The 144179-nt window shown below is 48.0% G+C and overlaps 4 protein-coding genes across 6 annotated transcripts; 3 read left to right on the plus strand and 1 right to left on the minus strand.

The window, feature by feature from the left end:
* Window positions 1–52490: 52490 nt before the first annotated feature.
* On the minus strand, window positions 52491–67339 carry LOC141025885 (putative cyclin-dependent kinase F-2). The gene is made up of 2 exons (XM_073501819.1): window positions 67097–67339; window positions 52491–53547 (listed from the first exon to the last, which is right to left on the minus strand). The coding sequence occupies exons 1-2, from the start codon at window positions 67337–67339 to the stop codon at window positions 53287–53289; spliced, it is 504 nt and encodes a 167-aa protein (XP_073357920.1). The 3' UTR covers window positions 52491–53286.
* LOC109781669 (uncharacterized) lies at window positions 53473–56716 on the plus strand. The gene is made up of 3 exons (XM_020340259.4): window positions 53473–55403; window positions 55537–55683; window positions 56052–56716. The coding sequence occupies exons 1-3, from the start codon at window positions 55320–55322 to the stop codon at window positions 56430–56432; spliced, it is 612 nt and encodes a 203-aa protein (XP_020195848.1). The 5' UTR covers window positions 53473–55319; the 3' UTR covers window positions 56433–56716.
* Window positions 67340–70831: 3492 nt separating the features above from the next.
* LOC109781672 (uncharacterized) lies at window positions 70832–71453 on the plus strand. Its single transcript, XM_020340266.4, has one exon. The coding sequence runs from the start codon at window positions 70996–70998 to the stop codon at window positions 71317–71319; it is 324 nt and encodes a 107-aa protein (XP_020195855.1). The 5' UTR covers window positions 70832–70995; the 3' UTR covers window positions 71320–71453.
* A 109-nt stretch (window positions 71454–71562) lies between these two features.
* LOC109781667 (uncharacterized) lies at window positions 71563–82920 on the plus strand. Of its 3 annotated transcripts, none has more exons than XM_073501172.1 (2): window positions 71563–75046; window positions 82631–82920. In XM_073501172.1, exons 1-2 carry the CDS (start codon window positions 74785–74787, stop codon window positions 82729–82731), a joined length of 363 nt encoding a protein of 120 aa, XP_073357273.1. In that variant the 5' UTR covers window positions 71563–74784; the 3' UTR covers window positions 82732–82920. The 3 variants fall into 2 exon arrangements, 2 of the variants coding, with proteins under 2 accessions (XP_073357273.1, XP_020195846.1); XM_020340257.4 differs by having other exon boundaries at window positions 71563–72138.
* The last annotated feature ends 61259 nt before the right edge of the window (window positions 82921–144179 follow it).

Here is a 144179-nt window from a genome sequence, read left to right on the forward strand (position 1 = left end):
AACCTGGGTAAACATCGTGTCCCCCGTCTCCTGTTACCATCGATCCTAGATGCACAGTTCGGGACGCCCTATCCGAGATCCGCCGGTTTTGACACCGACACTAGTCCCCTCCGGTGTCTATATAAACCGGAGGGTTTAGTCCATAGGGGACAATCATAATCATACAGGCTAGACTTCTAGGGTTTTAGCCATTACGATCTCGTGGTAGATCAACTCTTGTAATACTCATATTCATCAAGATCAATCAAGCAGGAAGTAGGGTGTTACCTCCATAGAGAGGGCCCGAACCTGGGTAAACATTGTGTCCCCTGTCTCCTGTTACCATCGACCTTAGACGCACAGTTCGGGACCCCCTACCCGAGATCCGTCGGTCTTGACACTGACAGAGATTTATCGATGTAATACCTTTTGCGGTGTGTTTGTCGAGATCCGATGAATTGTGGGTTTATGATCAAGATTATCTATGAACAATATTTGATTCTTCTCTGAATTCTTATATGCATGATTTGATATCTTTGCAAGTCTCTTCGAATTATTGGTTTAGTTTGGCCTACTAGATTGATCTTTCTTGCAATGGGAGAAGTGCTTAGCTTTGGGTTCAATCTTGCGGTGCTCGATCCCAGTGACATAAAGGGAACCGACATGTATTGTATTGTTGCCATCGAGGATAAAAAGACGGGGTTTATATCATATGGCTTGAGTTTATCCCACTACATCATGTCATCTTGCCTAATGCGTTACTCTGTTCTTATTAACTTAATACTCTAGATGCATACTGGATAGCGGTCGATGTGCGGAGTAATAGTAGTAGATGCAGAATCGTTTCGGTCTACTTGACACGGACGTGATGCCTATGTTCATGATCATGCCTAGGTATTCTCATAACTATGCGCTTTTCTATCAATTGCTCGGCAGTAATTTGTTCACCCACCGTAATATATGCTATCATGAGAGAAGCCACTAGTGAAACCTATGGCCCCCGGGTCTACTTTACATCATATAAGTTTCCGATCTATAATTCTAGTTACTATTTATTTTGCAATCTTTACTTTCCAATCTATACAACAAAATATCAAAAATATTTATCTTATTATCTTTATCAGATCTCACTTTTGCAAGTGGCCGTGAAGGGATTGACAACCCCTTTATCGCGTTGGTTGCAAGGTTCTTGATTGTTTGTGCAGGTACTAGGCAATTTGCGTGTAGTATCCTACTGGATTGATACCTTGGTTCTAAAAAACTGAGGGAAATACTTACGCTACTTTGCTGCATCACCCTTTCATCTTCAAGGGATAACCAACGCATGCTCAAGAGGTAGCAAGAAGGATTTCTGGCGCCGTTGCCGGGGAGATTTGCGCCAAGTCAATTCAAGATTTGTTCTCCCATCAACTAGCCATTTCTGGCGCCATTGCCGGGGAGATCTACGCACAAGTCAAGACACACCAAGTACCCATCACAAACTCTTCTCCCTCGCATTACATTATTTGCCATTTGCCTCTCGTTTTCCTCTCCCCCACTTCACCTTTGCCTTTTCTTCGCCTCTTTCCCGTTTGCTTTTCTTTCGCCATGGCCGAATCAAAAAGGGCGAAGGGTTCTCTCCCGGGTTTTAGTACTTTGGATAGTCCCTTTGTCCTCTCTAAACTCATAAATAATGATGCTATGGAAAGACCTACCGGGGTTATCAATGAGGGTTTGAATAATTTCGATGAATATGATCCCGGAATTTTTCGTTATCTACTTGATGAGTCTTTGAAAGATGCTTGGGATAGGCTATTAAGGATCCAAGCAAGCTATGTGCCCCAATATCAAATTGAGATATACCTAAAAAGCTTTTATGTTGGCTTACCCTCTTCGTTCAAGCAAGTTCTAGATTCTATTTTTGAAGAAGGTTTTGTTGAGGGGGATTCCATAGATACCTATGAAAAGATGAAAACTATATTTGGGAACCCCATGAGTGAGAAGGTTGAATCCACCTCTCTTTTGCGCTTTTATCAAAATGAAATTATCAAAGAGATGAAGGCTAGCTTAGATGCAAATTTCCATAGCGTGATTAATCTTTCTTCCACCATTAATGGCCACGTGCTTTCTCAAAATAGAAAGATAAATGCTAAGATAAGAATTTTTCTCTTTTCTTTCCCAACACCAAAGATAGCAATACCTAGATCTATTCTTGTTTTTATGCCTAGCTAGGGGCGTTAAACGATAGCGCTTGTTGGGAGGCAACCCAATTTTATTTTTGTTCCTTGCTTTTTGTTCCTGTTTAGTAATAAATAATTCATCTAGCCTCTGTTTAGATGTGGTTTAATGTTTTAATTATTGCTTGTGCCAAGTAGAACCTTTGGGAAGACTTGGGTGAAGTCTTTGTGATCTTGCTGTAAAAAACAGAAACTTTAGCGCTCACGAGATTATCTGCCATTTTTTACTGGAGAGTGATTTTAGGTTGATTCTTTTTGAAGATGATTAATAGATAAATACCTCACGTCTACCAATTTATTTCAGAATTTTTGGAGTTCCATAAGTATAGGTTTCATAAAGATTACTACAGACTGTTCTGTTTTTGACAGATTCTGTTTTTCGTGTGTTGTTTGCTTATTTTGATGAATCTATGGCTAGTATCGGGGGGTATGAACCATAGAGAAGTTGGAATACAGTAGGTTTAACACCAATATAAATAAATAATGAATTCATTACAGTAACTTAAAGTGGTGGTTTGTTTTCTTACACTAACGGAGCTCATGAGATTTTCTGTTTAAGTTTTGTGTTGTGATGTTTTCAAGTTTTTGGGTAAAGATTTGATGGATCTCGGAATAAGGAGTGGCAAGAGCCTAAGCTTGGGGATGCCCAAGGCACCCCAATGTAAAATTCAATGACAACCAAAAGCCTAAGCTTGGGGATGCCCCGGAAGGCATCCCCTCTTTCGTCTTCGTCTATCGGTAACTTTACTTGAGGCTATATTTTTATTCACCACATGATATGTGTTTTGCTTGGAGCGTCTTGTATGATTTGAGTCTTTGCTTTTTTGTTTACCACAATCATCCTTGCTGTACAAACCTTTTGGGAGAGACACACATGAATCGGAATTTATTAGAATACTCTATGTGCTTCACTTATATCTTTTTAGAGCACGGTGGTGGTTTTATTTTATAGAAATTATTGATCTCTCATGCTTCACTATATTATTTTGAGAGTATTTTAGAACAGCATGGTAATTTTCTTTGGATATAAAATTAGTCCTAATATGATGGGCATCCAAGATGGGTATAATGAAAACTTCCATATAGAGTGCATTGAATACTATGAGAAGTTTGATACTTGATGATTGTTTTGAGATATGAAGATGGTAATATTAGAGCCATGCTAGTTCAGTAATTGTGAATTTGAGAAATACTTGTGTTGAAGTTTGCAAGTCCCGTAGCATGCACGTATGGTAACCATTGTGTAACAAATTTGAAGCATGGGGTGTTTCTTTGATTGTCCTCCTTATGAGTGGCGGTCGGGGACGAGCGATGGTCTTTTCCTACCAATCTACCCCCCTAGGAGCATGTGCGTAGTGCTTGGTTTTGATGACTTGTAGATTTTTTCAATAAGTATGAGAGTTTTTTATGACTAATGTTGAGTCCATGGATTATACACACTCTCACCCTTCCATCATTGCTAGCCTCTTCGGTACCGTGCATTGCCACTTCTCACCTTAAGAGTTGGTGCAAACTTCGCCGGTGCATCCAAACCCCGTGATATGATACGCTCTATCACACATAAACCTCCTTGTATCTTCCACAAAACAGCCACCATACCTACCTATTATGGCATTTCCATAGCCATTCCGAGATATATTGCCATGCAACTTTCCACCGTTCCGTTTATTACGACACGCTTCATCATTGTCATATTGCCTTGCATGATCATGTAGTTGACATCGTATTTGTGGCAAGGCCACCATGCATAATTTTTCATACATGTCACTCTTGATTCATTGCCTATCCCGGTACACCGCCGGAGGCACTCATATAGAGTCATATTTTGTCCTAGTATCGAGTTGTAATCCTTGAGTTGTAAATAAATAGAAGTGTGATGATCATCATTATTAGAGCATTGTCCCGTGTGAGGAAATAAAAAAATAAAAAGAGAAAGTCCAAATAAAAAACGAGAAAGGCCAGAAAAAAGAGAAAGGCCAAATAAAAAAAGAGAAGGCCCAAAAAATGAGAGAAAAAGAGAGAAGGGACAATGCTACTATCCTTTTTCCACACTTGTGCTTCAAAGTAGCACCATGATCTTCATGATAGAGAGTCTCTTCTTTTGTCACATTCAAATACTAGTGGGATTTTTTCATTATAGAACTTGGCTTGTATATTCCAACAATGGGCTTCCTCAAATGCCCTAGGTCTTCGTGAGCAAGCAAGTTGGATGCCCACCCACTTAGTTTCTTTTGCTGAGCTTTCATACATTTATAGCTCTAGTGCATCTGTTGCATGGCAATCCCTACTCCTCGCATTAACATCAATTGATGGGCATCTCCATAGCCCGTTGATTAGCCGCGTCGATGTGAGATCTTCTCCTTTTTTGTCTTCTCCACACAACCTCCATCATCATATTCTTTTCCACCCATAGTGCTATGTCCATGGCTCGCGCTCATGTATTGCATGAAAGTTGAAAAAGTTTGAGAATACTAAAGTATGAAACAATTGCTTAGCTTGTCATCGGGGTTGTGCATGATGAGAGCATTTTGTGTGATGAAAATGAAGCATGGACAAACTATATGATTTTGTAGGGATGAGCTTTCTTTGGCTATGTTATTTTGAGAAGACATGATTGCTTAGTTAGTATGCTTGAAGTATTATCATTTTTATGTTAATATTAAACTTTTGTCTAGAATCTTTCGGATCTGAACATTCATGCCACAACAAAAAATTACATTTAAAGTTATGTTAGGTAGCATTCCACATCAAAAATTCTGTTTTTATCATTTACCTACTCGAGGACGAGCAGGAATTAAGCTTGGGGATGCTTGATACGTCTCCAACGTATCTATAATTTTTAATTGTTCCATGCTATTATATTATCTGTTTTGGATGTTTTTTGGGACTAACCTATTATTTTTGTTCCATGCTATTATATTATCTGTTTTGGATGTTTTTTGCGTATTTCAGTGTTCCGCAGAAAAGGAATATCAAACGGAATCCAAACGGAACAAAACCTCCGCGAGGATCTATCTTGGAACAAACACAATCCAGGAGACTTGGAGTGGAAGTCAGAGACGCAACGAGGAAGCCACGAGGCAGGAGGGCGCGCCCCCCACCCTCGTGGCCTCCTCGTAGCTCCACCGACCTACTTCTTTCGCCTATATATACTCTTATACCCTGAAAGCATCCAGGGGAGCATGAAACCACTTTTCCACCGCCGCAACCTTCTGTACCCGTGAGATCCCATCTTGGGGCCTTTTCTGGCGATCTGCCGGAGGGGGATTCGATCACGGAGGGCTTCTACATCAACACCATAGCCTCTCCGATGATGTGTGAGTAGTTTACCACAGACCTTTGGGTCCATAGTTATTAGCTAGATGGCTTCTTCTCTCTCTTTGGTTCTCAATACAAAATTCTCCTCGATGTTCTTGGAGATCTATTCGATGTAATACTTTTTGCGGTGTGTTTGTCGAGATCTGATGAATTGTGGGTTTATGATCAAGATTATCTATGAACCATATTTGATTCTTCTCTGAATTCTTATATGCATGATTTGATATCTTTGCAAGTCTCTTCGAATTATCGGTTTAGTTTGGCCTACTAGATTGATCTTTCTTGCAATGGGAGAAGTGCTTAGCTTTGGGTTCAATCTTGTGGTGCTCGATCCCAGTAATAGAAAGGGAACCGACACGTATTGTATTGTTGCCATCGAAGATAAAAAGATGGGGTTTATATCATATTGCTTGAGTTTATCCCTCTACATCATGTCATCTTGCCTAATGCGTTACTCTGTTCTTATGAACTTAATACTCTAGATGCATACTGGATAGCGGTCGATGTGTGGAGTAATAGTAGTAGATGCAGAATCGTTTCGGTCTACTTGACACGGACGTGATGCCTATGTTCATGATCATGCCTAGATATTCTCATAACTATGCGCTTTTCTATCAATTGCTCGGCAGTAATTTGTTCACCCACCGTAATATATGCTATCATGAGAGAAGCCACTAGTGAATCCTATGGCCCCCGGGTCTACTTTACATCATATAAGTTTCTGATCTATAATTCTAGTTTACTATTTATTTTGCAATCTTTACTTTCCAATCTATACAACAAAATACCAAAAATATTTATCTTATTATCTTTATCAGATCTCACTTTTGCAAGTGGCCGTGAAGGGATTGACAACCCCTTTATCACATTGGTTGCAAGGTTCTTGATTGTTTGTGCAGGTACTAGGCGATTTGCGTGTACTCTCCTACTGGATTGATACCATGGTTCTCAAAAACTAAGGGAAATACTTACGCTACTTTGCTGCATCACCCTTTCCTCTTCAAGGGAAAACCAACGCATGCTCAAGAGGTAGCAGGGTACAATAGTGATCCAGGAATAGATCACTGGACAACGGTGAAAATTATCCTTAGAAGACTAAGGAGATATTTCTCGGTTATGGAGGTGATAAAGAGTTCATCGTAAAGTGTTACGTCGATGCAAGCTTTGACACTGATCTGGATGACTCTGAGTCTCAATCTGGATACATATTGAAAGTGGGAGCAATTAGCTAGAGTAGCTCTATGCAAAGCATTGTAGACATAGAAATTTGCAAAATACATACGGATCTGAATGTGGCAGACCCGTTGACTAAACTTCTCTCACAAGCAAAACATGATCACACCTTAGTAATCTTTGGGTGATAATCACATAGCGATGTGAACCAGATTATTGACTCTAGTAAACCCTTTGGGTGTTGATCACATGGCGGTGTGAACTATGGGTGTTAATCACATAAAGAGGTGAACTATTGGTGTTAAATCACATGGCGATGTGAACTAGATTATTGACTCTAGTGCAAGTGAGAGACTGAAGGAAATATGCCCTAGAGGCAACTATAAATTTGTTATTTTATATTTCCTTATATCATGATAAATGTTTATTATTCATGCTAGAATTGTAATAACCGGAAACTTGATACATGTGTCGATACATAGACAAAACTGAAGGAAATATGCCCTAGAGGCAATAAGAAAGTTGTTATTTATATTTCCTTATATCATGATAAATGTTTATTATTCATGCTAGAATTGTATTAACCAGAAACTTAGTACATGTGTGAATAGATAGACAAACAGAGTGTCACTTGTATGCCTCTACTTGACTAGCTCGTTGAATCAAAGATGGTTAAGTTTCCTAGCCATAGACATGAGTTGTCATTTGATTAACGGGATCACATCATTAGAGAATGATGTGATTGACTTGACCCATTCCGTTAGCTTAGCACTTGATCGTTTAGTATGTTGCTATTGCTTTCTTCATGACTTATACCTGTTCCTATGACTATAAGATTATGCAACTCCCGAATACCGAAGGAACACTTTGTTGGCTATCAAACGTCACAACGTAACTGGGTGATTATAAAGATGCTCTATAGGTGTCTCCGATGGTGTTTGTTGAGTTGGCATAGATTGAGATTAGGATTTATCACTCCGAGTATCTGAGAGGTATCTCTGGGCCCTCTCGGTAATGCACATCACTCTAAGCCTTGCAAGCAATGTGACTAATGAGTTAGTTGTGGGATGATGCATTACGGAATGAGTAAAGAGACTTGTCGGTAACGAGATTGAACTAGGTATGATGATACCGACGATCGAATCTCGGGCAAGTAACATACCGATGACAAAAGGAACAATGTATGTTGTTATGCGATTTGACCGATAAAGATCTTCGTAGAATATGTAGGAGCCAATATGAGCATCCAGGTTCCGGTATTGGTTATTTATCGGAGATGTGTCTCGGTCATGTCTATATAGTTCTCGAACCCGTAGGGTCCGCACGCTTAACGTTCGATGACGATTTGTATTATGAGTTATGTAATTTGATGACCGAAGTTTGTTCGGAGTCCCGGATAAGATCATGGACATGACGAGGAGTCTCGAAATGGTCGAGAGGTAAAGATCGATATATTGGAAGGCTATATTCGGACACCGGATGAGTTCCGGGGGTCACCGGATATTTATCGGAGTGTCGGGGGGTTATCGGAACCCCCAGGGGATCTAATGGGCCAACATGGGCCTTGTGGGAGAGAGAGAGGAGAGGGCCTAGGGCTAGCCGCCCCCCCTTGGGAGTCCGAATTGGACAAGGAAGGGGGGCGGCGCCCCCTCTTTCCTCCCTCTCTCCCTCTCCTTCCTTCCCCCTTCCTCCTTCCTAGTTGGACTAGGAAAGGGGAGTCCTACTCCCACTAGGAGGAGGACTCCCCCCTCTCCTTGGCACGCCCCAAGGCCAGCCGGCCTCCCCCCTTGCTCCTTTATATACGGGGGCAGGGAACACCCTAGAACACACAAGTTGATTGTTCCAAGCCATGTGCGGTGCCCCCTCCACCATATTCCACCTCGGTCATATCGTTGCAGTGCTTAGGCGAAGCCCTGCACTGGTAGCTTCATCATCACCGTCGTCATGCCGTCGTGCTGACGAAACTCTCCCTCGACACTCTGCTGGATCGTGAGTTTGTGGGATGTCACCGAGCTGAACATGTGCAGATCGTGGAGGTGCCGTACGTTCGGTACTAGGATTGGTCGATCGTGAAGACGTACGACTACATCAACCACGTTGTCATAACGCTTCTGCTTACGGTCTACGAGGGTTCATGGACAACACTCTCCCCTCTCGTTGCTATGCATCACCATGATCCTGCGTGTGCGTAGGAAAATTTTGAAATTACTACGTTCCCCAACAGTGGCATCAGAGCTAGTTTATGCGTAGATGTTATAAGCACGAGTAGAACACAAGTGAGTTGTGGGTGATCATAGTCATACTGCTTACCAGCATGTCATAGTTTGATTTGGCGGTATTGTTGGATGAAGCGGCCCGGACCGACCTTACGGGTATGCTTACTCGAGACTGGTTCTACCGACGTGCTTCGCACACAGGTGGCGGGCGGGTGTCAGTTTCTCCAACTTTAGTTAAATCGAGTGTGGCTACGCCCGGTTCTTGTTGAAGGTTAAAACAACACATACTTGACGAAAAATCATTATGGTTTTGATGCGTAGGTAAGAACGGTTCTTGCTCATCCCGTAGCAGCCACGTAAAACTTGCAACAACAAAGTAGAGGACGACTAACTTGTTTTTGCAGGGCATGTTGTGATATGATATGGTCCAGACATGATGCTAAATTTTATTGTATGAGGTGATCATGTTTTGTAACAGAGTTATCGGCAACTAGCAGGAGCCATATGGTTGTCGCTTTATTGTATGAAATGCAATCGCCATGTAATTGCTTTACTTTATCACTAAGCGGTAGCGATAGTCGTAGAAGCAATAGTAGGTGAGACGACAACGATGCTACGATGGAGATCAAGGTGTCGCGCCGGTGATGATGGTGATCATGACGGTGCTTTGGAGATGGAGATCAAAGGCACAAGATGATGATGGCCATATCATATCACTTATATTGGTTGCATGTGATGTTTATCCTTTATGCATCTTATTTTGCTTAGTTCGGCAGTAGCATTGTTAGATGATCTCTCACTAAATTTCAAGGTATAAGTGTTCTCCCTGAGTATGCACCATTGCGACAGTTCGTCGTGCCGAGACACCACGTGATGATCGTGTGTGATAAGCTCTACGTTCACACACAACGGGTGCAAGCCAGTTTTTGCACATGCAGAATACTCGGGTTAAACTTGACAAGCCTAGCATATGCAGATATGGCCTCGGGGCACTGAGACCAAAAGGTCGAGCGTGAATCATATAGTAGATATGATCAACATGGTGATGTTCACCATTGAAAACTACTCCATCTCACGTGATGATCGGACATGGTTTAGTTGATATGGATCACGTGATCACTTAGATGATTAAAGGGATGTCTATCTAAGTGGGAGTTCTTAAGTAATTTGATTAATTGAACTTTAATTTATCATAACTAGTACCTGATAGTATTTGCATAACTATGTTGTAGATCAATAGCTCGCGATGTAGCTCCCCGTTTATTTTGATATGTTCCTAGAGAAAAATAAGTTGAAAGATGATAGTAGCAATGATGCGGACTTGGTTCGTGATCTGAGGATTATCCTCATTGCTGCACAGAAGAATTATGTCCTTGATGCACCGCTAGGTGACAGACCTATTGCAGGAGCAAATGCAGACGTTATGAACATTTTTGACAAAAGCTCAGTATGATGACTACTTGATAGTTTAGTGCACCATGCTTTACGGCTTAGAACCGGGACTTCGAAAACATTTTGAACGTCATGGAGCATATAAGATGTTCCAAGAGTTGAAATTAGTATTTCAGACTCATGCTCGTGTCGAGAGGTATGAGACCTCTGACAGTACTTTGCCTACAAGATGGAGGAGAATAGCTCAACCAGTCAGCATGTGCTCAGATTGTCTGGGTACTGTAATTGCTTGAATCAAGTGGGAGTTAATCTTCCAGATAAAATAGTAATTGACAAAGTTCTCTAGTCACTATGTCCAATTTATTAGAAGTAGTTCCAAGATTGATATGATCATCATCGCACACTCCCTATACTTTCGAGATTAGTGTTGAACCTAAATAAATGTTATTTGGCGTTTGTGTTGAGCATGAATATGATTTGATCATGTTTATTGCAATACGGTTATTCATTTAAGTCAATCTGTTTACATGAACAAAACCTTCGATGGTCATACACCCAATGAAAAGAGTTTGTTGGATCTCGATCGTAGTGATAAACATATTCATAATATTGAAGCCAAAAGATGCAAAGTTAATAATGATTGTGCAACTTATTTGTGGGACTGCCGTTGAGGTCATATTGGTGTAAAGCGCATGAAGAAACTCCATGCTGATGGGCTTTTGGAATCACTTGATTATGAATCATTTGATGCTTGCGAACCATACCTCATGGGCAAGATGATTAAGACTCCGTTCTCCGGAACAATGGAGCGAGCAACTGACTTATTGGAAATAATACATACTGATGTATGCGGTTCGATGAGTGTTGAGGTTCGCAGCGGGTATCATTATTTTCTGACCTTCACAGATGATTTGAGCAGATATGGGTATATCTACTCGATGAAACATAAGTCTGAAACATTTGGAAAGTTCAAAGAATTTCAGAGTGAAGTGGAAAATCATCATAACAAGAAAATAAAGTTTCTACGATCTGATCGTGGAGGTGAATATTTAGTTATGAGTTTGGTCTTCATTTGAAACAATGCGGAATAGTTTCGCAACTCATGCCACCTAGAACACCAACAGCGTAATGGTGTGTCCGAACATTGTAACCGCACTTTATTAGATATGGTGCGATCTATGATGTCTCTTACCAATTTACCACTATCGTTTTGAGGTTAAGCATTAGAGACAGCTGCATTCACGTTAAATAGGGCACCATCTAAATCCGTTGAGATGACACCGTATGAACTGTGGTTTGGCAAAGAAACCTAAGCTATCGTTTCTTAAAGTTTGGGGCTGCGATGCTTATGTGAAAATGCTTCAACCTGATAAGCTCAAACCCAAATCGGAGAAATGTGTCTTCATAGGATATCCAAAGGAGACTGTTGGGCACACCTTCTATCACAGATCCGAATGCAAGATATTCGTTGCTAAAAATGGATCCTTTCTAGAGAAGGAGTTTCTCTCGAAAGAAGTGAGTTGGAGGAATGTAGAACTTGATGAGGTAACTGTACCTACTCCCTTATTGGAAAGTAGTTCATCACAGAAATATGTTCCTGTGACTCCTACACCAATTAGTGAGGAAGCTAATGATGATGATCATGTAACTTCAGATCAAGTTACTGCCGAACCTTGTAGGTCAACCAGAGTAAGATCCGCACCAGAGTGGTACGGTAATCCAGTTCTGGAGGTCATGTTACTTGACCATGACGAACCTATGAACTATGAGGAAGTGATGATGAGCCCAGATTCCGCGAAATGGCTTGAGGCCATGAAATCTAAGATGGGATCCATGTATAAGAACAAAGTATGGACTTTGGTTGACTTGCCCGATGATCGGCGAGCCATTGAGAATAAATGGATCTTCAAGAGGAAGACGGACGCTGATAGTAGTGTTACTATCTACAAAGCTCGAATTGTCACAAAAAGGTTTTCGACAAGTTCAAGGTGTTGACTATGATGAGATTTTCTCACTTGTATCGATGCTTAAAAGTCTGTCCGAATCATGTTAGCAATTGCCACACTTTTATGAAATTTGGCAAATGGATGTCCTGCATTCCTTAATGGATTTCTTAAAGAAGAGCTGTATGTGATGCAACCAGAAGGTTTTGTCGATCCTAAAGGTGCTAACAAAGTATGCAAAGCTCCAGCGATCCATCTATGGACTGGTGCAAGCATCTCGGAGTTGGAATATACGTTTTGATAGTGTGATCAAAGCATATAGTTTTATATAGACTTGCGGTGAAGCCTGTATTTACAAGAAAGTGAGTGGGAGCACTACAGCCTTTTTGATAAGTATATGTGAGTGACATATTGTTGATCAGAAATGATGTAGAATTTTCTGGAGAGCATAAAGGAATGTTTGGAAGGAATTTTTCAAAGAAAGACCTCAGTGAAGCTACTTACACATTGAGCATCAAGATCTATAGAGATAGATCAAGACGCTTGATAAGATTTTTCAATGAGTACATACCTTGACAAGATTTTGAAGTAGTTCAAAATGGAACAGTCAAAGAAGGAGTTCTTGCCTGTGTTGCAAGGTGTGAAGTTGAGTAAGACTCAAAACCCGACTGCGGCAGAAAATAGAAAGAGAATGAAAATTCATTCCCTATTCCTCAGTCATAGGTTCTATGAAGTATGCAATGCTGTGTACCAGACCTATTGTGAACCTCACCATGAGTTTGGCAAGAGGGTACAATAGTGATCCAGGAGTGGATCACTGGACAACAGTCAAAATTATCCTTAGTGGAATAAGGAAATGTTTCTCGGTTATGGAGGTGATAAAGGGTTCGTCGTAAAGAGTTACATCGATGCAAGCTTTGACACCGATCTGGATGACTCTGAGTCTCGAGCTGGATACATATTGAAAGTGGGAGCATTTAGCTAGAGTAGCTCCATGCAGAGCATTGTAGACATAGAAATTCGCAAAATACATACAGATCTGAATGTGGCAGACCCATTGACTAAACCTCTCTCACAAGCAAAACATGATCACACATTAGTGCTCTTTGGGTGTTAATCACATGGCGGTGTGAACTAGATTATTGACTCTAGTAAACCCTTTGGGTATTGGTCACATGGCGATGTGAACTATAGAGTGTTAAACCACATGACGATGTGAAGTATTTGTGTTAAATCACATGGCGATGTGAACTAGATTATTGACTCTAGTGCAAGTGGGAGACTGAAGGAAATATGCCCTAGAGGGAATCATAAAGTTGTTATTTATAATTCCTTATATCATGATAAATGTTTATTATTCATGCTAGAATTGTATTAATCAGAAACTTAGTACATGTGTGAATAGATAGACAAACAGAGTGTCACTTGTATGCCTCTACTTGACTAGCTCGTTGAATCAAAGATGGTTAAGTTTCCTAGCCATAGACATGGGTTGTCATTTGATTAACGGGATCACATCATTAGAGAACGATGTGATTGACTTGACCCATTCCGTTAGCTTAGAACTTGATCGTTTAGTATGTTGCTATTGCTTTCTTCATGACTTATACATGTTCCTATGACTATGAGATTATGCAACTCCCGAATACCGGAGGAACACTTTGTGTGCTATCAAACGTCACAACGTAACTGGGTGATTATAAAGATGCTCTACAGGTGTCTCCGATGGTGTTTGTTGAGTTGGCATAGATCGAGATTAGGATTTGTCACTCCGAGTATCGGAGAGGTATCTCTGGGCTGTAGCGACCAGACCTCAAATGGTCTGTGCTGCTGTGCACCAGTGTCATCCCTGGATCAGTAATGCTGACACGCACAGTACAAATGGAGGATTTATAACAGAGTAGCAATCACACACTTATTACATCAAATATCTCCAAAGAGATTAAGTATGATAATCATGGCTTAAGGCCATCTAATAACGATAACAGCGGAAGACTTGGAAGATAAGTGAGTCCATCAACTCCAGCGGCATCACTGAGTATAAGACCACGACCTAAGGAACCTTACTCGTCGTCTGAAAAGTCTGCAACATGAAACGTTGCAGCCCGAAAATGGGTCAGCACATAGAATATGCTGGCAAAGTAACACATAGAGAGTAATGAACAATAATAATGCTATACTACATGCATATATGGTTGGTGGAAAGCTCTACGGTTAAAGTTTAAGCGAAAAGCCAATTTTTCCCTACTACAAAGGAATAAATTTTATTTAACTATCATGGTGGTTGTTAAACATTGAGAAGGTACCTCCAACTCAATCCCAATTAAGTGTCATCATTAACCCAACAAAATTAATTAAAAGTAACATGGTGATGAGATTCAAATGATAATCCAGGTACTAGATACTCAAGTTGTCCATAACCGGGGACACGGCTAACCATGATTAGTTTGTACACTCTGCAGAGGTTTGCACACTTTTCCCCACAAGACTCGATTGCCTCCGCTTGATTCTCGCACTGCATGATGTTTGAGAAGCGGATGACCAGGACACAGTCTTTCAGAAACAATCCCTCTTTACTCTGGATGGACCGGTACACCTACTTTCCCCTACATCTGCTAGCCCACCTTTTCAAGAGATCATGTAACCTACTCCACTATGCTAGAGCCCATAATAGCTTGTTGCTGCACACGGAAGTTTCTAGCATGAACAATCTTATGATCCCTTTGAGCCTGGGTGGCGGACCTTATAAAATCAGACAACACTGGGTTCTCCAGGTGCCTCAATCCACCCAGATGTGAGTTTTAGTTGCCACCTTAAGTTGAACCATTAATAAACATCTCACATCTGTCATGAATATCTCTCAAACCCAAATCCACGTCTACGAGCATAGCATGGCAATATAATAGCAACGTAGAAGTAACTCCCAAGGGTTTGAATAGAAAACAGGTAATAGGTACTACCTCAACTACTTCCCAGTTCCCACAATTTAATCAGATCCTAATCATGCAATTGGTTGAGGAATAGATCTAATGCAATAAAACTGGGTATGAAAAGTATGACCAAAGTGTTACTTGCCTTGCTGATGATCCGCAAAACCTAACGAGTCGAAGTAACAAGCGGCACACTCCGGGTACTCTATCGCAAACAAACAAACAAGCATACAATCAGTACTCATCTAATGCACAGGTAAAACTCGAATGAAAGATCCAACCAGAAAGTTCAACTTAAGAACTCCGGTTTGCAAAAAGAATCAACTCGAAAGAAGCAACGAAAGTCAAACGGCGAAAGAAAGAAGCTTCGTTTACTAATCTGGATCTAGGTCAAATTTTACTGTAGCAAAAACTTGTTTGAATAGGCTAAACGAAAAGAGAATTTCGAGACGAAACTCTAGGCGCTTGAATCGCCTGATTCCGATAAACGAGCGAGAAGTTAAACAGAAACGAAGATTCGATCAGAAATCGAATTTGAGATAATCGCAGAAAAATCCGACGAAAAAGAAAAACAGACGAACGGTTAGAGAACGGACGTTCGTTAACAGAGAAAAACCGACGAACGCATTCGTCGAAACGAACGGTTCGGTGAACGCTCGTAAAATAACAAAACCGTAAAAAAACCGATCTAGGGTATTTTTTAAACGAACGGTTTTTTTTAAACAAAAACCGGCGACGAACGAGGCGAGGCAGTACCTCGTCGGGGCAGAGATCCGGCGGGGCTCCGGCGGGGGTGCGGGGTGCGGCGGGGGTGCGGGACTCGGGGGGTGCGAGGGGCGGCGAGGGGCGGCTCCGGCGACGAACGGCGGGCTCGGCTCCGGCGGCGGCGGACGAGGCGGGTGCGGGCGGCGGCGGGCGAGGTGAGAGGAGAGGGGGGTGCGGGTATTTATATGGGGGGGAGAGCTCGGCTTGGAGGAGGGGCGGCCGGGGAGGCGTGCGGCGGCGGGACTCGGCGCAGCGGCGCTCCCGTGCTGGGGAAGGAGAGGGCGACGGGGTGGGCCGGCGCTCGGCTGGGCTTCGGCCCGGTCGGGCGTCACACAGTTTTTTTTAACGTTCCGTGGAAAAACATTCATAGAAAAATAAATAAAAGTCAGAAAAATATAAAATAAATTTTCCCCGTCTAGCTAGAAAATCTAGAATAGGGTGAACATTTTTTTAACACAAAATAAATTTTTGAAAACATGCAATATTTTTAATGCAATAAAAATTGCAAATAAAATCCAAATAAGTTCCAATAAATGATTTTAACATTTTTCCTCCAGTATTTCAATTGTTTTGGAGAAGTCATATTTTCTCCTCTCGTTTATTTTTAAAATGAAATATTTTTCCGGAGAGAAAATAATTAAAACCAAAATCCTCGTTTTATAATTTGATGAAAATCAAATATGAAAATTCGAGAAAATCCCCAACTCTCTCCGAGGGTCCTTGAGTTGCTTAGGATTTATCGAGGATTTGTTGAAATGCAATAAAATATGATATGCAATGATGATCTATGTATAACATACCAAATTGAAAATTTGGGATGTTACAAACCTACCCCCCTTAAGATGAATCTCGCCCTCGAGATTCGGGTTGGCTAGAAAACAGGTGGGAGTGGTCCTTCCGTAGATCTTCCTCTCGCTCCCAGGTGGCTTCATCTTCCGTGTGGTGACTCCACTAGACTTTGCAAAACTTGATAACCTTGTTGCGGGTAACTCGGCTGGCATACTCAAGAATCTTAACTGGTTTCTCCTCATAGGTCAAATCACTTTCCAGCTGAATCGCTTCATGTGGCACGGTATCTCTCAGTGGTATCTCAGCCATCTCTGCGTGGCACTTCTTCAACTGAGAGACGTGAAATATATCATGAACTCCAGACAATCCTTCGGGCAATTCCAGCTTGTAGGCAACCTCTCCCATACGTTCCAACACTCTGTATGGTCCGATAAAACGGGGCGCTAACTTTCCCTTAACTCCAAAGCGCTTCACTCCTCGAAGTGGTGATACTCGAAGATACACTCGGTCTCTGACTTCGTGAACTGTCTCCTTTCGTTTAGAATCAGCATAACTCTTCTGCCTGGACTGGGCTACCTTGAGCCTATCGCGAATCAACCTCACTTTCTGTTCAGACTCCTTAATCAAATCTGGTCCAAACAGCTGACGGTCTCCAACTTCGTCCCATAACAACGGTGTTCTACACCTCCTTCCGTACAAAGCTTCGAAAGGGGCCATCTTCAAACTGGTTTGATAATTGTTGTTATACGAAAACTCCGCATATGGCAAATTGTCGTCCCAAATAGATCCATAATCTAGTGCACATGCTCTCAACATGTCCTCCAAAATCTGGTTGATTCTCTTGGTCTGTCCATCTATCTGCGGGTGAAAAGCTGTACTGAATTCCAGCCTGGTTCCCAATGTTTCATGTAACTGCTTCCAAAACTTCGAGGTAAATTGGGTTCCTCTGTCTGATACAATGGTCCTTGGAACTCCATGCAAACATACGATCCTGGTCATGTATATCTTTGCCAACTTAGCACTGGTGTAAGTGGTATTTACTGGAATGAAATGAGCCACTTTCGTCAAACGGTCGACTACAACCCATATTGAGTCATAGCCTGAACGAGTCCTGGGTAATCCTGTGATAAAATCCATGCCTATTTTATCCCACTTCCATTCGGGTATCGGCAATGGTTGTAGCAATCCTGCTGGCTTCTGATGCTCTGCCTTCACTCTCTGACACACATCACAAACTGCTACATATTCTGCAATATCCTTCTTCATTCCGGTCCACCAGAAAGTATTCTTCAAATCCAAATACATCTTGGTATTCCCTGGGTGAATCGAGTACGGTGAATCATGGGCTTCTTGCAAAATCAACTTCCTGATCTCCGGATCATTTGGCACATAAACGCGGTCCTCAAACCATAAGGTATCGTGCTCATCCTCACGAAATCCCTTGGCTTTTCCTTTGCTCATCTTCTCCTTTATCTCTTCAATCTCCTTGTCTGTCTTCTGGGCTTCTCTGATCCTTTCCATCAAGGTAGACTGAATCTCCAATGTCGCTAAATAGCCTCTTGGGACTATCTCCAAACATAGCTCGCGAATGTCCTCGGCTAACTCCTGAGGTAACTCTCCTGTCATGAGGGTGTTGACATGACTCTTGCGGCTCAACGCGTCTGCTACTACGTTAGCCTTTCCAGGGTGATAATGCAATCTCATATCATAATCTTTAATGAGCTCCAACCATCTCCTCTGTCTGAGATTTAACTCCTTCTGCGTGAAAATATACTTCAAACTCTTGTGATCCGTGTACACCTCACAATGGTTCCCGATGAGAAAATGTCTCCATGTCTTCAATGCATCCACCACGGCTGCTAATTCCAAATCATGCGTAGCATAATTCTTCTCATGGGGTTTAAGTTGTCGTGAAGCATATGACACAACTCTTCCTTCCTGCATAAGCACTGCTCCAAGTCCTCGACGAGAAGCGTCGTAGTAAACTTCATAGTCCTTGCGTTGATCTGGCAGAATCAACACTGGTGAGGTAACCAATCGTTTCTTCAACTCCTGGAAACTAGCTTCACATTCCTCAGTCCAATTGAATTTGGTGTCCTTCTTCAATAGCTCAGTCGTGGGCTTAGCAATCCTTGAGAAATTCTCGATGAATCTCCGGTAGTATCCTGCAAGTCCAAGAAAACTCCGGATTTCTCCAACTGTCGTGGGTGATTCCCAACTTGTCACTGTGTCGACCTTGGCAGGGTCTACTGCTATTCCTTCTCCAGAAATAACATGTCCAAGGAATCCAACTTCCTTCAGCCAAAATTCACACTTGCTGAACTTGGCATATAACTGATGTTCTCCGAGCTTCTCAAGTACCAATCGCAAATGCTCCTCATGCTCTTCCTCATTCTTGGAAAAGATTAAAATATCATCAATGAACACCACGACGAACTTATCCAAAAACTCCATAAACACTTTGTTCATCAGGTTCATGAAATAGGCAGGTGCGTTAGTCAGTCCAAATGACATAACGGTATACTCATACAATCCATATCTGGTGGTAAAAGCCGTCTTAGGTATATCCTGCTCTCGAATCTTTAACTGATGGTATCCCGATCGTAGATCGATCTTGGAAAATACTTTAGCTCCTTGTAGGCGGTCAAACAAATCATTGATCATCGGCAGTGGATACTTGTTTTTGATGGTCACTTCATTCAACCCTCGGTAATCAACAACCATCCTCAGCGATCCATCTTTTTTCTCCACTAGAAGTACTGGTGATCCCCAAGGTGACGAACTTGGGCGAATATAGCCTTTATCCAGTAACTCCTTGATCTGCTTCTTAATTTCCTCCAAATCCTTTGCTGGCATCCTGTACGGTCTCTTAGATATTGGCCCTGTGCCTGGCAAAAGTTCAATCAAGAACTCAATGTCTCTATCTGGTGGCATGCCTGGCAACTCTTCTAGAAATACATCCGGATAATCCTTCACCACTGGTACTTCCTCCTGTACAACTCCTGATAAGGAATTTATTTGAGTCCTCTTCGGCATATGCCGGGATACATACTTGATCCTTTTTCCTTCCGGGGTGGTAAGCAAAATCGTCTTGCTGGCACAATCGATGTTTCCTCCATACAACGATAGCCAATCCATTCCCAAAATCACATCCAAACCTTGCGATTCCAAAACAATGAGGTCTGAGGGGAAAACATGCCTTCCAATGGCCAATGGTATCTGAAAACATCCTTGGGTTGCCATATACTCTGCTCCTGGCGAGGTTACTAACATAGGGGTTTTGAGAACTTGGGTGGACATCTTAAACTTATTCACGAATCCCCTTGATATGTATGAATGCGATGCACCAGTATCGAAAAGAACGGTTGCAGTAAATGACTTAACCAAAAACTTACCTATTACTGCATCAGGCTAAGCTTCAACCTCCTCCACGTTCACGTGGTTCACATGTCCTTTGTTGAACGGGTTCGGCTTCTTCCCAGAGCTTCCATTGCCATTTCCATTTTGGGCTTCAGGACAATCAGTAGCATAGTGTCCAGTCTTCTGGCACTTGAAACAAGTAATGTGACTTAGATCCCTCTTGGTTGGGGTAGACGGGTTGGTGTGGTTCTGTCCGTTGCCTCCTCCATTCCCATTTCCATTCTTGGAGCCATTATGGTTGTGCGAACTACCTCCTCCATGGGTATGCTGAAACTGTCCTCCCGGCTTCGGGGTAAATCGTGGCTTCTGCTGGGCTCCAGAATTGTACTTTCCTTGTCCATACTTCCTCTTACGGTTTTCAATCTGCTGTTGCTTCCCTTCAATCATGAGAGCTCTATCTACCAGCTCCTGGTAGTTGTTGAAGGTTGCTACCATCAACTGCATACTCAGTTCATCATTCAGCCCTTCCAAAAATTTCTCCTGCTTGGCAGCATCTGTAGCAACGTCATCTGGTGCATAACGTGCTAACTTACTGAAATCCTCCACATACTGGCCTACGGTGCGTCCTCCTTGGCGTAGGTTACGAAACTCACGCTTCTTCATAGCCATAGCTCCTGCTGAAACATGAGCTGTACGGAAAGCTTGCTGAAACTGGTCCCATGTGACAGTGTCTATAGGGTGCGTGGCTGTATAATTCTCCCACCATGATGCTGCGGGTCCATCAAGCTGATGTGCGGCAAAACGCACTCTTTCCGCATCTGTGCATCCTGCAGTGGTCAACTCCCTTCCAACTTTGCGGAGCCAATCATCTGCAACAATCGGCTCGGTGCTACTGGAAAACACCGGCGGGTTTAGCCTTAAGAAACGGGCTAAGTGATCAACAGGTGGTGGTGGCGGTGGGTTGTTGTTGTTGTTGTTGCCTTGGTTCTGCACTAACACTTGCATCAGGGCATTCTGTTGCTGAATCAACTGGGTGATCTCTGGCGGGAAAACAAATCCGGTGTCGCGTCTCGGAGGCATCTGATAGGTTTAGAAAAGATGAGAGTTAAGAATAGAATGAGGTCTAGAGAGAAAACACTACCCATATGCTCATGAGACAAATCAATCAATATCACTCAATCAATTTAAACAAGGCATAACAATCGATCTAACTAGCGTTACAAAGTGCTTGAACTATACTATTAAATGGGGGAAAACTACTACTGATATGGTGGTCTAATAAAATTCTAATCCGTCGAAGACTCCATGATGTCCGCTCCAGCTTCATCAACAAAGTCGTCTTCACTTGGTTCCGAGTCGGTGTCGTCGATGATGATGTAGTTATCCGGACAAGTGCATTCGTCGACTTCTGCTTTTGGCACTGGATTTCCCATGAATACTCCAATCTTCTTCTCCAGGTCGTCATTCTGCCCTACTAGTGCGATGATTTCCTCCATATAATCCTCGCGTGTAGCCTTGAGTTCTTCTTGGAGCTCCTTGATCTTCGTTAATGCCTTCTTCAGTTCTTCCTTGTCCGTGCACATCTGGTTCTCCTGGCGACGAATATGTTGGTTTTGCTCCTGGATGAAAGCTGCAATTGATCCATTCTTCTTGGTTCTGATCATCTCCCATTGCGCGTCTCGGCGTCCACAAATCTGGTAAATTGTATCCTTAAGCTCCTGGTGGTAGACTTCTCCAATGCGTCCCATCGCGATGTGAGCGGCCATGCTCTTCCCTAAACTCCAGGTTGGTGCTTCGAAAACCAATCTTATGGGTTCAGTAACTGGCACAAACGTCCTTCCTGGAATGTGAACTTGAATCTTCCAGCTCTCCTCTTCGGGTAATGTGGCGTTGTAGGTTCCGGTGATGCTTGGTATTCCTATGTTCAAGTACTTGGTGACTTCCTTCAAGTGTCGACCAAACGGCGTGTCTTCATCTGGTTGCATGAACTTGCTCCTTGCATCCGCCATTCCTAAAAGATTAGAAAGTGGAGAGGGGTCAGAAATGAGAAGAGAGAAGCTTTCTAGGGCTTAAGCTTAGTGGTCGTGTCCTACAGTCAGCGTGTGCTCTGATACCAACTTTGTAGCGACCAGACCTCAAATGGTCTGTGCTGCTGTGCACCAGTGTCATCCCTGGATCAGTAATGCTGACACGCACAGTACAAATGGAGGATTTATAACAGAGTAGCAATCACACACTTATTACATCGAATATCTCCAAAGAGATTAAGTATGATAATCATGGCTTAAGGCCATCTAATAACGATAACAGCGGAAGACTTGGAAGATAAGTGAGTCCATCAACTCCAGCGGCATCACTGAGTATAAGACCACGACCTAAGGCACCTTACTCGTCGTCTGAAAAGTCTGCAACATGAAACGTTGCAGCCCGAAAACGGGTCAGCACATAGAATATGCTGGCAAAGTAACACATAGAGAGTAATGAACAATAATAATGCTATACTACATGCATATATGGTTGGTGGAAAGCTCTACGGTTAAAGTTTAAGCGAAAAGCCAATTTCCCTACTACAAAGGAATAAATTTTATTTAACTATCATGGTGGTTGTTAAACATTGAGAAGGTACCTCCAACTCAATCCCAATTAAGTGTCATCATTAACCCAACAAAATTAATTAAAAGTAACATGGTGATGAGATTCAAATGATAATCCAGGTACTAGATACTCAAGTTGTCCATAACCGGGGACACGGCTAACCATGATTAGTTTGTACACTCTGCAGAGGTTTGCGCACTTTTCCCCACAAGACTCGATCGCCTCCGCTTGATTCTCGCACTGCATGATGTTTGAGAAACGGATGACCAGGACACAGTCTTTCAGAAACAATCCCTCTTTACTCTGGATGGACCGGTACACCTACTTTCCCCTACATCTGCTAGCCCACCTTTTCAAGAGATCATGTAACCTACTCCACTATGCTAGAGCCCATAATAGCTTGTTGCTGCACACGGAAGTTTCTAGCATGAACAATCTTATGATCCCTTTGAGCCTGGGTGGCGGACCTTATAAAATCAGACAACACTGGGTTCTCCAGGTGCCTCAATCCACCCAGATGTGAGTTTTAGTTGCCACCTTAAGTTGAACCATTAATAAACATCTCACATCTGTCATGAATATCTCTCAAACCCAAATCCACGTCTACGAGCATAGCATGGCAATATAATAGCAACGTAGAAGTAACTCCCAAGGGTTTGAATAGAAAACAGGTAATAGGTACTACCTCAACTACTTCCCAGTTCCCACAATTTAATCAGATCCTAATCATGCAATTGGTTGAGGAATAGATCTAATGCAATAAAACTGGGTATGAAAAGTATGACCAAAGTGTTACTTGCCTTGCTGATGATCCGCAAAACCTAACGAGTCGAAGTAACAAGCGGCACACTCCGGGTACTCTATCGCAAACAAACAAACAAGCATACAATCAGTACTCATCTAATGCACAGGTAAAACTCGAATGAAAGATCCAACCAGAAAGTTCAACTTAAGAACTCCGGTTTGCAAAAAGAATCAACTCGAAAGAAGCAACGAAAGTCAAACGGCGAAAGAAAGAAGCTTCGTTTACTAATCTGGATCTAGGTCAAATTTTACTGTAGCAAAAACTTGTTTGAATAGGCTAAACGAAAAGAGAATTTCGAGATGAAACTCTAGGCGCTTGAATCGCCTGATTCCGATAAACGAGCGAGAAGTTAAACAGAAACGAAGATTCGATCAGAAATCGAATCTGAGATAATCGCAGAAAAATCCGACGAAAAAGAAAAACGGACGAACGGTTAGAGAACGGACGTTCGTTAACAGAGAAAAACCGACGAACGCATTCGTCGAAACGAACGGTTCGGTGAACGCTCATAAAATAACAAAACCGTAAAAAAACCGATCTAGGGTTTTTTTTAAACGAACGGTTTTTTTAAACAAAAACCGGCGACGAACGAGGCGAGGCAGTACCTCGTCGGGGCAGAGATCCGGCGGGGCTCCGGCGGGGGTGCGGGGTGCGGCGGGGGTGCGGGGCTCGGGGGGGTGCGAGGGGCGGCGAGGGGCGGCTCCGGCGACGAACGGCGGGCTCGGCTCCGGCGGCGGCGGACGAGGCGGGTGCGGGCGGCGGCGGGCGAGGTGAGAGGAGAGGGGGGTGCGGGTATTTATATGGGGGGAGAGCTCGGCTTGGAGGAGGGGGCAGCCGGGGAGGCGTGCGGCGGCGGGACTCGGTGCAGCGGCGCTCCCGTGCTGGGGAAGGAGAGGGCGACGGGGTGGGCCGGCGCTCGGCTGGGCTTCGGCCCGGTCGGGCGTCGCACAGTTTTTTTTAACGTTCCGTGGAAAAACATTCATAGAAAAATAAATAAAAGTCAGAAAAATATAAAATAAATTTTCCCCGTCTAGCTAGAAAATCTAGAATAGGGTGAACATTTTTTTAACACAAAATAAATTTTTGAAAACATGCAATATTTTTAATGCAATAAAAATTGCAAATAAAATCCAAATAAATTCCAATAAATGATTTTAACATTTTTCCTCCAGTATTTCAATTGTTTTGGAGAAGTCATATTTTCTCCTCTCGTTTATTTTTAAAATGAAATATTTTTCCGGAGAGAAAATAATTAAAACCAAAATCCTCGTTTTATAATTTGATGAAAATCAAATATGAAAATTCGAGAAAATCCCCAACTCTCTCCGAGGGTCCTTGAGTTGCTTAGGATTTATCGAGGATTTGTCGAAATGCAATAAAATATGATATGCAATGATGATCTATGTATAACATACCAAATTGAAAATTTGGGATGTTACATGGGCCCTCTCGGTAATGCACATCACTATAAGCCTTGCAAGCAATGTGACTAATGAGTTAGTTGAGGGATGATGCATTACGGAACAAGTAAAGAGACTTGCCGGTAACGAGATTGAACTAGGTACGATGATACCTTCGATCGAATCTCGGGCAAGTAACGTACCGATGACAAAAGGAACAACGTATGTTGTTATGCGGTTTGACCAATAAAGATCTTCGTAAAATATGTAGGAGCCAATATGAGCATCCAGGTTCCGCTATTGGTTATTGACCGGAGATGTGTCACGGTCATGTCTACATAGTTCTCGAACCCGTAGGGTCCGCACGCTTAACGTTCGGTGACGATTGGTATTATGAGTTTATGTGTTTTGATGTACCGAAGATAGTTCGGAGTGCCGGATGTGATCACGGACCTAACGAGGAGTCTCAAAATGGTCGAGACATAAAGATTGATATATTGGACGACTATATTCGGACACCGGATGAGTTCCGGGGGTCACCAGATAGTTATCGGAGTGCCGGGGGGTTATCGGAACCCCCGGGGGAACTAATGGGCCAACATGGGCCTTGTGGGAGAGAGAGGAGAGGGCCTAGGGCTGGCCGCCCCCCTGGGACTCCGAATTGGACAAGGAAGGGGGGCGGCGCCCCCTCTTTCCTCCCTCTCTCCCTTTCCTTCCTTCCCCCTTCCTCCTTCCTAGTTGGACTAGGAAAGGGGAGTCCTACTCCCACTAGTAGGAGGACTCCCCCCTCTCCTTGGCGCGCCCCAAGGCCAGTCGGCCTCCCCCCTTGCTCCTTTATATACGAGGGCATGGGGCACCCTAGAACACACAAGTTGATTGTTCCAAGCCGTGTGTGGTGCCCCCCTCCACCATAGTATACCTCGGATGTCGTTGCAGTGCTTAGGCAAAGCCCTGCGCTGGTAGCTTCATCATACCCGTCATCACGCCGTCGTGCTGACGAAACTCTCCCTCGGCACTCTGCTGGATCGTGAGTTCGTGGGATGTCACCGAGCTGAACGTGTGCAGATCGCGGAGGTGTCGTACGTTCGGTACTAGGATCGGTCGATCGTGAAGACGTACGACTACATCAACCGCGTTTTCATAATGCTTCCGCTTACGGTCTACGAGGGTACGTGGACAACACTCTCCCCTCTCGTTTCTATGCATCACCATGATCCTACGTGTGCGTAGGAAAATTTTGAAATTACTACGTTCCCCAACAAAAACACGGTGTCCCTAGTAAGCCTCTACTACACTAGCTCGTTAATAAAAGATGGTTAAGTTTCCTAACCATAGACATGTGTTGTCATTTGATGAACGGGATCACATCATTAGGAGAATGATGTGATGGACAAGACCCATCCGTTAGCTTAGCATAATGATCGTTAAGTTTTATTGCTATTTCTTTCTTCATGACTTATAGATATTCCTTTGACTATGAGATTATGCAACTCCCGGATACCAGAGGAATACCTTCTGTGCTATCAAATGTCACAACGTAACTGGGTGATTATAAAGATGCTCTACAGGTATCTCCGAAGGTATTTGTTGGGTTGGCATAGATCGAGATTAGGATTTGTCACTCCGAGTATCGGAGAGGTATCTCTGGGCCCTCTCGGTAATGCACGTCATAATAAGCCTTGCAAGCAATGTAACTAATGAGTTAGTTACAGGATGATGCATTACGGAATGAGTAAAGAGACTTGCCGGTAATGAGATTGAACTAGGTATGAAGATACCGACGATCGAATCTGGGGCAAGTAACATACCGATGACAAAGGGAATAACGTATGTTGTCATAACGGTTCGACGGATAAAGATCTTCGTAGAATATGTGGGAGCCAATATGAGCATCCAGGTTCTGCTATTGGTTATTGACCAGAGAGGTGTCTCGGTCATGTCTACATAGTTCTCAAACCCGTAGGGCCGCACGCTTAACGTTCGATGAAGATTTTGTATTATACGAGTAATGTGATTTGGTGACCGAATGTTGTTAGGAGTCCCGGATGAGATCACGAACATGACAAGGAGTCTCGAAATGGTCGAGAGGTAAAGATTCATATATAGGACGATAGTATTCGGACACCGGAAGTGTTCTGGGGGTACAGGGTACGTATCGGGTCACCGGAAGGGGTTCCGGACAACCCCCGACAAGCTATATGGGCCTAATGGGCCAAGAGAGGGACAGACCAGTCCCTAAGGGTTTGGTGCGCCCCCTCCATATGGGCTGGCCAAATTGGAGTAGAAAAGGGGAAGGAGGAAAGGAAAAAGGGAATAGGATTCCCCCTTCCCCCTCTTCCCTTCCTACTCCAAATAGGAATAGGAAAGGGGGAGGCCAAATTGGGAGGACCCCAAGTAGGATTCCTCCTACTTGGGGCACCCCCTTGGCTGCCTTTCCTCCCCTCCAACCTATATATATATATATATATATATATATATATATATATATATATATATATATATATATATATATATATATATGAAGGGGGGCACCGCTAGAACACACAACAAACATTGTTAGCCGTGTGCGGGGCCCCCCTCCTGAAGGAAATATGCCTTAGAGGCAATAATAAAGTTCTTATTTATATTTCCTTATATCATGATAAATGTTTATTATTCATGCTAGAATTGTATTAACCGGAAACTTAGTACATGTGTGAATACGTAGACAAAACAGAATGTCCCTAGTATGCCTCTACTTGACTAGCTCATTAATCATAGATGGTTAAGTTTCCTGACCATAGACATGTGTTGTCATTTGATGAACGGGATCACACCATTAGAGAATGATGTGATGGACAAGACCCATCCGTTAGCTTAGCATTATGATCGTTAAGTTTTATTGCTATTGCTTTCTTCATGACTCATACATGTTCCTCTGACTATGAGATTATGCAACTCCCGAATACCGGAGGAACACCTTGTGTGCTATCAAACGTCACAACGTAACTGGGTGATTATAAAGATGCTCTACAGGTGTCTCCGAAGGTGTTTGTTGGGTTGGCATAGATCGAGATTAGGATTTGTCACTCCACGTATCGGAGAGGTATCTCTGGGCCCTCTCGGTAATGCACATCACTATAAGCCTTGCAAGCAATGTGACTAATGAGTTAGTTGCGGGATGATGCATTACGGAACGGGTAAAGAGACTTGCCGGTAACGAGATTGAACTAGGTATGATGATACCGATGATCCAATCTCGGGAAAGTAACATACCGATGACAAAGGGAATAACGTATGTTGTTATGCGGTTTGACCGATAAAGATCTTCGTAGAATATGTAGGAACCAATATGAGCATCCAGGTTCCGCTATTGGTTATTGACTGGAGATGTGTCTCGGTCATGTCTACATAGTTCTCGAACCCGTAGGGTCCTCACGCTTAACGTTCGATGATGATTTGTATTATGAGTTATGTGATTTGATGACCGAAGATTGTTCGGAGTCCTGGATGAGATCACGGACATGACGAGTTGTTTCGAAATGGTCGAGAGGTAAAGATTCATATATTGGAAGGTTGCATTCGGACATCGGAATGGTTCCTAGTGATTCGGACATTTTTCCGGAGTACCGGGAGGTTACCGGAACCCCCCCCCCTCCCGGGGGGAATATTGGCCCTACATGGGCCATAGGGAAGAAGGGAGGCAGCCCACAAGGGGAAGTCGCGCCCCCTCCCTATAGGGAGTTCGAATTGGACTAGGGAGGGAGGCGCCCCCCCTTTCCGTCTCCTCCTCCTCTCCCTTCCCTCTTTCCCCCTCTCCGAAAAAGGAAAGGGAGTCCAACTAGGATTGGGAGTCCTAGTTGGACTCCCCTCTATGGCGCGTCCCCTTGGGCCGACCTCCTCTCCTCCCCCTTTATATACGTGGGAGGGGGGCACCCCAAAGGCATACCAAGTCTTCTCTAGCCATGTGTGGTGCCTCCCTCCACAGTTACACACCTCGGTCATATCGTCGTAGTGCTTAGGTGAAGCCTTGCACCGGTAACATCATCATCACCGTCGCCACGCCATCGTGCTGACGGAACTCTCCCTCGGCCTCAACTGGATCAAGAGCTCGAGGTACGTCATCGTGTTGAACGTGTGCTGAAGAGGTGCCGTACGTTCGGTACTTGGATCGGTTGGATCGTGAAGATGTTCGACTACATAAACCACGTTACTAAATGCTTCCGCTTTCGGTCTATGAGGCTACATGGACACACTCTCCCCGCTCGTTGCTATGCTTCTCCTAGATAGATCTTGCGTGATCGTAGGAATTTTTTTGAAATACTACGTTCCCCAACAGCTTCAATGCCGGCGCCAGCGAGCGGCCGTGTCCGCTCTGGCCGGGCATGAATGCGGGCGCTAATGCTTTGGAGCGGCGCTTGCCAAAAACGCGCGGGAGGGGAATGGGGTTTTTGTTGGGCCAGGGCGGTCAGAACAATGCTTGGGATCGGTTTGGACTCCCGCAGAACCCCTGCAGGTTTGTCTTTAGTTTACGGGAGAAATCGCATCCGGACAGCCCCGCGGACCAATACAGGCCCGCGTTGGATGTCTTCCAGTGTCCAAACAGTGTGGTCCGGACGGATGCTTGGAGGTTTGAGGGTCGAAGTTGTTGATGTCCTAACAAAAAAGTATTGTTTTTAGGTATAAGTAGAGCCTTTTTTTGAAAACTACCCCACTTTATTAATTGCAAATAATGGTTACATCATCTATAAGAAGCGGTACAATGTCCTCCAATGGCTCCTCGAACCAATCACCAGTTGCGAAAAATTTAGCTAATCTACCAAGTTCATGGGCAACCTTATTCGCTTCTCTATAACAATGTTCAAAACTAGTGAGAGGAAAATCACAAGCTAGAAAATAACAATCCTCAAAAAATGCCGTTGCCGCTCCCGCGGATCATCCTCCATTCTTCATTGTATCAATGACCTCTGTATTATCAGAGTTAATAACAAGCCGGTTGCAGCCCGCTCTTTGTGCAAGAGACAAGCCAAACCTTAGAGCCCAAGCTTCTGCTGCCGGAACATCAGCGCAGCAATCAATCTTCCAGTTTCCACCCATAGTGAAATTTCCTTTGTCATCTCTTAGTACAGCACCTGTTGTGCCCCTAAGCAGATCCTGATCAAACAACGCATCCACATTTAACTTAACAAAACCCCTTGGAGGTTTACTCCACCCTTCTTTTTTGCTGTAAGCATTAGGTGAGTGAGCATTGACAAAATTTGCCGTTATAGCATGAGCCCCCATTGAAGTCTGGCTTGCATCCTGGGACTTTCCCTCATGAACCAACTTACGTCGATCCCACCATAAGTACCAAGCAGTTATGGCAATCAGCTCACGAACATTTTGAATACCCAAAATAGATGATTCTTGATCCGACATAAGGAGCAAGAACTCAAAAACTGCCTCACCAGCACGATCGATAACACAAGTTGTGTTAATCACGTCGTGCAATCCCAACTTATTCCAAACTTCCTTTGCTTTTGGAAAAAGAAACAACACGTGTTTCGTATCTTCTGGCCCATTAGAACAGGACGGGCATCTGGGCGAAGTTTTTATGTGTCTGTTGGCGAGCGTAGCACGACAAGGGAGAGTTCCATGTAACGTACGCCAAATAAAGATTTTTACCTTCGCCGGACAAGATAATTTCCAAATCTTAGCCCAAATGGGGTTGGCATTGGTTCGTCCCATACCATTGGTATATTGCAGTTTCCTCCCATGATGTTGGTTCCATTCTGCCAAATAAGCTGAACGAACAGTAAACAACCCATTTTCTGTATAACTCCAAGCAATGAAATCCGTCATGTTATGCATAGGAAGTGGAATCGCAAGGACTCGTTGAGCATCAATTGACCATAGAGTTTGTCTCACTAAATCTTCATCCCAAGAATTTGTGATTGGATCAATAAGATCAGAAACTTTTGACAGGAGGTTCCCTCCTCTAGGAGTAATGATTTTTCTATTAGCACAATTCGAAATCCATGCATCTTTCCAGATGTCGATACATTGTCCATTTCCAACTCGCCAGATATAGCCATTTTTCAGTGAAGCAATGCCCGCCATAATGCTTTGCCAGGTAAAGGAGGATCCTTTTTTAAACTTCCATTCATCAGGTCACCGTCAGGTATAAGTAGAGCCTTAATTATTCGTTGCCGATGGATAGAGCAAACAGAAGAGACCAAGAAGTGGCTCAGACTTGGTGCGCGGTGAGGTTATGACTGGTCAGCAGTCAGCACCACCTTCGTTACACGGGACGCCAGGTCTAAAAGTTTCTCGGAAGCAACATTCTCATCATTGATCGGGTCCCTTGGTCCTATAGGATTATCCTGCATCAACGGCAGCGTACACCAACGGGGCTGGCCCATGGCGTACTGGAGCTTGGGGAGCGCCGCGTCGATCCCCCGGCGCGGAGGTCGTCGAACGCGTCGGTCACTGATCGGTTCATGTCCTTGTACCGGGTGACGTATTCCTCGAGCGTGCCGACGAGGCCCTGGATGAAGCGTAGCATCAACGTGACATTGGCAGGAGCAACAGTGAGCCTAGCGGCCGGGGGAGCTCGCCATCGCCGGGTCGGCCGAGAGCGTGCGCAGACAGTAGTCGTATAGACTGGCGTAGCCGCTGGCCCCCGCGGAGCACGTGGAGTTGATCATGGAGGAGGTGCCGTCGTCGGCAAGGCAAGCCCCAGACGCGACGACGAGCAGGAGGAGGAGAAGGGCGCTTGCACACAAACACGTTACCGTGTACCCTCGACGCCGGGGGTGATGCACCGCAGCTCACGTCGAAGGAGACCCGTCCGGAAGCACAATACGCAAGCAATTCGGCAGGCGCTCTTGTAGACCCGAAATGAAGGAAATATGCCCTAGAGGCAATAATAAAGTTATTATTTATTTCCTTACATCATGACAAATGTTTATTATTCATGCTAGAATTGTATTAACTGAAAAATTAGTACATGTGTGAATACATAGACAAAAACAGAGTGTCCCTAGTATGCCTCTACTTGACTAGCTTGTTTGTCAAAGATGGTTATGTTTCCTGACCATAGACATGTGTTGTCATTTCATGAACAGGATATGTGATGGACAAGACCCATCCGTTAGCTTGGCATAATGATCGTTTAGTTTTATTGCTATTTTTTTCTTCATGACTTATACATGTTCCTCTGACTGTGACATTATGCAACTCCCGAATACCGGAGGAACACCTTGTGTGCTATCAAACGTCACAACATAACTGGGTGATTATAAAGATGCCCTGCAGGTGTCTCCAAAGGTGTTTGTGTGGTTGGCATAGATCGAGATTAGGATTTGTCACTCCGTGTATCGGAGAGGTATGTCTGGGCCCTCTCGGTAATGCACATCATTATGAGCCTTGCAAGCAATGTGACTAATGATTTAGTTGCGGGATGATGCATTACAGAACGAGTAAAGAGACTTGCCGGTAATGAGATTGAACTAGGTATGATGATACCGACGATCGAATCTCGGGCAAATAACATACCGATGACAAAGGGAACAACGTATGTTGTTATGCAGTTTGACCGATAAAGATCTTCGTAGAATACGTAGGAGCCAATATGAGTATCCAGGTTCCGCTATTGGTTATTTATCGGAGATGTGTCTTGGTCATGTCTATATAGTTCTCGAACCCGTAGGGTCCGCACGCTTAACGTTCGATGACGATTTGTATTATGAGTTATGTGATTTGATGACCGAAGTTTGTTCGGAGTCCCGGATAAGATCACGGACATGACGAGGAGTCTCGAAATGGTCGAGAGGTAAAGATCGATATATTGGAAGGCTATATCGGACATCGGAAAGGTTCCGAGTGATTCGGGTATTTTTCGGAGTACCGGAGAGTTACGGGAATTCGCCGGGGGATGTAGTGGGCCTTAATGGGCCATACGGGAAAGGAGAGAAGGGCCTCAAGGGGTGGCTGCGCGCCCCCCATGGGCTGGTCCAAATTGGACCAAGAGGGGGCGGCGCCCCCTCCTTCCTTCTCCCTCTTCTTCCTTCCCTTCCTTCTCCTAGTTGGAATAGGAAAGGGGGGGGGGCCAAATCCTACTTGGACCGGGAGTCCAAGTAGGACTCCCCCCTTGGTGCGCCCACTCAAGGGCCGACCTCTTCTTCCTCCCTCCTTTATATACGTGGGCAGGGGGCGCCCCAAAGGCACTCCAAGATTTGTCTTAGCCGTGTGCGGTGCCCCCCTCCATAGTTACACACCTCGGTCATATCGTCGTAGTGCTTAGGCGAAGCCCTGCGCCGGTAACTTCATCATCACCATCGCCACGCCGTCGTGCTGACGGAAATCTCCCTCGGCCTCAACTGGATCAAGAGTACGCGAGGGACGTCATCAAGCTGAACGTGTGCTGAACACAGAGGTGTCGTACGTTCGGTGCTAGGATCGGTCGGATCGTGAAGACGTACGACTACATCAACCGCGTTGATAAAACGCTTCCGCTTTCGGTCTACGAGGGTACGTGGACACACTCTCCCCGCTCGTTGCTATGCTTCTCCTAGATAGATCTTGCGTGATCGTAGGAAATTTTTTGAAATACTACGTTCCTCAACACGAAACCCCACACGCCCGGGAGGGACCCCGTCAGGGCGCGCGGCGGCTATGGGCTGCCCTAGGTCGACCTGATCACCCCTTGGGCCTCGAGGTTCGCCGCCCTGCAATAAGAAGAACGAACGAAGAACGAGAAAGAAAAAGAACAAGGTAGAGAGATAAAAGTAAAGGTAAAAAGTGGTAGATGATTTTGTCGATTGTGTGTTGTTCAATCGGCCGTCACCCCTTAGGTATATAGGAGGCGGATGGACTTCCCGTGCAAGGAAAAGTTAGAATTCACGTTCAAAACCCTAGTTTGGGTCCAACTCGGAATCTAAACTTTTCAAAACGGTTCGGTTTACAAGCTGGCTGCACCTTGCGGGTCATGTTTGAGGCAGTAAACGGCCTCGGATGGGAACGAGCCCAAAAGCAATCTTGACCGTTTCGATGAGACGAACAACTTTTATGTTGAATGTTTTTTGATCAGAGGTAATCCTGAGGGGGTTTCGGCTGTTTTTAAAAGTCCGTGGCAAAAAAATCCAAAATCCGGACAAACATCCCCGGAGTGTCCGGTCATCCTCGGAGAAATCCAAAACCCGGATGATCATTCCCGGAGTGTTCGGCCATCCTGATGCAGCCGCGTATTTTTGACTCTAACTTTTGCATACGAACTCTGATTGAGACATTTTTTATATCAAAATCAACCGCTTCGACGAGACGCACAACTTTCATGCTAAACCTTTTTCCATTTGAGGCCATATTAATTGTGTTCCAATCTATTCTTTAATCTGATGTCAACATGAGCATCTCTGAACTTGCCATAACTTTTGCATCCGAGCTCTGTTTTAGACCATCTTCATATACATCTTGATCTTCTCGATTATGATTGTGCCACTTTTGAGCGTCAACACACGCCCCCCTATTTTTCTGCAATGCCAGCGTGCCGAAAAATAACTTGTACTGTGTTGGTTCTAAGGACGATGTCAACACTCCATTGGCCATTTATATGCTTAGGGCGATAATTATATATCGGCCATTATTTTTTTTGAATCCTTGATGCAAACTTGGGCAATACCTTCTCAATTTCATTAACAATCCGATGATAAAGTTCCATAGATATGTATCTTAGGGTCATCCTCCGAACCATATTGTTCACCCTTTTGCTAGGATTTTGTAGATAATCAACAATAAACTTTCTCCAATCCTTACTTTCGCCTGCATAAAAATTTCATTAGTGGCCGAAGCTATGGACTTCGGTTCGGCCTTACGTATGTTGACGAGACTAAGCATTGGCTATTGAGAGAAATGCAATACACCATGATTAACATAGTAGCCGGATGCTTGCTGTGTCAACTCTTTCGAATTGTCATGTCTAAATATATGAACAATCTTAAAACAACCCAAGGTAAATTTTGCATCTAGACATACCCCAAGATAAACTATAAGTGATTCGTCAAAACATTGATAATGCTAGGATATTTGTTGCACTACTCATAACGAATCACCGAAAGCCTCGATATATATAGCACATATAGCAAGTGAAAGATTCAATCCGAATAACAATGCATATTCGGCTTTGATTAATTGTGCAAAAAAAATATTCTAAGCGGCATGAGGCTTCAAAAATAGTACCATAAGGAGATATATAAACAACACCAACACTTTGGCCATTGCTATGAATTGAAGCATCAAAACATAATCTCCATAGTACTGGAGACACAAGGCTAATATCAATATTATGCATGTCATTAATCCGATGTTCAGTAATAAAATTAGCTATGATTTGGCCTCTTATAGATCTGAAAGATGCATAAGACAAATCATATCCAAGAGTATAAGCCCACTAGCCAATTCTGCAACTATGAATTGGTCTATGCCGCATATATTCAATGACATCGGTCATGATGTCTCAACTCCATTCAATCATAATTTTGGCATACATATAAATTTCCATGAGCACGTACCTTGTCTTGCTCTCCATTCGAACTAAGGATGGTCTTAGAATACTACACCGGCCATGCATTTACATACTCTTAGGACGATAGATAAATATCGGCCATTACCATTTAAACTTCATTCAAAGCACATATAGCCGAAATAAACAAATGAAATGAAAAATCAAGTATTTCTGCCCTTTGGATCAGCAACAAATTTGTAGCTAATCAAATGTATAGTGATTTGGTAATACCCATTCATGATGTAAGAAATTGAAAGATCGTGGATGTCGCCTAGAGGGGGGTGAATAGGCGCTTTAAAATAATTACGGTTTAGGCTTGAACAAATGCGAAATAAACCTAGCGGTTAATTTGACAAGCACAAAACCTACAACAACTAGGCTCACCTATGTGCACCAACAACTTATGCTAAGCAAGATAAACAACTAAGTGATAGCAAGATATATGACAAGAAACAATATGGCTATCACAAAGTAAAGTGCATAAGTAAAGGGTTCGGGTAAGAGATAACCGAGGCACGCGGAGACGACGATGTATCCCGAAGTTCACACCCTTGCGGATGCTAATCTCCGTTTGGAGCGGTGTGGAGGCACAATGCTCCCCAAGAAGCCACTAGGGCCACCGTAATCTCCTCACGCCCTCACACAATGCAAGATGCCGTGATTCCACTAAGGGACCCTTGAGGGCGGTAACCGAACCCGTACAAATGGCAACCCTTGGGGGCGGTCACCGAACCCGTACACTTTGGCAACCCTTGGGGGCGGTCACCGGTACCGGTCAAATTGCTCGGGGCGATCTCCACAACCTAATTGGAGACCCCGACGCTTGCCCGGAGCTTTACACCACAATGATTGAGCTCCGAACACCACCAACCGTCTAGGGCGCCCAAGCACCCAAGAGGAACAAGCTCAAGGGAACCAAGCACCCAAGAGTAATAAGCTTCTCAACTTGTAACTTCCACGTATCACCGTGGAGAACTCAAACCGATGCACCAAATGCAATGGCAAGGGCACACGGAGTGCCCAAGTCCTTCTCTCTCAAATCCCACCGAAGCAACTAATGCTAGGGAGGAAAATGAGAGGAAGAACGAGAAGGAGAACACCAAGAACTCCAAGATCTAGATCCAAGGGGTTCCCCTCACATAGAGGAGAAAGTGATTGGTGGAAATGTGGATCTAGATCTCCTCTATCTTTTCCCTCAAAAACTAGCAAGAATCCATGGAGGGATTGAGAGTTAGCAAGCTCGAAGAAGGTCAACAATGGGGGAAGAACACGAGCTCAAAAGATAAGGTTCATTGGGGAAGAAGACCCCCTTTTATAGAAAGGGAAAAATCCAACCGTTATGTGCTCAGCCCGCACACGAGCGGTACTACCGCTCCACGAGCGGTACTACCGCTCTGGCGGAAGAAGCAGGGAAAAGGAGCAACCAAACATGAACCTTGGGGCGGTAGTACCGCTTATAAGCGGTACTACCGCGCACCCCAGCGGTACTACCGCTGGAGGAGCAGAACACGGGACCAAAAATGCAGTAGCGGTACTACCGCCCGACCGGAGCGGTACTACCGCTTACAGGCAGTACTACCGCCCATCGGGGCGGTACTACCGCTTATAGGCGGAACTGCCGTGCCTTACTGCCGTGCAACTACTGCAAAACTCGACACGAAAAATGCAAGACCCAAAATCGAGGCGGTACCAGCGCGGAACCGTAGCCGTACTACCGCTTATGGCCATAGGCGGTACTACCGCTTTGGACAGCCGTACTACCGCTTGGGGCGATAAGCGGTACTGCCGCTCTGCCCGCGGTACTACCGCAGGGAGAAAACCAGAACTGCCATAACTTCTTCATATGAGCTCCGAATTGAGCAAACTCAAGCTTGTTGGATACAAGACGATGAGTAGCATCAAAATAGTGAAGAGGCAGGGGAGGTATGCCAACAAATAGAGGAGTGAAACCTCCAACCGAGAAGAACCGGCATAACCTCCAACATCGAAAACATCATAGAAGATGCGAGTGAACTCCGTTTTCGATGAACTCGAGCTTGTCATCAAGATGACCATAAGCTCCAAAACTCACAAAGAGAAGAACCAAACAAGAACCAACAAAAATGATGCAAGGATGCAATGGTTTGAGCTCTCTATGAACGATACGATCAAGCTACTCATCGAGAGCCCCCCTTGATAGTAGGGCAATCGATCCTATAACCCGGTCTCCCAACTACCATCATGAGACCGGTAAAATAGAAAACCTATCAAGAGCAAACCTTTGCCTTGCACATGGTCCACTTGAGCTAGATGATGACGATCTTGACTCCCTCAAGTTGGACCACCTTTCTTGGTTGTGTTGGCTCGATGAAGACTAGTTGATTGCTCCCCCATACTCCACTATGGGTGAGCCACTCTTCCGCACATCTTCACCAGTCCATTGTCACCACAATGGACGGCAAGCTTCAAGCATTTGATCTCGTCATGATGCTTCACTTGAACTTGCACACCGCAACATCTTCACAAGTCCATTGTCGCCACAATGGACGGCAAGCTTCAAGTATTTGATCTCTTCATGATGCTTTACTTGAACTTGCACACCGCAACCTAACCCCACAAAGAACTCTCACGAAGATCATGGGTTAGTACACAAAGCGTAATTGACAATGCTTACCACACCATGGGATCGCTTGATCCCTCTCGGTACATCTTGTGCGCTTTGTGTGTTGATCAACTTGATTCACTCTTGACTTAGTCTTGATCAACCTTGACTCTTTCCAACTCTCTTCATTTGGATGATGTCTTGAAGGTAAACATGAATGATCACACAATCTTCTTCTTCAAGACATGCTTGCAATAAGCTCTACTCTCACATGACCAATCTTTGGATAATTCCTTAATAACACCTTGGTCACCACATAAACTCCTTGAAACCAACACATGGACTTCAAGAAAAGCCTATGGACAAATCCTTCAAATATAACTCAAGGCAAACATTAGTCCATAGAGATTGTCATCAATTACCAAAACCAAACATGGGGGCACCGCATGTTCTTTCAGAAATTATATTGCAACCATGGATCATTATAATCCCATTGAGGGTAACCAATCATACCCGATGACGAATTCCATGGAATAGGCATTAATGGCATAGTTGAAGAATCTATAATAACTAAATAGTTTATCCCCACTAACCTACTTCTCTTGACATGCAACCTATCCACCTCAGCGGCCTTGCCACATCAGCGTTTTCTTACATGCTTACATGGGACCCACCACCGACCAGCGTACACAACAAGAGGCACGTCATCGATAGAGCATGCTTTGCCGCGCACACGTTTCTCCAGTACGTCTGCACGGTGCACGCGCACGGTTGAGGTAGATAAAAGCGGTGGTTGTTGCGTTTTCTGTAGTTAAGGCAGCACACTGGCTTCGCATCCCAATAGTTGGAATGCGCATCTATTTATCTTCCTATAATTAACTTCCACTGATTAACCGGTGTCTTTTCTTCTTCCCCACAGAATAAAATAGAGGGGTACTAATACAGATATGTTCTAGGCCGCAACCTGTAGCGCTTCTGCCCAAGAGGCCAACTGGATTAATCACGTATTCAGGTTTAGCCCTTGAATACTGATCGAAAACTAACGAATTTGAAGCCCCCGTGCTCGATGCCCCTCACCTCCTATTGTAGGTGTCGAAGACGAGATGGAGGCTGGAGGCTTCTAGAACCAGCTGACTGTTCGTGGGAGAAGATGCCTCCGCCGCGCAGCAGCCGGCTGCGGCGTCACCCTCTTCTCGGCCCTGTTTGGCAATCCCTGCTCCTCGCATTCGTTCTTGCGTGCGCCATCACCCAGTCCATCATGGTGTTCACCACATGGTATGCCTTCACCTCACCCAGGATCTGAGCTCTCTGTCATGGCGTTTGTCTGTGCGTAGGTACAAGTGAACAGGCGGGATGCAAAGTATATGTTGGGGCTCCCTGGGATTTCGGCATGGTTTTTGACCAACTTCGCCGTGCACGCCGACCCCGTCGGCCTACAGGAATGGTTCAGCATATCTTCTCCTGTGTGGTTAGCACTGGTTCTCTCTTGATTGTTTAGCTGTTTAAACTTTTGGATCTTTTCATATTGGATCACTGAACTTTTAAGTAGTGCCCTTTTTGACAAATTTTATAAATGTAATCAGTTCATTTCTTGGATCACTTCAGTATTAAATTTTAATTGAGATTGAAGTTTTGGTAGGGACCCAAAGATGGTACATCTTCGTTCATTTATTGATTACAAGTATTGTACATGTGAGAAGAAACTGCGAGGGCCTTACAACCTTCTCAAACCTTTGATTACATAGAGGATAATGGACATGGTTGGGGCCATGGTGGTGATACTTTTTGACTATGAGGATGTGTTGGTCTGATAATTGATACGGGGTTATAGTGAAAGTCCAATCTTTCCTTCAACGGCGCCGAGGACCCTGCCTGTGAACAAGTAAATACTCCCTTATCTTAATCCTTGATTATGTCTATCAAAAAATAACCCTGCAGTGTTATTTGTTTATCCTCTCATACAAGTTATATATAGTGCTCAGAGAATTTTGGATTTCCCATTGGGCCTGTCATGGCATCCGATTCGTATCAGGCCATTCGTGATTCATCCATGGCTCTATTCATAATCCTCACCTACTAATTGATACTCATTGTGTGGTTATCCTATATGATTTGTGTCGGTGTACAAAAGTAGGGGCACTCCTTTTTACCCCTTTACTTGTGCACGGACAGTCGGAGCCGCGCCCACGGCCACACTAAGCATGGCAGAGGAGGGAAACCGAAGCACAAGACAGACAAGGCGACGCCAAGACCAGAAGCATAAAAGAGCAAAGGGGTCAGGTGGACTCCCTCGGCAAGACCCTTGCCGGGGCGGCCTCCGCGGCCCCGGCAAGAGCCTTGCCGGGGCAACTTGCCCAACGCCAGCAGAGCGAGCCACCCTTGAGCCCAAGGGTTCCAAATGCCGCCAACAACTACATTGGACCCAGGGCTCGGGAGGCACATCTGTGGTGGCATGCAGATCTTTGTCAAGATCATGAATACATGAGATCAGATGAGAACCAGAAGATGACGACCCTCGGTGGGATTCTAGCCGAGGAAATCCACAATACCCCCGGCAAGCGCCTTGCCGGGGACGACCGCAGCGCCACGGCAAGACCCTTGCCGGGGCCCCCCGGCAAGACCCTTGCCGAGAGCATCAGCAGGGCCACAGCCAGGCCCGCGCCTGCCAAGACTCCACCGCCGTCCCCAAGCAGCTGTTAGCTCAACCAGCTGGGCAGGCACCTGCGTGGCGACGGGCGGCCTCTACACCGACTCAGCAAGCACCTGCGTGGTGGCATGCAGATCTTCGTGAAGGCCCTGCCACCGCGCCACCTCAGCAGCCTACCTGCCTACATGGCGCTGCGCACATCGCTGGCCTGGGCGCGTGTCGAAGCGAGGCGGAGCGGCGACGGACGGGACGGGCCTCGTTCCCGTCCCCGATAAAGCTAATGGACACCTAAGTAGCGCATTTAATGCGCTTTATCCCGTAATGCCGGGCGATAAGCTCGCGCACTATACACCTTTCCACCTCCTGTGTGCCACTATGGCAACCCCTTTTGCATATAAAAGGAGGCTCGAGGCGACCAGGAGAAGGATTCGGCTCTTTGGAACTACGCGGCCACCGTAGCTAGTTCGAGAGCTCAAGAACACTCTGAAATACACACCAAAGCAGGACTAGGGTATTACGCATCCTCGCGGCCCGAACCTGGGTAAACGATCTTTGTGCTAGCTCCTAAACCTGCTCTTCTCACAACCCCGCGCCCGCCAACCGTAGAAGGGATTCCAGTGATCCCATAGGCGTCGTTTCCCCGACATCCTTGGCGCGCCAGGTAGGGGGCGTAGTTGTGATAATTTGGTTTAGCAGCCAGCTTAGCAGTTCCTCGTGGCCATGGCTTCTAAAGAAGAATACGGCCAAGAGAATGGCGCCGCCTGCAAGCGCGAAGGATGCCAGTGCGGCGACAGGAAAGCTAAGTCATGCCGAACTTTAAATATTTCCTTTTTATATAAGGTTACTCCCCTCGGAGATCTCGTTCTTTGTATGGAAAACCTGCACGCAAGGGGGCCCTCCCGCGATTGGCAACGCCCTTGCTCTGTTTCGAGTCCGCTCAACAGCTCAAGCGGCCGCGTCGAGAGCGGCAGGGTAGCCTTCCGCAATTAGCAAGGCTCTCGATTCTGATTCGAGTCAAGGTCGACAGTTCGAGCGGCCGCATGGAGAGCGGTAAGGTGGTTCGCCCGGTAGCAAGCACACTCGGCAGGCCATTGGGGATCCGTCCCCAAGGTGCCGCCCTGGGTTTACGCACCGACGAGCCTACCCAGTTAACGTAGGGCGGACATACAAAGGGGAATTGAACAGGAAAGTAACGTGCATGATATCAAAAGTGCTGCAGAGTTATATTACATCAATTGTTGCTGCGGTTCTAACTAAAGATAAAATTTGTCTTGGTCATGAACCTGCAGTGACAATGAGAAATGGGGTGCCTAATCCCGGCGCTGGCCCTCCACCCTCTCGATTCCGTCGACGCAGCGGATGATGGGCTTGATACGCTCCTTGAGCGCCGCGAGGTCAGCACCCTCCGGCAAGCTCTCCAGCGCGGCGTCGAAGTCAAGGTCGGGGTTCCAGTACGCCACCTTGGTGAGGACCTTGGTCATGGCACCCCGGCAAAGCTTCCGGGACTCGTCGGCCAGAGAGGCCGCCCAATTGGAGTGGAGCTGCCCCAGGGCCCCGAAGACACCCTCAAAGAATAGGGTCAGCCTGGCGTTGGGACTCGTGGTGCGCTCCGGGGAGTACCTCACATTTGGCATCCCCATGGTAGCCAGTTGCGCGGTGATCCTGCCCGTGATGTCTTCGAGGCGGCTGATCCAGCGGTTCTCGCCCTCCACAAAGTCCTTGTGGTTGGCGGTTTCGTTCTTCCGCAGCTGCTTCTCCTCCTCCAGATTCTTGGTCAGGGTCTCCTCCCGGGCCCTGACCTCCAAAAGTGTCCCCTCAAGGGCCTCCAGCTTCAGCTTCAGGTCCTTGATGGAGCCATTGGCCTTGGAGAGCTCCTCAACCTTGCCGATGACTGCGCCCTGCGCCTCCACCAAGGCACCGTTGAGCGTGTCCTTCTCCTTGGCCAGCTTCAGGGCTTGATCCTTCAGCCCGTCCCGCTCCACCTCCAGCTCTTTCACCTTGCCGGCGTGAACCAGAGCCTGGGCATTGAGTGCCTCCTTGTGCCTCTGCTCCAGCTCCTGGGTCCGCTGCGCGACGAGCCTCTCCTCGCGCGTGGCAAGGTCCTCCTCTTGGGAGTTTAGCGTAGCCTGCTGCTGGCGCCGAGCGGCCTCGACCTGAGCGGCTTCTTGCTTCGCCAGTTCCTGGGCCTTCTCGATGTCGGCCTGCTTCATGACGAGCGCCAGGTCGCGCTCAGCTAGCACATCCCGGGCGCCCTTCAGGTCCTTGTGGGCCTGGCAGAACCAAGTCTACGCCTCGGCAACATGCCCCTCGAGATCCGCCTCCGCCTTGTCCACCACCGCCATCCTGGACTTGACCTTGTCCAGGCGAGCGCGGTGAAGCGCCCGGAGCTTCCGAAAGTTGGCGCCCATGGCCTGGAGGAGCCGCTCTTCCTGGGAACCGCCGCCACCGGCACTTGGCTCGTCAACAACCTCAAGCCCGGCGGCGGCGAGCACTTCGTCATCGAACACCTCACCCTCAATGGGCGCCCCGGTGCTCGCCGTCCCTGGGAGGTGGACGAACAGATCATCGCTCACCTTCAGATACCTGCCGGAGCCAGAGGCAGCGGAGGACGAGGGTTGGTCGTCAACCACCTCCTCCTCAGCAACGGCCTCGCTGGACTCCCTGGCAGGCCCCTTGCTGGCCTCCTCGGCGGCAGCCTTGCCGGGTTCCCCAACGGACCCCTTGGCGGCGCCCTCAGCAGCATCCTTGGCGGCCTCCTCGGTGGCGATATTCTCGGCCTCCGCCGCGGCATCCTTGGCGACATCCTCGATGACGGTGTCTATATCCTCCGGATCCACCGAGGGAGGATCTGGATACTGAGAAGGGGATGAAGCGAAGCCAAGACCAAGATTCAGAAAGAACAGAAAAAGAACAGGGACGGAAGGCGAGTGACTTACTAGTGCCGAGCTGGGAAGCAGAGGTCCCCTCCCCGCCAACATTTGGGGCCGAGGCGAAGCCACCAGCGCCCGAGTTCGCCTCCTCCTCCTCTGTGTGCATGGGCTCGGTGCTTGGCGCCCTTGCCGGGGATGCCCCTCGGGGCGGCGTGGTCGATGGGGGCGGCGTGTTGGGGGTAGCCCTCTGTGGCTCCTCCTGCAGCTGTCCTCCTCCTGCAATCACGACAAGGTCAGCACTAAGGGATCGTGCCCCCAACACACGTTGACGAAGGGCGAGTGATGAACTTACGCTGGGGGTTGTGCCAAGGGATGCTGCCCGGGCTGCTCAACACCACCAGCGGTGTACCGGAAGTACCTGCCGGGGGCTGGCCACTCGCCGAAGCCCTGGCCCTCTTCACCCTTTGGGCCAGTGTCTCTGCGTCCCTGCAATGAAAGAAACAAATCAAGATAAGCGACACGGTTTGAGGAGGCAGAGATGGCAAGAAAAAAGGGAACAAGATACTTACTCGTCATCCACCTCCTCCTCTGTCGCCTTCCTCTTCCTCCTTGGGCTAAGGGACCCAAAATCGAAGACACCCCCCGCGTCGTCATCTGCCGGAGGAGGGGAAGCTGATGGAGTCCGGGGACGCTTGGACGAAGAAGAGGCAGTTGCTTTCTTCTTCGCCACCACGGCCTTCACCAACTTCTTCGCTGTCGCGGCCCTTGTCTGGCGCACGGACCCCTCCTGGGCTTGCCGCGGTTGTACGGCCCTGCCGGGCCGGACCGGCTCGCCGGAGGTGGCCCGCCGCAGGACTCGGCCTCTCCCCTGGGCTGGGGGATCGACAGCCTTGACCTCCTCCGACGACGACTCGTCGACCACATCTTCGACGAGAGGGGCCCCTGTGCCGGCGCTGCTGGCTTCCCCAGAGGACTCCGCCCACTAGGCGAGCTCTTTTTCCTCTGCCTCCACTGCGGCCTTGTCCTCCACATTGCCGGTGCTCCCAGCCTCCTTGGCGAGCTCTGCCTCCGCCGCCCTGGCGGCGATGTAGTCCAGCTCCGCCTGGATGGTGTCCTGGATGAGCCGCGGCTCGGCGGTGACGTATTTCTCCTCCAAGGTGTCAAAGAACTCCTGCACTTGATCCTCCGGCGGCTCGGTCCAATTTGGGACGAGGCCTTGCGCGTTGACTCTGGCATCATGGTGATGATGTCGCTTCCGCGCGAGTTATTGCTCAGCGGGACCACCCCCGCCGGCAACCCGAACAAGGGCCCCTTGGCGACCTTGCCGGTTTTGGCAGCCTTGCCGGACCGCTCGACCTGCCGTCGCGGTTCACGTCGAGCTGGAAGAGCCGCTGGCAGAAGTGAGCGTGCCCCAGCACCGTGAAGTTGTGGTCAAGGCCGGGGCGAAGCCTCATGATGTCGGCCGCGTTCGTAAAGAGCCAGGCCGGCCTCCCCTTGTTATGCAGCGGCGGATGAAATCCGCCCCGATCATCTCAAGGGTGAGCCCGGCCTCGGTGAGGCGGAGAATCCTGGTGGTGGCAACCGTGAGCTTCGCGTTGTCGGCATCGACATTGCTCCAGTCATTCCGACGAACCGGCGGTGCCTGGCGAACCCGGCAGAAATCTTGTGGATCATCTTCCTCAATCCAGCACCACCGGCCCCGCCACTCCTCCCACCTCTCCTTTTGGGCGCCCTCCGGGTATGTCCCCTTGGACCTTGGGATCTAGGTGACGCAACCGGAAATGGCGCCCCCCTTTCGGATCCGAGGGAAGAAGTAGTGGCGGAAGAGCGCCGTGTTGGGACACCTCGGCGAAACCCTCGCAGAGGTGCGCAAAAAGAGCCATGCACGCTACGGCATTTGGAGTAAAATCCAGAAGGTGGAAGCCGTAGGTGTGCATGCCGTCATTGAAGAAATCAGAGAAGGGGGCAGAGGCCGCAGGAGAAGTAATCGACGAAGAATGGGTACCGATTTGGGCCGGCTTCGGCAAAGGCGGCGGGGATGACGCGTGCGGCCGGATGCCTTGTCGTCTTGCTTCCCATCTTGCACCCCCACAAGTTCTTGAAGTAGTCTCGGAGTTCGACCGTGTCGACCGTCGACGGGAAGTAGGCATGCTGCGTTCGCCGCACCGCCAACTCGCTCTCCGGCGGCTCCTTCTCCCCGGTGTCCTTGGCCACTCCCTTGCCTCTGCTGGTCTTGGGTGCCATGGCGGCTGCGGGAGGCGAGGAATGACGGATGGCGACGGCGCGGCGGCGGCGAGCGAAGGCGAGAGCTTGAGAAGGAGGAAGAAAGAGGCGGCAGTTCCGAGATAGGGGAAAGCACAGAGGGTAAATGAGCAGCGCGCCCGCGGTTATTCCTTTTTACGGGGAAGGCACGGGCCGCCTCTTTTCCCATTAACTACGATGTGACGCATGCGTGCGGGAACCGCCCCACGCATGACCCCCACGTCACGCACGACCCTCCACGTCGCGTGTTCAACGTGGGTCGTGGGGAAGTGTAGCGGACAAAAAGTTACTGCGGTAAAATCCCGCCCCAACTGCCCGCGCACCGTTCTGGGCCTAGCCCAACAACGTGTCGCGCTTATGTGTGGCCCAGGCCCGGGGGCTCCTGTCAGTGTACAAAAGTAGGGGCACTCCTTTTTACCCCTTTACTTGTGCACGGACAGTCAGAGCCACGCCCACGGCCACACTAAGCAGGGCAAAGGAGGGAAACCGAAGCACAAGACAGACAAGGCGACGCCAAGACCAGAAGCATAAAAGAGCAAAGGGGCGAGGTGGACTCCCCTGGCAAGACCCTTGCCGGGGCGGCCTCCGCGGCCCCGGCAAGAGCCTTGCCAGGGCAACTTGCCCAACGCCAGCAGAGCGAGCCACCCTTGAGCCCAAGGGTTCCAAATGCGGCCAACAACTACATTGGGCCCAGGGCTCGGGAGGCACCTCTGTGGTGGCATGCAGATCTTTGTCAAGATCATGAATACATGAGATCAGATGAGAACCAGAAGACGACAACCCTCGGCGGGATTCTAGCCAAGGATATCCACAAGACCCCTGGCAAGCGCCTTGCCGGGGACGACCGCAGCGCCACGGCAAGACCCTTGTCGGGCCCCCCGGCAAGACCCTTGCCGAGGGCATCAGCAGGGCCATAGCCAGGCCCGCGCCTGCCAAGACTCCACCGCCGTCCCCAAGCAGCTGTTAGCTCAACCAGCTGGGCAGGCACCCGCGTGGCGACGGGCGGCCTCTACACCGACTCAGCAAGCACCTGTGTGGTGGCATGCAGATCTTTGTGAACGCCCTGCCATCGCGCCACCTCAGCAGCCTGCCTGCCTACATGGCGCTGCGCACATCGCTGGCCTGGGCGCGTGTCGAAACGAGGCGGAGCGGCGACGGACGGGACGGGCCTCGTTCCCATCCCCGATAAAGCTAATGGACACCTAAGTAGTGCATTTAATGCGCTTTGTCCCGTAATGCTGGGCGATAAGCTCACGCACTGTACACCTTTCCACCTCCTGTGTGCCATTGTGGCAACCCCTTTTGCATATAAAAGGAGGCCCGAGGCGACCAGGAGAAGGATTCGGCTCTTTGGAACTACGCAGCCACCGTAGCTAGTTTGAGAGCTCAAGAACACTCTGAAATACACACCAAAGCAGGACTAGGGTATTACGCATCCTCGCGGCCCGAATCTGGGTAAACGATCTTTGTGCTAGCTCCTAAACCTGCACTTCTTACAACCCCGCGCCCGCCAACCGTAGAAGGGATTCCAGTGATCCCATAGGTGTTGTTTCCCCAACAATTTGTTGATTATTTTTTGCTATGCATTCTCTAATCATGTTCATAGATGAATATATGTATTATTTCCATCCCAACAATGCATCTTTTATCATTTGTTTTTTCCTATTGATCTTAAATTGTGCTATTTGATTTGGTACAGGGCTGGACTTCTGTAATTTACTTTTTCATGCGCAACATCAAAACAAGAAAAATGATTACATTAGATTGTCGAGCGACTACAGAGCATTCAAGATTATTTCCCTAGCTATATCTATACCGTACATAGTTCATGTTACAAAAAATCCTTCGAGGTGTGCAAGCACACATGTTATCTCGCCGTCCTGCCTTGCTTACCATAAGATCTTGCAGCTTCTACCCATCGCCAATCTGAATAAATAGAAGATTCCATTCTCCATGTGTTTTCAGTTATTTTCCTAAATTTATTCTTCATTTTGGTATTTTTCATGAATCAAGAATGCCAGGATAACCCGGCTTCAAATTGTTGCTTTGCTAGGGATAGAAAAGGTGAAAGCATCTAAATAGGATATTTTCTAGACAAAGTACAACCTACAGCTATAAACCTTCCAGAAATAGTTACACACCATTACAAATATTTTATCCCTTTTCATTCTGTTTGTGTACAGTACATGTTCCTTACAAATTTTAAGAGCTATATGGTTGTATTTTATTCATGATGCCTTTGGATGTTTGAACATATATCTCAGCTCACTGTGCATGTCTTTCCCAAGGTCACAACTACTAGATTTTAGGTGTGATTTACCATTACTATCTTATTGCAACAGTTAATCTTTACTATGTCCATATTTTGTTTCGAGTGGTATATAATTGACAATACGAGTTTGAACATTTATCCGCAGGTGAACAAATCCCTCATTTGTAGTCATTATAGGCCAACCAAGTGTAATAAAATTAATTCAAAGATCTACAAGAAAATCTAACTACTTGGGAGATGAATCTATGAACATTAGGGATAAACCTTGGTATATTTTGTGTAAAAATGCATTTGTTCCAACATTTCAAATGTAAATACCAATATGCCATCGAACCCCTAACATCAGAATTTCGAATGTAAATGTATTTGTTCAATATCAAGCCATATTTCATGTCCATTCATCCAATATATGGTATTCATCTAAACTACTCATCAAAGTAACAAAGTCCCGCAGCAATGCGCGGGGTGTCATCTAGTATGGATAATGTGTGGACCTAAGATGTTGAAACCTTCGGCTTGGTCCTTCATAGTTTTCACTCCTTTTCCTCTTCACCTTTGCCGCACTTCTTGTAATAGAAGCTTGCACATAATTCTTATTTTGAGTACTTCCTTTGGGAACCCATGCCATGTTCCTTTCTTCAAGTTCTTGTACACTAAGTTTTTGTAATTTCTTCTTTTGCCAATATGATAAGCCGAGTGGGCACCCCGGCTGCGATCTTTTTTATTTGATATCAAATTTGAAGTAGCACTCTTAGGGCCATCTTTTTTAACACGGTAAACTTGATTGACCACCTCTTTCTTGTTCCTTGAGCTCCGGACCGATTCCTTATGATTGAAACGGTCTTTGACATATGATTGTTCATCAAATGTTGATGTTCTTGGAGCTGCATAATGTTGGTGAGGTGTTCTAAAATAAGATGGAGAATGTGCCGTTGTCTCATACCTGTCCCATGATGGATATGGATCTACATGAGCATAGGGAGGCATCCACGACATTGGCATTGGCGACCCAAAGTAAGGATATGAATATACTGCATTGAGATCCTCACTTTGCCAATACCGATTCTCGAATTTGTGCCTAGGCGGTGGTCTTGATGCTCTTGAATTACTTGGCCGATAAGCACTGTTCTCCTTACTTATCTTCTGATATTTTTCCAATAGTTGCGCGAAAGTGACTTTCGGCTTTTTACCTTTGTGCTTACCTCGGCCTTTGCTTCTTTGGTTGTGCTTGCATCGATCTTTGAATTTTCTTGTTGCCCCCCAATCTGACGTCTTCATTGTAGCTTCGATGGAATTCTCACCTTCAAGATTATGTACTTTGTGCTCTTCAACAACTTGATTACTTGAAAGTTCGATCCATCACCTGTAGTTTTTACCTTCTCTTTAAATGGATGGGCTTGAAGCAGCCGGTGCAAAACCCTTTTTCTATCAGGACCAATCGGAATAGATTGGTCATCTCTTGGTGTTTCAACAAATTTCAATCGTCCTTTATCAATGGCCGATTTAACTATTTGACGAAACATGTTACAATCCTCAAAATTATGCTTGAACAAATCATGCAACTTACAATACATTCGTCTTTGGATAGATGGCTCGACATGGTGATCAAGATTTCTAATATAATTATTTCTCAACAACAAATCAAAGATTTGATCACACATGTTCGAATTGAAGGTATAATTTTTATTTTCTAGTCGATCTTGCTGTGAGAACAGCTTTGGAGTTACTTAAACAAATGGTTCAAATTTTGCATCACTCCATTCGGCTATGCATTGTGCTTTGCACTCTATTTCCGATGTCTTTGGGTAAGATATTATACTAGCATCGGTTTTCTCAAATGAATATAAAGTTGATTTTATGTTTCCGAAAAAATAGTTGGAAAACACATGTCTCAATTGAAATCAAATGTAAGCCAAGTAAGAAATAAGCAAAGCTACCCAATTAGATATGAAATTTAGATAAAGCAATGGGGAAAGCCTTGGCTGTAACAATAAGTCACTATCGGTCTGTATAGATGGCGCAATGGGTTGACCGATATGCTCTATAAATTTTTTATTGCTAACAAGCAAATTGCCCTTCTTCATTGGTCTTTCAAAATTACTTATGAGGATTTTTCTAATAGATGCATCAACAATAAAGTTGTGACCAAATCTGAAAATAGGTAAATTACTTGCTAGACTTACCTCTTCAAATATATTGGGAAAGCATGATGGTGGTGTGACTTGAACACTATCTTGCTCCGTATTTGGATGGCTCCCCAACTCCTTGTCATCATCTTTTTCTTGATTTCGTGCATCATTAATTTGAAGATCCTTGTCGACCGAACTTTGTTTGGCTACTTGTTATTGTCCTTGAGGCTTGTCAATTTCTAAGGCACGGAACTCATAGGGCAGAAAATAGGTTCCATTAACTTCAGCAAAATCAAGCACGGCTGTTTTTCTATGCTTGCCATGCCCTTTCTCAATAATGCTTGCCTCTTTGGATTTGATGGATTTGGAATATATACTAGTTGATTCGGCTTTTTCAACCGAAGAACTTTCATGTTCCGAATCATCCTTCTTTTCATTGATATTATCAATTGGCAATGCTTCTTTTATCCGAGACAATTCTTTTTCTATTTGTTTCTGGCGGCGAGCGGCAAAATTGGCTTTAAGTTTTTTCTCAATTTCAGCCCACTCCGGATATGATTGCCCCCCAATGCTTTGAGATTCTTTTGGCAATGACACATGGGTGTTGCCAAAACTTTGTAATTCTGTAGGGGGTGTATAATATGATGTAGTACTAGGTGAAGGCATATGCATTGTTGTAAAACCATATTTTTGCTCGCCAATTTTACCAATTGGCAAAGATTCATCTTCTTGCAAAACTCTAGCTTTTATTGCATTATAATCAGGAACTAGCCCCTTATCATGTTCTTCAAGGCAAAGAGCACTAATCTTATTATTTAGGGCTATATCCCTTTTTAATTTAGTCACTTCCCATTCTGTAAGGGATTGCTCCACAATACTTTTAGATTCTTTCGACATTAAGGTGTTGCCAAAATTATGCAATTGCGTAGAGGATGCATTATACGCTACAATATTAGATGATGGCATGTGCACTCCTGCAAAATTTTCACTTATTCGGCTATGACCGTGAAGGTGCGGAGCCGAATTATGAGCATCTACAGTTGTATACGGTGCCGAATAATTACTAACATGAGGTGTAGCATATGACGGTTGAGAGTAACTGGCCGAATAGTTAGTAGTAGGATGGCCAATTCTCTCATTCATCGGCATGGTTGTATTAGTATATTGCAAATTAGTTGCCGATGAATGAAAGAGTGAAACACTTTCTTGCATGGCATTGGAAATTTTAACATGTGGTGTTTCAAATTTATTTACCGAACTCATCATGTTGTTCATCAACATAACAATTTGTGGGGTTGCCAGTGCATGAGAGTTGGGATACATGTGGTGCAGGCTACTAGTATCATAAGAAGTTGAGGCATGCCAATTACTTTGAATCGACCCTTGCACGTAATTAGATGCATGATTGAAAAAACTAGGGCTGACCGATAGAGTACGTATACTCATTGAACGATCTAGTAACACCATATGAATTATTTGCATCTACACAAGGTGATTGGGTATTCATATTACCTTTGTAGATTGCAAACCCTAGATGACGATCTCTTCATAGCAAGAACGGGTTGGAGACCGTTCGAAGCTTCGTCCCCAGCGGAGTCGCCAAAAAGTGTGTTCGGACACGAACACGTTACCGTGTACCCTCGATGCTGGGGGTGATGCCTCACGTCGAAGGAGACCCGGCCGGAAGCGCAGTACGCAAGCAATCCGGAGGGCGCTTTTGTAGACCCGAAACCCCACACGTCCGAGAGGGACTCCGTCAGGACGCGCGGCGGCTATGGGCTGCCCTAGGTCGACCTGATCGCCCCTTGGGCCTCGAGGTTTGCCGCCCTGCAACAAGAAGAACGAACAATGAACGAGAAAGAAGAAGAACAAGGGAGAAAGATAAAAGTAAAGGTAAAAAGTGGTAGATGATTTTGTCGATTGTGTGTTGTTCAACCGGCCATCACCCCTTATGTATATAAGTGGCGTATGAACTTCCCGTGCAAGGAAAGGTTAGAATTCATGTTCAAAACCCTAGTTTGGGTCCAACTCAGAATCCAAACTTTCCAAAATGGTTCGGTTTACAACCTGGCTGCACCTTGCGGGTCATGTTTGAGGCAGGAAACGACCTCGGATGGAAACGAGCCCAAACGCAATCTTGACCGTTTCGACGAGGCGAACAACTTTCATGTTGAACGGGTTTTTATCAGAGGCCATCTTGAGGGGGTTTTCGGCTGTTTTTTGAAGTCTGCGGAAGAAAAATCCAAAATCCGGACAAACATCCCCGGCGTGTCCGGCCATCCTTGGAGAAATCCAAAACCCAGATGATCATTCCCGGAGTGTCCGGCCATCCTGATGCAGCCGCGCATTTTCGACTCTAACTTTTGCATACGAACTCCGATTGAGACGTTTTTTTTATATCAAAATCAACCGCTTTGACGAGACGCACAACTTTCATGTTGAATTTTTTTCCATTTGAGGCCATCTTAATTAGGTTTCAAGCCATTCTTTAATCTGATGTCAAAATAAGCATCTCTGAACTTGTCATAACTTTTGCATCCGAGCTCTGTTTTAGACCATCTTCATATCCATCTTGATTTTCTCGAAGAGAGTCATCCCATGGTGACTTTCAATAATAAGTTTGAATTAATCTTGACATAGCTTCGAGCTACTTTTTATGATCGTGCCACTTTTGAGTGTCAACAAAGGGTCGACATGCTCTGCTGGATCCCATCCCTTCGTCGCTAATTTCTTGCTTGTATCACACCGGCCGCCTCCATTTATGCTTGCATATGCGAGGCTTTACAAGCCCATCCGGCATCCTTAAAGGAGCCCGCAGTTTCCATAGCTATTTTTGACGTTTTCCATATTTTTTTTTAAGGCTGGTTATAGTGAGGAGTAACTTATACTAGTGTCATGCATATGACACTAGTCTAAATTAATACCTTCATAGTGCAAAGTAACATAGTAGTGGTGTCATAGATGGCTTTATTTAATACTTTCTGTCCCAAAATATAAGAACGTTTTTAACACTAGTGTAGTAATTTTCTTGAAGTGCGCTATGTTATTATCTAATTTACTCCCACTATGACGAGCCTAATGAGATAGTAGTGCGTATGCATCTACCGGTTGCTAAAACAAGCTAATTAACTGATTAATGTCACAAAGCCAGGATGCTCTGCTCCCCTGGAAGCGCACGGCTTGCTGAACCACCGGCGGTCGAGCGCTTCGGCCGCCGTGATCTTCTCGTCGGGGTTGAAGGCGAGCAGGCCGGTCAGGACCTCACGCCCGGCCTCCGAAAACTCCTCGAAGAAATCCAAGCCGAGCATCCCCGTGGAACTGATCTGGTCTCGCAGCTTGTACATCTCAGCGACCAGCTCCTCCTCTGTCTGCGCCACGAACAGGGTCTCGCGAATACATACCATTTTCCAGCTTGCAGCATATCCAACTTCTTTGTTTGGCACACTCACAAGCTGTTCCGCTCCCGCTAGGCTCCCGATCCCGCTCCTCGCCGACGGCCGCTCCGGCCCCGGCGACCACAGCCTCCCACCGCTCGCCGCTCCGGCGTTCGGCGGCCACTTTCCTGTCCCCTCCCCTCCCCCTGCTCCCTTGGACTCCCTGGCTGCCCCTGGCCGTGGGCGCGACCGGCGCTGGCTCGAGTCCAGCCCGTCCTCTGGCGACTCTGCGAGGCCCTTTTATCGGCAGGCGCTCTGCGGGTCCTCGACCGCCGCCCCTCCTTCGGCCTCACCCCCGCCACCTCCGCGCGTCATCCGCTCCGAGATCCACCGGCTCCCCGAGGGGGAGCCCGTCGAGGAGCGCGAGTGGCTCGTGGCCGGTCACAAGCGAAGGCGGCCCCCAAAGCGGCATCGCCCGCGGCGGCGCGCTTCCGCCGCGCGCTCGCCCACGGCCCCCGTCGCCCCGCTTGCTGGGCCTGGCCAGCGCAGGGCCTCGGAGGAGTTCTGCTCGCGCTACCGCTACCACGGCCACCCCAGAGCCGAGTGCCGTCGCGACATCCGCTGCGCCCGCTGCGGTTTCTATGGCCATGTGGCGCGCATGTGCACCAACCCGCGCTCGCCGCCGTCCCCCTCGCGCTCAAGCCCGTCGCCCAAGCGTCTCCGAGGGCCTTCCCCGCCGCAGCCTTCGCCTTCGCCGGCGCCTTCGGCTGCGTCCTCGTCCGTCCAGGGTCCTGGCAGCCTGCGTCTTCCGGGCTTGCCGTCCCCTCCCCTCGCGCTTCCCAAGCAGCGCGGCCTGCCTCCCCCTTCGTCCCCCTCTCCGGCCACCCGTCGCTGCGTCCGACCGCTGCGCCTGCATGTTTCCTACCCCTGTCCGCGGAGATCGACGCTGCCGAGCAGGAGCTCCGACGTGCGTTGCTCGCCACCGTCGCAGGGTGCAGGACCGGGGTCTCGTGCCAGGAGGTCTCCGACGTGATCTGCTCGCGCTTTGGCATCCCGGCGGCGCGCTTCTCGGTTCATCGCCACCTGCCGGAGGATTTCCTCATCCACTTCCAGCATGCGGAGGATCGTGCCCTGGTGGCCAACGATGGCGTGTGGACCGCCCGCTTCCGCCTGCTTCTTCACCCATGGAGCGTGCTTGCTGGTGCGGAGCAAGTGCGTGCTCGCTTCCGGGTGCACCTCGAGCTCACCGGGGTTCCTGACCATGCCTGGCACTGCGCCACTACGGTCACGCTGCTCTCGCCGTTCTGCCTGGTGGCGCACCTCAAGCCGCGTACGCGTCATGGCGTGGACCTGGACATCTTCAGGCTCACTGCTTGGACGGCCAACCCCGACGCGATCCCTCTCGCCGCTGACCGAGTAAATTGCAGAAAACCATCGGTTTGAGGGGTAGGTTAGCAGAAATCACTACGTTACAGTTTTTTTAGCAAAAAACACCAACTCTCTCGTAAACAATTTGCAAATACCACTGATCGGCGGATCGGGCACCGATAAGTGGATTTATGACAGGTGGGGCCCGGTTTTTGCCGACGTGGCGCTGTCAGCTGGTCGGACAGCCGTTAGACGCCGTTAGACGGCGCTCTCGCACGTGAACTTAAGTGATTCGCTCCTCTGTCTCTCACTCTCACTCTCACTTTGCTCTCGCACGCTCTCGCTCTCGCTCTGTTCTTGCTCGCCGCCGCCGGCCGCTCCGCTCCGCGTCGCGCTGCTGCCGCCGCCGCATCGTCATGGTGTCCTGGAGTGAAAGCGACGACAGCAGCGAGCACACTAGGCAGTACATCAGCTCTGATTCTGACGACGGCAGGATGCAGGTATGCATTTGGGGATATTTTCCTAGGGTTAGGGTTAGGGTTTGTTCTATGATTTGGGGATATTTTTCTCAAAGGAGCTTGTGTGTTAGCTGTGTTAGCTGATGAAATGTTATGCATTTCTTTGCACTCCCAGGTCCCTGCTTCAACTGAGGACTCCGATTTTGAGGGCCCTGAAGTTGAAATGCAGGTTTTGTGCCATGGTCACGGGAAGTTAGCAGAGAGGCGCGTTGCTTTTGAAGGAATTCTAACTGGGAGGAGGTTTCTCTGTTGCGCTGAGAAGGTATATGCTTCTAAGTGACAGCACAGTCATTGTTAGGATTTGGCCATTGTTTATTTATTGTTAAGTTGGGAGACTGTTGACGCAGTCATTGTTTACTCTTAGGAGAGTGTTGAGCCAGTCATTGTTTACTCTGAGGAGAGTGTTTAGGCAGTCATTTTTTACTCTGGCAACAATGTTAATTAGATTAAAGTACAGTGGATGCATGGGTTAGTTTATTCCTAATAGCAGCACATCATTGTATAATTGAGAGCAGAACATCAGTGCTTTCTTTTTGATGTACTTTATCTTGGGAGTTTTTAAATATAATATCTTTAGCTTTGGTTGTGATGAAAGGTTTTAATATGGTTTTGAATACTACCTTATTTCAGAAAGGTAGAGACTGTGGACTAGTTAAATGGATTGATCCTGCTTGGCCCAATACCCTTGAGAATGCATTGCACAAGTTATGGTTGATGTATGAAGACAACAAGAGACAGAGGGCTGAGGACACTCTGATGAATTCTTTTGAAGTTCATAACCTGACACAAGAGAAGAAAAAGTTGCAGGCCAGCTATGAGAAGCTGGTTGAAGATGTCAATGCACTTGTGGATGCCCAACAACGTAGGGTAGAGATAGAAAAGACAGATGCTGATACCAAGAAGTTGGAGGAGAAGTATGAGATGGTGAAGAACCTGGTAGCTGCTCAGGCCAGTGTCATTAGGAACATGAAGCTTAAGCTAGCTGAAGAGAGGAAGAACTTGCCAAATTGATGAGCTGCACAAGAGTGTTGAAGAGAGCAATGTGAAGCTGCATGAGAGTAATGTGAAGCTGCAGGAGAGCAATTTGAAGCTGCAGGGGATCAAGGCCATCCTAAATGAATGATCACCTGGCTGTGGAAGAGGGCACTATCATTTGGCATTTGCTTACCTTTTGTAGGGTGTGGTTGGCTGTGCTGTAATGAGATTATGGTTTTAATTTCCTGAACTGGATCTGTAAAGTACTAATCTAGTACTATGATGCTAAATGTGATGGTATTTAGAGTATTTGGATGAAATTTGATCTGTTTAGAATTTATGTATTTTAGCCATCAAATAGGGTTTGTAGCCATCTTTGGGGGTTTTGTCGACATCTAGCCTTCACTAGGGTTTTTAGGCATCTTTGATGGTTTTGTCGACATCTAGCCATCACCTAGGGTTTTTAGGCATGTTCGATGGTTTTGTCGACATCTAGCCTTCACTAGGGTTTTTAGGCATCTTCGATGGTTTTTTCGACATCTAGCCATCACCTAGGGTATTTTGGCATCTTCGATGGTTTTGTCGACATCTAGCCTTCACTAGGGTTTTTAAGCATCTTCGATGGTTTTGTCGACATCTAGCCATCACCTAGGGTATTTTGGCATCTTCGATGGTTTTGTCGACATCTAGCCTTCACTAGGGTTTTTAGGCATCTTCGATGGTTTTGTCGACATCTAGCCATCACCTAGGGTATTTTAGCATCTTTGATGGCTTTGTCGACATCTAGCCATCACCTAGGGTATTTTGGCATCTTTGATAGTTTTTTGGCATCTTTGATGGCTTTGTTGACATCTAGCCTCATCATCACAAAATGTATGATAAACTCATCATCACAAAATACCAGAAAAGATATCTGAAGCATTATAGTATCACAACTTAACTTAAACATCTCAACTACATGACCATCATCACAACCGAACTGGCCAATTTGACAGTATTTTGACACAACCAAACATCTCAACAGTAGTTTGACACAACCAAATTGATAGTATTTTGACACACAACCAAACTGACCATCATCACAAGAGTTTTCACACACCTAAAATGCATCATTCCCATGGAGCACCTGAAGCAGTCAAGTAATCTCTAATTTTCTGGGTGGGCTTCCTAATTCTCTGGGAAACACCAGTTGGCCTTGGAGGCAAGAAAGATGCCCTTGCTCCATTTGCAGCAGCTGAAGATCTAGTTACTACTGTTTTACCCTTTGCAGCAGCTGATGAACTACCAGCAGTTGTCCTCCTTGGTGGTGCAGCAGAAGAAGAAGAGGCCCTCTTCTTCGCTGGTCCAGGTGCTGTAGCAGAAGAAGAAGAGGCCCTCTTCTTTGCTGGTCCAGGTGTTTTTGCAGAAGCAGAAGAGGCCCTCTTCTTTGCTGGTCCAGGTGCTGTAGCAGAAGAAGAAGAAGCCCTCTGTGCTGGTGATGGTGCAGTAGCAGCAGCACCACCAGCAGAAGAGGCCCTCCTTGCTGGTGTGGCTGCATCAGGTTCATAGGAGTTGCTGCTTGGCTACAAAAAGATCAAATAGTGTAAGAACAGGAAGATGAATTCAAAGCAACATCAAATAGTCAATATTAGGACATTGGTTACCTCATGCCTGTTCTTTCTCATTGCCAGTGATGAATTCAAAGCAACATTACAGTTGGTGTATCTATGGCCAACCTTTTTGCAATTAGAGCAGGTAATTGAGGCCATTCTTGAGGTGTCTTTGGGAGCTGGCTTCTCATATTGGCCCTTTCTCCTCTTAGTCTGTGCCCTTCCCTTGTGTTCTTTGAAAACTGGAGCCTCAATGTCCATACTGTCTGTCCTTGGCCACATATCAGGTCCAGGTACAGGATATATAATGGGACTGTAAGCTTCCAGGTACATCTTTTTTTGAAGAAATCATGAACAAAGTCCTCTGGCTGAAGCTTAGCCTTGTGTATGGCAGAAACAGCATGATTGCAAGGAACTGTTGTCATATCCCACTTCTTGCACCCACAAGTCCTATGTTGTAGGTTCACAGCATAAGTTCTCTCCCCACTAGTGACTTGGTAAAGATTAGGCCCAGCCATCAAAGCATGACAGTTCCTTGCAAACTTCTTTGCTTCCTCTAATTTCTCAGCATATGTTGGACAAATTTCCCATCTTACAGTCTCAGTCTTTGTTCTATTTGCATTGAACTTGACCATTAACTTTGTCCTAATTCCATCCACCATGGTCCTAATTGGTTTAGCCCTGACATCTAGAACCCACTTATTGAAAACCTCACTTAGATTGTTAACAACTAAGTCTGTTTTGCAGTTCATATCCATTGCATGTCTGGCCCAAGTGTGTTTAGGTATTTTGCTTAGCCATTCCCAAGCAGCCTCACTCTCATTCTTTAATTCAGCCATTGCAGTTTTAAAACCATGTTCAGTGTATGCATAACTAGCTGCATCCATGTATTGCTTTAATTCAGGCCCTCTAAACCCAGCATTTTGAAAGTTCTGGTAGATATGTCTAAGACAAAACCTTTGGGGACAATTGGGAAACACTCTGGTAATGGCTTTTAAAAGGCCCTGTGTGTGTGATAGTACAATAAGTAAATACAAGAAAGTAAATAAAGAAAGTAAATACAAGAAAGTAAATAAAGAAAGTAATTACAACTGATTACCTTCTGCCTATCTGAAATTATTGTGTAGTTCCCAAACTTCCCAGATTCTCCACCTAATGCTTGTCTCAACTGGTATAAAAACCAGGTCCAGGAGTTAGTGTCCTCCTTATCAACAATTCCAAAAGCAATGGGAAAAATATTATTGTTCCCATCTCTTCCAGTTGCAGCTAGAATTTGTTGACCAGTAGTGAGCTTGATGAAACAACCATCTAGACCTACAACAAATAAATGAAATCACAATTGATTAGCACATGAAATCAAACATTAGTAGCACCTAGCAAAAATACTATTGACTTACCTATGAATGGTCTGCAGCCATTGAGAAACCCTTCTTTGCATCCATTCAAGCATATGAACAGTGCATGAAACCTAGGGTTAGTGCTTGGATGCTCCTTCAGATATCTTGTTGTCACAATGCATCTTGAACCTGGATTTGTATCCAACACAGCATGTAAATAATCCCTAATCCTGGTGTACTGGGCTTTCTGGTCTCCTAACACAACATCCTTTGCTGCCCTCTTTGCCCTGTATGCCATGTGTGTTGGTATGTCCACACCATACTTGCTCTTTGCAGTATTAATAATACTTGTGATTGTTGTGCATGGGTCATTTCTGATAGCCTCCTCACAGAATTTTGAAACCCACTTAGCAGTGACTTTAGTGTTCTCTGACATAGAAGAGCATGTGTGCACTAAATACAACTTCCTAATTGTAAATGACTTCTCATTTGCAATCTGAGAAGCTGCTATATAGAAGGGACATTGCTCATCTATGCACTGTGTCACCCTATCACTACAGTTTCTATGGTAGACAAAGTTCCTGTTTTGAGCAATGTGCAGGGTTTGAAGTGCAGTTCTAAACTGGTACACATTTAAGAAGCAAAGATGCTTCACAAATTGCTCCTCTGGATGAGCTCTGTGCTCATCAAACCATAACCTCTTCTTCATCTTCTTTGCTCTGCTTTTTCTACCATTGGGCAACACATATGCCAATGCCTCAGCACCATCATCATCTTCCACACCAAGGTCTTGTGGTTTCTTGTCCTCATCAGATGATGGAATCCAGTCCTCCTCAAACATGTCTTCTATACTCCCATGTGAATTGCTTGTTGGGCCTTTTCTCTGTCTCTTGGCCCTTCTCTTGTTTGGTACATCTTGCCCTAGCTCATCCTCTTGTTCCTCTTCCTCCATTTCCTCCTCCTCTTCCTCCTCTACATCCTCTTCTTCACCTTGTGGCACATACAGCTCATCATCCACCTCTGAGTCACACATTTCCTCAACATCTGTGTCCCCTTCAAAATGAAGTTCTGGGTCATTCCTCTGTCTTCTCATCTCCTCAAGCCTAGCTAAGATATCACCATATTCTACCAGATCATCATCATCACTATCCTCTTCATTGTCCATCACTGCTGCTTTCCTGTTCAAACAAGTCTCCTTCGCTCTTTCCTTCTTCTTCTTCCTAAACATTTCAATTTCATTTCTCCTTTTCTCCTCCATTTCTTGCTCTATTAACAGTTGATCCTCTGAATTGTCAGTCACATGGTATTCTTCCACTACTGCATCACCTAAAGCAGGTTCCAGGCTCACATTTATTCTGCTCTGCTGTGTGTCAAACTGCAAGGGCATTGGCTCTTGTTCTCCTCCTGCATCACAACTCTCAGCTTCTACATGCACATTTTCAGCATTGAACAACACTCCTTCATCATCAATCTGATACAGTTTGGGCTCTCCAATTTGTTCTATTGGGGTCTGCATCTCAATGACATTAACACTGGTATTTATATTGGGAACTTTCTCTGCACTGGCCCTAACTATTGTCACATTCAATATCTTGTTATTCTGCTCTGCTATGTGGTCTAAAATTTCCTCTAACTTATGATCATCATCTATTTCTTCCATTCCTTCAATCCCTAGCCCAGGGTCCCTCACATAATACATATAATCTCTAAAACCATACCCTTCTGTCTCCATAAGTGCTACCAAATTGTAATATGTGATGTCTGACATCATCATACTCCTTTCAATATTATCTCTGTCATGAAAATGCATCCTTAATTCCCAAACCTCATCTTCAAGACTGCAAATAATAATACAATAGTGCACTATAAGTACTTAAGGAAAACTGAAGCAAGCTAGTACAGACCAGAGCAGAACATCATTTGAGTGCAACAATTCATATCCTTCTATTTACAGAAACCCTAGTTGTAAGCATCTAATTAAAGAACTATATCATTCTAATTACAGAACTATAACACACACAAACCCTAGAACTACAACACACACAAACCCTAGAACTACATTAACCCTAACCCTAGCAACAGAAGGGGAATGTGATTGGGGAGGGGAATGGGACTGGGATCTCACTAGACGCCGCCGAAAGCTGAAGCAATGTGCTGGCTTCCAACTGGATTTGCCTTCACCGCCACGGCGAATGATCTGGCCGCCCTGAATTCCACCGAGTACTGCGGGTCCTCCTCCTCCTCTTCTTCTGCCGTCGCCTTCGTAGGGTTCGAGCTCCCGTACATCTCGCCAGTGGATGGCTGGGCGCCGCCGTCAGCATCGCTCGACTTCGCCGGACTCATGTCTGCGACGGGGGGCGGGGACGGTGCGCCGCACGACCGGGAACAGGGGAGAATAAGGGGGAAACGGGGGAAGAAGACGGGGGATAAGAGGAAACAGAACGAACGGCGCCGTCTAACGGCGTCTAACGGCTGTCCGACCAGCTGACAGCGCCACGTCGGCAAAAACCGGGCCCCACCTGTCATAAATCCACTTATCGGTGCCCGATCCGCCGATCAGTGGTATTTGCAAATTGTTTATGAGAGAGTTGGTGTTTTTTTGCCAAGAAACTGTAACGTAGTGATTTCTGCTAACCTAGCCCTCAAACTGGTGGTTTTCTGCAATTTACTCCCGCTGACCTCTTCCTCCCGGTGCGTGATGGCGTTGCCCTCGACGCGGACCCTGACGTTGCCGAGCGCCTTGGCTTGGACCTACTGCGTTTTTTAGTAGCGATTCACGTCGCCTGCTGCGAGGATTTCTATCGACCAGTCCCGCCGCCTCCGCCGCCGCGTCATTCTCCCGGCCCCGACTCCGATGGTGGCGCCGGCCCCGGCCAGGACTCACCACCCTGCCCCGAGCCTTGGCCGCGCCTCTACAATCACCCTCCTGCGCCACCGTGACGTGATGCTGTCGGCCCCTCACGCCGGTCCGGCCGTTCCAATCGCCGCCGTGGTGGTCGTCGCCGCAACCGCCCGCTCGCCGTTTCACGCATCTGGCATGGGGTCCTCGGACCCTACCCACCGGTCGTACCTGGCGTCACACGGGCCCCGGCAAGGCTGCGCTTGGGGGACAAGGCGGCTTTCCAGAAAGCCGCGGTGGACGTGGGCCCGGTGGTGGCCGTTGGGCGTCCCACCCCGTCCGAGCCCAGGGGAGCGGCCAGTTCAAATTTGGACTCCACTGACCAGGTCGTCGCTCCCGCGCCTACCGCTACATGCTAATGCGTCCTCGCCCGACACGCCTGCGCACCTTCTGGAGACCGGCGCTTGCTCCCAGATTGATCCCGCACCCGTGGTCTCTTCTGGCCCGCCTCTGCTCTACGCAGCCCCACCGGGATTCGCGACCCGCCTGTCAGCCAATCCCGAGGAGGGCGGCAACGGGCCACCCTCCCCTCCCCCTGCTGGGCAGTTGGCCCTGTCTGGCCAGGCCGCGGGCCCCCCGAGCCCTTCGCGCGGCCCCGCCATTGGGCCATGCGCCGTACCTTCCTTGGATCCTGCCGCGCACGATTCGCCCGCACCGATCCCGAGTGATCCCGTGCCCGCGACGATAGATCCCACCCATGCAGCCGCTCCGGACTCGCCACGTGGAGGGCATGCCGACGTGGAGCCCCTGGATGCGTTTTTAGAGTCCATCCAGCGACCGATCATGCAGATTCTTCCTGCGCCTCCCTCCCGCAGCCGTAGAAAGGAGTTGCCGCCAAACTTCACGCCTCAGAGAAGTGGCAGGATCGCCAAGGTGGACCGCGGGCTCAGCTCCGAGCTCAAGGCCAAAAAGTTGCTTCTTCGTCGCCTCGGGCTCGTCTCGGACGACGCCCCCATCTCTGCAGTAACCTAGCGAACGACGAGCGCCTCTTCCAAAGGCCGCTGGCGCATGACGTGCTACAGGCGTTCACCGACCTCTTCGGCTGTCGCATCCCCAAGCTGCTCGACCCGCCTACCGGCTCGCTCCCCCCTGCCTCACGCTGTCGAGGCCTAGTGGCTGCCTAGGCCACCTCAAGACTCCATCTTTTCTCCATGGATAACAACATTCGTATTGTATTTTGGAACGTGTGTGGCCTCAATGCCCCGGCCAAGCGCACCGCCGTTCGCAGCGTGATCATCGCTGCTTCACCTTGTATCGTTTGCATCCAAGAGACTAAGATGGCTTCTCTTTCGTCCTCGCTTGTCACTGAGACGCTCGGCCCGTCCATTTCTGAGTTCTTCTTCCTGCCCGCGGATGGGACCTGTGGGGGTATCCTGCTTGCTTGGCGCCCGGACATGATCGTGCTTTCCGATCCATACCGCGGCGACCACTACATCACCGCCTTGGCCTCCTCTCTCGATGGCGCCCAACATTGGTGGCTCACTGGTGTATATGGCCCTCAAGGAGATGATGACAAGATTGCTTTCCTCGGTGACCTTAGTGAGGTCTGATCGTTGCGCGCTGGCCCTTGGATCCTTGGTGGCGACTTTAACATGATCTCAGGGACGGCGGACAAGAATAACTCCCGGCTCAACCACCGGGTCATGTCCCGGTTCCGCCGCTTCCTCGCTGATGAGGAGCTGCGCAATATCTATCTGCACGGGCGGCGATATACTTGGTCGAGTGAGCGTTGCACCCCAACCCTCGCGCGCATCAACAGGGTACTCTGTAACTCTGCATGGGAGGCGCTCCACCCGCATTGCATGCTCCGCTGCCTCTCCTCCGCAGTGTCTGACCATGCGCCTCTCCTCCTAGACTGCACTATGCGCTCGCCTGGCACCAGGAGATTTCACTTCGAGAGGTTCTGGCCGCGCACTGATGGCTACAAGCAGGTCGTGCTCGAGGCCTAGGCTATCGCGGCGGATGAGCCGGACCCATTTCGGAGATTGGTGGCACATCTAAAAAACACCGCCTAACGCCTAAAGGACTGGAGTGCGAAGAAGATTGGGGATGTGTCCCGGCAGCTTCTTGTCGCTCGCGAGCTGATTGCGCGCCTCGACGCAGCGCAAGACTTACGATCCCTCTCCCCAGCCGAGGCTTGGCTGCGTAGGCGCCTCAAAGGGGCGTACCTCAGGCTCGCTTCGCTCGAGCACTCGATCTCGTGCCAGCGTGTCAGGCCCTCCTGGCTGCGGGACAGCGACGCGGGCCAGAAGTTCTTCCGGGTGCATGCGGCGCATCGCAAACAGAAGAACCGGATCTTCGAGTTGCAAGTGGGGGACACCTCCGTCTCCGACCCTGCCGCACTTGCTGAAGCTGCCTATCATCACTTCACCGGCATCCTTGGAACGACGGAGTCGCGGCCTTTCTCCATCGACCTCTCCGCGGTCCACGTTGGGCCTTTTGACCTCTCTGGCCTCGACGCACCTTTCTCCGAGGACGAGATTTGGGCTGCGGTCAAGAGCTTGCCGCTCGGGAAGGCACCAGGCCCCGATGGATTTACCGCCAAATTCCTCTGGAGTGCTTGGGACGTGATCAAGCATGACATATGTGCCGTCTTCGACAAACTCTATGAGCTCAACGGGCGTGGTTTCCAGCGGCTTAACGAGGCGCTCCTCACCCTTCTTCCGATGAAGCAAGATGCGGCGTCTCTCTTTGACTATCGCCCCATTAGTCTCATTCATCTCATCGCGAAGCTGTTCGCGAAGGCGCTCTCTCTTCGGCTGGCACCCCATTTGGGCAAGATGGTTTCCATGAATCAAAGTGCATTCATTGCCGGCCGAAGCATCCACGACAACTTCCTCCTCGTTCAACAATCGGCTAGACTCCTTCACAACCTGAAGATGCCGCGGATGCTTCTCAAGCTCGACATCGCGAGGGCATTCGACTCGGTGGCGTGGCCTTTTCTGCTCGACACGCTGCAGCATCTGGGCTTTGGAAACCAATGGTGCAAATGGATCTCCATCCTACTGTCTACCGCGCCGACGCGTGTGCTCGTCAATGGTGTCCCCGGGCCGCCAATTCTTCACGCATGCGGGCTGCGGCAAGGGGACCCTATTTCCCCAATGCTCTTCTTCATCTTCATCGACGTGCTCAACTCGCTTCTTCAGCGACCTGTCGAGCAAGGCCTCCTCCAGCGGCTGACCGCAAGGCACCTGCCATCGAGTGTTTCCCTCTATGCCGATGACGTCGTCATCTTCAGCCACCGCGACACCTGCGACATCCGCACCATTCGCCGCGTGCTGGACATCTTCAGCAAAGCGTTCGGGCTCCGCACAAACTTCGCCAAGTGCTCGGCCTCACCCATCTGATGCGCCGAGGAGCACATCGCCACGATCGCGGCTGAGATGGCGTGCCCGATTGCCCACTTCCGGATGAAGTACCTCGGCCTCCCGCTCTCCATCCGCAAGCCCTCGACGATCGACCTCATGCCACTCGTCGACAAGCTTGAGAAGAAGCTCTCTACTTGGCTTGGGTCCATGCTCTCCGTAGGGGATCGCCTCGTGCTTTGTCGACATGTCCTCTGCGCCATGACCATCCACATCCTCGTCGCCATCGTCGTCAACAAGTCCATCCTCACTCGGGTCAACCAGATCATTCAAGGCTTCCTTTGGGTTGGCCGCAAAGACGCGCGTGGAGGGTAGTGCTGTGTGAATTGGGATCGGGTGTGTCGCCCCACCTTTCTCGGCGGCATGTGGATTCGCGACCTGCAGCGCGCTCGCGTCGCTCTGTGCACCCGATGGCTCTGGCTCCAGCGTACCGATGCTTCGCGCCCCTGGAGTCAGCTTCACCTTCCCCATGATCCTGCGGCCTCACAGATTTTTCGAGCCTCCACCGCCTGGGAGGTCCGCGATGGCCGTACCTGCAAGTTCTGGACTGACCCCTGGATTGAGGGCAAGGCCATCCCCGAGCTAGCTCCTCTCGTGTTCTCCTTGGTTTCTAGACGTCACCGCCGTGATCGAACAGTGGCCGAGGGCCTACCTGGGCGTGCTTGGGTGCATGACATTGCCGGCGCGCTCGGCCCGGCCGCCCTACTTCAGTACATCGACCTTTGGCGTGCGCTGCAAAATGCAACCCTCACAGATGGGCCTGATATGCTGCGCTGGAAGTGGACGGAGTCCGGCATCTACTCCGCCAAGTCCTGCTACCTAGCGCTCTTTCATGGTTCTACGACAGACGCTTCATGGAAGCTCACCTGGAAGACATTGGCCCCTCTACGCATCAAGGTCTTCATCTGGCTTGCCTTACAGGATCGGTGCTGGACAGCCGACCACCTCGCCCGGCGAGGGCTGCCCCACAACGACAGATGTGTGCTATGTGACCAAACCACCGAGGACATGCACCACCTGTTCACTGCCTGCCCCTCCTCTCTTGGTGCCGATCGACTACCACGATACCAAGTCCAGACACACCATTCGCGGAATGGTGGATAGACACATGCACTTCATCACCCACGGCTCTACGGAAGGGACTCAGCTCCATCATCACTCTCACCGCATGTGCTATCTGGAAGCACCGGAATGGATGCGTGTTTGATCAGTTGCAACCTTCCATCACAAGTCTACTTTAATCCATTCGAGAAGACGCTCGCCTATGGGCTAGCGCCGGCGCCAACGGCTTGGCGAACTTGATCTCTGAGATATAGATTCTAGCGCTATGTAAAGGGGATGAGCAGCCCCTCCCCTAACTGCTCCGGCCACTTGAGCCCGCGCCGGCTTGTGTACGCGTGGCCAATGTCGGCACACCTCTCTGTATTTTTCACCCCCTCCTATCAATGAAATGATACACAATTTTTGCGTATTCGTGAAAAAAAAGAACAGGGTCTCGCCGGCCAGCAGCTCCGCCATCACGTAGCACGCACCCAAGCGCCCACGTGTCCACGGCCTGGCCGTAGTGCCGGTTGCCTTGCAGCTGCTCCGGCGAGGTGTAAATCAGCGTGCCGACACAGCACTCCTCATACGGCACTCCGGCCGGCTTCGCCCGCATTGCCGACCCGAAGTCACCAACTTTGAGCCCGCCGATGATGCCGACCAGGACGTTCGCATGGCAATGTTTGTATGAGTGTTTTTGAATTGTTTGCATGGCAATTTGTTTTCTCGTGGAAATTCTTTAGGTAACCACCACAAAATATCATATACATGCTGACTCATGCTAGTTTTTCCATGTGCAAATTTATTTATAGACACCATGGCAAGCTTTTACTATTGGGGACATGGTTATTTTATCTTAGGTACCATGACATTTCTATTAGTTGGAGGATGTCATTTTTGTATGCGATTGAACACGCTGTGATAGTGGTGAGATGGCTTTTTTGGAATACAAAATTTTAAACCATGGTAATCTTAGAAGGAAAATTTTTTGCGGGATCAATTTTTGAAATTATTAGTCCATTCACACAATTTTTTTTTGAAATTCCATGGCATTTTTTGGATGTGAGTTGGATATGACTGAACATGTTGTAAAGTGGTGCCCCCATGGCATTTTGGAATTTTATGTAGGAAGAAGAAATGGCAAAATTCACAATAGAGAGAAATTGTTTTGAAAACCTTTGGCAAATTTTGTAATTTTCCATGGAATTTTTGTAACAATAACATGGCAAAATTCATAACTTTTGCGTACTAAAAAATGGGAAAACCCTTGGCAACTTTTAGTAACTTGCCATGGAATTTGTGTAACAATAAATGGTAAAATTCATAATGGTGTGTGTACTCAAAACACATGGCATTGTTTTTCATATGTGCCACCTTGTTTGTTAGCATGGCAAGTTTTATATAAAACCATCTATGTTCACACGGCAAGTTCATAAAAGTTTTTGTTACTGGGATGTATATCTATAGAATGGCATTTTTGTTTTGAAGAGCATGACATTTTTATTATTAGGAGCATGGCATTTGTATCATTAAGATCATGACGTTTTCTTTTATTAAGAGCATGGCAATTTAATCTATAGCATGGTCAATTATTATTTTTATTGGCATGTCATGTTCTATTTTTTGAATCGTGCAATATTCTTTGTGTGATTTCTTGTTTTTGGCAAATAAAATATTGGGCACGACAATTTTAATATTATTATTTTGCAGCAATTTTAATATTTGTATCATGGCATTTTTTTAAGTCATGGTATTTATATTATCTCGATCATGGCAATTTCCTTTTTTAAAAACATTTCAATTTTGAATCGCCCTTGATCATGGCAATTTCCTTTTGTTTTTATACATTTATTTTGAAATTTAACATGTATGACTTTATATGATGATATTTTCTATAGCCACCCTTTTGCAATCCAAACTGCCTCCTGGTTGCCCCTGGCGACTCCGGAGGCGTCCTCGCTGCCGCATCCAAACCTTCCCCACTAGCCATCCAGCCCCTCGTCACTACCGGCGGAAGCCATCGGAGGGCGACGGCGACGGGGGAGCACTCCCCCATCCCATCTTTTTATTTTTTGAATATCCCCCAATCCTCCCATTCCTTTGTCGCTTCCTCGCCATGGGACCCCTACGTCCCGATCTACAACAATTGGAGCGCGCCCAGTTCTTCACGTTGGAGTGGGATTGCTATGTGGGGCGCTCGCCACCGGCTAGGGGCGCGTCCCTGATTGCGGTGGCAGCTCCGTGTGCGGGCCGGTCTCTGGCCAGATCCGAACGGACTTGGCGCCGGGTGCCCGGTGTGCATCGGGCTCTTTGCTGGATCTTGACCGTGATGAGATGGTGCTAGACTTCCGCGCGTGCGGTGACCGGTCGGTGGTGCTGCGTTCCACAACTTGGTGGTGGTGATCCATATCCGATCGGATGGATGGTGGTGGCTGCAAACTATACTGCAGCGACTTCCTATGACTCCACGATGACGGTGGTCATCAAAAGGTCTATGGGAGGGGTCATCTCTCCTGATCCGATGGTTGACTTCACGGGTGAGATGCAAATTATGGATGTGGCTTGACACAAGAAATGGTGGTGCGGTGGTGGCGGCTGCATTGCATGTAGCAGTTGGGATCGGGGAAAGTGGTGGTGACAACACATGAGTAACTTCAGTGATGGTGCTACTCGAGCACCCGGTCACGAGCTCCAAGGCGAAAGCCTAGGTCGGACCTGAGTGGTTATACCTGGCAATGACGATGTTGTTATTACATCGTTACCTTGTTAAAGGCATTGCTCATATATGCAAGGATTGATTTTTCAAGGTGGAAACCTAGATTCTCGCCTTGTGGTTGAATCTGACGGTGACGCTTGAGTATTGTTCCCTTCCTGAAGGCGTTGCTGTTAAAGAACCTCGTCGTCCATGTGATGTCATGAGATGGTTGGGGAGGATATGTTTATTGTTGTAGTTTGTCGATCGTAGATCTAATCGCTTTGGGGATTTCCCCCCTCGCCTATGTATCGCTTTGCTCCTATATGACTTTACTAGTCGTGGATATGTTTTCGTGTGTGCGTGAGTTAGTGTGGTTGTGTGCATTCTAACTATGCAGCGTCCAGGTGCGTGTGCTCATTGTGTTATGAATGTTATTGATGCTTCATTTTGAGCAAATAAAATACATCCTTTGTCGATTTTTAAAAACTAAAATAGTATTTTTGTTCACATTGCAACTAGTAGCTTTTGCTACATACATTTTTTTGTGTGTTTTTTAGCTGTGTGCTATATATGAAATCCTAGAGGCATGATAGTTTATATATTTTTTCTAAATTTCTGAGCTTGTCAATTTTTCTGTTTTTTCTGCAATTTTTGTTTTTCTGTGATGTGCAATATTTTTTTAGAAAAATGTACAGTACATTGTCAATTATATGTCATGATATTTTTCTGTGTTGTTTAATTTGTTAAAACTAGTCAATGTGTATGTGCAATGCACGTTAATTTGAAAGTATATTAAGTGCATGTGGATATTAAATAGGAAATTATTTACGTGTTATTATGTGATTAACACTATATTTGTCATGAAATTAACTGCACGCTAAACGTGTTAAGCGCTCGACATTGAAACAGTCTAGATCGTTGGATTGACATGATTTGATGGCCGAGATTAATTGGATCTGCCCATTTGAGTCTTTCTATATTGGTATAGATATAGATATAGATGAGTTCCAAAATATCAGTTTTTAAGGTTTAATAGCGTCACCAAAAATGTTCTCTTTTGTGCCCAATGGAAGGCTGTACGTACAGGGGAGGGGTTCGCTGGGACTGGGAGGGACTTCCTCTACCGAATGTTTTCGTTCGCTGAAACCGAACGTTCCCCAGGGACATTTCATTTGTAAACGGAAACCCACGTGTCTTAAGGTTTTCCCCACAAAGAACAAAGGCGAAATAATATTTCAATGGTGGTAGCCGATCCATTAATAGGTACAAACACAAATTTGCTTTTATAAATAGCAAGAGGGCAAAGTTGAAATACCATTTCAATGGTAGGTGAATGTCCCAGCGAGATGACCACGGTGACTAACTATAGTGATGTTTAATTTATATAAAGTATGGTGTGTTCAGCTTAAGTACGGTTATGTTAATGGTACCAGGTGGAGAACCCGTGCCCGCCGAGGCGACTTCCCCTTCACGCCGTCGCCACCAGCATCCGGCGTGTACTTCTCCGTCATTTCCACACACTCCCTCCTCCTACTTAACCACCCCACCTGCACACGCCAGCCCCGCTCCTAATCCACTCGTAATATCCGCCTTAACCAAACACCACCTGGCTAAACACGCGGCCAGCAGTTTTGACCTCTGGCCGTGTCACGGCGCTGCGAAATATCTACACCATGGAGATGGAGGCCTCGCCGGCGCCGACGAGCTCGCTGCGGCGCAGACTGCGGGCCACGGTGTGCTGCTGCTTCGGCTACGGCGGCCGGGCGCGGTGGGGCGGGCGGGACAGCCGCGGCGTCGGCAGGTACGACCCGCTCAGCTACGCGCTCAACTTCGACGAGGGCCCCGACGACAGCGACGACGACGTCGACTACGACGACTTCAGCGACGGCGGCCTCCTCTACCGTAGCTTCCCCTCGCCGCCGCCGCCGCTGCCTCAGCCGACCCGGGAGCGGACGTCGTCGATACCGCCGCCGCGGCCGGCCGTCGCGGCCGCGTAGATCTTTTGCTAGCTCGGTCATATGCTGTGTTCGGTGTGTCTCCGTTTCATTTCCAAGTTTGCTGCGTGTAACTAGATAAAAGATGTTGATCACGTTTACTATTGATGACGTTTCACCTTTCATTTGCATCGATAGATCAGTTAGTTTCTCCATGAGATCATAGCCAACCTGCACTGCTGCACCTACGATCTACATCACCGATCGATCACGTGGCTTGGCTAATTGATTTGGCGACCAATTCTAGTGTCAGAGAGCGCTTTCATTCTGACGGAGAGGGCGGGGAAGGCTACCAAGAAAAACAAGGGTATTCGATCACTCCTCCCATGAAAGCAGCGGGTGGGGAAATATATGTAGTCACTTGTATTGTAGGGCGGAGAGACAAAGCGTAGAGCGGGGCAGCAAGGGTGGCGCCGCATAATTGGATTATGCTCTATTGATTCATTTTGGACGGCCGAAAGGACCGCATGACCACGACCCACCTACCCCCGCACCCACCACCGCCGCAGCCACCGCTCGCCGTGCTGCCTCCGACGAGGCGCCGCGCGGATCGCACCCCAACCTCCCCCATGCCGTACCTCATCAGATCCATGGGGATCCCGCTGGGGGAGGGGAGGGGATACCGAGTGCCGCTCCCATTCGTCTTCCAGTCCTTCCCAGATCTGCTCCAACGGATCGATTCGGTCTCGCCGGAGGTCCTAGCGGCGACGAGGGAGATGCACTGGAGGGAAAGGGCGAGGAGGATCATGGACGACGCGCTCTCGTGGTCCCAATGCACTCGGGAATGGAGGGAGGCGGAGGAGGAGCTGGATCCAGATGCAGGTCAGTACTCGGTCGAGCGGAGGTATGTTCATGTTTGCAAGGATCACATCAACAGAGAGCTGCTGAATCTGGCCTGGAGAATCTACTTCGAGGGCACATGGGAAGAGAAGCGCAGGATGCCGCATCCTTCAGAATCGCCGATGCCGTTCGTCAACTAGGCGAGACAGGAAGGGAGATCAGAGGATCCGAGGAGGGAAGGGAGATGGAACTGCATCCTTGGCCTCATGCCGACCAAGGTTCCACCGGAGCCGGAGCCGGTGGATCCACTCCCGTACTTGTCGCCGGCGCCGGCAACTGATTGAAGTAGCAAAATCAGAAGAGCTTTGACCAGATTGCTGAAGACGAGGACACCTACTTGTCCTTCCACATTTGGATTACTGATCCTCTGGGTGATGCTCGCCATCCTGTAAGTTTCTCTGCTTATCACCGCAACCATCTCTGTAAGCACGGATCCAAGGGAGAGGAACTGCATACTGCCCCAGACCTGATGCTTCCAGTTAGAGAGCCTGGTCTGCCTGCCGTTCCCGTTCCTCACCAAGGTGTCGTTGCAGTAGAGGACACAGAAATGTTGGATGTGCAGGTAGCTGACCAAGGGCAAAATTCGCCACTCAACTCGGATGCTGCTAGACCTTTTGAATTGCTATGCGCCCCTGATGAAGGTTGGGATTATGATGTTGCTGGAGCTACATTCGTTTAGGCCAGGACTCCCCAGCGAGATGCGAGGCATAGGCGGGAAGCAACGGCTCTGCTAGTGTTGCAGCAATCCGGTGGATTCAATTTTCTTCAGAAAAGGAAGCATGTGCAAAAGCAGAGAGATAAAGCAGCTGACCAAGATGCCGACATGGCGGTGGTGGAATTCCACCGTCAGCTGTGGATGCCTATAAAAAGGGGCTTGGGTGCTATCCCTGGCAACCCTAGCCTCGCCTCCCCTTCCCCTTACCAAGATTCCATAGCCGCTGCCACCCTTCACCTCACCACAATGGCGGAGGGGGGCGCGGACGAGGGCGCAACAAAGGGAAAAGAGGGAGGGGGATAATCTGGCCGACTGGTCTCAGGAGCAAGCGCAGATGCATCCCCTGATTGGGCCTCCACCGCAACAATTTTTTGGATATGGCTTCCAAGGTCCTCCGCCGTGGTGGGGTTTCCCAGGGGGATTCCCACACCCTTTCCAGCAACAGGCTTGGGGGGAGGGCCACAACAGCCATGGTTCGGCCCTCCTGCCCAAGGACCCCTACAAGGCCAAGGTGGTGTGGGTGATTCGATGCAGGCTGATCGAAGCAACTCCAGTAGACAGCAAGGGCCTGTTAGGAATCAGAGTAAAAACCCTCAACGCAAGAAACAGGATCAGGTACATAAAGCTATTTCAGCCTCCTCTACTGGTCTGATGTCGTATGCTCAGGTGATATGCTACAATTGTGGGGATCCATGCCACCACAAGGATAAGTGTGAAAAGCCAAAGAGCTGCATCATATGCAAGATGGTTACTCATGTGGTTGATGATTGCCCAGTCAGGAAGAAAGCCCACACATCTGCTAGATATGTGGGGAGTGCTGCCCAAGGACTTGGCTTTTACCACCTTGATGTACCTGATGTTAATGCACAGCACCATGGAGCTCTGAAGAATGTAGGCATTGTGCTTATAGAATCTGGAGAGGTGACTAAGCAAGAATTAGCAGAGGAATTTGCTGATATTTACAAGACTAATTGGCCATGGCCCATCAATGCACTGGATGATTGGACCTTCTTAGTGAAATTCCCTCCAGAGATTGATGTTGCTCATGTTGCAGGTTACCCATGCTTTGGCCTAAAAAAAGACAATGTCATTGTCAATGTAGAGGTCTGGAAAGGCAATGTAGCGGCGGAGGATGATCTACAAGATGTCTGGCTTAAAATCAGGAAGATGAACCCCAAGTGGTGTGAGTGGACTATGCTTGATCAGATCACATCCACCCTAGGAGTGCTGCTGGATGTTGACTGGCAGCACAACTTCAAATCCTTCTATGAAACTGTTAGGGTGAAGATCTCCTGCAAGGACCCCACAAAAATCCCCACAGAAAGACTCTTTGGGATCAAAGGCAAGATCTACAGGCTGCTGATTGAGATTGAGCCAGCCTTGCCATATGCAGAGACAGTGATAGTAACCAACCCCTCTTTAGACCAATGTTGGGAATATCGCTTATCAGGAACTTATCGTTCGACCCATGATAAGGGGTAAATCGGCTAATTTATCAGCATATCGGCTGATTTATTGCCATATCGGCTGATTTATCGGCCAATTTATTTTATCAGTTAGACACTGGTAAGCGATAAACAGGCCGATTTATCGGTATATCGGAAGATATCTTGAACAGTGCTTTAGACACAAACACTTCACTAGAGACTAGGTCAAAAGACAGTGCTTCTACTGATGGAAGATCTCAGCAGGGCTCTAGAACAGGTTCTGATACTGGCTCCCTCACTGGCCATGGTACCTCCAGTCACAGAACCCAGGACTAAGGGCACCAAAACTCCCAGGGGGAAAAACACCTACTTCCATGCTCAAAAATCAGCTCCCTGAGTCTCAATATCTGCCCAGAATGCAAGTGTTAGAACAAGTGCTCAATACTAAACAGGGAGATTTTTGTGAGTTTCAACCTGCTGAGAGAAATGGAGCTGGTTGGAGAAGATGAGGTAGTATCTGATGAAGAAACAGAAGATCATGACATTGTGTTTGAATCTGAGCAACTAAATCTGGAGGTGCAATACGACTCAAAATTCCCTGCTTTGAGAGCTGCCAATGAAAGCAAGAAATGGGGGCCGGTTCAGGCGGCTAGAATGAGCTCTAGGATTGCTGGGGACAAAAGAACCAGCATGGAAAAAGCCCAACAACTTAAGAAGGTTCGGAACCTGGAGGTCCACAAAACTCATGGTAAGAAACAAGCCTCTTTTAATCTGTTCAATAACCCTTCCTTTCTTTCTGTAGCTTCTAATATTGGAGTAGAGGTTGATCTAGCTAACAAATGTTTAACTAACCCTTCTACTCCTATTGGTAGTTCTAGAGTTGTAACTACAAACATGACTGAAGGTCATGATAATGAGATAGGAGAAGTTTTAGCTGATCATATTGTCACCTTTGATCCTTCCTCCAGTCCTAATGAGGGACTTTGGTCCCTGGTCTGCAGGAATAGATGGGGAAAGCATCCCAGAACAGAGGTGATCAAATGAATGCCCTCTTCTGGAATGTTAGGGGCATCTCAATTGCAGGTTGAAAGCCTCTTATTATAGACACTATTGCTAAGACTCATGCTACTATCCTAGGCTTTCAGGAGACTAAGAAGGAAGAATTTCCCCCCTCTTATCTCAAATCTTTAGTGGGGAATAGGGACTTTGCTTGGCACCACCTCCCATCAAAAGGCTCTGCTGGAGGCATCCTGATGGGAGTGGATCAAGATATTTTTGAAATTATTGCATGGTCTCACTTAGATTTCTCTGTTAGCTGTGAGCTGAGACATAAGTGCAATGGCAACCTATTTAGGGTCATTACAATGTATGGGTCCCCATATGAGGAGGGTAAAGGGGCCTTTATCTCTGAACTCCATACATTGTTTGTAGATTTTAAAATTCCTACTCTTATTGGAGGTGATTTCAACCTAGTCAGAAATGTCAAGGAAAAGAGCAATGGGGTCATCAACCATAGATGGAGTGATAATTTTAGTGTCAGGATTGAGATCTGGGGACTTCTAGAGATTAAGCTCTCTAGTAGAAAATTCACTTGGGCTAATAACCAAGTTGACTTCATCATGTCTACTATTGACAGACTCTTTTGCAACACTGGTATGGATGTTTTATACCCACTGGCTTCCTGTAAATCCCTCTCTAGATGTGGGAGTGACCATACTCTACTTCTATGGGACTCTAGGGTTAATTCTGAGCCTAGGAAAAGTAGCTTCAAGATGGAGAAATGGTGGCTCCTTAGAGCAGATTTTACTGACCTAGTTCATAAAACATGGTCAGAACCTAATAGAGCCACATCTACCATAGAAAATTGGCAAATTAAAATTAGGAGCCTTAGAAGAGTTACCAAAGGGTGGAACTCTAATGAAGAGGCTAACCTAAGGAGATATAAGAAAATACTCCTAGAAGAGTTTGATATGTTAGATATTAGAGTTGAAAACTCTGACTTATCTGAGGTAGAATTTAATAGAATGAAATTCATTCAATCTGAGCTTCAGAAGATCTGGCTTCGGGAAGAAATAAAAGCTAAAGAAAGATCTAGAGATAGAGACATCACTGAGGGTGACAGAAACACTGCCTATTTTCATGCAGTTGCTAACCAGAGGAGGAGGAAAACTCTCATCCACTCCCTGGATAGTCCTAATGGACCTGTCTCAGACATTAAGAATATGCTTAATGTAGCTAGCGATTTTTATAAAGATTTGTTCAAAAACAAAAATAGTAGTGGTTTAAAAATCAAGACTGACTTCTTCTCAGCTGGAGAGAAAGTTACCCCAGCAGAGAATGAAGTTCTTGAAGCCCCTTTTACTGAGGAAGAAGTCAAGTAAGCAGTTTTTGACTCTTACCCAGATGGGGCCCCTGGCCCTGATGGGATCCCCTTCTTCTTCTACCAATAGTTTTGGGGTCTGATTAAAACTGACCTGATAGCTATGTTTAATGATTTTCATTCAGGAAAACTAGATATCCATAGACTCAATTTTGCTATGCTCACCTTGATTCCTAAGGAGCCTGATGCTACTTCTATGAAAAAGTTTAGACCTATTAGCTTGATTAACTGTAGTTTTAAAATTTTCTCTAAAGTTCTCACCAATAGACTGGCTAAGATACTTCAGAGGCTAATAGCTAGCAATCAGTCTGCCTTCCTAAAAGGTAGATATATCCTGGAAAGTGTTTTCACTACACATGAGGTGGTGCATTCAGTCTATGCTGAGAAAAAGCAAGGTTTAGTGTTGAAGCTAGACTATGAAAAAGCCTTTGACAAAGTAGATCTTAGTTTCCTCCTAGACATGCTAGACAAAAGAGGTTTTGGTGGTAAATGAATTAGTTGGAGACGCTAAATTACTCATAATGGCTCAGTGGGAGTCAAAATGAATAATGTAGAAAGTGACTTCTTCATCTCTGGGAAAGGGCTTAGATAGGGGGATCCCATTTCCCCTCTCCTCTTCAACCAGCAGTAGATATCCTTACTAAGATGTTGTCCAAAGCAGCAGCTAGTGGTCTGATTGCAGGGTTGTGGACTGAAGTGTGCCCAGGGGGGGATCATTTGCTTGCAATATGCATATGACACCCTCTTGTTTTTGGACAATGACCTCGCTCATGCCACCAACCTTAAGACAATTCTGACTTGTTTTGAACAAGTATCTGGGATGAGGATTAACTATACTAAGAGTGAACTCATCCCCATTAATATAATAGAAGATGACTTTAGACCTTTTCTATCAGTCTTAGAATGTAAGGGGGTGAATTCCCCATTAAATATCTTGGGATTCCTCTTCACCATGACAAACTTAGAAAAGAGGACGTCCAACCTCTAATAGATAAGACCATGAAGAGGATAGCTGGATGGAGGGGCAAACTCCTCCCATATAGAGGCAGGCTCATCTTAATCCAAGCTTTCCTAGCCAACATCCCCATTTATTTGCTTCCTTTCTTCAAATTCCCTAAATGGGCCATTGAGATGATCAACTCTCAGATGGCCAATTGCTTGTGGAATGATTTTGAAGGCCATAGGAAACTACACCTAGCTAACTGGAGACTTGTGTGTATGAAAAAGGAATTTGGAGATCTGGCGATTCCCAACCTCCATGACATTAATCTCTACTTGTTAGGGTTTGCGCGTGGCGGCGAGGTTCTTCTCCGAGACATTGGGCGCATCCAGAGCTGGCTCGTACCAAGCAGGCAGCGCAACAGCCTTGGCCTTTCGGGGCGCCATTGGTCGGAGGCTCGGAAGGGGATTGGAGCGGATCTGGGGATTTCGGAGGCAAGGAGCGAGAAAGGGGATCTGGAGCAAGGCAAAAGGAAGCAATGAAGGCAAACGTTGCCCGCGCCAGTCTTTTGTCAGTCTAGCGGTTGCCGAGGCAGCGTGGGGAAGCGGAGACGCCCACGTCCAATCAATCGCCACGCGTCGACCAAGGCTGCAGGCTATTGGGGCCCGCGGCGCTCCGCACTTGCCCTTTGGCTTCACCTCGAAGCCAAGTCTAAGCGTGCCTTGGGCCCGGGGGCTACTATCGGCGTTCTGGGAACGGGGGTCCCCAGACTTGCATGCCTGCGGCCCACGGCGTGGCTCCACCAGCGGCCCTGTACGACCCATCTTCACCAGCAAACACCCAAGACCCTCGCGAGGGGCCAAGCCTCGCGAGGCGGGCGACACAAGACCTCCTCGGGGTAGCCTCATCAGGCTGGCTCGCGAGGGGCGGAGAGATCAAGGCAAGGGGAACCTCGCGAGGTTCCCGTGACGTAAGCCATGACGACCAAGGCCAGGTGGGCGCCAGCGTGCACAGTGTCCTCGTTTCCTCTTTGGTGCTAAAGGGGCAAGCGCAGGCAAGGAATCCCGAGGCATCAGGCAAAGGTTTCCATATCGGTGCAACGAGACCAAGACCAGAAGGACGACAAGATGGAGGTCACCGTGGAGCCCAAGACGGCATCACCACCAGAGCCTTTGGCAGGCGAAGACCACCTTTAGTCAGGATAGCTTGTACTAGCTGTTCCCCTTCAAACTGGCCGTTGTGGCATCCCTTCCCGCTCAATATTTGGGAGGAGGACCAGGGCCTCTATAAATAGGACTAGCCACCACCATAGGAAGCAAGGGATTTGGGACTAGACCATCCTCATCCACACAAGCTCACCGAGCACAAGAACACCTCTTCTTAGGAGGCTGTTCTTCCCTTGTACTGTTCATCCTCAGCCCAAGAGGCAATCCACCACACCACACTGGAGTAGGGTATTACACCACAATGATGGCCCGAACCAGTATAAATCTTGTGTCCCTTTGTTCTTTGGGTTCATCGAGCTAGGCCGTGAGATCTTGATGCGTGCAAGCTAGAGGGAGGAGAGATCTTCGTGCGCACCCCAGTGTTCGAACCTCAAGGTTTTGCCGGAACACGAAATCCAACAACGGTGGGTGGTCGGGGGCCGAGCGATGCGCGTTTCTCTCATACGTACGCGCGCGTGTGCGAGGCGTTGCGCTCTAACTGAACCCGAGCGAGGCGTTGGGCTCTAACTGAACCCGAGCGATTGCACTGCAGGCTACGCGTTACTGAACCTGAGCGATCGATCGATCCCATGCTGTTAACTGAACCCGAGTGATTCCTTCGCTACTGCTCCTAACTGAAGCCGATCAAACACTGCAGCCTCCTTCCCTTGATGAACAGTGAGCGTTGTTGGGGGGGGGGGGGGGTGGGTGGATGAACAGTTCCCGGTGGGGGTTGGATGAACAGGACCCCGTGGTAGTAGAGGTCGTTGCTGCTGGATGAACAGGACTCCGATCGATCGAGCCGGTGGATGAACAGGACCCCGTGGAGGGATGGATGAACAGGACCCCGTGGAGGGCTGGTTGAACAGTAGCCGGTGGAGGGCTGGTTGAACACTAGCCGGTGGAGAGCTGGATGAACAGGACCCTGTGGAGGGGTGGTTGAACAAGACCGTGTGGAGAGGGCTGGTGGAGGAGCGCGCGGTGGAGGCTGGATGAACAGGAGCCCGTGGATGAATAGTCGCATGTGGAGGCTGGAGGAGGTCGACGGTGGATGAACAGTAGCCCGTGGAGGCAGTCGACGGTGGAGATGAACAGTAGCCCGTGGAGGCAGTCCACGGTGGAGATGAACAGTATCCCGTGGAGTCCCGTTTTGCGGTACGCCACACCCTTCCCGATGAACAGGACCCCTGTTTCGACCGTAGCGCTCCAACACAAGTCTGTTTCCTCCGTTTTGCGGTACGCCACACCCTTCCCGATCAACAGGACCCCGTTTCGACCGTAGGAGGTCTGTTTCCTCCATTTTGCGGTACGCCAGACCCCTCCCGATGAACAGGATCCCGTTTCGACCGTGGCCGGTCGAACACAAGGCCGTTTCCTCCATTCTGCGGTATGCCAGGCCTCGTTTCCATCGGCTGTTCCATCCAAGCCGGTTGCCTCCCGATGAACACGACGTATTCCGTTGCCTCGCGATGAACACGACGCATTTCGTTGCCTCCCCATGAACACGACGACGACACAGTTTCTCTGTTTCGACCCAGCCATGTACACGAGACCTGGCCGTACGTATGTGTGACGCCCGCCTCCGCGGTGCCATTCGGGTCCGTCCCGCTCGGCCCCCGCCTCCCTGTCGCCGGCCCCGCCTCGGGCTGCCGTGCCCGCTGCCGCCCAGGCTTGGCCTTCGCTCGGGCGCCCGCACGCCCCAGCAACCGAGCGGGCTGGTGCCTGCACCCGTTTCGCCAGCACCCGATCCACTAAGCCCCCACGGGCCAATGACAGGCGGGCCCCGCCCTTAAACGTTTTATAAAAAAAGAATAAAATAATAATAATAATAATTAAGAAAATAATTAATTAATTTATTACTTAATTAATTAACTTAATTAATCCTGATCAGATTAACTTATCACTTAGGTTAGTTAATTAATCTGTTAGGTTAGTTAACAGTCAATGACAGCTGGGACCCACACGTCAGCTTGACCCAGTCAACACCTCTGTTGACTGCTGACGTCATGCTGACGTCATGCTGATGCAGTAATGCCATTTTCGAATTAAATTAATAATATTAATTTAGAAAATGTTTTAAAATCTTTAAAAATTAATATAAAATAATCCGCAATTCGGATGTAAAAACTTTGTACATGAAAGTTGCTCAGAACGACGAGACGAATCCGGTTATGCAGCCCGTTCGTCCGCCACACATCCCTAGCATAGCGAACACGCAACTTGTCCCCTCTGATTCATCTGCCCGAAAACACGAAACACCGGGGATATTTTCTCGGATGTTTCCCCCCTTCACCGGTATCACCTCATACCGCGTTAGAACACGTCTAGCTCTGCCTGTTGTCCTGTTATGCACTTGCTTGCTATGTATTTACTGTTTCTCCCCCCTCTTCTCTTCGGTAGACCCCGTGACGATGCTGATGCCCTTGTGGTCGACTACGTCACCGACGACCCCTCCTTGTCTGAGCAACCAGGCAAGCCCCCCCTTGATCACCAGATATCGCCTATTCTTCTCTATACAGCTTGCATTAGAGTAGTGTAGCATGTTACTGCTTTCGGTTAATCCTATTCTGCTGCATAGCCTGTCATTGTTGCTACAGTTGTTACCCTTACCTGCTATCCTACTGCTTAGTATAGGATGCTAGTGTTCCATCAGTGGCCCTACACTCTTGTCCGTCTGCCATGCTATACTACTGGGCCGTGATCACTTCGGGAGGTGATCACAGGTATATACTATATACTTTATATACATGACACATGTGGTGACTAAAGTTGGGTCAGCTCGTTGAGTACTCGCAAGTGATTCTGATGAGGGGGCTGAAAGGACAGGTGGCTCCATCCCGCTAGAGGTGGGCCTGGGTTCCTGACGGCCCCCGACTGTTACTTTGTGGCGGAGCGACAGGGCAGGTTGAGACCACCTAGGAGGAGGTGGGCCTGGCCCTGGTCGGCGTTCGCGGATACTTAACACGCTTAACGAGATCTTGGTATTTGATCTGAGTCTGGCCATTTGGTCTATACACACTAACCAACTATGCGGGAACAGTTATGGGCACTCGGCGTCGTGGTATCAGCCGAAGCTCTTTTTGACGTCAGCGACTGAGTGGCGCGCGCCGCATTGGACCGTAAGCTCGCGCTTGTATTAAGGGGGCTAGGTCTGCTTCCAGCCGCGTACGCAACATGCAGGTGTGCAATGGGCGATGGGCCCAGACCCCTGCGCGCATAGGATTTAGACCGACGTGCTGACCTCTCTGTTGAGCCTAGGTGGGGCTGCGACGTGTTGATCTCCCGAGGCTGGGCATGACCCAGGAAAGTGTGTCCGGCCAAATGGGATCGAGCGTGTTGGGTTATGTGGTGCACCCCTGTAGGGAAGTTTATCTATTCGAATAGCCGTGTCCCTCGGTAAAAGGACGACCCAGAGTTGTACCTTGACCTTATGACAACTAGAACCGGATACTTAATAAAACACACCCTTCCAAGTGCCAGATATAACCCGGTGATCGCTCTCTAACAGGGCGACGAGGAGGGGATCGCCGGGTAGGATTATGCTATACGATGCTATTTGGTGAACTAACCATCTACTCTCTTCTACATGCTGAAAGATGGAGGTGGCCAGAAGCGTAGTCTTTGACAGGATTAGCTATCCCCCTCTTATTCTGGCATTCTGCTGTTTAGTCCACCGATATGGCCCTTTACACATATACCCATGCATATGTAGTGTAGCTCCTTGCTTGCAAGTACTTTGGATGAGTACTCACGGTTGCCTTTCTCCCTCTTTTCCCCCTTTCCCTTCTACCTGGTTGTCGCAATCAGATGCCGGAGCCCAGGAACCAGACGCCACCGTCGACGACGACTCCTACTACACCGGAGGTGCCTACTACTACGTGCAGGCCGCTGACGACGACCAGGAGTAGTTAGGAGGATCCCAGGCAGGAGGCCTGCACCTCTTTCGATCTGTATCCCAGTTTGTGCTAGCCATCTTATGGCAACTTGTTTAACTTATGTCTGTACTCAGATATTGTTGCTTCCGCTGGTCTATGATCGAGCACTTGTATTCGAGCCCTCTGGCTTGTATTATGATGCTTGTATGACTTATTTTTATTTTTAGAGTTGTGTTGTGATTTCTTCCCGTGAGTCCCTGATCTTGATCGTACACGTTGCGTGTATGATTAGTGTACGGTCAAATCGGGGGCGTCACAGTATGCGCGAGTAGGCGTTCGAGACCCCCCCGTATGTACGTACGTGGCCGTATTTACTTTGTTGCACCCTGGCCACTGTACGTACGTGTACATGCTACGTGCGCCCCTCTACTACGACACGTGCCCTTCCTTACACGGCCACGGTTCATCGCTGCAGCCTGCAGACAGACCAATCGTATGTACGTACACGTTCGCGATCAGAATGACAATGCTACGTACGCTTCGACCGGGTGGGTCCCGACTGTCAGGCACTTCCTTGCGTGCGAAGATGTACCTGGTTGGTCCCAGCAGTCAGGGGGGAAACGTTTTTTTTCATGAAATACGGTGGCCCATCCGGTGGGTCCCTTCTGTCAGGTGGAGGAATCATTATTTTCCGCGTAATAAGGAGGCACTTCCTTGCTGCGACCGTGGACCCAGCTGTCAGCCTCTCACCGTACAGTACTCTTCCGATGGAAGTCGTTCGTTGACCACATTAACCACGCCACGCCGAGAGCACCAAGGCGGTGGACAACGGCGAGGCCTAGGAAGGGAACGACGCGGAGCCGGGGAAGACGTGGCAGTGGATGCCCACACGGAGAGGAGTACGAGGGTTCACTGGTTCAGCTGCGGTGTGAGGCTGCTGTCACCGCAGGGCCTGGCCAGTGGTGGGAGTAGTAGGGGGCGGTGAGGCCTCCGCGGCAGCACAACCGGCCACAGGAGGCAAGAGCATGCGGTGGTTTGGACCGCTGGAGCAAGAAAATCAGAGGTTGAAGAAGCAGGACGACCGTTGAATGTTAACAATCCAACGGTCACTGGTGATAGAATCGTTTGTTGACTAAGTTGACAAAGCCCTCCGTCCGCGTCAACTTAGTAGGCCCACAAGTCAGCCTCCCACTATGGTGGGTCCCAGCTAGCAGGGGGAGTATTCATTTTTTGTGCGTATAAGGTGGCACTTCCTTGCGTGCGAAGATATAGCTGGTGGGTCCGAGCTGTCAGCGGGAGTATTCATTCTTTTTGGCGTAATAAGGAGATACTTGCTTGAGTGCGGCCATGGACCATGTGGGTCCCAACTGTCAGCCTCTCCATGTATGTCCCTCTTCCGATGTTGTCGTTTGTTGACAGCATTGACCACACCGTGCCGAGAACACCAACGCGATGGATGACGACGAGACCCAGGAAGGGAATGAACCGGAGGCGGCGAAGCTACAACAGTGGAGGGATGTGGGTGAGTAGAGGGATGGCCTGGCCAGTGGTGGGAGTAGTAGGGGCGGTGAGGCCTGTGCGGCAGCACAGCCGGCCACGGGAGGCGGGAGCAGGCGGTCCCGCCGGCGCTGGATTTGGCGGCTGGAGCAAGAAGATCAGAGATTGAAGAAACACGACGGCCGTTGGATTGACATCCAATCCAACGGTTATGTCTGCTAGAATCGTTTGTTGTCGTATATAATAAGTAAAAAAACTTGCATATGCATCAACTTAATAGGCCCACAAGTCAGACCATTCCCTATTTTTTTTAATAATTTATATATAGCTCATTGCAATTTCTTATGCAATTTATTGCACTCCATTTTTTTATTGGCCAGGGCCAGGGTTAAAAATTTGGGCTTATTCCATCTGCGCCCCCAATTCCTTAGTTGTGCTCAGTTTTCCCCACGCTTCAAACTTTTGCTCACTTTTCCCCACTCCCTTAGCTGAAACTCTCACAAATGTTCATAACAGACGTTTGCCGTCTTGGCCGTTAACTGACTTGTGGGGCCACGTTGGACTCTGTTGACTGTGGTTGTGGCTTCGCTGGTTGGGCCGTGTTTGTGTTCATAGGACGGGCCCGTTAGTTTGTTGGTAATAAATTTAAAAAGCATGCTATCGATGGATGCAGCCTGCTATGCATGCCCGGCTTTGGCATCGATGTAGCCTGCTATGCATGCGAACACCGCCACGCACGCATCTAGTGACCTAGACCTAAACGCATGCATGCACGCCGACACGCACGCATCGATCCGTGCCGCACGGTTGCCGGTGGATTCAGTCGCTCCGCAGCGTCATTTCATGCGTCGCAGGCATACGTGCCGGTGGCAGAAGGGGCAGGCTGCACGCACGCTCGCGTCTATGTCGAGGCATCGGTTCACGCCGCATGACTGCCGCTCGATTCAGTTGTGGGAGGCAGGCAGCCGCCAACGCAGAGCACGCAGAAGGGGGAGGCAGGCAGCCGCCAACGCAGAGCACGCAAAGCACGTTCGCATCGATTCACGTTCACACATTGATGATCGCATCGGTTCACGCACGCACTGAGTCACGATCTACGCCGTTTGCGCGTGTACCCACTTCGTCTCCCCTGGCTATTTAAACTGCCCTTCATTGCCTCTTCTTCTACAGATCCATCTGCGCCTCCCACTTCTCTTCTTCCCCCAAAAGCCAAAGCCGTTCCACTCAGCGAAGCGTTCAGGATGCAGTACAACGGGCCGACGTTCCAAGAGCCGCCCACCGTGCCGGAACAGCGGTACCCTGCCAACGTCGTCATCGAGGCATCGCTCCGCGTGTGGGCGTTCTCACGCTGGAGGGGTAGCACTGAGCTTGCACGGGGGTTCCTCCGTGCGGGCTTCCACCACCTCCCGGCGGGCTCGCCGCCCATGTTCAACCTCGTGGAGCAGCGTCCCCACGCCAACGCTCCAGTGGTAGGGCTCGGCGTCCACTTCACCAACAGGTTCGATGCCTACTACCTGCTCGGCAAGGTGTATTGGTGTGGGTGCGAGTTCATCGCATTCACCACCTATAACATCTTCACCGACTTCGAGAGCGTCTTCCCCGCTCGCAACCGCATGCACAGCCTCCCGTACTACTTCGGCGACAACGGCCTTGAGGAGGAGCAGTACTGAAGCCGACGGCGAAGAAGACGGTGAAGCCGGCGGTTAAGGTGAAGACGACGGTGAAGACATGGCGGTGTTGCCCTAGCTACCCTATCTACTATGTAGTGTGAGTGGTGTGTGTGTGTTGCCCGACCTAGCTACCCTATCTATGTAAGGTTATGTTATATGTAAGAACTTATGTTGCCCTAGCAACCCTATCTAAGTTAAGTTATGTGTGTTATATTAATGCTTTGTTATGTTTGTATTTTGTTTGTCCCAAGTTTAGACACGGCTAATTGGCGTGGGGAAAATTAACCAAACTAAACAAAAATGATGTGTTTATAGATGCCTTCTAAAAATAAGAACATATTGTACATTTGTACACGGCTTTGGTTTGAGAGCTCTGTATTTTTTAGGTATTCCAAGAATACTTTGGTTTTCAGAAATATTGAAGTATCAAATACTTTGAGATGTTTGGCTTTAGTCAAAAGTGTAGTTTTATATACTTTAATATGTACAAAACTACACTATGTTTGAAGTATATAAAAAAGAGGGTTGGACCTCTTTTTCGAATCATGAAGTATTGGTTCGCTAGGCATAATAATACCGCGGTTTGCAAATACTTTGATTCTAAAAAATGAAGGGACCCATAAAGGAAAGCAAAAAAAAATCCTCAATGAGATAGAAGAGATTGGGCAATCAAATTAATAAAAAAGCAATTAGAAACAAAAAAGAACAAAACAATCGTTCCTAAACAAAAAAAAGAAACATCGCTTGTTTCTGGGCCTCATTTATCCTTTGTGGGCCTATTGCAGCTTGATTCTCTTTGGGCCCGCGAACTAGGTTTCTAGCAGAACTGACGAACTCTAGGACAAAAGTTTGGCAAGTGCGAGAGAGAAGAGATGAACTTGATGTATATCCCTTGTGCTGCTCAAGTACTGCTTACTATCATCTGACGAGCTAGGGTATGATCCAACACTCGAGGTTATTAGCTAACAAAATAATCCTATCACTGAACTGGTAGTTGTCTTCTGCCGAAACTGAAAGTGTCGAAACTTAACAGTAAACTGCATACATTCAGAGATCGACAGTTGCACTAGACAGAGTTGCATTTGAGATAAACAGACTTGGATTGCTAAACAGTGGCAACAACAGTAGACAAACATCTCTAACGAGAGATGGCCATCAAGTAAAAAATTCCTAGAGCAAGTATTCCTAAAGCTATCAGATTGGATTGCTTCTTCAACTCAATTAGCTGCTTGAAGTTCTTGTTCATCTTCTTCAATTCCGTCTTCAGTTCGACATCTACCACCGTCGGGTATTCCGGATGCGCTGCTGCTGCCGGAGCGGCACTGTCACGGGGCAGATTGAACTCGCGGATTGCATTCCCCCTCAAATCCAGCAAGCCCAATCCTTGAAGCCTCTGGATGTAATCATCCATCCACTCGAAATGGTGGCATTTCTTCACGATCTGAAAACGAAATCATGTAACCTAAATCCAAATCTGATAGATTTTTTGAGAAATTAGAGATAAAGGATGCGAGGAAAACTCAGATCTAACCTGCCCCTCCGGCTTGCTCTCGCATTTGACGAACTCGCGCCCAAAGTTCCCATTCTTCTCCTCCTTCGAAGTCAGCCGCTTTAGTGGCGCAGTCCGTGGGAGTCAGTGCATCGAGTCATCGGCACTGGACCATACACCGGCCACGTGGAACGGGGGGCTGACGAGGAGGTCGACATATCGCCCGAGAGGAAGAAACAGAGGAATTGCTCGAGAGGAAGAAGAACGAGAAGATGGGGAAAGAAACAGAGGAATTGCTCGAGAGGAAGAAGAACGAGAAGATGGGGAAAGAAACAGAGGAATTGCTCGAGAGGAAGAAGAACGAGAAGATGGGGAAAGAAACAGAGGAATTGCCCGATCTACTCGATGCCTTTGTCTGCCAGATGGAGAAGAGGAGAAGGGGAAGCTATATTGACGATTTGCCACATTGTATTTTGTAGTTTGAATATTTGAACCAACTCTTAACACTGACATGTGGTGGTCATGTGCGAAAAATACAATTTCATATGTAAAGTGGGGCAGATCGTAAAAACCCGAGAAGGACAGTGCAGTAGCCAATCAGGATGCATCACGCGGATCGCGCATGCCTGCCCCACATCTGACGGGTGGTGTTTGGCGCTTGGTAGGATCCGACGGCGGACGTTCGACGCTAGGGTTTGGAGCATTTCTGCGGGGTTATGAGCGAGTCAACGGGGTTATTAGGGTTTGACCAGATTTCAAATGGCCATAACTAAATTAGAAAAAATCGCAAAAATATAAAACAAACGTAGTTCGTCCCTTTATGAGACCTAGTTACCATAAAAAATATAAACTCGGTATAGGGGCGTTTTTTTGAAAAAACATTTTTTGAAGTGATCTTTCGAAATCAAGTTCAAATGTTTTTAAAAAATTCAAAAAAAATCAAAATGTTGTAATTCTTGCGCACATAGCCGTCATATGTGACAAGGTTATGAGAAAAAAATATAAACTTGGTGTAGGTCATTTTCATGAAAAAAGGCTTCACACAAATGAGCTATCACCTATGAACATGTTCAGAGTTCGTAGAATAGGGAGAGAGGGTTTAGGGTTTGAAAAAAATCAAAAAAATTCAAAAAAATAGAAAAATCTCCATAGCTTCATTTTGGAGTGAATGAGAAGGATCTGAACTTACTTTTTCATTTTCATATCTAAAACATGTTATTTGACGGTTTTGAATTAAAAGCATATTTTTTCAAAAAAATGTAGTAATATGAATATTAATCAATAAATAGTGAGACTTCGTTTTTACCCTATATATATGGAACGAGTGTTAATAAAAACATATATGCCTCATTTAGGCAAGGTAAAAAAAACTTGATTTCAAATAGGGCTGTTTACCCTAGCTTTCGAGCTCGTTTCTAGCACATTTCTCATTCGGACTGTTCACCTACGAATATTGGACTTCAAATGCTCGATCAAATACACCGCACAGAGCAATGAACCTCCAATGTTCAACTTCAACTTTGGTTCGAATCCAAATTTTGGCCCAAATTTAAATATTGATTTAAATTCAAATTTTGATGGAAATTTGAATTCTGACTCAAATAAGAAACCAAAGTAGAAGCAACATTATTACAACTGATAAGTTTTCACAGTAGCTCAAATCTACCAAGTTCTAAGATGCCAACATCTTAATACAAATCTACCAAGTTTTAAGCGATCGACTCGCCCTCAAATTGACAACACAAACATTTCCCAACAACTTAATTCAAATTTTCGACTTGCTCCTTGTGTTTGCAGCTGGCTTCACCGTCTTGCTCCTGGTTTCCCTAGTTGAGATGCTCTTTTCTTTCAGACTCTTGTTCCTTTTGATCTTGGGCTTTACTTGGGGTTTTCCCCGTGGAGGTGCTGATGGAGTAGTTCCACTCGCCGAGCACTTGACGACCATTTGACGGTCATCTATGGGTTCAGTAATCTTTAAAGGCACAATTGGAAAAATTACCCCCTCCTCTTCATCTCTTATAGCTTCAAAACCATCAAGGGCCATGGTTTCAAAATCTTCTGCTTCTTCATCTCTTGGCCTTTTCTCCCTAGAGCTGGTAAATAAAATTATAAGCCACTGGCAAAAAAGAGAACAAATGCAAACAAAAGGGTAGCTGCATTCTACAAAGGGTGCAAACACATACCAAGATGCTTCATTTGCTGCTGCATTCTCCACTGCTTCATTTGCTGCTGCATTCTCCACTGCATCTTCAGTCTCCATTGCTGCTGCATTCTCCTCAGCATTGGCTGCTGTCCATCTTTCCTCCTCTCCAAATGATGCATCCACTGCATTGGTACAAAGCCTAGCAATATGCCCCAGAACTCCACATTTTTTGCAAGCACGCTTCTTTGGTAGACGACCCTCCTCACCTGCTCTAATCCTCTGGTTCCTTGGTCTTCCTGGTGGTCTAGTAATGACAGGAGCGTGGAGTTTGAACCCTGGATCTACTATGTTCCATTGATTTTTCCCCAATAGTGCAGGCACATTGTCAGCATAAGCAGCCATAAATTTGGCAACAGAGAAATACTCAGAGCAATATTGATCAACTTCACCATCTGCACCCCCGATAACGGTCATCAGATGTAGGGCATGTATGCATGGCTTCCCACGGATCTGCCATTGCCTACAAGTACATTCTCTAGTACTTAGGTTCACAGGATACCTCCATACCCTATTTTTAGTGTCAGTATAGGTAACCTCTCCCTCATATGTACCAGATCGAATACATTTCATCTTCAGTCCTCTTGCCTTCAAGTGCAATGCCTTAATCAGTGATGGGAGCATTTGATGACCAACATATTGTGTTTCTACAATTCTTTTGCGAAGAGCCATCTTTATCATGATCATTTGCCTCATCTTGTCAAATGCTTGCCACAACAAGAGCCCTTTCACTGACTTGAACTTTGAATTGAAGCATTCTGCAAGGTTACTGGTCACATAATCTACTTTGCAGATTTCGTTGAATTTGCTTCTTGACCACACCTTACCATGATGTGCATCCATGTACTCCTTCACAAGAGGATTTTGAGCATACAACACTCTCAAATGGTGTTCATGCTTCCTTTTGCTGCATGTGTATGATGCTGGCCATAAGTTCTCATCATAAACTTTACCTTTGAACTTCTTTTTGAAATTATGCGCTAGGTGTCGCATACATTCCCTATGCTCCACTCCAGGGAATACAATTTCCACTGCACTCTCTAAACCCTTGCAAGCATCTGTGTGTATAGCTAAACCTGGGGGTGTGCCTATAATGTTGCGCAACTGCTGCAAAAACCAGACCCAACTTTCCTCAGACTCTGCCTCCACCACACCAAATGTAACTGGGAATAGCCAGTTGTGTCCATCAACTGCAGAAGCTGCTACTAGCCGTCCTCTTCAACTTCCAGTCAAATGTGTAGCATCTACAACCAAATAGGGCCTGCAACCATCTAGAAACCCCAGCCAGCAAGCCTTGAAACAAACAAAAGCCCTTCTGAAGCACTCCTTCTGAAATGAATTTCCTTTTATTTTGAATGGAACTGTATGCTTGTCAATCTCTACAACACTCCCTGGACTTGCCATCTCCACTTCAGCTTTGAAAGTGTAAAGCAGCTGAAAACTGTCATTCCATTGACCATTAATTCTGTCAAGAGCCTTTCCCCTAGCATTGAAAATTCTCATGTAAGGAATTTCTATCTGGTACTTCTCAAAAAGGTTCCCATGGAGTGCTGTTGGACCAAGTCCAGGTTCTTCTCTCAGCCAACCCAATATAGCATCTGCCACCCACCTAGTTTTTGCTAGCTTGGTTTTGGCCTTCCCCCCTCCCCCTCCAGGTGGACATGTGTGCTTGTGTGGGTTTTTCTTTATCTGAAAAAAAATAAAAGGGTAAAAAACAGTTAAGAAACCTTACTCAATGATCTGAAACTAAATTACTAACTGAACTTGGATTACCTGAATATATTTGCCCTTTCTCATACGAGATGCATGCAACTTCCACCTACACCTAGGATATGGACAAAATACTGTGAACCTTGCTGGCTCACTCCTTTTAATCTTATAGGTGTTTTCAGATATAATGCACCATGTTGTCACTGCATTCCGACAGTCCACCATTGATTGGAAAATGGTACCTACACTAAGCTCAGGTTTTTCCCTGTTCCACTCAATTGTTGGCATGTCATCACCATCGTATTCATCCTTGATTAAGCTGTCCATGTTCTCCACTTTCTCTTCATCGTCAGTGTCATCAAACCTAGCTTGGCTGATGGGCTCCCCCATATATTCGTCATCCACTGCTTGCTGACTGGCTACATCGACCAGTTCAGGAAACATCATCTCGTCTTCATCATCATTTGTAGGCACTGCCTCGTTAGGTTCTGCATCTTCTTCTACACCAACCGCAAAAGGTACACGAGAAGCAGCAGCTGAATCGGAACCAGAATTGGCAGCAGGCATGTTGTGGCTCCATGAACCACTTGCTTTACTTGGTGTCGACCTACAAGGAGTGCCGGGGTGTTGGCTATTAGCACAGACAGATGCTGTCTGAACTCCCTTCCCCTTCGCCCGTTCTGCGCGTGGCTAAAGCACATCGATTTGGAGTTTACCGAATCAGCAGCCAGCAATCCCAGCAAAAAGCAACGGCATATGATCGTCGCAAGTTAGTGGGAGAAATCTTTGCTCATCACTGCTGAAGTAATTCAGTTCAACAACATCGGCATCACTCCAGGGATAGGTGTTTCGGAGCTCAGCTCGCAAATCTTTGAAAGATATGCTGGTTTCTACCACTTTGGGATAGAAAAATGATGAAATCAAATGCGGTTTAGTACCATGCAGCACACTAGTTTCCATTCTAATCGCCAGCCGAAAAGCCAGCGCGGGATCAATCCTATTTTGTTGAAGGAAACAAAGGCTTCAGTTAGCCGGGTAAAATCGAGCACAAATTCAAACGATTCAAGCAAACAGAAGTCAAATACGGCCTACAATACGACTTAGAACGTCAATTCGAGACGAAACAATGCTTACCCAGGTTTAATCCATGAATTATCTGCCGCGGATTCGACCCAATCCTCTCCACGGTCGACTGCATTCCGGCCGTCCTCACTCAACATCGCTATGTAATCCCAGATGGGGAGGTGGGCTATATCTGGCGGAGACGCGGCGTCGCCGACGAACTGAATAGGGGCATAGGGTAGAGGAAACAACTGTGGTGGACGCAGCACGACGCCGGCGGAGGGGGCGGGGCAGCGCGGTGCAGTGCGGCCTGTCTCGATCTGTTTCAGATTTAGACAAGCTGCCCAATATGTGTCTCCTTGCGGTCCCACCCGTCAGCAAGCAACAGTCAGACGAAGACTTGGCCCCACTCGTCAGCAATTAATGGTCAATGGACGGTCAAGACGGCAAACGCCCGCTATGAGCATTTGTGAGAGTTTCAGCTAAGGAAGAGGGGAAAAGTGAGCAAACGTTTGGAGTGTGGGGAAAAGTGAGCACAACTAAGGAACCAGGGGCACTAATTTAAATATCCCTAAAAATTTAACCGAAATTTCGCATATTTCTGTGGGTTCCAAACTATTTTTAATACCGAAATGTCGAGCCAAATTTAAACTACTTTGAAGAAATATTTGAATTAGGTTAATGCCCAGTGAAATTGGAATATGAAAATGTGAAAAAAAATCAGAAATTATAAAGTAATTGCCAATTTGTCATCTGTTTTTATATTTACAGCCCATTTCATATTACTTTCAAGATTTGCAGGCGTCTTGAAAGAGTTGCAGCCTATCAGGGCGTAGAAAAATAAGTAGGCCTGGATTGGGTATTCTTCAGAAAAAATAAACTAGTCTCATTTTCACAAAAAAATAGCTGGGCTGGTCATGTGGTGAACATAAAATATAAGCCTGGGCTAGACGGGCCACAACACAGTTGAAACCCTGCTCCGTCTCAACAATAACAAAAAAAATACTGCTCGAGCAGCTACGTCCTAGGTGTCAGCCGATCTTGTGCTGTTCTCTTGTCTATTGACTATATACACTGACAATATCGTGGGTCCCAGATGTCAGGAAACCACTAGCAGGAAGCATTTTCTTTTTCCAACGCTGACAATGGAGTATATATATATATAACAAAAAATGAGGAACTTCCTTGCATCCGGCCATGGACATGGTGGGCCCCTACTGTCATCCTCTCCACGTACAGACCTCTGCTGATTCCTCTTGTTTGTTGACCATGTTGACAAGCAAGAGGGTGGCGCCGCGGCGAGCGCAGCAAAGCTCGCGGAGGACGATGGCGAGGCCTCGGAGGTTGGTGTTAACGATTTAGGAGACGGTGGGGCGGCGATGCATGCGCTGAGGCGCAGCTAGCCGTGGGAGGCGGAAGCAGGCGGCCCCGCCAGCGCTGGTTTGGTTTTGGCGGCTGGAGGAAGATAGGATTGAAGAAACACGACAGACTGTAAAAGCAACAGGAGTACTTAACAACCTTAACTGAAACCAGCAGGGGCACTTAACAACCATAGCTGAAAGCAGTATGAGTACTTATACAGGTTCAACCGTACAAAGCACGCCTCGAACAGTGCTACTTTGCCTACAGTTAACCAAAGGGTGAGGCCGCCAAGCCCCAGGACAAGGCCCAGGCGCCACCCCGTGCATCCACAACCTTCTGAAAGCGGCTTCATCTCGCAATGTGGTCAATAAACAGGATATTCGCTTTAGAGCCATGGAAAAGTAGGAACATAATCTTCTGTCCTATTCTCCAAGATGGACGGGCCTTCATTATTTGAGACCACCCATGAATAAGTATCTTGTCACCTCCAAGGGGAATGGAGTAGGTCGACATAAACATCATGTTGTGACCAAGCGCAAGTCTGACCCGACCATGGTCAGGCATCTGTATAGGAACAACAGAACTGGCAGTTCCTGTTTCAAGAAGATCACAGCTGTAGAACTTTGCATAAGCAAGAGTTTATGAACAACATATATAACAAAAAACAGCTCATACCATAAGTTTCTCAACACAGTTGGACCTGTTCAATGAGTGCAGCAGTGGCACACATATCCCACGTGGCCTTCCACCATTGAAACGCCCCACAAGGACCTCAAGACGATTAATAAAGTGTAGGAACTTGTGGATGTCGTCCAAGTCAACTTCAGTGCCATGGGTAACAGCCGAGTTCTTATAGAATAACAAACGAGTAGCCTGCTTAACTCTGAAAAACCTACACGTGCCACCAATTATAAGAAAATATTAGTTAGAAGTAGCATCTTCGTGAGAGATTCCTTGCTACTTCTAAAGTTAAATTGTGATTAGTTAGACAGAATAGGTGGATTAAGAAGTACTCGAGGCAAGAAGCAAGAACCAGATACAAAACTAACATGGATGAACAATTGGAACGACATCGGGGTGGAAGATCGCAGTGAAGATGAGACCAGGTTCTGCTATTTCCATCAACATTCGTGCGCCAACTTTCAGTCTGTAACACTTGAGAAAGTTTATCCAAGTTCGGCCATAAAAAAAGCAGCGATCTTCTTGGTTCATGAACCCAACTCGAAACTAATATCCATGGCTTGTCTTCACTGTGACCATTAAACTGGTGTATTCAGTTATGGCAAGGCCGATCATCTTGAGTACATGTGTTCTGGCAGAGCAAGGAATGCACTGCAGGAAAAATAATATGAGAACACAATGTATTCCCTATATCCAAATCTAGAAATAATTTCCTCCCTCACATCAGTGTTGACCATGGTACTAGTACCTTTTATCCAAATATAGCAATCCAAATTTCCAAATTAGTCGATAGTATGTTCAAAAAACCTCACCCTCCCAGATAGAAAAGAGGATTCTAGGAACAGACTGTGCACGTTTTAAAATCCTGTGTTAGGATGAGAAGGAACAAGTGTGGCGTCTCGCCGAGGGCGCAGAAACCTGTAGGATCCTCGCACTTTGGGCACTGCAAATGAAACACACTAGATTCAGTAGGAAGAAAAATGCATCAACGGCGGCGGTTGCCATCCTAGGAGTACCCGCGACCAAGGGACTTGGATTTATCGGGGATGGATGAAGAATCCGTGCCAGGTTCTCCAGGAGAAAACCCTATGCAATCGCCGAGCGGGGGTTTTCTCTGAACAAGCAGACGAGGGAGAAGGGGATTCAGGCCCAGTGAAATATTGCTGCTTCGTCCGTCCAGCTTACTACTAAAGCTGGAAAGGTGGGTTGTTTTGTGATTTGACGGCTCATTGGGCATTACTGTGGCGCTACGACCGGGGTGTGTCTACCGTGCAGTTGTGCAATCTAATTTGGTGGATATGGCACGTGGACCCTGTTGCCAGATGCCCCACATATCAGCGAAAGGAAGCAGAAAGACAGGAGTAACTAGTTACACATAAATATATTTTTGACAGAGAGATACTCCCTCTGTAAAGAAATATAAAGATCTTTTGTATCACAACTTTATACATAAGAAAAATCAAGGGGAATATATATAACATATATAATTATAAAAAACAAAGTTTTTTTAACACGGTATAGACGAGTTGGTGATGATGGTGTGCCTGCCATCCTGCAATATAGGCCGTCCGATTTATATCTGACGGATATGAAGGAAACTATGGCAATTTTGCAAAAAGGTACCCACACACCTCTCCACATTTGCAAATAAGGCCTTCCCTCGTTCATCCTTTTCTCTCACAAGATAAAATACTCATACAGATGCATCTCGATGTTACGTGCAACGCACGTGCATTATGGGGGTTCAGCTAAGAAATACTCAGACAGGCTCACGGTTCTGGAATTTGGGCCACAGGCCGGTGGGCCTACATGTTTGGGGGCCCATGTGTTCTACCTCGGCGCTTTTCATATTGCAAGCGGTCGGTACGGTGCTGGTTTTAGATGCTGTTGCAAGGCGAATACACAAAATTGAATAAAGCACGGCAGTTGTTGGAATGAAATCAAACGACAGTTCCTAACCAGCAATCAGAGTTGCAATTCTATCAACGATACTGTCGTACTACTTATACACACAGAACACTTGTTTCACCATGCCAGAGTATTACATCAAAATCTCTTAGAGGATAGATCAGTTCGGCAGTTGCGTGCTGCTACTGAAGAATTTCAAAGTTGATTTGGACCAGCTCTCCTTGCCGAGAAATTTCGATTTTCACATCATCCCCTACCGCAAGATATGATTTAGATTTGAACCTTGCCCATCCTTTAGCATCAATCATCATGCAACCATCCTTTGTACTTACGGTATATTGAGCAGGTTCATTCACACCAAGGCTGCGCATGGTAAGAGAAACTTGGCCACGGTCGCCCGGATTGTTGAGTGACTCCCTCGTTGCTCTAGGAATTCTCTGTTTGCAAACAAGAAGACATACACAAATAGTTAGATCAACACAGTGAATCATGTGAAACAACATGGAAAGAAAAAAGAATGAAGCACTTGGGCGGCCAATGCTTACCAAGAAGGTGGACATGTCGGTTTTGGTAAGGACTTTGGTATATGAAGTGCGAACTGCAGCCCAGTCTGTTGCCGGTGCAACTGCTGGTTCCGTTGCCGCTGCACGGGCGGAGGCAGATGCAAGTGCAAGTGTTGGTGCAGGTGCTGAAGCCATTGCTAGTGCCCGTGCCGGTGCGACTGGTAGTGCCGCTGCTGCTACCGGAGATGGTGCTCTTTGTAGAGCTGGTGCCGGTGTCGGAGCAGGTGCCGGTGTCGATGCCCGATCCTCCGGTAGATCAGCCTGATCCGCTGACGTGGTCGGTGCCCAATCCTCAGCTAGATCAGACTGAGCTGCTGCCACTATCGGTGCAAGAGCAACTGCCGGTGCTCGATCCATTGCTGAAGGTGGTACCGATGTGCGAGACAGCGGTGATCGTGTCTGGTCTGCTATGATCATCTTTCTAACTTGACTAGGCTCCGTGACCGTGATCCAGTCTTTTTCTTCATTTCTTTTAAACGCGAGAAGGACTAATTGTGGCGTGTTTGTTAAACCAAACTGCAGTTCATCATAGGGATTCAGCTTGTACTCAGACAATAGACTGGTCCAATTTTTTCCAGTAATATAAGTGATGGACAGTGCCTTCGTTACTGACACGACATAAGAAGTGAAACCTGCAAAAATATCCATCGTAGAGCAAACCAAACGGTTTATTCTATGATGAATGTCACATGGCAAAACCTGCATCGTAAAATTGCAGCAAAAGAAAGAAAACATGACATTAAAGCAATAAGCTTTAGACAGTAAATCAATAAGATTTACTTGATGTGACACGAGTGAATCCTTACCAGGAAATCACTATGTTGAAGTACTAAACAGAAGATTGGTCGTCCAACTATGCGTGGCATGCAGGGCCCCTGAGGGAGAACTGGATTAAGGGGTCCTCGGGCGTCCGGCCTATATGACATGGGCCGGACTGATGGGCTATGAAGATACAAGACAGAAGACTTCTTCCCGTGTCCGGATGGGACTCTCCTTTGCGTGGATGGCAAGCTTGGCGTTCGGATATGTAGATTCCTTCCTCTGTAAACCGACTCTGTACAACCCTAGTCCCCTCCGGTGTCTATATAAACCGGAGGGTTTAGTTCGTAGAGGCAATCACAATCATACAGGCTAGACATCTAGGGTTTAGCCATTACGATCTCGTGGTAGATCAACTCTTGTAATCCTCATATTCATCAAGATCAATCAACCAGGAAGTAGGGTATTACCTCCATCAAGAGGGCCCGAACCTGGGTAAACGTCGTGTCCCCTGTCTCCTGTTACCATCGACCTTAGACGCACAGTTCGGGACCCGCTACCTGTCGTGGAATTGTCACGGCAGATGTCCTAGTGTGAGGACTTAGTCGCGAGGCCAACGCATCTATGCGGTAGCTTGAGAGGGGTTGGGCGGAATCGAGAGACGCAACAGAAGACAAGGATTTGGACAGCTTCGGGCCCCGGGAGACATCATCCGGTAATAACCCTACATGCTGTTTGAGGCTAGGTCTCATTATGATCACAGGAGAGTCGCCGGGAACCGGCTCTCGGTGTCTAGCCCTAGATATTGCTTCTTGTTACTTATCTCTCTTTGGGGTGCCCTGCCCCTCCTTATATAAGTTAGAGGGGCGGGTTACATGCGGAGTCCTAGTAGGACTAGGACTAGTCTATCTTTTCTTACAAGTTGAATACAAGTCCGGATCTTGCTCCCTCGTAAAGGAAATATTCGTCATCCCTTTCTCCTTAAGCCGGCCCACCAGAGTATAAGCCAGCCTGCTGGGCCTTGGGCCTTGTCGTCTGTCTGATCCGCCCGCCGGGTCTCCAGTGAGTCACAATGTCCAGGCGGGTTACCTGTGAATCGCCATGTTCGGGCGGATCACCAGTGAGTCACCAAGCTCTAGCCAGGTCTCTGGTGAGTCGCCAAGTAATGCCGGGTCATACCGCGGGGTATATCCCCGACATTAGCCCCCAGTTTAATTTTGGATTTATCCATGTTAAACTGATCCTGTAAAACAAACACAAGAACAAATTTGACAGGTTGTGCTCCGGGTTAAATATTCTTGTAAGCCGGCACCTGATCATCCTTAAGTCCTTGACATTTTCTCCTGGAAAATCCGGATCAATAGGCCAGCTTCATAATCCATTTACTGACATTGGCTCTTTATAAAGAAATATTATACGAAATAATCCATTTGAGTCGGTTTCCAAAACTCTGACTTGACAAAAATATTGGTCTTGAAATATTCAACTGATATTCAGCCGGCTTAAAGATGTAGATCTTGCCGATTTATGATTGCCAAAATTGTCGGGTTATAAATAAATGATGCCGGGTCATGACTGTTGCAGACACCGGGTTAATCTGGTCTACTCCAAACTGAGAATTTGAAGATTTTTTCTCCCTTATATGCATATCACCTGTAGCCCCCAAGTGCCGGGTTGTCATGCTTGCAGCAACCTGGGACTTGTAATTGCCTTATGCTCATGAAAACTTCAACCAGTGTAGCCCCCAAGGGCCGGGTCATTATGCAATAATGAGTAGGGACTTTGTAGATATAACCATGTAAACTTGAACAACAACGTGTAGCCCCCAAGGGCCGGCTTAGTAAGATAATACTGAGCTGGGACTTTGATAATAACATCATATAATATAATCTCCACCATGGGGCTTGAACCCACGTCCACAAGGTTAAGAGCTTTGTACTCTACCAACTGAATAGTGGATCGTTCAATATAATGGATTAATGCTTGTGTACCTTGAATTGTTGATAGGAGCAATTGGTAGCCCCCAAGGGCTGGCTCATTATAATGTGATGAGTCGGGTCTTCAATAAGATGAGCAAAAAATGACTTTGCATTAGCCCCCAAGTGCCATGGTGCATGCTGGCAGTGACATGGGACTTGCATATTTGATGTGATCTCAATTTAAATAATGTAGCCCCCAAGTGCCGGGTCGTAAGCCTGCAACGACTCGGGACTATTCTTTCCATTGTAGAATAAATCATATCCATTGATAAAATAATAGCCATTGCGCCAAAGCGACTTTGAATACCTCATCTATTGATAAGTCAATCCGGAGTTTAAATACCCGGCGGCTCTTGGCCGATGGCGATTTAATACGCCTCCATTGTAAGCCGGAATTTGTACAACCCGGCGACTTATAGCCTTTGAGAAAATCAAGAATTGAACCCTTTTGAGACACCAATTTCAATCTTTGATGATGGGCTTGAATTTAATCATTTATGTAAGTCATAGCTCTGTAAATCCTGCAGAGTTTAAACAACATATGCCCTGGCGACTTAACGTCCAAAACCAGGGCGGGTAACCACCCAAATGTAGTCTTATCCTACACATAATTAGATCACAAGATCCCTTGGCGGTTTACCGCAGGGCGGATCATAATATCTCACATATAACCATTGATGTGTAACAAGGAGTCACAGATAAGCCTGTTATGAATCATAACTTTGAAACATAACTATAATAATAATATTATACCTGTGATATTGAATTTTCACTGCCGGTTTATGTGACTTGTGCAGTAAGGGTCATAACCCAATCTTTAGAAGCCAATGCTTCCACATAGATGATGATTGTCATAAGCTGGCGATTTATCATCGAAAATCAAGCCGGGTTAAATAGCAACCACTCATATACACTTTAGATATGAAAAAGAGCTTCAAATAAAATCCAAAAATTGTTTGCAAAAAGAGACTTAAAAAATTTTGAGGCTCCTGATTCGAATACGATCAGAAAACCGTCCCAAAGGGGTTAAGCTAAGATTCGAATACGATCATATAGCCCCCAGTGGCTTTGGCGTTGCCGATTAAGAGGGTACCGACAGCTATGTTCTCTTTGGTTCGAATACGACCTATGTTTGAACAGGAAGCCCCCAAATGACCTTGAGAATTGTTTAACGACGCTGATTCGAATACAATCCACGTCGGTTCCCAAAAGGGGTTGAGCTATGATTCGAATACGATCAAGAAGCCCCCTAGTGAGCTCGACAGTGTGCCAATCAAAAGGGTACCGACAGCTATGTTCTCTTTGGTTCGAATACGACCTATGTTTGAACAGGAAGCCCCCTAGTGATCATGAGAATATTTAACGACTCTGATTCGAATACGATCAGGGTCACACCAAAAGGGTTAAGCTAAATTCGAATACGATCAGCTCCCAATGGTCATTAAAGCAGGGTACCTATGTTTGGGTTGTGCTTTGTAACAGACTCTTTTTGGTCCCTTTAATTTTTCTTGAGAACTCAAACTTTTGCGAGAGATAAATTCTTTTTGAACCGGAAAAACCGGATATTGAGAGTTTCAAAGCTTTGTGATAAACAAATTTACCTTGAACCGGGTTTTGAACCGGATTTGAGAGCTTCAAACTTTGTGGCAGATAAGTTTCCCTTGAACCGGATTTTAAACCGGATATTAAGAGCTTCAGTGCTTTGTGGGAGATGTCAAGTCTCTTGAGCCGGATCTAAACCGGAATTCTTCTTTTTAAGCCGGAAATTTTCTGACGGCCTTTAAACTTTTCACCAATAGGGCGGTAGCCTCCGGGACCGAATTATTATTCCCTCCAATGACCCGGAGTTCTTGAATGCATTGAAACTGACCAATGCTGCCGAGTCACATCATTGTAGCCCCCGAGTCTCAAGGCGACTCGAGGAGTTGGCTTTGAGATTCTCCATATTGACCATAGCATAAGGTGTATATCATTGGTGTTGATAGCGCGATGTAAATTCACAGAAGGTTGAGGTGACTACGGCAGGTTATAAATGATCCTGTATGAGCCGTGTCAGCAACTCGGCCAATGGTCCCTTCCAACTGGCTGTTTTGAAGTTAACCAAACTGTAGTGGCGGTGACTTGTGCGCCTTCCCATTGATCCATCCAGCGCAGACGGTGGTTGATGATAAATTGCCTCCAATTTGAAAGAAAACCGGGCTACCCAAGCTGTGACTTGCTCATACTCAATAAACAGCTCATGCAGACTGGTGCGGCCCGGTATGTTGATGTAGACCAGGCCGCGGGAGACGGACGACCTGTGCACGCTTTATTGGGTAATTCGCACGGTCCTGACGAGTTGATGCGGACTGGACCACGATATAAACCGGCATGGGTTATCCAATAGCTTAGCGATATAATAATCCCTTTTTGCAGTAGACAATTTGTCCTGCATTGGAAAACTTGCAAGCCAGGGTAATTGCTCTTTTTAAAGAAAGCAATACATAATATGAAAATATAATGGATGGATTTCACCTGATATGTTAAGTGTCATGACCGGTTTTCCAATAAAACATTTATTGAAAGACCGATCCCTTTTACGGACCAGTAAAGAAGAATTCCTTCTCACTGGTAGACAATATCTTGATCACAGAAGAAAAACCAGGAGTACTAGATATAATACAAGGTTGAGCGGAGACTGCTCAACAATTTATTACAAACACGCCAATAATACATAAAGGCGGATAGGGTGGCATAACTACTAACTCACGATAAAAGCGGTGGTGGGTATATCACAGTGAAGTGGGTGACATGACTCCTGAAACTAACAGCTCTTCGAGCGTTGGAGTGAGGCTCGAGGATACTTATTGTGGGTGGCGGCAGCATATATAATACAAGTGAACAATATCCAGGATCGCACGGGACTGACTGGGACTCCTCTAGGCGTCGGACTCGCTATCAAACTCTTCATCCATGAGATCGCCTTCGTCAAGATCTGGCCAAAACAACAAGCCAGGTGAGTACTATGAAAGTACTCGCAAGACAGTTCGGACATAAGATATAACAAATGTAAACATGATGCATATGAACAGATTAACAAGCGCACTCAGACAATGAGATAATGATGCATGGGAAATAAAAGAGAAGTCGGGCGGTAGTCGTCCCAAAATCCCAAAGTAATACTGAGGGCCAATCGAGTGTCTGAAAGACTCCTCGGAAGGGTAAAAATGAAATAACAATGCCGCAGTCGGGCGTCAAGGCGACACCTCATAAAGGGCTTATAATTAAAAGACAGTGCGTGCCACAGTCGGACGTCTGAGCGACATCACATAAAGGGCTTATATCAAAAGTAAATAACAAGAGTGCCACAGTCGGACGTCTGAGCGACATCACATAAAGGGCTTATATCAAAAGTAAATGACAAGAGTGCCACAGTCGGACGTCTGAGCGACATCACATAAAGGGCTTATATCCAAAAGTAAATAACAAGAGTGCCACAGTCGGACGTCTGAGCGACATCACATAAAGGGCTTATATCCAAAAGTAAATAACAAGAGTGCCACAGTCGGACGTCTGAGCGACATCACATAAAGGGCTTATATCAAAAGTAAATAACAAGCGTGCCACAGTCGGACGTCTGAGCGACATCACATAAAGGGCTTATATTTCATAACTTAATATCTCAGTAGCTCATGAATAGAAATCATTACAAGGGAATATTCAGGTACGAGAAAAAAATAAAGGTTAGTCCATCCATAGGAATAACAATGCAACCGGGAAGCTTGTTCACCGGGGATTTACCACGAGGATTGACATAGATATGGACATACTGGCCATGGTCCTTGACCATGGACACGATGACTCGGAAGGATTTGACTCTGCAGAGTTTGTACTTTAACCACAGCCAACGGATTTCAGTAGTCACGGGGACTAGTTCCGTTTACGGTGTTTTGGAAGAAACACATCTAACCAGTACACACCCATTCAACATTCCGAAGCCAGGAATCACCCTCGGCAACGTTCAAGATAAACCTTGAGACGGGGAGGCTACAACCTCGCGTAGCATGGGATCAAATTTATATACGCGCGCTCTAAGGGGTGCCCCTCTCGGTCCCAACCGGAAACACCCATGCCCCCTGACCGGATGACTGGCTTTAATCCAGGGCCATGGAACCCTCATCCCGGCCCCTCTATTTGGTGTGTACACGGAAAGAGGTTACCAACTTACTAAACCGTATTCTTTGCAGAAAACATGTGGCAGCACGAAAGGGGAAGAATGGTGACGTGACTCAGTCCACGTCAACGTCGGAGTTTATCGGAAGTCGTAAGGCTGGCATGCTACAACAATACCACCTTACTGCCTTTCATGTCACCACATGACTAGGCCATCTCTCATCAGAGATCACAGTAACTTCGGAACACACGGATAGTTGTCTTACATGCAACGAGATACTCACCGATGCTCATATGCCATGCACAAACCATTCAAGCAAACATGCAAAACACCTATCATATCAAAGGTTCAAACATGCTTGCCTGGTTCGGAGAAGTCGGAGTCTAGCTCGGCGAAGTTCGCGGCTCCGTCACCTCCTCCGGAACCTACGGTATAGCGAAACCGTACACTAACGTGAAAATCATAGCGTGCATTAAAATTTGTTCCAAAAGTTTTCCAAATAAATACTATAAAAAACTAGACAAAAATATAAGACTGGCAGAAAAAGAATCAATCAAAAATCACCTTTTATTTAAAAGATATAAGGGTTTTAGTCCAGGGACTAATCTGTGATGAAACAGAAAAGAACCAGGGACTTAACTGAGAAAACAGAAAATGGTTCGGAAAGAAATGCGCCAGCCCGAAGAGAAAGCGCATTTGCCCGAAGGCGCCAACAGAAAACGGTTCGAGGGGGAAAAGAAGAGAGGCTGACGGGGGGGGGGGGGGGGGTCCCACATGTCAGGTTTAAAACTTCGCCGGCGCCCGAAGGCTGCGGTGGTCGCCGGCGTTGAACCACGGCGAGGCAGGGAGATCGGAGGGTACCAAGAGGTTCAGTGCGTTCTTCCGCGTCGGTGGGTGGTGGACTTGGCCGTCGGAGAGCACCACGTCGACGGCGACACTTTCTCCGGCGGACGGTGGTTCGGGCGATGGTGGAGAACTCCGGTGGGCGCTGCAAACTCCAAATTGAAGCGTGGGTCAGCAGAGTGGATGCATAAGGAAGCTACTGGCAAGAGCGGAGCGGTAGGGGTGCACGCACGGGAGCGAATCGAGCTGGGTCCCGTGGCGGGTCGAGGCGGCCGGAGTTGGGGAAGAAGGCTCCCTCGGGGCTCTTCCAGTGGCTTGGTGTGGTCTTGGAGGAGTGCAGAGGTGGTGTGGGTTCGAGTTTGAGCTCGGGGCCTCTATTTATAGGCGATCCGAGGGGGTGGCCGTGAACGGGATTTCTCCGGCGAGCGATTACGGCGAGGCAGAGGTTGGGCAGGGGGTTTAGGGGGCCAGGCACCATCAGGGAAGATCACTGGTGCCGTTCCACCGCTAAACCTCGGTCGGGCAAGGTGTAATACCCCGATCCTCGACAGGGCGGCCGTACGGGCACGGCGGCGGCAGAGCGCGCGCTCTGCGCCTACCAGTTCACGACGAAGGTTGGCAGCGCGCACGGGGGAGTGGAGGGCCACGCGGCGGCCTCCGGTGTCTTGGGCGGTGCTGGGCGGCGCCGTCCACGCTGCGCCTCTCTCTGGCGGCCGCAAAGCCGCCGCTGCCGTGGCTCACGGGGTGGCGCACCTCCTCCCGCTCGTCGCCGACGCCCGCTAGCCTCCAGACGATCGTGCGGCGCAGGGATAAGAAGGAGAGAACAGGGCGCAAGGCGCCACCGCGGTACTGGCGAGATTGAGAACAGTTTCTGAAGAAAACGACAGTGTTCCTGAAACTGTTAACTGAACTTGACAGGAACAGTGAACTGCAGGTCTTCGACGAAATGATTTGGCATGACGAAATTTTTTTCTGGAGCTGGGACTTGGTGAGGTGACCTCTCAATGCACCCAGAGGCTGCCTGAATTTTCTCAGATTTTTAGGAGAAGAATTCAAATGAATTTCATCAAATTTGGCAAAGATGGTCCAAACTTGCAGCAAGCACAATTTGAAATATTTGAACTGGAGACCAGTGGATCTTCATGGATCTTGGTTGAGGGATCTAAGGACTAGCTAGGGAAATTGGTTTGGAGGCAGAACTCAAAGTAGAAAGGGTAGCTCCTTTGTAAAACTTCAAGAGCCAAAGTAGAAGGCAGAAATTGTTTTTGATGAGAAATAAATGGAAACAAATATATGGAGAGGTTCAACTTGCTGGATTTGAAGTATATCATGATCCAAAAATGGGGAATGGCTTTTGGGAGGTGGTTTCCACTCATGTCATGGCAAGAGGGTTTTTTGAAAGTGGAAAGGATCATCCCAAATGCCATAGGGCTATTTAAAAGATTTTCAAAAATATTTTTTCCAAATGAAAAACATTTGAGCCAACATGAGATGAAAAACCTCCAAGATCAAAAATCAAGTCTTGGGTGAATCCAAACAAAATATTTGTCACAAAAGAAATTTTTTGAGAGGGAGAGTTTCTTAGAAGAAAATTTAAATATCCTCCCTCAAATCAAATAAAAGTTTTGAAAAGCCAAATAAAATTTTGGGTGTCACAACACCTACCCCCTTAGGAAAAATCTCGTCCCCGAGATTTCTGCTGATCCTCAAATAGATATGGATACTCTGCTTGGAGAAAATCTTCCCTTTCCCATGTAGCTTCATCCTCGGTGTGGTTGCTCCACTGAACCTTGAAATTTTTTGTTGTTTTCTGACGGGTCCTCCTTTCAGACTCTTCCAATATCTTTACTGGCCGTTCTCTGTAGGTGAGATCTGGTTGCACATCAATGTTCTCATGAGATACATGCTTCTCCGGGTTACTCACACATTTTCTCAATTGTGAGACGTGGAACACGTCATGGACGTCTGACAGCTCCTTGGGTAGGTCTAGTTTGTAGGCTACAGTGCCTCTTCGTGCAATCACACCGAATGGTCCAATAAATCTTGGGGCTAGCTTCCCCTTAATTTTGAACCGTTGCAGGCCCCTCATAGGAGACACTCGGAGGTATACGTAATCACCGGGTTCAAAGCTGACCTCACGGTGTTTGTGATCGTAATAGCTCTTCTGCCGGCTTTGGGCTGTCTTGAGTCTGTCCCTGATCTGTTTAACCTTCTCTTCGGCTTCCTTGAGCATGTCTGGGCCGAAGATACGACTGTCACCTGTTTCTGACCAATTTAGTGGGGTACGACACCTCCGTCCGTACAATGCTTCAAAAGGTGCCATTTGCAGACTGGCTTGGTAACTGTTGTTGTAAGCAAACTCGGCATACGGCAGACTTTCTTCCCAACTGGATCCATAGGTGAGTACACGGGCTCTCAGCATGTCCTCTAGGATTTGGTTTATGCGTTCTGTTTGTCCATCAGTCTGAGGGTGGTATGCTGTACTGAATGCTAGTTGCGTGCCCAGAGCTTGTTGCAGGTGATCCCAAAATTTAGAGACAAATTGAGTGCCTCGGTCGGATATTATAGTCTTTGGGACTCCATGCAAACAAACTATACGGGAGAGATAAAGCTTGGCTAGCCTTTGAGTGGAGTAGGTCGTCTTCACGGGAATGAAATGTGCTATCTTGGTTAGCCTATCTGTGATGACCCATATGGCATCATTTCCGCGTTGCGATCGAGGTAGTCCGACGATGAAGTCCATACCAATTTCATCCCATTTCCACTCAGGTATCCTGTTTGGCTGGAGTAGCCCTGCTGGCTTTTGATGCTCGGCTTTAATGCGTTGACAAGAATCGCAACAAGCAATAAATGCGGCTATATCCCTTTTCATACCGTGCCACCAAAATCTTTCCTGAATGTCTTTGTACATTTTGGTTCCTCCGGGGTGGATCGAGTATGGAGCGGTGTGGCTTTCGGTTAGGATTTGTTGCTTGAGTTCCTCAATGTTTGGTACGCAAAGTCTGTCCCCGTACCATAATATTCCTTCATTGTCTGTGACGAACTCTGAAGCCTTGCCTAGGCTCATCTTCCTCTTTATACCTTCGATGCTGGGATGCCCATGCTGAGCCTTCTTAATTTGTTCCACTAGGGCGGGTTGTATCTCCAGATTTGATACGGTGCCCTCAGAGACCAACACCATGTTGAGTCTAGCGAACTCCTGCTGAAACTCAGGCCTCAAGTTCTGTGGACTGTCGTTGCCCGGGCTGGGGTTCCGACTAAGAGCATCTGCCACTACATTGGCCTTCCCTGGATGATAGTGAATGCCGACATCATAGTCCTTGACCAATTCCAACCAGCGTCGTTGTCGCAAATTTAGCTCTGGTTGTGTGAAAATATATTTAAGGCTCTTATGATCCGTATATATTTCACAACGGTTTCCCAACAGAAAGTGCCTCCATTCTTTGAGTGCATGGATGACGGCTGCTAGCTCCAAGTCATGAGTTGGATAATTTTCCTCATGCTTTCGTAGTTGCCTGGAAGCATACGTGACAACTTTGCCATCCTGCATCAGCACGCATCCGAGGCCCTTCCGGGACGCGTCACAATACACTTCAAAACTCTTGTGTATGTCTGGCACGGTCAAAACTGGTGCTGTTGTTAGTTTCTTCTTGAGTTCTTGGAAGCTCTTCTCGCATGCTTCCGTCCATACAAATTTCTTGTCTTTCTTGAGCAACTGTGTCATTGGTTTTGCCACAATGGAGAATCCTTCAATAAATCTTCTGTAATATCCGGCCATTCCCAGGAAACTCCGTACATCTGTCACGTTGGCCGGTGGTTTCCAGTCAAGTATGGCTTTGACTTTTTCGGGGTCTACGGCCACGCCTTCTTGGGTCAACATATGGCCTAGAAAACCAACTTGCCTTAGCCAAAATTCACACTTGCTAAATTTGGCGTATAATTGATGTTTCCTTAATTCTCCCAAAACAATTCTGAGATGCTCAGCATGCTCTTCTGGTGTCCTTGAGTATACCAGAATATCATCAATGAATACCACAACAAATTTGTCCATGAATTTCATAAACACCTTGTTCATGAGGTGGACAAAATATGCGGGGGCGTTCGCCAGTCCAAAAGGCATCACTGTGAACTCATATAACCCGTATCTGGAGGTGAATGCTGTCTTAGGGATATCTTCTGTCCGTACTTTCAATTGATGATATCCCGACCTTAAATCAATTTTTGAGAACACTTTGGCTTGTGCGAGCTGGTCAAACAAATCATTTATCCGTGGCATCGGATATTTGTTCTTGATGGTGACCATATTGAGAGCTCGATAGTCTATACACAATCTCAGTGTCCCATCCTTTTTCTTGGCGAATAATACTGGCGAACCCCATGGTGAGGAGCTGGCTCGAATAAATCCTTTGTCCAGTAATTCCTTTATCTGCTTCTTCAATTCTACCAATTCTGAGGGTGCCATTCTATAAGGTTTCTTATAGATGGGAGTGGTGCCAGGTGCTAGTTCAATGCTGAACTCTATCTCTCGGTTTGGTGGCATGCCTGGTAGTTCTTCAGGAAATACGTCTGGAAACTCGCACACCACTGGAACTTTTCTCAATTCTGAAATATCCACTTTGTTCAATTTTGGTTGCCGTGACCGTGGTCTCTCTTGGGCGGTAACCTTTACTGTCTTGCCGTGATGATGAGTGAGAATCACAGTCCGATTGAAACAATCAATAAATCCCTTGTTGGTGGTCAACCAGTCCATCCCTAGGATGACATCCAGTCCTTTATTTTCCAACACGATGAGATTAGCCTGAAACTTTAGTCCTTCGAACTCAATGATCACTCCTTGGCAGTAACTCTGAGCGATCTGCTTATTTCCGGGGGACTTGATGATCATAGATTTTTCCAAGGGAAGTATCGGAAAACCATGTTGCAAAACGAAACTCTTCGAAACGAACAAGTGAGAAGCTCCAGAATCAAACAAAACCGTGGCAGGTACTGTGTTGACAGGGAACGTACCGAGCACGATGTCTGGGGCATTCTGGGCTTCTTCCCTGGTCACATGGTTCAGGTGACCCTTCCGGTGATTGTTGTTGGGATTGAAATTGTTGCGCTTGGGGGCTGGATTGTTCCCACCATTGTTCGGCTTGGGGGCCGAGTTCCTTGGTTTTGGGCACTGTTTGGCATAGTGCCCTTCTTCACCAGAAGCATAGCAAGTGACCCCTGGATGGTACGTGAAGTCCTTGTCCCTGGAATGAAACTGTCTGGTTGGCCTTATAGCAGTCGGCGTGGATTTTCTCGCTTCATCCCGCGGAACCTCAGTCTTGCTTCGATTGTTGCGAGCAAGAGTCGTCTTGTCCCTCTTTCGCTTACGAATATCTTCCAGATTGTGGCGCTCATTCTCTAAGGTAATGGCCTTGTCAACCAGAGTTTTGAAATCTGGGAAAGTGTGTACGACCAGTTGGCATCTTAATGCTGGCGCCAGGCCGTCCAGAAATTTTTCCATGCTTTTGTTCTCAGTCATATGCTCATCGTAGGCATAACGAGATAGCTGGGTAAACTGACCGTTGTATTCTATCACTCACATGCCTCTTTGCTTGAGGTCATCAAATTCTCTTTTCTTGATTTTTATGATGCTCCTGGGGATGTGTGCCCCACGAAAGCCTTCCTTAAACTCTTCCCAGGTGATGTTGTGTTCACTGGGATGCATGTGTAGGAAGTTCTCCCATCATGCGACAGCTGCTCCAGTAAGGTAGTGGGGTGCATAAAGCACCTTCTCATGATCTAAACACTGCGCAATAATCAGCTTTCTTTCGATGTCTCGAAGCCAATCATCGGCTTCAAGCGGCCTATCAGTGTGAGCAAACGTTGGAGGGCGAGTCTTCTGTAATTCAGACAACTTGGAGTGTGGTTGATATGGCTCACGGTGGTTTCCCATATTGATGACGTGATTCATCATCTCTTGGTGCTGTTGCTGGCTTTGTTCTAAAAGGCGGCATACTTGAGATAAGGCTGCCTCACTGTCCTGTTGACTAGACTGTCCCTGAGTGAAATTGTTGCTGGTCTGTGTTCCATGAACTTCTTCTGGTTGATTGGGCATGGAACGAGTCCATGGACGAGACATTTTCCACTCTGGGGTATTATGTTGCAAAAATCATGAGAAGAATTGTGTGGCACAAGGAAAATCTTGCAAAGGCAAAAATTCAAAAGACCTCAAGATTTTCAAGAAAACATAAACGATTTCGCACGGAGAAGGACTGCTTAGCATATATTTTACACGCGATACGCAAACATACGATACATCACTCAGGATGTGCGTACACACTCCTGACATGTTCTTTAGACTAGCACATTCCTCCGGAATGCAGCGCACACAACTACTACAAACTTAAGTACATAAAACATAACATACATGCAGGCACAACGCACGGCTACTAAGTGCACTCAGTCGGAGATGGTGAAGATGTCCTTCCCCTTGCCGAGGGTAAGACCCAGCGGTGCAGGAGACTCAACCTCCACCTCCTCCCTAGTAGGCTCCAGGCGCGTAGCACTGCGCTGAGGTGATGGCGCAGGTGCGACAGGCGGCAGTGCGGGTGCGGCAGGCGGTGCAGCTCTGACTGGAGTAGGAGCGATGACTCGGTCGAACTCCTCAGTGGTAGGCAGACGGCGAGCATTGGCCAAAATGGCCGGTGAATAAGATGCCGAGGACGAGACGAATGTCAGTGGCGGTGCCATGTGGAGAAGCTCCTTCCTGCTGGCAGGACCGCCCCGAACTAAGTCCATGCGGGCAGCCACAAGATCGTCCACGAGGTTGTCGAAAGATTCCCCCAGAGCTTTGAGGTACTCGACAAGCATCTCGATAGCTTCATCCCGCTCTCCCCTATGGCAGGCGAATGCATAGTGATAAGTATATGGCACGTGGCATGGGAGGTAGCGGTAGCGACGAGTCTTCATCATAGGAAGGATATCCCGAAGGCGAGCTATTGCCTCACGGGCGGCCATCTGCATGGCATGCCTCTCCGTAGGCATGGCCCTTCCCACAAAACGGAAGTGGCGAGACGCAGAACGTCCTCCCTTGAATTGCACCACGGCCTGGTGCATAGACACGTCATCGCTGAGCTTGTGCTGGTAAAGCGTGAACCCCGGACGAGTCGCTTACCCGATCGCGAGCTTGGTGATGGAGACGAGGAGTTTGACAAACCCCTCGGGCACATTAGTGAACACCCGAGTCTCGCAGTTGCTGCCAGCCATCTACAAAAGTAGGCAAAAATTCTGAGTAGTCGTATCATAAATTTATGATGACCAACGGAAAATAGCTACATTTGCAAAATGCTGAAAAAGCACCAAGGACGCTAATAACCGATTAGCGATCGCACCTAGTGGCTTCCTACAGTCAGCCTGGCTCTGGTACCAAGCTTGTCACGACCGGTTTTCCAATAAAACATTTATTGAAAGACCGATCCCTTTTACGGACCAGTAAAGAAGAATTCCTTCTCACTGGTAGACAATATCTTGATCACGGAAGAAAAACCAGGAGTACTAGATATAATACAAGGTTGAGCGGAGACTGCTCAACAATTTATTACAAACACGCCAATAATACATAAAGGCGGATAGGGTGGCATAACTACTAACTCACGATAAAAGCGGTGGTGGGTATATCACAGTGAAGTGGGTGACATGACTCCTGAAACTAATAGCTCTTCGAGCGTCGGAGTGAGGCTCGAGGATACTTATTGTGGGTGGCGGAAGCGTATATAATACAAGTGACCAATATCCAGGATTGCACGGGACTGACTGGGACACCTCTTGGCGTCGGACTCGCTATCAAACTCTTCATCCATGAGATCGCCTTCGTCAAGATCTGGCCAAAACAACAAGCCAGGTGAGTACTATGAAAGTACTCGCAAGACAGTTCGGACATAAGATATAACAAATGTAAACATGATGCATATGAACAGATTAACAAGCGCACTCAGACAATGAGATAATGATGCATGGGAAATAAAAGAGAAGTCGGGCGGTAGTCCTCCCGAAATCCCAAAGTAATACTGAGGGCCAATCGAGTGTCTGAAAGACTCCTCGGAAGGGTAAAAATGAAATAATAATGCCGCAGTCGGGCGTCAAGGCGACACCTCATAAAGGGCTTATAATAGAATGTAAAAGACAGTGCGTGCCACAGTCGGACGTCTGAGCGACATCACATAAAGGGCTTCTATCAAAAGTAAATAACAAGAGTGCCACAGTCGGACGTCTGAGCGACATCACATAAAGGGCTTATATCAAAAGTAAATGACAAGAGTGCCACAGTCGGACGTCTGAGCGACATCACATAAAGGGCTTATATCCAAAAGTAAATAACAAGAGTGCCACAGTCGGACGTCTGAGCGACATCACATAAAGGGCTTATATCAAAAGTAAATAACAAGCGTGCCACAGTCGGACGTCTGAGCGACATCACATAAAGGGCTTATATTTCATAACTTAATATCTCAGTAGCTCATGAATAGAAATCATTACAAGGGAATATTCAGGTACGAGAAAAAATAAAGGTTAGTCCATCCACAGGAATAACAATGCAACCGGGTTTACCACTCAAGCTTGTTCACCAGGGATTTACCACGAGGATTGACATAGATATGGATATGCTGGCCATGGTCCTTGACCATGGACACGATGACTCGGAAGGATTTGACTCTGCAGAGTTTGTACTTTAACCACAGCCAACGGATTTCAGTAGTCACGGGGACTAGTTCCGTTTACGGTGTTTTGGAAGAAACACATCTAACCAGTACACACCCATTCAACATTCCGAAGCCAGGAATCACCCTCGGCAACGTTCAAGAAAACCTTGAGACGAGGAGGCTACAACCTCGCGTAGCATGGGATCAAATTTATATACGCGCGCTCTAAGGGGTGCCCCCCTCTCGGTCCCAACCGGAAACACCCATGCCCCCTGACCGGATGACTGGCTTTAATCCAGGGCCATGGAACCCTCATCCCGGCCCCTCTATTTGGTGTGTACACAGAAAGAGGTTACCAACTTACTAAACCGTATTCTTTGCAGAAAACATGTGGCAGCACGAAAGGGGAAGAATGGTGACGTGACTCAGTCCACGTCAACGTCGGAGTTTATCGAAAGTCGTAAGGCTGGCATGCTACAACAATACCACCTTACTGCCTTTCATGTCACCACATGACTAGGCCATCTCTCATCAGAGATCACAGTAACTTCGGAACACACGGATAGTTGTCTTACATGCAACGAGATACTCACCGATGCTCATATGCCATGCACAAACCATTCAAGCAAACATGCAAAACACCTATCATATCAAAGGTTCAAACATGCTTGCCTGGTTCAGAGAAGTCGGAGTCTAGCTCGGCGAAGTTCGCGGCTCCGTCACCTCCTCCGGAACCTACGGTATAGCGAAACCGTACACTAACGTGAAAATCGTAGCGTGCATTAAAATTTGTTCCAAAAGTTTTCCAAATAAATAATATAAAAAACTAGACAAAAATATAAGACTGGCAGAAAAAGAATCAATCAAAAATCACCTTTTATTAAAAAGATATAAGGGTTTTAGTCCAGGGACTAATCTGTGATGAAACAGAAAAGAACCAGGGACTTAACTGAGAAAACAGAAAACGGTTCGGAAAGAAATGCGCCAGTCCGAAGAGAAAGCGCATTTGCCCGAAGGCGCCAACAGAAAACGGTTCGAGGGGGAAAAGAAGAGAGGCTGACGGGGGGGGGGGGTCCCACATGTCAGGTTTAAAACTTCGCCGGCGCCCGAAGGCTGCGGTGGTCGCCGGCGTTGAACCACGGCGAGGCAGGGAGATCGGAGGGTACCAAGAGGTTCAGTGTGTTCTTCCGCGTCGGTGGGTGGTGGACTTGGCCGTCGGAGAGCACCACGTCGACGGCGACACTTTCTCCGGCGGACGGTGGTTCGGGCGATGGTGGAGAACTCCGGTGGGCGCTGCAAACTCCAAATTGAAGCGTGGGTCAGCAGAGTGGATGCATAAGGAAGCTACTGGCAAGAGCGGAGAGGTAGGGGTGCACGCACGGGAGCGAATCGAGCTGGGTCCCATGGCGGGTCGAGGCGGCCGGAGTTGGGGAAGAAGGCTCCCTCGGGCTCTTCCAGTGGCTTGGCGTGGTCTTGGAGGAGTGCAGAGGTGGTGTGGGTTCGAGTTCGAGCTCGGGGCCTCTATTTATAGGCGATCCGAGGGGGTGGCCGTGAACGGGATTTCTCCGGCGAGCGATTACGGCGAGGCAGAGGTTGGGCAGGGGGTTTAGGGGGCCAGGCACCATCAGGGAAGATCACTGGTGCCGTTCCACCGCTAAACCTCGGTCGGGCAAGGCGTAATAGCCGATCCTCGACGGGGCGGCCGTACGGGCACGACAGCGGCAGAGAGCGCGCTCCGCGCCTACCAGTTCATGACGAAGGATGGCAGCGTGCACGGGGGAGTGGAGGGCCACGCGGCGGCCTCCGGTGGCTTGGGCGGCGCTGGGCGGCGCCGTCCACGCTGCGCCTCTCTCTGGCGGCCGCAAAGCCGCCGCTGCCGTCGCTCACGGGGTGGCGCACCTCCTCCTGCTCATCGCCGACGCCCGCTAGCCTCCAGACGATCGTGCGGCGCAGGGATAAGAAGGAGAGAACAGGGCGTAAGGCGCCACCGCGGTACTGGCGAGATTGAGAACAGTTTCTGAAGAAAACGGCAGTGTTCCTGAAACTGTTAACTGAACTTGATAGGAACAGTGACCTGCAGGTGTTCGACGAAATGATTTGGCATGAAGAAATTTTTTTCTGGAGCTGGGACTTGGTGAGGTGACCTCTCAATGCACCCAGAGGCTGCCTGAATTTTCTCAGATTTTTAGGAGAAGAATTCAAATGAATTTCATCAAATTTGGCAAAGATGGTCCAAACTTGCAGCAAGCACAATTTGAAATATTTGAACTGGAGACCATTGGATCTTCGTGGATCTTGGTTGAGGGCTCTAAGGACTAGCTAGGGAAATTGGTTTGGAGGCAGAACTCAAAGTAGAAAGGGTAGCTCCTTTGTAAAACTTCAAGAGCCAAAGTAGAAGGCAGAAATTGTTTTTGATTAGAAATAAATGGAAACAAATATATGGAGAGGTTCAACTTGCTAGATTTGAAGTATATCATGATCCAAAGATGGGGAATGGCTTTTGGGAGGTGGTTTCCACTCATGTCATGGCAACAGGGATTTTTGAAAGTGGAAAGGATCATCCCAAATGCCATAGGGCTATTTAAAGGATTTTCAAAAATATTTTTTCCAAATGAAAAACATTTGAGCCAACATGAGATGAAAAACCTCCAAGATCAAAAATCAAGTCTTGGGTGGATCCAAACAAAATATTTGTCACAAAAGAAAATTTTTGAGAGGGAGAGTTTCTTGAAGAAAATTTAAATATCCTCCCTCAAATCAAATAAAAGTTTTGAAAAGCCAAATAAAATTTTGGGTGTCACATTAAGCCAGAAAATATCCACCACGGAGTTTAATGATCACCACGGTGAAGTGGTGTTGTAAGCCGGCACGGACGGGCAAGTCGGCCGTGTGTTGATGTAGACCGGACTACGGGGGGCGACGGCTTGCACGCATGTCTGTCGAGCAGCATGGCATGGACGAATGCTAGTGCATGCACTCCGTATCCGAGGTATAATGGCATAAAAAATTTGTCCTGTATAAAAATATTACAGAGCAGAGTAATTGTTCTTTGACGAAAAACAATAAGTGTTTAATAGATAAATTTAGATGGATATCACTTAATTTGTTCGGACGACGGATGATCCGGTTATCGCGACAGAGGTGGCTCAGGCAGACCAGCGATTCAATATAGTTCCGGTGGCTCAGGCAGACCGGCGACTTAATATAACCCCGGCGGCTCAAAACAGCAAGGGCGGCTCAAAACGGCTCCGGCGGGTTGATGTAGATTAAGCTGCACGGGCGGCGACTTGCGCACCCTTGGTCCATCAGTAAGCAGGCGCAGACGCCGGTGCGTGATGGTGCTGACGCACACTTCATAGGCACAACATGGCACCACCTTTGTTGCGCATAAAAATATATTTACAAAGTATTTGTTCTTTGATGAAAACCAATATATTTAATAAAATAAACTTGGATGGGTATCACCTGATCCGCTTTGCAGTAGCGCACTGCCCCTGGACCGCGGCGGCACCCACGGGTCGATGATATTGGCAGACCGCTTAGCGTGGGGTCGACAGAGGCAGAGGTGACCCCTAGTGTGCATCGGTTCGATGTACAGCAGCGGCGTCAGTAGGGCCTAGGCCGGCTTACAGCAAAGGTGAGACCGCTCACAACGAGGGCGGTTTGACTGCTCAGTTGTGGCAGACACCGGCAGTACGGGCGCGACAGCTGATTCGGCCACGGCGGCTTGAAAGTAGGAATCCAATCCGGCTCCGGGTCGTTGTCCTTTTTACCAATCTAATCTTCTTCTTTTCTTGATCAAATGAAGAAACGGCAGTGACCCTTGATCTCCACGTGCAAGTAGTAATACTAGTAGCAATGCACTTGCAACACCAGTGTTTTGTACTCCATGTAGTCTGTTTTTGAGTGGCAGCAATATGACCTCGTAATAGCTGCGGTCTTGATTAAAAAACGAGCAGAAAAAACTCCAGCAGCGCCTGAGCTCCTCGAGATCCGCCGGTTTTGACACCGACATTGGTGCTTTCATTGAGAGTTCCGCTGTGACGTCGAAGACAGGATTGATGGCTCGCCTTGTTATCAAGGACAGTATCACCTCCGGAGGAGCCCTGGCCTCAGGCCAAACCCTCCGGCTGGGCGGCTTCACCATGGCCGCCCGTTGGCCGTTAAGCCGACGATGACTTCTCGGGTCATCGAAAATCGTCTCCTTGTTGACTCCGAATACTCCAAGCGGATGGATCCGGTGGAGTTGTCATCTTTAAACGAACTCCTGGATCGCATCACCGCCATGGGGGTTGCTACAGACTATGATCAGATTGGGCTTAAACCTGATCGGAGAGAAATCAAATCTCCGCCGATCACTCACCAGATAGCGGTCGTAGAGGAGCAAAACAACTCTTCCTCTATGTTGCAGACGAACTATGTTCAGATTTCCGAGCTCGAAGAGCCGGATACCTGTCTGCGGAATGACACGCCTAGTCCTCCGAACCTAGAATCGGACGGTGGGCCTGAAAAATCAATTGACATCCCGGAGCCCGAACTATTAAGCTCGGAAGTTTTTCAAACTCCAGATCCCAAATCGGGTGAGGGTTCGGATTTAAAGCCACCCACCCACCACAAGCAATATTCGCCAAACAATTCTGGACCTCCGGATACATGCGACCTCATGTACGTACGACAACAGTCTCAGGAAACAGTCCATCACTTTTGGGCCAGATTCCTCCTTGTCAAAGACAAGATTAAGGATTGCGACGATGAGGACGCGATTTCAGTATTCTGCAATAATTGCACGGATGAAGGAATCCTCAACGCCTTCAACCGCCGTCGCGTATTACACTTCGCTGACTTGGCAACCATAGTACAGAAGTACTGAGCAATGGTAAGCGCTTGGAAAACTCAGACATCTCGCTGGGAACCACCAGTTTCCACTCAACCCCTCGGGCGGGCAAAAAGGATGCACCCTCGCGGGGCGCCCGGCCCCACAGTAAAGAAAACTAAGCCCACTACAGCACGCGGAATAGTTCTGGAGGGATGGCTCGACAGGCCATGCAAAATACACACCACACCGGACACCGTACTAACCCATAGCCTTAGAGCATGTTGGATACTCCGGCAGGTGGCTACGAGTGGCGAGGATATCCTCACCAAAAACTCCTCAGAGCAACCCCCCGGAAGACGACGACCTTAGAGTATTGACGGTCTTCGAGACTTTCACCTCAAACAATCGGCGCAATAGGGCACTCCGCGACCTCGCCGAACTCTGCCAAGTCGCAGCAATAAACCCCTGGAATGACACGGCCATAACTTTCAATGCCAGTGACGAACCAAAATTCAGGATAGTCCGGGCACCATCGCCTTGGTCCTCAGTCCAATTGTGGACGGCTTTCGGCTCACTAAAGTGCTCATGGACGACGGCAGTGGACTAAACCTCATCTATGAGGACACACTCAATAAAATGGAAATAGACAGGAGCCGCATCGAGCAAAGTAACACGACCTTCCGAGGAATCATTCCCAGCCGGGAGGCACGATGCGCGGGGAAAATCACGCTCGACGTGGCATTCGGCACGCCAGAAAACTATCGGTCTGAAGAGATAACCTTCCAAGTGGCCCCTTTCAATAGTGGATATCATGCCCTGTTGGGGCGGGACGCATTCACGCATTTTCAAGCGATACCCCATTACGGGTATATGAAGCTCAAGATGCCCGGGCCCAATGGTATTATCACTCTCGCCAGTGATCTAGACATAGCACTCCGCGCCGAAAACAAAACCGCATCCCTGGCCCTCGAGGCACTGTCCGAGGCCCTCGCGGCCGAAGAGTTAACCGCACTACACTCCACGGTGGATAGGGACGACGTAATCCTCGATAAGCGACCCAAATCCACCTCCTTTAAACCAGCAGATGAAATAGTCAAATTTCAAGTCCACCCTACGGACCCGAAGAAGACAGCTTCCATCGGGGCACAGCTGGACCCAACGGTTGACGCCGCACTACGAGAGTTCCTGCGCGAGAACTAGGACATATTCGCCTGGCACCCTTCTGATATGCCAGGAATCCCACGCAGGTTGGCCGAACACAGCCTCAATATATTGAAGGGATACAAGCCGGTCAAGCAAACACTGTGGCGCTTTTCCGAACCCAAACAACAAGCCATGGGGGAGGAGCTAGCCAAGTTAATCGAGGCCGGATTCATCAGAGAAATAAAACACCCAGACTGGCTAGCAAACCTGGTGATGATGCCAAAGAAGGATAATCCTGGCGCCTGTGCGTCGATTTCAAAGACCTCAACAAGGCCTGCCCTAAGGATCCCTTCCCCCTCCCCCGCATCGATCAGATTATTGATGCTACTACAGGACACGACTCACTGTGTTTCTGTGATGCATACTCCGGATACCATCAAATCAAAATGAAGGAGTCTGATCAAGCCGCAACGGCATTCATTACCCCATATGGGCCTTTCTGCTTCAACACTATGCCCTTTGGGCTCAAAAACTCCGACGCCACCTACCAACGCATGATTCAAACATGCCCGGAGAAACAAATCGACAAGATAGTTGAAGCATATGTGGATGACGTAGTCATCAAAACTAGGCACGTCGAGTCACTAATAGACGACCTACGTCTCACATTCGAAAGCCTCCGTACATACGACATCAAGCTCAATCCGAAAAAGTGTGTTTTCGGCATTCCCGCTGGAAAACTGCTGGGTTTCATCGTTTCCAATAGAGGAATCGAGGCAAACCCAGCCGAAATCCAAGCTTTGTCACAATTGGCTACACCAACAGACCTTAAGCAGGTCCAAAAACTAGCCAGATGCATAGCAGCTTTATCTCCAGACTAGGAGAAAAAGCATTGCCACTTTATCGCCTTCTCTGACGCACCGACCACTTCGAGTGGACGGATGCGGCAATGGCCGGACTGGAAGAAATAAAGGCTCTTTTAGTGAGCAACCCAATCCTGGCTGCGCCAAACATCGGCGAACCAATGTTATTATACATATCCGCAACACACCAGGTGGTGAGCGCGGTGCTCGTCGTTGAGCGAGAGGAGGACGGACACAAATTCCCACTTCAGAAACCAGTATACTACGTATCCACTGTCCTCACACCATGCAAATCCCGGTACCCTCATTACCAAAAGATAGCATATGCGGTCTTCATGGCATCCCGGAAGCTACGACACTACTTCCAAGAGTGCTCAATCACGGTGCCTTCCGAAGTACCACTCAATGACATAACAAACAACCGCGACGCTACAGGCCGGATTGCTAAGTGGGCCATTGAGCTCCTGCCATTCCATATAACATACAAGCCACGCCGAACCATTAAATCCCAAGTGTTGGCTGACTTCGTCGCCGAATGGACAGAGGCCGAACTCCCTAAAGAGTACGGCACATATTCCAACTGGGTCATGCACTTCGATGGCTCCAAAATGCTAGCGGGCTTAGGAGCGGGCGTTGTCTTAACGTCCCCCACTGGAGACACAGTCCAGTACGTACTCCAAATATTATACACTTCAACAATGCAGCCGAATACAAGGCCTTATTGCACGGTCTTCGGATGGCTGCTTCCATGGGCATACAACGCCTGGAGGTGCGTGGGGATTCAAACCTCGCAATATCCCAAATAAATGGAGACTTCGATGCCAAAGATCCGAAGATGGCGGCCTATCGTAATGCTATACTTAAAATATCAGCTCGGTTCGAGGGACTCGAGTTTCATCATGTGGCTCGAGAAAGTAATCAGGCGGCGGATGTCCTTGCTCGCATGAGCGCCAAGCGTGACCCCGTCCCGCCTAACATCTTTCTCGAAAGGCTCTTCAAGCCATCCGTGGTGTGGCAAGGGAGAGCGGCAACGCCAGCCGGATCCGATTGTACCCCCAGATTCCGAACACAATACCGATATCATCGGAGGCTCAGCCATCGAAATAACACCATCGGCCCATCTTATAATTGCAGTAATTGCCCCATGGACCGAACCCTTCTTGGCCTACCTTAACAGGCGAGAGCTCCCTGAGGATCAGAATGAGGCTCGCTGCATTGTCCGGTGCTCGAAAGCCTACAAGGTCCATGACGGAGAGCTCTACAAGAAAAGCGCTACCGGAGTCCTTCAAAGGTGTATCTCCGAAGAAGAGGGACGATAGCTCCTGGCCGAAATCCATGTTGGCCTCGGTGGTCACCACGCCGCAGCTCGGGCCCTTGTAAGTAAGGCTTTCCGTATAGGTTTCTTTTGGCCGACGGCCCGAGCAGATGCACAGGACCTTGTCCAACGTTGTGTCGGATGCCAGCTTTTCGCCAATCAAAGCCATATGCCACCTACTGCCCTACAAACAATCCCCATTACTTGGCCTTTTACGGTCTAGGGGCTTGATATGGTTGGACCCCTTAAAGGAGGAAGCCGTAAGAAAAAATACCTGCTAGTCATGGTAGATAAATTCACCAAATGGATAGAGGCCAAACCAGTGAAAACGGCCGAAGCTGGACCGGTGATAGACTTTATATCCGGTGTCGTGCACCGTTATGGTGTTCCGCACAGCATCATCACCGATAACAGCTCCAATTTCACAGCCGATGAAGTGAAATCCTGGTGTGCTAAATTGGGCATTAAGCTCGATTACGCCTCGGTCTATCATCCACAAACAAACTGTTGAGGATATAGACCTTAGAGTCACCCGCCAGGAGGGGCCGGGTTACTCGCGTGGTCATTACCAGAAGCCCGGAGCCAAGTTTGAAGACGATGGGCCAGAGATGGGCTGAGACCCGGATATGGCTTAAAAGCCCGTAGTTATAATCATTATTATAGTAGAACTTGTAGGATAAGGCAAGTATGGTTTAGAGTCCGAGCCGGACACTCTTATAAGCCGGCCGGGACTCTGAGGGCTGCTGGACATCAGCCTCCCTATATAAAGGGACGACCCGGCAGCGGTTTGAGGAGAGAGAAAATCTGGTCGAGAGCCGGGCATAGCTGTTTAGCTCCCTGGTAATCGTAACCCTAATCAATATCACCTCAAACTGGACGTAGGCTTTTACCTTCACCGTAAGGGGCCGAACCAGTATAAACCCTCGTGTTCCTTGTCCCGTATAACCCCTTCAAGCTTTCTAGTTGCGATGGCTCCACGACTAAGTCCTAGCTCAAGGACATCTGCCGTGACAATTCCACGACAGTTGGCGCCCACCGTGGGGCCAGCGCACGGTGGATTTGAGTTCTTGAAGGGCAGCTTCGAAGGGCTCAAGGGATACGCTGTGGGCCGGATGACCAAGAGTCGTCGCGGCAAGCTCTACATCGACGATACAAACTGGGGCCCCGACGCCGGCTCAATTGAGTACGGGTACCGGGTCCCCTTCGGCGGAATTCATGTTTTCATTGGCGAAATCGGTGAGCCGGGCCCCGAGCTGGGTCTCTGTGCCGATCTCATCGAAACGGCTCAGCGCGCACGACCCGCCCGGGCCCGGCCTGCCTTAAGGCGCGCTTTTGTGGGATGCATCCATGGAGGGCCCTCGGAGCCATCTGGGTCTGGTGATGAGGCGGCCGCCGGCTCTGACGGCGAGTCGGCCACCGATGAGTCAAGCTCGTTGTACCAACTTCAAGATGGCAGGCTCATGGGTTATTCCGATGGCGACAGTATTCCGGGCCTTCTGGAGCCGCCAAGTCAAGTTGGAGTTTTTATGGCTGGTGCACAGCTTGTTCAGAACCCCGCTGCCGGATCGGGAAACCCGGTGCCTTCTCCGGCTCAGGTGCTGATGGATCTCACGGACAAGATGACGGCCCTGTTAACCGCCACGGTTGACCCGGCGGATCAAGCCTAGCATGATGCGGAGGTGGCACAGTTGAAATTGGATCTGATAAAGGCTAAAGAGGATCTTGCAGCGGAAGGAATCAGGCTGGCTGCGGAGCGGGCGGCTATCGATGCCCAGACTCAGCTGATTCAGGCGCAGTCCTTCCAACTCACGATGGATCAGAACGCGGCCAATGAGGTCATGAGAAGGAGGCATCAAAAGGCCCAGTCCCGACTCCCGCCGGTTTACGATCCACGCAACCTCTTCAACACGCCGGGTGCAGGGTCTAGTAACCCGCCAGGGGTCATAGCACCCGGGTCTGGACCCCTTATTCAGCCACGGGTGATGGGGCCTCCCCAGGTGCCCCCTGCCCCGCCTCAGTATGTGCCAATACCCCCGGGTCATTATAACAACCCACTGGAGAACATGGTCGCTGCGGGAGCACGGCTGGCGGCCCTCCCCATTGACGGCGACTCTCCGACGGCTATTGAGACCCACCGGGTTAGGGAACTCCTTCAGACAGCACTGGCGCAGCAAGAGTCATACTCTTACAGCCGGGACAGGATCCACTCGACCCCTCGTCCAGGCCAGAGCCCGAGTTACAGCCGGCACATGGTCTCAGCAACCGGCTCAAGTAACGTCCGACGCCATGACCCGCCCCCTGGCCATGGCCCGGCTCATAATGGATCCTTTTACGCAGCGGACCAAGCGCGGCAAGAGGCGGAGCAAGTGCCTCAATTGACGGCTTACCAGACCCCCCGGCTTATCCCACGACTTCCGTTGATGTGGGTATCCCTACCAGGACCGGGGGTGTCCCTTGTTTCGTGCCAGCTATCCGCAATGAACGTCTACCTAAAGACTTCAAAGGCCCTAGGAAGGTGCCTAACTACACAACTGACTTACAGCCTGCGGCCTGGATTGAGAGTTATGAGATGGCTATGGAATTGTGGAGGTCAGTGAGGCGGCCATGGCCAAGTATTTCACCATGATGTTAGATGGAACTGCCCGCACATGGTTGAAAGGGCTACCACCGAATTCCATTGGGTCTTGGGCCGAGCTGAAAGCCCGGTTCATCCAAAACTTCAAAGATACCTGTAGGCAGTCTATGTCAATCGTGGATTTGACTAACTGTAAGCAGCAGGAGGGTGAATCCACGACCCATTGGGTTCGCCGGGTCAAAGAGATCATACATTCATGAGATAAGATGGATGCCGGTTCTGCAGTCTTAATGTTGGAACAAAACTGTCGTTTTGTGCCCCTAAAGATGAAACTCGGGCGGCTCAAACGCGACTGCATTGATATGGGTACACTAATGGCGGCTCCTGTCAAGTACGCCGATTCCGATGGTACCAAGGATCCCCCTTCAGATGATGAAAGGACAGGGAAGGGAAAGAAGAACGGCAATGGCAAGGGTCCTCAGTTTAACCCGGGAGTCCAAGGAGGAGGCAAGCGCAAGGCCGATGGCAGCCTAGAGTTTGTAGCCAATGCCAACTCCCAAGGTAATAACCAGCGACGCAAGGGGAGGCCCCCTCCCCGAGGCGGCGGGTCAGGTCCAACGCTGGAGCAGCTGTTGAATGAACCTTGTCCAAGGCACGGTTCTAGAGAGAAGCCAGTGACTCATCTGTGGAAGGATTGCGCGATCATGAAGGCCTTTAAGAATTACAATGGCCCAGGCGGCGGCTCAGGTGCTGGCGGCTTTCATGGCCCGGGCGGCGGCTCAAACTCCGGTCCTCAGAATGGTCAAGGGGGCTTTAATCAACAGGCTGGCCAGGGTCATCAACAGCAGCAGGGGGGTTATCAGACCAATCCAAAGCAGCTAAGCGGTGGACAGTATCATGTATTTACCACTAGTCTGTGCAAGCGAGATCAGAAGCTTCACAAGAGGGCTGTGAATGCTGTTGAACCGGCAGTCCCACGCTACTTACGATGGTCTTAGCAGCCCATAGTGTGGAGTAGGGAGGATCACCCTCCTCGGGTGGATAACCCGGGCCACTTGGCCTTAGTGGTGGCTCCTCAGGTGGGAGGATATAAGTTCACAAAGGTGCTCATGGATGGAGGCAGCAGCATCAACATCCTCTATTATGAGACTTTTCGTCGTATGGGGTTGGTTGATAAGAACCTCAGCCAGTCCAACACTATCTTTCATGGGGTAGTACCTGGTAAGTCGGCTTATCCAGTTGGCAAGATCGAATTGGAACTGCCTTATGGTGATGAGAATAACTACAGGGTGGAAAAATTAACCTTTGAAGTGGTCAAGATAAGAAGTCCATACCATGCTATTTTTGGACGGCCGGCTTATGCCAAGTTCATGGCACGGCCATGTTATGTGTACTTACAGCTCAAGATGCCGGGTCACAACGGGACCATTACGGTTCACGGCAGCTGGAAAGTGGCTCTGGAGTGTGAGGAAGGTGATGCGGCTTATGCAGAATCTGTTTGTGCTACAGAGGAGTTAAAGTTTTACAAGGACAATGTTGACCCAACAGATATGACCTCTCTGAAAAAGCCGACGACGAAGAACGAGCCGGCAATGAAATTTAAGTCGGCTGATGAAACTAAGCTTGTTGATTTTGTTCCAGGAGATTCATCTCAGCAGTTTAGCATCAGTGCCAATCTGGACCCAAAATAGGAAAACGCGCTCATCGAGTTCATCCGTGAGAATAGGGACATCTTCGCATGGAAACCTTCTGACATGCCAGGTGTACCTAGAGAACTCGCTGAGCATACTCTCAATGTGGATCCAAAATTTAAACCGGTCAGACAGTTCCTTCGGCGGTTTAATGAGGAAAGGCGGAAAGCTATTGGTGAAGAAGTAGCCCGGCTCTTGGCGGCCGGGTTTATCGTTGAAGTTCTTCACCCAGAGTGGTTGGCTAACCCGGTGCTTGTACTCAAGAAGAACGGCACCTGGCGGATGTGTGTGGACTACACGGACTTGAACAAGGCGTGTCCGGCTGATCCTTTTGCCCTCCCCGTATTGATCAAATCATTGATGCTACGGCAGGTTGTGCACGTTTAAGTTTCTTGGATGCTTATTCTGGTTATCATCAGATCAAGATGGCAGTTAAGGACCAGGAGAAGACGGCGTTTATTACTCCCTTTGGAGCCTTCTGCTATGTGTTTATGCCCTTTGGACTCAAGTGTGCACAGGCAACTTACCAGCGTTGTGTACAGAACTGTCTTCATAAACAGATTGGGCGCAATGTTCACGCTTATGTGGACGACATTGTGGTTAAATCCATCAAAGAGGAAACCCTGATAGATGATTTAAGGGAAACCTTTGATAATCTCCGGTTCTATAAGATGATGCTTAACCCGGCCAAGTGTGTCTTTGGTGTTCCGGCAGGCAAACTCTTGGGTTTCTTGGTTTCTGACAGAGGCATTGAGGCTAACCCGGAGAAGATCAAGGCCATCACCTCCCTGGCTAAGCCGGCATGTATAAATGACGTTCAGCGCTTGGCGGGTCGCATCGCTGCTTTAAGCTGATTTATAAGCCGTTTGGGTGAGAAGGCCATGCCCCTATATCAGTTAATGAAGAAAACTGATACCTTTGTCTGGAATGATGCAGCTAATACCGCCTTTGAGGATTTAAAGAAGCAGCTGGCAGAGCCCCCAGTCCTTGCTGCTCCGGTTGATAAGGAGCCCTTGCTACTGTATGTGGCGGCAAACGCACGAGCCGTCAGTGTGGCTATTGTGGTGGAACGCAAGGAGGAGGGTAAGGAGCATCCGGTTCAGTGGCCGGTTTATTATGTCAGTGAAGTGCTCATTGAGTCCAAGCAGCGGTACCCGCATTGGCAGAAGCTGGTGTATGGGGTGTTCATGGCGAGCCGGAAGCTTAAGCATTATTTTCAGGGTCATCCCATCACTGTGGTCAGTTCTGCCCCTCTTGGTGACATTATTCAAAACAGAGAGGCCACAGGGAGGATTGCTAAGTGGGCTATAGAACTTGGACCTCATGGCCTCAAATATGTGCCACGCACTGCTGTTAAATCTCAGGCCTTGGTGGATTTCATCAATGATTGGACAGAATCACAAGTGCCCGAGCAGAAGCCGGATAACACATATTGGACTATTCACTTTGACGGGTCCAGGCAGTTGGAGGGCTCGGGGGCTGGTGTTGTATTGGCTTCCCCTAAGGGGGATAAGTTCCATTATGTGCTACAGTTGATGTTTCCTTGTACTAACAATGCGGCTGAATACGAGGCTTTGCTCCACGGTCTTCGGGTGGCTAAGGAGATGAGCTTAAGCCGGGTAAGGTGCTTTGGTGACTCAGACTTGGTGGCTCAACAAGTATCAGGCACGTGGGATTCTAAGGATCCTCTCATGGCGGCTTATCGCCGCGAGGTTGATGCCATTGCCGGGCACTTTCAGGGCTACCAAGTGGAGCACATTGATCGCAGGAAGAACGAGGCGGCTGATGCTCTAAGCCGGCTAGGCTCTCAGCGAAAGCCGGTGCCGCCTAACACTTTCCTGGACATCCTGTACAACCCTTCGGTTAAGTTGCCTACAGAGGAAGACTTGGCTATCCTTGACCCGGAGGCACGACTGGTGGCGGTTCTTCATGTCATACCAGACTGGACAAGGCCATATCTGGCTTATATAACCCGGGGAGAGTTGCCTGCGGATGAACCTTTGGCTAGGCAAATAACCCGGCGGGCTAAGTCAATGATCGTCATCGATGGCGAGTTACATCATCGCAGTGTTTCAGGGGCATTTCAACGTTGTATCTTCCCTGAGGAAGGTCAAGAGATCTTGCGTGAAATCCATGAAGGGGATTGTGGCCATCATGCCGGTTCAAAATCCCTTGTGGCTAAGGCTTTCCGTCATGGTTTTTATTGGCTGACGGCTCATGCTGATGCAGAGGACTTGGTCAGTAAGTGTGATGGTTGCCAAAGGTTCTCACGACGGGCTCATGTGCCGGCTCAGGAGTTGAGGATGATCCCAATCACTTGGCCCTTTGCGGTCTGGGGGCTTGATATGGTTGGGCCTTTTAAACGGTCCAAGGATAAGAAGACCCACCTCTTGGTGGCAGTTGACAAATTCACCAAGTGGGTGGAAGCTGAGCCGGTTAGCAAGTGCGATGCAGCCACGGCGGTTCAATTTATGAAAAAGGTGATTTTCCGATTTGGCTTTCCGCACAGCATTATAACTGACAATGGCACCAATCTTTCCAAAGGTGCCATGGAAGAGTTTTGTCAACGAGAGCATATCCGACTTGATGTTTCTTCAGTGGCTCATCCTCAATCCAATGGTCAAGCTGAGAGAGCTAACCAGGAAATTCTGAAGGGTATCAAGCCCCGGCTTTTGGTCCCTTTGCAACGGACGCCGGGTTGTTGGGTGGAGGAGTTGCCCTCCGTATTATGGAGCGTCAATACTACTCCTAACAGATCTACAGGCTTCACGCCTTTCTTCATGGTTTATGGAGCAGAAGCAGTCCTCCCCAGCGACATTCGTCACGACTCACCTCGCGTGGCGGCTTATGTTGAGACGGATAATGAACAGGCGCGCCAGGATGCTCTTGACTTGTTGGATGAGCAGCGTGACGTGGCAGCAGCCCGGTCAGTGATTTACCAACAAGACTTGCGCTGATATCATAGCCGCCGAGTCAAATCCCGGGTCTTCCAGGAAGGCGACCTTGTGCTCCGGCTCATCCAGGATCAAATAGATGCACACAAGTTATCCCCACCTTGGGAAGGGCCCTTTGTGGTCAGCAAAAACTTGCACAACGGGTCATATTACCTCATTGATATTCGGAAGCATAAAGATTCACGAAAGTCTGAGGAAGAGACCCGTCGGCCGTGGAACATAGCTCAGCTTCGGCCTTATTACACTTGAGCTACCGGCTCTCGTGGGGTACATATTTGTCTCAGCCATGTATATATTATGATAAGCAATAAAGCAGGACCTTTGTCCTTTTTTCTCATCCAAACATGCGCGTGTTGTTTACAAAGGTTACATGATGGTTTAAAGGAGGATCCGGCTTATGATCGTATTCGAATCTAGTTGTCAGCAGTAAAGTCACTTGGGGGCTTCCTGTTCAAACATGGGTCGTATTCGAACCAAAGAGAACATAGCTGTCGATACCCATTTGATTGGCAAAAGTGCCGAGCTCATTAGGAGGTTACCTTTGATCATATTTGAATCATAGCTTAACCCCTCTGAGAACCGACGTGGATCGTATCCGAATCAGCGTCGTTAAACAATTTTAAGAATCACTTGGGGGCTTCCTGTTCAAACATGGGTCGTATTCGAACCAAAGAGAACATAGCTGTCGGTACCCTCTTGATTGGCATCGCCACGCCCACTGGGGGCTATATGATCGTATTCGAATCTTGGCTTAACCCCTTTGGGCCGGGTCTCTGGTCGTATTCGAACCGGAAGCCCCTAAAGTTCCTCTGCTTTATCACAAGTTTGCTCTGGTCATGTCACGGTGTGTACGGCCGGGTCTCACTTTACCGGCTTAACTTTGGTTTACAGTGTTCATTGAACGCCATGGGTGTCATTATGACCGGTAAGGCGGGGTTAAGATACCAACCCTGTTGCCCGGGTTATTTAAACCAGAAGTATGCTTACTGGCTGCTAAGTGTTATTACGGCTATGTCAAGCAGATAATTGAGGACCGGTCTCTTTTGATTCATATTCCGGGTTATCTATCTAAGACACCTGATTCTTCGGGCGGTAAGCCGCCTTGAGACTTGTGATTTGCCTTTTCATGCAGGATACTCAAAGGTACCTCTTTAAGGTTGAGAAAAACAAAGGGATGATTATGACCCGGAGAAATATTAAGGAGACAACTTCAAAAGACTTTGGCATTCAGCACGTGCACGATGGCACGACAGAGATGAACTGTTGCACCTACTCTATTACAATAACTCTTCAAGTCTAAAAGGTGGAACATTGTTTGATAAACCGCCGGCCAACTTATGATGCTCGCTGAGTTGAAGTCCCCGGCTCATTCCTGTCTTCTCCTCCGGCTGATCCCAAGGCCTCGAAGGTGGATGACTTCCAGTTGATGCCGCTGAGAGCTTCGAATTGGGCCTCTTCGTCAATTAACCCGGCCGGGTCAATCTCCGGGGCGAAGGTGTGCTGACGAGCCGGCGGGATCAGGTTGAGGGCTTCATAGCGAGGGGTTGGAATCCTCTGATTCTCCGCATCATAACCCGGCTGGTACTTGGTCAGATCGGTGTCGTTCCCGATGAGGGTGGCCACCGGGCGTACAGCCTTCACACACGCCGCGAAGTCCTTCTGATCGAAAGCTGAGCCGTGTTCCTTCAGGCTTGGATAACCCAGGGCGATGTCTGCCGGGTCTAGCTCTGGCAGGAATGCCTTGGCCCGGCTCAGCGCGGCGATTGCTCTGGCTCTCGCAGAGGCCCGTCGCAGCTCTTGGATCCGCTGAGGCAGAACGGCAAGCCGGCGCAGGACTTCGGCCAGATGAGTTGGCACCTCGTTGGATAGGGCCACCACAGCTAAGGCACGCTGTGACCCAGTGTAGAGCTGTTCCACCAGGGTATACACGGCCTTTAACTTGGTGACCACGCTCTGGTTGAGGTTGGCACTCCTGGGACCTGTTTAACAGAGTCAGATAAGCCGGTGACAAGGATGATTCATGACATATACAAATTTGATGGAAGCCGGTGAGGCGACTTACCGAAGATAGCGGCCACCATTTGGGAAACCTGGCGCTTTAGGCCGGAGAGCTCGGCGGTCTTCTCAGCGAGAGCCTTCTCCGCCTGTTCAGCCCGGGTGACCAGAGCGGTTTTCTCTTCGACCCAGGCTTTTCTCTCAGCATCAAACTCGGTCTTCAATTTTTCTTGAGTGGCGATGCTGGATACAAACTTGGCGTTTGCCTTCCGGGTCTCCATCTCCTGCATCTTCAGCCGGCTCTTGAGATCCGCAAGGTCCGCCTCTAGTTTCTTGCCAACATCATGCATATATTTCCGGGTTATTAACAGTCATTATATAAGTCCCAAGCGTTTTCCAAGCAAAGACACTTGGCACTTGGGGGCTAATGCATATTGAACGTATCTATCTACATACTGCCGGCTTAGTTGAGTAAGCCGGAACCTAAGTCTACAACATATTCAAGCATAAGTCGTCGACTTGGGGGCTAGCATGGCAAAGGTAACTATGCAGTAAGTAAGAAAACAGTAGAGGAATACCTCAGATTTTTGTTGGATCTGGTTGACCATGGCGACCTCGGCGTCCCGGCTCTTGTGTACTTGGCTGATATAGCCAGAGACAAGCTCTCCAATGCTTAAGTCGGTGTAGCCGGAGAGGTCCAGGTTCACCCGGTGGGGCTGCAGCAACTCCCCCTTCGCTGAGCATTTGGCCAACACGGTTGGTCTCCCCGGCTCAACGAACTCCGTCCGGGTGATTACCACGTCCGGGTCGTCTGCTGGTGGAGCTGAGCCGGAGGCCTCCGGGTTAACCGAAGTTTCGGTCGTTGCCTTGGTAGTCGGGGCAGAGGCCTCAGGTGCCGTGTCCATTGGAGTGGTAGCTTCGGGGGCGGAGGCAGCTGGCGGCTCTTGAGCCGTCACTTCCGGTTCAGGTACGTCCGGCACTCCGGCTGACTTGGTCTTCTTTGCTCTTTTGGTGAGCTTTGCCTGGGCACTGAAAAGACAGAAGTGTTAGGCACACAAAGAGTAAGTACAGATAAAGATACTGTAAGATGATTGTTGTTACCCGGGTGCAGTCTTGAAGGCTGGCAGATTTGACTGCATGGAGTCACCCGAAGAGGGGGAGGTCTCCTGATAATTGGAGTCAGAAGAGTTGAGTGGCTGTCGGATAACACCCGCCAATGGATGAAAAGGGTACAAGTGCGAAAAAACCTCAGTACGACGCTTCCTTGTTGCGTCGGGTAACCCGGCGGAGAGATCAGTGTCCTTGTTGGTCCGGGTGTGACGCCGGCTTTCGTGAACCTGTCGCTTCAAAAGAAATTGGGGGTCTCGATGAGCTAAAGGATGTGAAAAGCTTACTTTCCGGGTTACCCTTCGGACTTTCAGCTGTGGCAAGGGCTCCGAGTCGGAGGAAAGTGACATTACCTCTTCAACCACCGGGTTACTGGCGCCGGTGTCATCCTGTCAATGAGCAAGTGTTGATAAGGCGGACAGCAACAAACCACAAGTACAACAAGAATTTAAAGGCTTAGGGGTTACCTCTGACTCGGAGCTGTCACTGAGTTGCATCAGCTCTGAAGCAGTAGGTCTGCTTCCCTTTTTGCGAGGGGCGGCTTTCTTGGCGGCTTTCTTCGCCTTCCTGGCCTTCTTGGCCGCCTCATGGTCATACTTGACCCGCCAGAACTTGTCATCAGCCTGAAAAATACAATGGTGAATTCTTACAACGGTTCAGAGGAAGGTTATATACAGAAAGGGATAATAAGTTAAAGTCAGCGGCTTACCGCTGGGGCTGGGTTGGTCTTGCAGAAGGGGGCTAACCCGGTCCTTCCACAGTCTGCCAGACTCTCGTTTAACAGAGCCTTGGTCTCTTCCTCAGCAACGTCTTCTAGAAGATCGTTGCGACTGTGCCTCTGAGGGTCGTCCTTTCGCCCGGTGTACTCACACATTAAGCCGGGGCGACGGCTCAATGGGATCACCCGCCATGAGATCCAGACCCGGACCAGGTCGATTCCGTTCAGACCATTGCCCAGGAGGGCCTTGATTTTATTGATAGTCGGAAGCAGAGGCTGGCGCTCCGCTGCAGTCAGCTTGTCCGACAGCGGGTGAGTCGGTTCTAGACGTGTGGGGCAAAAACCGGGCAGCGGGTTTTCGTCAGCCGGGGATGTATCTTGGCAGTAGAACCAAGTCATATTCCAGTCCTTGGGGTGGCTCGGCGGCTCTGCGTAAGGGAAAAGACAGTCCCTACGCCGCTGGATGGAGATGCCACCTAACTCCAGACTTGGCCCGTTGGCGCACTCATTTTGGCGGTTTAAGTAAAACAGCTCTCGGAAGAGCAGCAGACTCGGCTCTTCTCCAAGGTACACTTCGCAAAAGACTTGGAAATTGCAGATGTTGGATACGGAGTTGGGTCCTATATCTTGAGGACGCAAGTCGAAGAAGTTGAGCACATCCCTAAAAAACTTTGAGCCGGGCGGTGCGAAGCCCCGGCTCATATGATCTGCGAAGATCACTACCTCCCCGTCCCTTGGCTATGGTCTCTCTTCCGATGGGTCAGGGGCACGGTAGGACATGATTTCCTTCTTAGGCAAATATCCGGACTTAACAAAATTGTCCAGGGTCTCGTTGGTGACGTTGGACCTCATCCAATTGCAAGTGATGGGAGCCTTGGGAGGCATGGTGAAAGTTGGTGGTCTATGACAAAAAGGAAAAATATCCGGGTTAATTGTAAGCCGGAGATCTACAGTTCAAAGCTACGGTGGCGGCTTATGAAGGGGACTAATGGTATATATTCAGGTACAGTGGGTTGCTTAAGCCGCAGGGGTGTTCAGAATAAGTTAATTGTCTACGGCCTCATCACAGTTAAGCCGGAGGAATCTACGATGCATGGTTTTCTTTAAACCGGAGGATTCTACAGCGTGTGGTTTCTTTAACCCGGAATCGTAAGCCATCGAGATTCAATGGTTGCAGTTTTTACTAAGTGTGGTAAAACAGGTTTCCCATATTGCAGTAACTTTTTTGGATCAAAATGGTCGGGTGAGATGAAAATTTTCTAGACCTAGAAACAGACAAGCGGATGTTCTTGAGCTCGAACGAAGCATGTATATAGTGGAAAGAGATCTACTGGCACTTGAAATGAGGCCTAAACAACTACCGCACCGGTTCTATAAAAGGTTAAAGATCAAACAAGGGCAGCACTACGAGAACTATTGAAGCTTGCGGACAATGGCGAAGAACATGGACGAGCTATTTTGAACCCTACCGCAGATCTGTTCTAGCAGGGCAGGAGAGACTCACCGGAGTTGGAGAGGAGCGGAGGCTATCGCCGTTTATCTGGTTCGAATCAGGGTGATGCAGCGGCCAAGTTGACGAAGACCAGGGGCGCGACGGCGGCGGCAGTAGCAGAGCTCGGGCAGAGGAGCGACGGCGCGAGGAGGAAGAAGAGAGCGTGAAAAGAGCCCGTCGGGCCGGCCTATTTATAAGGCAAGGTCATAAGTGGGCGCGAGATTTAAGGAGACCACGGCGTGGTTATCTCCCCCCCACGACGCCTCGATTTTCGGAATGACAGTAAAAGCAAAGATCCGTTGCGGATCTGGCGGAGTAAAAAACGGACTTAATGGAGGATGACGTCACGTCGGATTATCCGGAGTCCAGAGGATGACGTCACTCCGGGTTATGGCCTTCATGTGAATAGTAAGCCGGAGATTTTTTCTGTCGGAAGAGTGGAAGATTGACATGAGCCGGCTCAAATCAATCTGGGGCCTAATGTTGAGGATATAGACCTTAGAGTCACCCGCCAGGAGGGGTCGGGTTACTCGCGTGGTCATTACCAGAAGCCCGGAGCCAAGTTTGAAGACGATGGGCCAGAGATGGGCTGAGACCCGGATATGGCTTAAAAGCCCGTAGTTATAATCATTATTATAGTAGAACTTGTAGTATAAGGCAAGTATGGTTTAGAGTCCGAGCCGGACACTCTTATAAGCCGGCCGGGACTCTGAGGGCTGCTGGACGTCAGCCTCCCTATATAAAGGGACGACCCGACAGCGGTTTGAAGAGAGAGAAAATCTGGTCGAGAGCCGGTCATAGCTGTTTAGCTCCCTGGTAATCGTAACCCTAATCAATATCACCTCAAACTGGACGTAGGCTTTTACCTTCACCGTAAGGGGCCGAACCAGTATAAACCCTCGTGTTCCTTGTCCCGTATAACCCCTTCAAGCTTTCTAGTTGCGATGGCTCCACGACTAAGTCCTAGCTCGAGGACATCTGCCGTGACAATTCCACGACACAAACCGTCAAGTCGAACGAGCTAATGGTCTTATTATGAGCGCCATTAAGCCTAGACTAGTGCGGTCGTTGAAAGAATCACAAGCACTGGGTTGAGGAGCTCGACTCCGTACTCTGGGGGCTGCGGACCACGCCCAATCGCACTACCGGATACACACCATTCTTCATGGTGTACGGCGTAGAGGCCATTTTGCCCTGTAACATCATTCATGACTCACCATGAGTGCGCATGTATGAAGAGAGAGAAGCCGATTTGGATCGGGAGGACAGTCTAGATGCCTTGGAGGAGGAGTGCGATGTTGCAAAAACCCGTTCTGTATTTTATCAACAACAAGCTCGCAGATATCAAAGCAGAGAAGTGCGGGCCAAGACTTATAATGTTCGTGAACTCGTTCTACGCTTGCCAAAAAATAAAAAGGACAAACTCAAGCCCAGTGGGAGGGTCCCTTCATCATAGATGAAGTGCTCACTTGAGGAGCGTACCGCCTGCATGATGCATCGGACAATCGCCTAGAGCCGAACCCGTGGAACGCCGCCAGACTCCGAAGATTCTACGCCTAGAGCCGGACTCTTTGTTCGTTTTCTTCTCCCTTTTTCTCTGTCTTTTCCTCTCTTTAACTTTTTTCTAGCTTTAAGCTCTTGTGCGGCTAAACCGCATACCTATGACGTACACATCCTTAAATGTACATGCTCATAATACCTGGGGGCTTCTCTTACAGAAGCTTATTATTATTTTACGAGCATCAAGCTCCCCACATATGTGTCTTTTTCTCATATGTACCTTTTCTTCGCCATTATATGCACCGTTATGACTTAAGTTTTGGCCAAGCTGGGTTGCCTGGCTCCTGTGCTTATGCCCTACGTTCCCGTTTGTTCGTCTAGGGCATAAAGGGAGCACCTCTGCGATTGTTACAGTCGGGTCATCCGGACGTGTACCTCAGACTGGGTGAAGCCGAAAGCTAGTGTTCTTAAGGGAATATTCGGTCGGCGGACTAAAGACGTTTTACACTCATTACACTATGAACCCCCAGACGTTACGTATACTGCGATTTTTCGATCACAGTTTGGACATGCATATTAACGCATGTTCACCCAGGGAAAGGAACCCTTAACGGAACTATTCTCCCTGGAAGATGTTTCTTACAATCAACATGTAATATAACATAGCTAGCCAGATACAACTTGTCTGTTCAAGCAACTATGACCCCTACGCCTGGTTTCCACGCATACCCCGGTCTATATTACCGTTGCGGTATTCGGAAACACTCCGCACCTTCGGGTCTAGAGGTCGAAGCGAAAAGGTCTGCCATGACAATCGTTTTACAATCCGGCTAGGGACAAATTTGTCAATTGAAGTACATAGTCACTTCAACTGAAAAACTTCTTCCTCTATGCCGTCCAACAGGCTGTCTAGCCTACAATCCCGTTGGGACAATTTGGCGGCTACCTTTACTTGGTCATACACCAAACTAACTGGAATTTCTTTTCCATCTGACCCCCGAGGTCCGACCCGGGCCATATGATTCAGATCAAGCTTGGTGTACCGTGTTTTCACCATGGCCCAGGCCTCCCGCGCACCTTCTCGGCAGGCCAATATCTTCCATAATCGGAAGCGCCGCCGAGCTCCTTGGAATAGCTTCACAAGCTCCTCCATACTTCCTGGAGGAGAGGCGGATGGCCACAAAGCTTTGGCAACGCTCCACATTGCTTGCCGAGCTCGCTCGTGCAGCTGGGACAGCTCTTGCAGCAGGTCGCCTTGAGAGCCGGACATTTCCTCTTCGGGACGGCCAGTCAGCATACCTGCAAACATAAATCTGTTAGATCATTTCTTCGCTGAATTACATAAAGGTAAGTTCAAAAGAATACTGAATATGCCACCTTGTAGCCTCCTATTCTCCTTGACGGCGTCAGCCAGCTGGGCTCGCACATCTTTTAGTTCTTCACCCAGCAGGGTATTGGAATCCCGCAGCTTGTTCTTTTCATCCCTGACCCATGTCAGTACACGTTCGCCTGCGGCCAGTTGCCTTTTGGCCTCTTGTTCGCCCGCTTGCGTGACTTTCAGTGCCTCCTTCAGTTGATCTAACGATCCTGCCATGGGAAATACAACCGTATTAATATTGCTGGTATATGATTATATTTTTCTCGATGGAGGGGAACATTACCAGGCGGTGCCTCCTTGGGTTTCTCTAGTTCGATGGTAGCAGTAGCTAGCTAGGTCCGACACTGTTCCAGCTCTTGAGATAGCAGGTTGTTCTTCTCCGTGAGCGCCTGGTTATACAATGATCCTTAAACCAGTTCTACTAGCTGCTTCAAGTCTCAGGGGCTACTGGTATATGTTTATCAGATCTGTACAATGCATACTTACCCGAATATCTTTCAAATGCTAGTATGTGGCTCTGGCAAGCCCATCCCGAGCAGCTCGGAAGTATGGATCAGCCAAGCTGAAGGCATTAAATGCCTCTTTTGTAAAGGCAGGGTCGCGAAGAGCGGCCCTCCGGCGCCGATGATTCACGGCGCTCTCCACTTCAGAGTTCGTGACGGATACATCATCCGAATCCTCTGTAGGAGGACAGTCCGGCATCACTCCTATATCAGCCCCGGTCCGTAAGGCGGGGTCCGGAACCTGACTGGTGGAGGCGCGACCGGAAGAATCCCCGGACATAGTCCGGCGAACGCTTTTCCTGATAAGACACAGCGAACAATGTCTCAGTTTGATGTGACTACCAAGGGGCGTATTCAAAAGAAAATCCATACCTCTTTGATGAAGACTCTGTCGTGTTGTCATTTGCCTTCCTCTTCGAAGATCTGCCCGGCGCGGGCGCCGCTCTCTTAGGAGACGCCTCTGGTGCAGCATGGCGCGTCGAGCGCCTCCCCTTTGGAGCACAAAATAGTGCGATGGGTGAGGCGTAATGAGGAAGCCCTTTCGAAGGAGATGTCTCCCGATTACTTACATGCGAGGCAGGAAGGAGGCCGGGATAGTCGGCAATGACGGCCACTTCTGTGCCGTCATAGCTTGCCTGGTAGAATACTCCCTCCTCGAGTTCTACAAATACGTCCGGATCCTCTTCGATAATCCGGACTGGGCGAGTGTCTTTACCTTGCCCATTAATTGACGGGCCTCCGCGCTATCTTCCTCTTCGAGGCTCTGAGGGCGCCAGCTGTGGCGTTTCTTCAATGGAGCACTGGAAAATTCGAGAAGACCCATGCGGATTGGGTCGGGGAGAGTGACGTCCTCAATATAGAACCACTCTGAGAGCCACTCTTCGGATGCCTTCTTCGGTGTACCGGATAGGTATCCGGTCTCGGCTATGCGCCATACCTCAGCACCGCCCACCTCGAATATCGATCCCTCTTGGGTGGGAGGGACGAGGCAGAATAGCTTTCTCCATAAGTCAAAGTGGGCCTCACAAGCCAGGAATAGCTCGCAAAGAGCAACAAAACCCGCGATGTGCAGGATTGAGGCCGGTGTGAGGTTGTGCAGTTGGAGGCCATAATACTCCACGAGTCCTCGGAGGAAAGGGTGGATTGGAAATCCGACGCCTCTTAACAAGTAGGAAACGAAGCATACCAGTTCCCCCCTGGTTGGATTGGGGAAATTTTCCGCCAGGACTTCGCCAGAGAAGGAGGTCAATCCTGCCCGAACAGGGACTAGATCCGCGGGGCGAAGAAATCCATGCGTTTGAAGCTTAACCAGCTGATCGTGGGATACTGAGCATCTCTCCCAGTCGCCTTTTTCAGAGCCATGGAGGCGGGATGAAGAACTGGGAACGCTAGCCATGTTGGAATGGTTTCTCCTGGCAAGCTCTAAGGATTTTCCGCTTGATGTGGAATGGGATCTGAGATTCAATCTCTTTAAATAGATGCCTTTCTTGCACGGCCGGGGTGTTATGTGCAAAAATACCCTGCCCTTTCATATTCGCTCGACACATGGAGGCAGAAGCAATGGAGGCACAGAAGCCGAGGGGCATGACATTAAATCACAAGCCGAATACAGCTCTCTAAGACAGGTGCTTTGAAGTAATTGGAGGAGGAACCCGTCTTGCAATGCCGAAGACAATCTGCGCGCCGGATACATCATCATTGAAGCCTGGTTCGGGGGCTACTGAGGGAGTCCTGGATTAAGGGGTCCTTGGGCGTCCGGCCTATTTGACATGGGCCGGACTGATGGGCTATGAAGATACAAGACAGAAGACTTCTTCCCGTGTCTGGATGGGACTCTCCTTTGCGTGGATGGCAAGCTTAGCGTTCGGATATGTAGATTCCTTCCTGTGTAAACCGACTCTGTACAACCCTAGTCCCCTATGGTGTCTATATAAACCGGAGGGTTTAGTCCCTAGAGGCAATCACAATCATACAGGCTAGACATCTAGGGTTTAGCCATTACGATCTCGTGGTAGATCAACTCTTGTAATCCTCATATTCATCAAGATCAATCAAGCAGGAAGTAGGGTATTACCTCCATCAAGAGGGCCCGAACCTGGGTAAACATCGTGTCCCCTGTCTCCTGTTACCATCGACCTTAGACGCACAGTTTGGGACCCCCTACCCGAGATCCGCCGGTTTTTGACACCGACAGCCCCCGCCTACTCCCACAAGCAGGACAGCCCAAAGGTCATGACAAATCGTATGGACTGAACATCCATGGGACTGGAAATCCTGGTGGGTGCGATAAACCCTGCAATGCATACAGATATTGGAGTGTAACCATAATTGATAAACCGTCCTCACAAAAAAGATGATCTGGATACTTCAAAATATATAGACTAAATTGAGTGGACAGACATTAACATAGACTGTTCTCAGGACTCACCACACACCAAAAGCGGCAGTACTAAACAATACAGGGTTCACAAACACAAATCAAGTACTGAACAATAGTACTTACTACATACAAGCAAAGTTGCACTAATTAAACTCTGCAGACTATTTCTTGCCACCGACCTACGGGATGAACCCCGCATAACTGACTAGGCCATGGACTTCGCGAGAGATGTCTACCGGCACCATCACCATCTCCTCAACCTTGGAGAACCTAAAAGAGTGGTCTTTCCACTTATAAACATGACGATGAATACATGCCGCATCAGATTTGTCGGGAAGCTTTACAAGAACCACACCCTTCATAATCGAAGGCACAGCCAGGAAATTATTGTGGTCAAGTACAACCTTGAGAACACGCCTGACAACAATGCTACAGGAAAACACTAGTTCAGGACACATGGCGACAAGGACACAACAGCTGGATAGTTTAGCAGTAGAACTCATCCTCAGGTCTTCCAGTTCACACGGCATGACTTTGAGAACTTCATCTCCACCGTGGACCTGGTTCTAATTCAAACAGAAACCAAATATTTATTACTACCTCCGTTTAGAAATATAAGATGATTTTCGATATTTTACTCCATATATGACTACATATACGCACAGAAATGAGTGAACAAAGACACTAGAACATGTCTTCAAAGGCATGAGAGTAGAGGGATTACTTGGAATATCCATAACTCAAGTTACTGATGCAAATATACCCTCTTCAAAGGTAGCATTGATGTTCATAAAGTAGTTGAAAGTAATTTATAAGAAATCAGTGTCAACCTCTCGCATGTTTTGGTCAAAAGAGGAATTTAGAACCGTCATTTGGCACACAAAAATCACATGTAAGATCACCCACAAAGTTGTACTACTAGTACTAGTACTGCGTGTTAGATGAAAAAACACGATCAAGATTGAGAAAAAGATCGTCAAGAAGAAATATTACCTGGACTTGCTTAATGAGGGATCCCCGAGAGGGGGCTTGGACAGGGCGATGGCTTTGAGCTTGTCTGCGGTAATCTCGGCGGGGTGGTTGCGCTTCTTCGTACCATGAGCCTCGACGGTTTTGGCCAGAGCCATAGACATCACTTTGGCCGGTGCTCCAGCGTCCATCAAGAAACTGTCAAATAGAAATAAAAGAAAAGAAATCATAATCACAAACCCAAAAGAAGAACAGAGAGGGAGTTATAGGATCAGTCTCGGGGTTGCAAGACCGGGCCTTGGCCAGAATCAACACCATTTATGCGCTCACCTTTCCTTCTTTGGGACAGAAGAACAATGGCAGAAGCAGGTCGGGGTTTTCTTGAAGAAATGAGGAACAAGATGAGGGAGAAGCGAGGGTTGGGTAGAGGAAGCTGAGAGAGAAGAGTGAAATGATGGTTGCTTCGTCCGTCCAACTTACTGCTGGAAAGGAGGGGGTTTTGTGATTTGACGACTCATTGGGCATTACTGCGGCGCTTCGATCGGGGTAGTCTACCGTGCAGTTGGGCACTCTACTACGGAGTAATTTAGTGCATGGCTGGTGGACCCCCATGCTGGCTGTCCCACATGTCGGCGAAAGTGAGTAGCGAGGTTCCCGGTGACCGTCGAGGAGGATCCGCACGGTAGAGCGAGTCCACTGTTTTTTTGAAGAAGAAAAAATGATTACAGCAAGCGTTTCCACTCTTACGACGGAGGAGTGCGAAACACAGTAGCCACTTGAACATACACAGTGCTCCTACTACTAGGCATGTGCAGTGGTTCATATGTCAGTACTACATAATCTCGTTGCTAGTGTAGTAAGATATGACGATAACAAATGATGTTGTGCGCATGTCAACTATATGAACAGTAATGTAACATAGTACCGCTTTTTCGACTGTTCGGTCAAGAATGAACGGTGAGATCAATGTTAACAGAACTAGGTCTACAGCGCACAGAGAGTACGGTGCTACAGTACTCCACGAAATATGAACCATATGAAGCACGACTCAGTGTTAGGCAGGGTGTATGAAGGGTGCATGGGATGGGAGCAAAAGTTCCCTTCTCGACCCACTTTTGGGTGTTTGGCAGAGTGCATGAAGGGTGCATGAGTCCACACTAGTAGGTTAACACAAATACATGAAGAGGGAACAACTATATTGAGATGAGAATGCAACCAAACACACCCACACGCTTTGTGCTACAGTGACTGATCTGCACGATCCGAGTTTGATCCAACGGTCATGTTGCGCCGAGACATGGACATGCCAATGCAGAGGATGCCTAAACACCACCGAAGTCCCTCTGATTCTCGAGGCGCACGACGTTGGTGATGCAGGGTGCAACGGCCCGCAGAGCCCGCTCCCGGTCGATGGGAGCCAACTCATCAAAGACGGCGTCCAATGGAACAAATGGATTCCGGTGACAGAGCCCTGAGAGGATTCGCCCGGCAACGGCGACGGCAGCCCGCAACCCCTCCTTGTCTAGCTCCGCCAACACCATCGCGCGGAGACGGTTCAGCTCCTCGGAGATATAGGTGAAGAAGGAGACCAGGTCAGGAAGCTGCAGCTCGTTAAAGTCGACGGGGCGGCCGAACGGGTTTAGCCCGACGGCCGGCATGGTCGCGCTGGCACGACGGTAGGCATTGCGCAGCCGCAACACATGTGTGGCAACTTGGTCCACCAAGTGGCTGAGGCGATCCTAGACCTCGTCACGATCGGCCCGCTCGTGCTCCAGCCGGTTCCCCTGACGGCCTATCGTATCTCCCGCTTTCTACAGCAACGCCGCCGACGCCTCGAGCATCTTTGTGGTGGATGCCTGCCGCTTTTGAAGCTCCGTGAACTCCCGCACATAATAGAGGAGCATGGCACTCCTCTCCTCCTTGAGCTCACGGAGCTACACATCCTTGGCCCTGAGCTCCGCATCCTTGGCCTGGAGCTCCTGTGTCAGGCGCCTCACCTCAGACTCCGTGATCTACAGCGCCGCCATGGCACCAGGTAGAAGCAATGGGGAGAGGAAGCAAAGGGGGCGAAACGGCTGAAAGGCAATGCAATCTACGGGAAGGCGGAGGGAGCCAGCCGAGGAGCGGGGAATCTTTAGGTTTTCACCATGGGAAAACACCAGTCGATGACTTCTCACATCAGGGAGCAGTGGGTTTTACAGGCGGAGTCATCGTGACTAATTACTGCCGCGCATGCTCCCATCAATCAAAAAGTTAAAAATCCTGCCGCGCCTGCTCCCGTCAATCAAAAAATTAAAAATCCTGTCGCGCCTGCCGCACCCAAAGACTAGAGCAACGCCGCGGTGGATATTTAAATTTACCTGCCAGCAAGGAGATAAAAGAAGGGTGAAAAAACAAATGTGGCAGCGGCCTAGCTAATCAGTTGCAGTAGCCCAACTAGCTAGCCACCGTGCTTCACTGATGTACTCGGCGGGAAAGGTGGTCTTTCGTGATTTGACGACTCATTTACTTGCTTCGGCGCTACGACCGAGGAGGACCCAGAAAACGTGCGGTAGGGCGTCCCACATCTCGGCAAGGAAGAATATATGCGTGCACCACCCGGGAGGACCCCAAAACTGCGCGGTAGGGTGTGCCACGTCTCGTCACGGAGGAAAAATGTGCGTGTAAAAATATACTGTATCAGACGTAGTAGTACCTATGGTTCGACCTCGGGACCCAGCCAGTCGGTCAAAAACACCCCACTAGCCACATAGCTTCACCATGCTAACGTGGCACGGAGGATAGGTGTGGTTAGCTCCGTCTTGACCAGTCACAACATCTCTTGTTCTAGGCGATTCTTCTATTTTCCAAGCTTTTTTTAGTTATAACTAGCAAAGTGGCCCGCTCGATGCGCGGGCTAGGACTTTACAAAGTTTATATTGAGAGCATAGTATTTGTTTTGTGTAAAGTAAAATTGAGACCGAAATGTGAATATAGAATCTCATAGGCTGCATTTAATGCGGGGACATGATTTTTATCATGCAAAAATGTTTAAACAATAATGTTTTATGTTTTCATAGGTAATAATGTGGATTGCATTTGGAGTTGTGTGTGGCAATATATTAGTACACATAATTAAATGCGGACCTTGTGAGGTGTTAGTTTGTGTTTTACATTACATGAGTACGCAATATTAAATTTGTGCGATAAAACAGTTCATTTGCATTGACAGTTAGGCCATTGAATATTTTTATCTTACCTATCATATGCATGCCTGTCATTCAATCACTTTGTTCAAAAATACATGATATCTTATATGAAAATATCGAAGATACTAAATTGACAATTGTATGAATTATTGCTCACATTTACATATTCTGTGGAATGCTGAAATATTTTTGAACAAAAATTTAGTCATGTTGTTTTCTTTTGACCAATCCCAACTTCTATTTATATATCAATAGTAGAAGCAAATAAGTTTTTTCCCTAAAATTCTGAACAAATTCACTTTTTCAGACACCATATTCTCATTTTGAAACATAAATGTTATTAGTG

This window comes from Aegilops tauschii, chromosome 6 (genome assembly GCF_002575655.3).
Source record: "Aegilops tauschii subsp. strangulata cultivar AL8/78 chromosome 6, Aet v6.0, whole genome shotgun sequence".
In the NCBI taxonomy this organism is placed as follows: domain Eukaryota; kingdom Viridiplantae; phylum Streptophyta; class Magnoliopsida; order Poales; family Poaceae; genus Aegilops; species Aegilops tauschii.

Excerpts from the sequence above, each read along its gene's own strand:
- LOC109781669 (XM_020340259.4), top strand. The coding sequence starts at position 55,320 with ATGGTGTCCTGGAGTGAAAGCGACGACAGCAGCGAGCACACTAGGCAG. Across the intron at positions 55,404-55,536 it reads CTGACGACGGCAGGATGCAG|GTCCCTGCTTCAACTGAGGA; the intron begins GTATGCATTTGG and ends TTGCACTCCCAG. Across the intron at positions 55,684-56,051 it reads TTCTCTGTTGCGCTGAGAAG|AAAGGTAGAGACTGTGGACT; the intron begins GTATATGCTTCT and ends ACCTTATTTCAG.
- LOC141025885 (XM_073501819.1), bottom strand. The coding sequence starts at position 67,339 with ATGCAAACAATTCAAAAACACTCATACAAACATTGCCATGCGAACGTC. Across the intron at positions 53,548-67,096 it reads GCGTGCTACGTGATGGCGGA|ACCCTGTTCGTGGCGCAGAC; the intron begins GCTGCTGGCCGG and ends TGTATTCGCGAG.
- LOC109781672 (XM_020340266.4), top strand. The coding sequence starts at position 70,996 with ATGGAGATGGAGGCCTCGCCGGCGCCGACGAGCTCGCTGCGGCGCAGA.
- LOC109781667 (XM_020340257.4), top strand. The coding sequence starts at position 71,784 with ATGACCACGACCCACCTACCCCCGCACCCACCACCGCCGCAGCCACCG. Across the intron at positions 72,139-82,630 it reads GGAGCTGGATCCAGATGCAG|ATGCCGGAGCCCAGGAACCA; the intron begins GTCAGTACTCGG and ends TGTCGCAATCAG.